Source organism: Drosophila montana, unplaced genomic scaffold (genome assembly GCF_035044405.1).
Source record: "Drosophila montana isolate Dmon_TW-CO22-7 unplaced genomic scaffold, ASM3504440v1 contig_3218_1, whole genome shotgun sequence".
Taxonomy (NCBI): Eukaryota; Metazoa; Arthropoda; class Insecta; order Diptera; family Drosophilidae; genus Drosophila; species Drosophila montana.
In genome coordinates this window covers 3,657,405-3,800,674 of record NW_026998098.1, presented here as the reverse complement: position 1 = coordinate 3,800,674, position 143,270 = coordinate 3,657,405, and the positions used below count along the sequence as shown (strand labels likewise).

At 40.1% G+C, this 143,270-nt stretch overlaps 9 protein-coding genes and 1 long non-coding RNA gene across 16 annotated transcripts; 6 read left to right on the top strand and 4 right to left on the bottom strand.

Moving 5' to 3' along the window:
- Window positions 1–16,334: 16,334 nt before the first annotated feature.
- LOC135433486 (antigen 5 like allergen Cul n 1-like) lies at window positions 16,335–17,503 on the bottom strand. The gene is made up of 4 exons (XM_064689589.1): window positions 17,322–17,503; window positions 17,000–17,266; window positions 16,771–16,943; window positions 16,335–16,685 (listed from the first exon to the last, which is right to left on the bottom strand). Exons 1-4 carry the CDS (start codon window positions 17,469–17,471, stop codon window positions 16,460–16,462), a joined length of 816 nt encoding a protein of 271 aa, XP_064545659.1. The 5' UTR covers window positions 17,472–17,503; the 3' UTR covers window positions 16,335–16,459.
- Window positions 17,504–29,146: 11,643 nt separating this feature from the next.
- On the bottom strand, window positions 29,147–30,120 carry LOC135433523 (uncharacterized). The gene is made up of 2 exons (XR_010437108.1): window positions 29,844–30,120; window positions 29,147–29,771 (listed from the first exon to the last, which is right to left on the bottom strand). It is a non-coding gene; the product is annotated as an uncharacterized LOC135433523 (long non-coding RNA).
- Window positions 30,121–45,646: 15,526 nt separating this feature from the next.
- LOC135433628 (uncharacterized) lies at window positions 45,647–47,244 on the top strand. The gene is made up of 2 exons (XM_064689782.1): window positions 45,647–45,982; window positions 46,056–47,244. Exons 1-2 carry the CDS (start codon window positions 45,647–45,649, stop codon window positions 47,175–47,177), a joined length of 1,458 nt encoding a protein of 485 aa, XP_064545852.1. The 3' UTR covers window positions 47,178–47,244.
- A 528-nt stretch (window positions 47,245–47,772) lies between these two features.
- LOC135433591 (uncharacterized) lies at window positions 47,773–50,133 on the top strand. Its single transcript, XM_064689737.1, has 3 exons — window positions 47,773–48,211; window positions 48,398–48,570; window positions 48,638–50,133. The coding sequence occupies exons 1-3, from the start codon at window positions 47,839–47,841 to the stop codon at window positions 49,778–49,780; spliced, it is 1,689 nt and encodes a 562-aa protein (XP_064545807.1). The 5' UTR covers window positions 47,773–47,838; the 3' UTR covers window positions 49,781–50,133.
- A 279-nt stretch (window positions 50,134–50,412) lies between these two features.
- Window positions 50,413–52,547, top strand: LOC135433577 (arabinose-proton symporter-like). Of its 2 annotated transcripts, none has more exons than XM_064689717.1 (3): window positions 50,413–50,813; window positions 51,032–51,204; window positions 51,270–52,546. In XM_064689717.1, exons 1-3 carry the CDS (start codon window positions 50,447–50,449, stop codon window positions 52,368–52,370), a joined length of 1,641 nt encoding a protein of 546 aa, XP_064545787.1. In that variant the 5' UTR covers window positions 50,413–50,446; the 3' UTR covers window positions 52,371–52,546. The 2 variants fall into 2 exon arrangements, with proteins under 2 accessions (XP_064545787.1, XP_064545788.1); XM_064689718.1 differs by having other exon boundaries at window positions 50,766–50,813; window positions 51,016–51,204; window positions 51,270–52,547.
- An 853-nt stretch (window positions 52,548–53,400) lies between these two features.
- Window positions 53,401–55,354, top strand: LOC135433576 (uncharacterized). 2 transcript variants are annotated; one of them, XM_064689715.1, is made up of 3 exons: window positions 53,401–53,613; window positions 53,855–54,030; window positions 54,093–55,354. In XM_064689715.1, the coding sequence occupies exons 1-3, from the start codon at window positions 53,439–53,441 to the stop codon at window positions 55,206–55,208; spliced, it is 1,467 nt and encodes a 488-aa protein (XP_064545785.1). In that variant the 5' UTR covers window positions 53,401–53,438; the 3' UTR covers window positions 55,209–55,354. The 2 variants fall into 2 exon arrangements, with proteins under 2 accessions (XP_064545785.1, XP_064545786.1); XM_064689716.1 differs by lacking the exon at window positions 53,401–53,613 and adding an exon at window positions 53,649–53,667.
- Window positions 55,355–56,563: 1,209 nt separating this feature from the next.
- On the top strand, window positions 56,564–58,712 carry LOC135433642 (uncharacterized). The gene is made up of 3 exons (XM_064689797.1): window positions 56,564–56,933; window positions 57,014–57,195; window positions 57,540–58,712. The coding sequence occupies exons 1-3, from the start codon at window positions 56,840–56,842 to the stop codon at window positions 58,710–58,712; spliced, it is 1,449 nt and encodes a 482-aa protein (XP_064545867.1). The 5' UTR covers window positions 56,564–56,839.
- Window positions 58,713–69,602: 10,890 nt separating this feature from the next.
- Window positions 69,603–70,093, bottom strand: LOC135433631 (uncharacterized). Its single transcript, XM_064689785.1, has one exon. It carries the CDS (start codon window positions 69,988–69,990, stop codon window positions 69,655–69,657), a length of 336 nt encoding a protein of 111 aa, XP_064545855.1. The 5' UTR covers window positions 69,991–70,093; the 3' UTR covers window positions 69,603–69,654.
- A 924-nt stretch (window positions 70,094–71,017) lies between these two features.
- Dscam2 (Down syndrome cell adhesion molecule 2) lies at window positions 71,018–98,954 on the bottom strand. 5 transcript variants are annotated; one of them, XM_064689536.1, is made up of 22 exons: window positions 98,297–98,951; window positions 93,644–93,976; window positions 93,380–93,541; window positions 92,323–92,469; window positions 92,084–92,201; window positions 90,500–90,948; window positions 90,263–90,407; window positions 85,755–85,906; window positions 83,972–84,244; window positions 83,135–83,422; window positions 79,288–79,407; window positions 79,030–79,203; window positions 78,817–78,967; window positions 78,477–78,757; window positions 77,931–78,419; window positions 76,550–77,866; window positions 76,194–76,481; window positions 76,007–76,129; window positions 75,786–75,946; window positions 75,195–75,321; window positions 74,170–74,260; window positions 71,018–73,152 (listed from the first exon to the last, which is right to left on the bottom strand). In XM_064689536.1, exons 1-22 carry the CDS (start codon window positions 98,343–98,345, stop codon window positions 72,729–72,731), a joined length of 5,862 nt encoding a protein of 1,953 aa, XP_064545606.1. In that variant the 5' UTR covers window positions 98,346–98,951; the 3' UTR covers window positions 71,018–72,728. The 5 variants fall into 5 exon arrangements, with proteins under 5 accessions (XP_064545606.1, XP_064545603.1, XP_064545607.1 ...); XM_064689533.1 differs by having other exon boundaries at window positions 73,115–74,260; window positions 98,297–98,949; XM_064689537.1 differs by lacking the exons at window positions 71,018–73,152; window positions 83,135–83,422 and adding an exon at window positions 82,314–82,598 and having other exon boundaries at window positions 74,117–74,569.
- Window positions 98,955–100,973: 2,019 nt separating this feature from the next.
- LOC135433627 (uncharacterized) lies at window positions 100,974–101,566 on the top strand. Its single transcript, XM_064689781.1, has 2 exons — window positions 100,974–101,039; window positions 101,099–101,566. The coding sequence occupies exons 1-2, from the start codon at window positions 100,974–100,976 to the stop codon at window positions 101,564–101,566; spliced, it is 534 nt and encodes a 177-aa protein (XP_064545851.1).
- Window positions 101,567–143,270: the final 41,704 nt, after the last annotated feature.

Sequence of the window (143,270 nt, the reverse complement as noted above, 5' to 3'; positions counted from 1 at the left end):
CCAAAAATTCATCACAAAAGGTTGACTTTACAAACGAATCGGTTTTTGGTCAACCACTTTTTTTACCCCTCCGATTTTTAAAATGTTTGAATGCCGATTAATAATAGGGATCCGTACGAATTCAAAAAGGTATAACATTTCAAAATCTGACATTATTTGGCCGAGATATTTAAAAAAAAGTATCAAAAAAGTTTAGATTTTCGAACAGACCCCGATTTTTAGAAAAAACGTGATGTAACCCCTTGCCATTTGGCCGATTTGGGTGAAAATTTAGATTTTCATTGTTTTGATGCCAATCGATAGTACTGATCCTTACGAGTCCGAAATGGTATAAAATTCCCAAATCGGACATTATTTGGCCGAGATATTCCAAAAATTCATCACAAAAGGTTGACTTTACAAACGAATCGGTTTTTGGTCAACCACTTTTTTTACCCCTCCGATTTTTAAAATATTTGAATGCCGATTAATAATAGGGATCCGTACGAATTCAAAAAGGTATAACATTTCAAAATCTGACATTATTTGGCCGAGATATTTAAAAAAAAGTATCAAAAAAGTTTTGATTTTCGAACAGACCCCGATTTTTAGAAAAAACGTGATGTAACCCCTTGCCATTTGGCCGATTTGGGTGAAAATTTAGATTTTCATTGTTTTGATGCCAATCGATAGTACTGATCCTTACGAGTCCGAAATGGTATAAAATTCCCAAATCGGACATTATTTGGCCGAGATATTCCAAAAATTCATCACAAAAGGTTGACTTTACAAACGAATCGGTTTTTGGTCAACCACTTTTTTTACCCCTCCGATTTTTAAAATATTTGAATGCCGATTAATAATAGGGATCCGTACGAATTCAAAAAGGTATAACATTTCAAAATCTGACATTATTTGGCCGAGATATTTAAAAAAAAGTATCAAAAAAGTTTTGATTTTCGAACAGACCCCGATTTTTAGAAAAAACGTGATGTAACCCCTTGCCATTTGGCCGATTTGGGTGAAAATTTAGATTTTCATTGTTTTGATGCCAATCGATAGTACTGATCCTTACGAGTCCGAAATGGTATAAAATTCCCAAATCGGACATTATTTGGCCGAGATATTCCAAAAATTCATCACAAAAGGTTGACTTTACAAACGAATCGGTTTTTGGTCAACCACTTTTTTTACCCCTCCGATTTTTAAAATATTTGAATGCCGATTAATAATAGGGATCCGTACGAATTCAAAAAGGTATAACATTTCAACATCTGACATTATTTGGCCGAGATATTTAAAAAAAAGTATCAAAAAAGTTTAGATTTTCGAACAGACCCCGATTTTTAGAAAAAACGTGATGTAACCCCTTGCCATTTGGCCGATTTGGGTGAAAATTTAGATTTTCATTGTTTTTATGCCAATCGATAGTACTGATCCTTACGAGTCCGAAATGGTATAAAATTCCCAAATCGGACATTATTTGGCCGAGATATTCCAAAAATTCATCACAAAAGGTTGACTTTACAAACGAATCGGTTTTTGGTCAACCACTTTTTTTACCCCTCCGATTTTTAAAATATTTGAATGCCGATTAATAATAGGGATCCGTACGAATTCAAAAAGGTATAACATTTCAAAATCTGACATTATTTGGCCGAGATATTTAAAAAAAAGTATCAAAAAAGTTTTGATTTTCGAACAGACCCCGATTTTTAGAAAAAACGTGATGTAACCCCTTGCCATTTGGCCGATTTGGGTGAAAATTTAGATTTTCATTGTTTTTATGCCAATCGATAGTACTGATCCTTACGAGTCCGAAATGGTATAAAATTCCCAAATCGGACATTATTTGGCCGAGATATTCCAAAAATTCATCACAAAAGGTTGACTTTACAAACGAATCGGTTTTTGGTCAACCACTTTTTTTACCCCTCCGATTTTTAAAATATTTGAATGCCGATTAATAATAGGGATCCGTACGAATTCAAAAAGGTATAACATTTCAAAATCTGACATTATTTGGCCGAGATATTTAAAAAAAAGTATCAAAAAAGTTTTGATTTTCGAACAGACCCCGATTTTTAGAAAAAACGTGATGTAACCCCTTGCCATTTGGCCGATTTGGGTGAAAATTTAGATTTTCATTGTTTTAATGCCAATCGATAGTACTGATCCTTACGAGTCCGAAATGGTATAAAATTCCCAAATCGGACATTATTTGGCCGAGATATTCCAAAAATGCATCACAAAAGGTTGACTTTACAAAGGAATCGGTTTTTGGTCAACCACTTTTTTTACCCCTCCGATTTTTAAAATGTTTGAATGCCGATTGATAATAGGGATCCGTACGAATTCAAAATGATAAAACATTTCTAAATCTGACATTATTTGGACGAGATATTAAAAAAAAATCATCAAAAAATTTTTGATTTTCGAACAGACCCCGATTTTTAGAAAAAACGTGATGTAACCCCTTGCCATTTGGCCGATTTGGGAAAATTTAGATTTTCATTGTTTTGATGCCAATCGATAGTACTGATCCTGACGAGTCCGAAATGGTATAAAATTCCCAAATCGGACTTTATTTGGCCGAGATATTCCAAAAAATCATCACAAAAGGTTTACTTTACAAACGAATCGGTTTTTGGTCAACCACTTTTTTTACCCCTCCGATTTTTAAAATATTTGAATGCCGATTAATAATAGGGATCCGTACGAATTCAAAAAGGTATAACATTTCAAAATCTGACATTATTTGGCCGAGATATTTAAAAAAAAGTATCAAAAAAGTTTTGATTTTCGAACAGACCCCGATTTTTAGAAAAAACGTGATGTAACCCCTTGCCATTTGGCCGATTTGGGTGAAAATTTAGATTTTCATTGTTTTGATGCCAATCGATAGTACTGATCCTTACGAGTCCGAAATGGTATAAAATTCCCAAATCGGACATTATTTGGCCGAGATATTCCAAAAATTCATCACAAAAGGTTGACTTTACAAACGAATCGGTTTTTGGTCAACCACTTTTTTTACCCCTCCGATTTTTAAAATATTTGAATGCCGATTAATAATAGGGATCCGTACGAATTCAAAAAGGTATAACATTTCAAAATCTGACATTATTTGGCCGAGATATTTAAAAAAAAGTATCAAAAAAGTTTAGATTTTCGAACAGACCCCGATTTTTAGAAAAAACGTGATGTAACCCCTTGCCATTTGGCCGATTTGGGTGAAAATTTAGATTTTCATTGTTTTGATGCCAATCGATAGTACTGATCCTTACGAGTCCGAAATGGTATAAAATTCCCAAATCGGACATTATTTGGCCGAGATATTCCAAAAATTCATCACAAAAGGTTGACTTTACAAACGAATCGGTTTTTGGTCAACCACTTTTTTTACCCCTCCGATTTTTAAAATGTTTGAATGCTGATTAATAATAGGGATCCGTACGAATTCAAAAAGGTATAACATTTCAAAATCTGACATTATTTGGCCGAGATATTTAAAAAAAAGTATCAAAAAAGTTTTGATTTTCGAACAGACCCCGATTTTTAGAAAAAACGTGATGTAACCCCTTGCCATTTGGCCGATTTGGGTGAAAATTTAGATTTTCATTGTTTTGATGCCAATCGATAGTACTGATCCTTACGAGTCCGAAATGGTATAAAATTCCCAAATCGGACATTATTTGGCCGAGATATTCCAAAAATTCATCACAAAAGGTTGACTTTACAAACGAATCGGTTTTTGGTCAACCACTTTTTTTACCCCTCCGATTTTTAAAATATTTGAATGCCGATTAATAATAGGGATCCGTACGAATTCAAAAAGGTATAACATTTCAAAATCTGACATTATTTGGCCGAGATATTTAAAAAAAAGTATCAAAAAAGTTTTGATTTTCGAACAGACCCCGATTTTTAGAAAAAACGTGATGTAACCCCTTGCCATTTGGCCGATTTGGGTGAAAATTTAGATTTTCATTGTTTTGATGCCAATCGATAGTACTGATCCTTACGAGTCCGAAATGGTATAAAATTCCCAAATCGGACATTATTTGGCCGAGATATTCCAAAAATTCATCACAAAAGGTTGACTTTACAAACGAATCGGTTTTTGGTCAACCACTTTTTTTACCCCTCCGATTTTTAAAATATTTGAATGCCGATTAATAATAGGGATCCGTACGAATTCAAAAAGGTATAACATTTCAACATCTGACATTATTTGGCCGAGATATTTAAAAAAAAGTATCAAAAAAGTTTAGATTTTCGAACAGACCCCGATTTTTAGAAAAAACGTGATGTAACCCCTTGCCATTTGGCCGATTTGGGTGAAAATTTAGATTTTCATTGTTTTGATGCCAATCGATAGTACTGATCCTTACGAGTCCGAAATGGTATAAAATTCCCAAATCGGACTTTATTTGGCCGAGATATTCCAAAAAATCATCACAAAAGGTTGACTTTACAAACGAATCGGTTTTTGGTCAACCACTTTTTTTACCCCTCCGATTTTTAAAATGTTTGAATGTTAATTAATAATAGGGATCCGTACGAATTCAAAAAGGTATAACATTTCAAAATCTGACATTATTTGGCCGAGATATTTAAAAAAAAGTATCAAAAAAGTTTTGATTTTCGAACAGACCCCGATTTTTAGAAAAAACGTGATGTAACCCCTTGCCATTTGGCCGATTTGGGTGAAAATTTAGATTTTCATTGTTTTGATGCCAATCGATAGTACTGATCCTTACGAGTCCGAAATGGTATAAAATTCCCAAATCGGACATTATTTGGCCGAGATATTCCAAAAATTCATCACAAAAGGTTGACTTTACAAACGAATCGGTTTTTGGTCAACCACTTTTTTTACCCCTCCGATTTTTAAAATGTTTGAATGCCGATTAATAATAGGGATCCGTACGAATTCAAAAAGGTATAACATTTCAAAATCTGACATTATTTGGCCGAGATATTTAAAAAAAAAGTATCAAAAAAGTTTTGATTTTCGAACAGACCCCGATTTTTAGAAAAAACGTGATGTAACCCCTTGCCATTTGGCCGATTTGGGTGAAAATTTAGATTTTCATTGTTTTGATGCCAATCGATAGTACTGATCCTTACGAGTCCGAAATGGTATAAAATTCCCAAATCGGACATTATTTGGCCGAGATATTCCAAAAATTCATCACAAAAGGTTGACTTTACAAACGAATCGGTTTTTGGTCAACCACTTTTTTTACCCCTCCGATTTTTAAAATATTTGAATGCCGATTAATAATAGGGATCCGTACGAATTCAAAAAGGTATAACATTTCAAAATCTGACATTATTTGGCCGAGATATTTAAAAAAAAAGTATCAAAAAAGTTTTGATTTTCGAACAGACCCCGATTTTTAGAAAAAACGTGATGTAACCCCTTGCCATTTGGCCGATTTGGGTGAAAATTTAGATTTTCATTGTTTTGATGCCAATCGATAGTACTGATCCTTACGAGTCCGAAATGGTATAAAATTCCCAAATCGGACATTATTTGGCCGAGATATTCCAAAAATTCATCACAAAAGGTTGACTTTACAAACGAATCGGTTTTTGGTCAACCACTTTTTTTACCCCTCCGATTTTTAAAATATTTGAATGCCGACTAATAATAGGGATCCGTACGAATTCAAAAAGGTATAACATTTCAACATCTGACATTATTTGGCCGAGATATTTAAAAAAAAGTATCAAAAAAGTTTAGATTTTCGAACAGACCCCGATTTTTAGAAAAAACGTGATGTAACCCCTTGCCATTTGGCCGATTTGGGTGAAAATTTAGATTTTCATTGTTTTGATGCCAATCGATAGTACTGATCCTTACGAGTCCGAAATGGTATAAAATTCCCAAATCGGACATTATTTGGCCGAGATATTCCAAAAATTCATCACAAAAGGTTGACTTTACAAACGAATCGGTTTTTGGTCAACCACTTTTTTTACCCCTCCGATTTTTAAAATATTTGAATGCCGATTAATAATAGGGATCCGTACGAATTCAAAAAGGTATAACATTTCAACATCTGACATTATTTGGCCGAGATATTTAAAAAAAAGTATCAAAAAAGTTTAGATTTTCGAACAGACCCCGATTTTTAGAAAAAACGTGATGTAACCCCTTGCCATTTGGCCGATTTGGGTGAAAATTTAGATTTTCATTGTTTTGATGCCAATCGATAGTACTGATCCTTACGAGTCCGAAATGGTATAAAATTCCCAAATCGGACATTATTTGGCCGAGATATTCCAAAAAATCATCACAAAAGGTTGACTTTACAAACGAATCGGTTTTTGGTCAACCACTTTTTTTACCCCTCCGATTTTTAAAATGTTTGAATGTTAATTAATAATAGGGATCCGTACGAATTCAAAAAGGTATAACATTTCAAAATCTGACATTATTTGGCCGAGATATTTAAAAAAAAGTATCAAAAAAGTTTTGATTTTCGAACAGACCCCGATTTTTAGAAAAAACGTGATGTAACCCCTTGCCATTTGGCCGATTTGGGTGAAAATTTAGATTTTCATTGTTTTGATGCCAATCGATAGTACTGATCCTTACGAGTCCGAAATTTTATAAAATTCCCAAATCGGACATTATTTGGCCGAGATATTCCAAAAATTCATCACAAAAGGTTGACTTTACAAACGAATCGGTTTTTGGTCAACCACTTTTTTTACCCCTCCGATTTTTAAAATATTTGAATGCCGATTAATAATAGGGATCCGTACGAATTCAAAAAGGTATAACATTTCAACATCTGACATAATTTGGCCGAGATATTTAAAAAAAAGTATCAAAAAAGTTTAGATTTTCGAACAGACCCCGATTTTTAGAAAAAACGTGATGTAACCCCTTGCCATTTGGCCGATTTGGGTGAAAATTTAGATTTTCATTGTTTTGATGCCAATCGATAGTACTGATCCTTACGAGTCCGAAATGGTATAAAATTCCCAAATCGGACATTATTTGGCCGAGATATTCCAAAAATTCATCACAAAAGGTTGACTTTACAAACGAATCGGTTTTTGGTCAACCACTTTTTTTACCCCTCTGATTTTTTAAATATTTGAATGCCGATTAATAATAGGGATCCGTACGAATTCAAAAAGGTATAACATTTCAAAATCTGACATTATTTGGCCGAGATATTTAAAAAAAAAGTATCAAAAAAGTTTTGATTTTCGAACAGACCCCGATTTTTAGAAAAAACGTGATGTAACCCCTTGCCATTTGGCCGATTTGGGTGAAAATTAAGATTTTCATTGTTTTGATGCCAATCGATAGTACTGATCCTTACGAGTCCGAAATGGTATAAAATTCCCAAATCGGACATTATTTGGCCGAGATATTCCAAAAATTCATCACAAAAGGTTGACTTTACAAACGAATCGGTTTTTGGTCAACCACTTTTTTTACCCCTCCAATTTTTAAAATGTTTGAATGCCGATTGATAATAGGGATCCGTACGAATTCAAAAAGGTATAACATTTCAAAATCTGACATTATTTGGCCGAGATATTTAAAAAAAAGTATCAAAAAAGTTTTGATTTTCGAACAGACCCCGATTTTTAGAAAAAACGTGATGTAACCCCTTGCCATTTGGCCGATTTGGGTGAAAATTTAGATTTTCATTGTTTTGATGCCAATCGATAGTACTGATCCTTACGAGTCCGAAATGGTATAAAATTCCCAAATCGGACATTATTTGGCCGAGATATTCCAAAAATTCATCACAAAAGGTTGACTTTACAAACGAATCGGTTTTTGGTCAACCACTTTTTTTACCCCTCCGATTTTTGAAATATTTGAATGCCGATTAATAATAGGGATCCGTACGAATTCAAAAAGGTATAACATTTCAAAATCTGACATTATTTGGCCGAGATATTTAAAAAAAAGTATCAAAAAAGTTTTGATTTTCGAACAGACCCCGATTTTTAGAAAAAACGTGATGTAACCCCTTGCCATTTGGCCGATTTGGGTGAAAATTTAGATTTTCATTGTTTTGATGCCAATCGATAGTACTGATCCTTACGAGTCCGAAATGGTATAAAATTCCCAAATCGGACTTTATTTGGCCGAGATATTCCAAAAAATCATCACAAAAGGTTGACTTTACAAACGAATCGGTTTTTGGTCAACCACTTTTTTTACCCCTCCGATTTTTAAAATATTTGAATGCCGATTAATAATAGGGATCCGTACGAATTCAAAAAGGTATAACATTTCAAAATCTGACATTATTTGGCCGAGATATTTAAAAAAAAAGTATCAAAGAAGTTTTGATTTTCGAACAGACCCCGATTTTTAGAAAAAACGTGATGTAACCCCTTGCCATTTGGCCGATTTGGGTGAAAATTAAGATTTTCATTGTTTTGATGCCAATCGATAGTACTGATCCTTACGAGTCCGAAATGGTATAAAATTCCCAAATCGGACATTATTTGGCCGAGATATTCCAAAAATTCATCACAAAAGGTTGACTTTACAAACGAATCGGTTTTTGGTCAACCACTTTTTTAACCCCTCCAATTTTTAAAATGTTTGAATGCCGATTGATAATAGGGATCCGTACGAATTCAAAAAGGTATAACATTTCAAAATCTGACATTATTTGACCGAGAAATTTAAAAAAAAGTATCAAAAAAGTTTAGATTTTCGAACAGACCCCGATTTTTAGAAAAAACGTGATGTAACCCCTTGCCATTTGGCCGATTTGGGTGAAAATTAAGATTTTCATTGTTTTGATGCCAATCGATAGTACTGATCCTTACGAGTCCGAAATGGTATAAAATTCCCAAATCGGACATTATTTGGCCGAGATATTCCAAAAATTCATCACAAAAGGTTGACTTTACAAACGAATCGGTTTTTGGTCAACCACTTTTTTAACCCCTCCAATTTTTAAAATATTTGAATGCCGATTGATAATAGGGATCCGTACGAATTCAAAAAGGTATAACATTTCAAAATCTGACATTATTTGACCGAGAAATTTAAAAAAAAGTATCAAAAAAGTTTAGATTTTCGAACAGACCCCGATTTTTAGAAAAAACGTGATGTAACCCCTTGCCATTTGGCCGATTTGGGTGAAAATTTAGATTTTCATTGTTTTGATGCCAATCGATAGTACTGATCCTTACGAGTCCGAAATGGTATAAAATTCCCAAATCGGACATTATTTGGCCGAGATATTCCAAAAATTCATCACAAAAGGTTGACTTTACAAACGAATCGGTTTTTGGTCAACCACTTTTTTTACCCCTCCGATTTTCAAAATGTTTGAATGCCAATTAATAATAGAGATCCGTACGAATTCAAAAAGGTAAAACATTTCAAAATTTTACATTATTTGGCCGAGATATTCAAAAAAAATCATCAAAAAAGTTTTGATTTTCGAACAGACCCCGATTTTTAGAAAAAACGTGATGTAACCCCTTGCCATTTGGCCGATTTGGGTTAGATTTTCTTTGCTTTAATGCCAATCGATAGGTCTGATCCTTACGAGTCCAAAATGGTATAAAATTCCCAAATCGGACATTATTTGGCCGAGATATTCCAAAAAATCATCACAAAAGGTTGACTTTACAAACGAATCGGTTTTTGGTCAACCACTTTTTTTACCCCTCCGATTTTTAAAATGTTTCAATGTTAATTAATAATAGGGATCCGTACGAATTCAAAATGGTAAAACATTTCTAAATCTGACATTATTTGGACGAGATATTAAAAAAAAATCATCAAAAAAGTTTTGATTTTCGAACAGACCCCGATTTTTAGAAAAAACGTGATGTTAAACCCTTGCCATTTGGCCGATTTGGGTGAAAATTTAGATTTTCATTGTTTTGATACCAATCGATAGTACTGATCCATACGAGTCCGAAATGGTATAAAATTCCCAAATCGGACATTATTTGGCCGAGATATTCCAAAAATTCACCACAAAAGGTTGACTTTACAAAGGAATCGGTTTTTGGTCAACCACTTTTTTTACCCCTCCGATTTTTAAAATGTTTGAATGCCGATTGATAATAGGGATCCGTACGAATTCAAAAAGGTATAATATTTCAAAATCTGACATTATTTGGCCGAGATATTTAAAAATAATCATCAAAAAAGTTTTGATTTTCGAACAGACCCCGATTTTTAGAAAAAACGTGATGTAACCCCTTTTCATTGTTTTGATGCCAATCGATAGTACTGATCCTTGCGAGTCCAAAATGGTATAAAATTACCAAATCGGACATTATTTTGCCGAGATATTCAAAAAATTCATCACAAAAGGTTGACTTTACAAACGAATCGGTTTTTGGTCAACCACTTTTTTTACCCCTCTGATTTTTAAAATGTTTGAATGCCAATTGATAATAGGGATCCGTACGAATTCAAAAAGGTATAACATTCAAAATCTGACATTATTTGGCCGAGATATAATCATCAAAAAAGTTTTGATTTTCGAACCGACCCCGATTTTTAGAAAAAACGTGATGCCATTTGGCCATTTTGGGTGAAAATTTAGATTTTCATTTTTTTGATGCCAATCGATAGTATTGATCCTTACGAAAATATAATGCTAAAACATTACAAAATCGGACATTATTTGGCCGGGATATGCAAATAAATCATAAAAAAAGGTTGACTTTACAAGCGAATCGATTTTTAATTAATAACTTTTTTAACCCTTCGATTTGTAATTTGTTTGAATGCCAATTGATAGTAGAAATCAAAAAGATATAATAATTACCCGAGATATTAAAAAAAAATCATCAAAAAAGTTTTGAATTTCGAACCGATTTGGGAAGAACGTGATGTAACCCTTTACTTGTTTTTGATAATTTTGGTGTATATAGATAGTACTGTTTCTTACGAGTCCAAGAAGGTATAACCAGAATTTGTCGCTTCAGAATGCGCGGAGATATATCGATTATAGATTGACCATCGCAGATTTACGTCGTTTTAGAACGACATGATTCTGCGCACGACTTAAAACAACGATAACCTTTTAACGCAATTTCATTAAGTTTAGGGTATAAAAACTGAATTTGTAATCAACCATTTTCTGTTTGCTTAAATTGATATTAAAAATATTTTATTGTCATCGTTAATCAAACAATCAGAACAAAGAAGAAATAGCTAAAAAATATGCTTTGTGTATATTTACGTAAATGAGCAATAATAAACGATAAGCTGAAAGGCAAATCAGCAACAAAAGACTAGAAAAATTAATATAATAGAGATGATTTTCAGTTGAAGTTTTAATCAAAGCTTGAACTATTTCCCGTACGTAACAATTTTACCAACAAATGGTTTTATAGCAATTTTAAAAGTATATTTAATCTACACAGCTATCATTTTCTTTATGACACAGGAGTAACCCAATTTATCGTTTATTTGGTTTGCTTCAGTGGGTGTTCACACCCTTCTATACTTTATGGCACTTTCTCATTTTCCGTAAAAAGCTTCAAGTTAATGCCGGTCCTCTGTTGAGGCCTTGTACGCCTTTCTATTAAACGTGGTTACCAGCTGCTCATAAATTTTGAACCACTGCGGAAAACTTGCTTTCAATTTGAATTGATTACTGTGGCAGGCAGGTTACCGGCATGGCCCAGTAATATCAATAACTATCTCACATTCTCCTACAACACCTCAATGGAGCAAATCGCTTTAAAACGCATGCACATAAACATGCATAAAGTGAAAACTAACGCCAGACCAGCAATTTTCATTTAAATTTCTCAAATTTACAGCTAAGTTGCTTTCCTTTTTTTTTATATTGGGATTTTTGTAAATTTTATACAATGTGCATAGGTATATTTATGCACATATATATGTATAGATTTAAACATTTTCAGAACTTACTAAATTAATATGGTTATTTGGGCGTTTTTGTTCCACTAGCCTTTATGAGTATTTTCAATTTGCATGGCATGCTTTTAGGCGCGCACGTTCCCTACCTTTGTTTTTTTCTTTCTTTCCTTTTCTATCAATCTATATAACGCTTTTATAAGCGTATTTATATGCGACTGTGTATGTGTATTCGTGATTGTGTGTGTGCGGTATTTAGTTTTGTTTAGCCACAATTTTGAAGTCGAACTCGGGGAGGGTTTTGCCGAATGAAATGTTTGTGAGCGGCGTTTGTGTTTGGAATATTGATTAAACTGAAACGCTGTCTCGAAACAAAGGACAGCAAAAGGCAAAATTGAAATGGCCAACAATTGCAAGCATACATTTAATGCTGATTGTTCATATAAAAGCTCAAACAATTGCGCCAATTGTGGGGTCGAACTTTTAAGGAATCTATTAAACATGTGTCCGTTATTTGTTTAGCGCAAAGTGTGGCACTTTATTTAGCTGTGTGTATAATTAAGCGCGAATGTGCTGAGTTTAAATTTAAATGACGAAAGAATTAAAAATTGGCTAAATCATTTTTGCTGGGCAGATTGTGGACTCAACACTCACGGCTCCCAGCTGGCCAACACACGGCTTTGGGCTACCCATTAGGAGACGCTTAGAGGCGCTCGTTTGCGCATCCTGCCGTTTAGCCAGGCTTTCAGCAGCAACGCCAAGGAAGTTGTTTGTTAAACTCAGACACTGTCTGCCTTTGGCTCCGCTCGCCTCTCTTCACCGGCGCTCCATTAAAAATGCATTTATCATTTGGCATTTGAAAAGCTTCCTTCCTGTTGGCAAGAGACTGACACCTAAGACCAGCACCGCAGCCATTTCTATCTCCAGCTTTAGCAGTCTACTATCTGCTATCTCTTTCTCTCATTTTAAACAGCAGTTTTAACAGCTGTCTCTTTTTCAATGTTTCTGTTTTTTCTTAACTATTTGGGTACAGTACAAATTGTATTTGTTTTTTAAAAAAAACTTCACAAGTGCGCTGCGAAATATGCGCAAATTTTGTTTGCAAAAGTAAAAACAAAACACACACACACACACACATGCACTACATGTGCTGTATGTGCGTGTGTACGTGTATTATTGTGCACTTGAGTTGAGCGAAGCTTGGGCATGTTTAAGCGTTAAACTGTTACTTCCACATGCGCGCGCACTCAGCAAGGACGAAGCCGGAGTTGGAGGGACGTGAATGCGGCTGCGGACGGACTCCAGTTGGCCATCAATGCAGTTTTAACTAAGAGCCAAGACAAAGGCGGCCCCAAAGTGTTCATAAAATGTTTGAAGCCATAGACGAAGCCCAGTTCCATAGCCAAAGTTAAAGCTCGCCGCGTCCTGTGCCCCTGAAGTAGGTCAGCAGCAAACACACAAAAACTCACACACACAAGCCAAATGGCGCCGCATTGTAAATTGCGGCCAACGACAGGTAAAAGTTACCGCCATGTAGTGCATGTATATGTGTGTATGTGTAAGGTCTACATGTCCTGTAGTTGCCATTCATGTGCAGCCGCATTGCAGCGCCTGCATAAATTTCATTAGATTTTAGCTGTGGGCTCTCTTAGCTGTCCCATTGTTTTCCCGAACAGAATTTTATGTGAAATCAATTGGCTTTCAATGGTTGCATAAAGAAAGAAGTGAAGAGAAAGACTGACAGAGATGCAAAGAAAGAGAGGCACACAATCTTGTAAATGCCTACCTAATGAAGTCATAAAAAGCCGTCAACAACTAGATGTCCGTGTTTGCTATTAAACGCACCTTGCGCCTAGAAGTATTAATAAACGTAAACCTTACGCCATCATGAAGTTGCTCATAAAAATATAAGCAGCTTTCTGCCAGACCTTCAAATACTCTTTAAATGAACCTGAAAATGCAGAAAAATATGAATGCTTTATAAAGCAATAAGAAGTATTATATACCTGTCATTAATCGAACATCATTTTTATAATTATCTCCGCTAAGTTCCTTTCTTCTTTATTTAAGTATTAATAGAGCCCGAAGTGGACTTTATTTTGAATGGTAGGGTTTTAACGCTAATCAGCAGGGTAAATGTTCTATGGGCTCGAAGTAGTGTGCTCCATTAAATTTTATACACTCTTCAATATCCACTGGCTGCAGGCGATAAAAAGCAAATGGGGCCAAGTGGCTGGCGCTTCAGCGCCAACTTTACGTTTTACGCATTACGTATACGTAATGTGAGTTGTGTGGGTCAGAGCCCAAATGCAAAAGGAAACCAACGAAAGCGTTCAGCAGACATGCGAGCAGGCTTATAAACGTGATGTGTTGCTCTACAATGATAATGATGTTGGTTGAATGTCTTAATGGCTTTGCGAGAAAGACCAGCGGGAGATGAGCAGAGTTGAGACTTATGGTTGACAGACGTTCTCTAACAGCTAACAGTCCCCCAACTTCACCCCATTGCATGCCCAGTTGTGAGTAGACAAAAGTGCATCCTAAAGCGGTGCACGCTAATGCACCATTATCAAAAGCTGCCCTACAAGACTCGTAAATCTTCACTTGCATCTGACTGCAAAGCTTTAATAGATATTTATGTGTGTTTGGGTGTGCGTATGTGCAAGTGTAAGTTGGGGGAGATCTGCAAATAAGCAGCATTTGTAGTTGATCATAAATTATGATAAATTGTTGAACTATTAGCGGCCAAACAAACTAAAAGCCGTTCCTTTAGGCGCTTTAACACTACAAGTGCAACAAATGTAATCCACACCAAAGCCAAACAAATTGTGGCCTAAACAAAGCAACAGCACCTTGGCATACATATAACGTTGGAAAACTATCTATTGTGGTGTAGTTGCACGAAGACAGTAAGGAATTCCTTTTTATCCGACTTTTTTTGTGTTCATACTACTATATAAGGTTGTCAGTTCTTTAATAGATAAAGCAACTGGAAATTGATACCAACCATTTAGTTTATCTGTCTATCCAGAGCGAGTCACATACTGTTGCATATATCTCATACCAATAGAATAATATTAATAATTTATATCATATCTCTTGGTACATCTCTAATATTCATATTGATTCTAAACAGTGCACATTGAGTTGATAAGAGGTTTTCAATGCGAGTTAAGCATAGACTGACAAATTAATAATATAATAAGCTTTCATAGAACCTAAGCAAAGGGCATATTTAAGTCGAATACGAACTGCTCCTATCTGAATTTTTTTTATTGGGGCTGCAGGAAACCTTTAAAACGAGCAACGCTTCAAATTTATGTGCTGCGGAAGTGGCGACTTTTAGTTTTTCCAGGTGCTGACAGTATACGGCAAAGCAATAAGGTAGTGGGTAGTTGAGAGAAAGCGAGAGAGATAGTTCAAGAAACCTCTCTAGAGGGTAAGTCAAATGCAATCCAAATGCGCTTTTCACTGGCTCAGCAAAAGGCGATTTAAAAGTCAGAGCTCGAAGCATGTTCGCTTTTTGTTTTTAGTTCGCTCTCAGTTAATCTCACACTTAACTGAAGCGCATTTCACATGCATTTCAATCAAATGAAGTCGCATAAAATAATGAAATGAAAATGCGATTCAAGCGCTAATCGGATTGCTCTTAACGGCATAATTAATCAATTCAGAGATTCTAAAAAAAAAATTATTAAGAGGCTGCACAGTAAATACAGCAATGGGTAAGCATAGTGTAGTTAATTGGACCATAGAACATAGTGGTTTTTGTTAAATGATCCACTGCCTTTAATTTTTAATGTTATGTATAAAATGCGCTACGTTTGACTATACTTTTAACATCACTAGGAATGCCATTAACGTAAAAAATGCAGTAAATAATAATGCAGTATTATTATTATTAAATATTATATTAAATTTCAGTTTTGAATTTGTGTAAGCAGCAAATCGCAGCTGGCCCTATGACCCACTGACTTTATATGCATATGCTATAAATAAGTTATACCATGTATATTATTTTCAAAATTATAATGTCCCTGCCTTAAGCTCTCTCTCTCACCCACTAACTGTCTCTCTTTCAAATCCTTGGAATTCCACACAATTATGCGATCATAAATTTCCTCTTCCTATGCACATCATATTGACTGGCTGGACGCTTTTGTCCAGGTAATTGCTTCGGCACACAACAGCGCCAATTCCCCGCTTCCTGCTAGGCATACCAATGCTCATACCCATATCCAGACCCCCTGCCTCACCAGTCCTCATTTCAGGGTATCCCCACCAGCTGTGCTGCGTGCAAAGTTTATTGCAATGGGCAGGAAATTTGCAGAAATTCCATTTTGATGCTGCGCCATTTGAATTTTGCATGCGTAATGATTTCATTTTGCAGAAAGACCGTCGCAGTGGCTTTTGTTATGCGGAATTTATCTATTGCGAATGAAAGGCACGGCACGCGCCATAGAAATCGCCAATTCAAATAAGATAAATATGCATGGCGTTAATTTTACAATTCTACATACCAAGCGGATGATCATTGGATTTTATTTGTGGCTTGACAGGGGTATTTAGGGGTTATACATAGTTTCACCAGTGTGAAATATGGCTATTTAAATAGTTCCGTATTTAAGCAAATATTTCCTTTTTGGAACAGAGTCCTTTATATTGTGTGTTGGATCCAGTGAGACAGCCCACGGCACGGAAATGATAGATCGGCCTGCCGCACATATAGTTCTCAGCATAGTTGCAGGTCAGCTTGAAGTAGGTTATTTCTTTGGACACATATTGCAGTCCGGCGCAGCCAACATGAGTGTTGTTCTCCACGGCCATCACCGCAAAGTGACGAAAAGGGCTGACGGAGTAAGTGGTGGGGCGATTAAAAAAGGCATTCTTGTAGCAGATAATTGCCACCAGACAAATAACAATTGGTTACTTACTGGTGCTGGTTGGGCTTCTTGACGGAGCATGGATTGTGTTCCACATCTGCTGCGGTCATCATCTTGCTGCTGTTGGTGTGCTCGGACCACCAAGTGCGAGCGCCGATGACTATTAACTGCGGATACATCTTCTCCATCAGCTCGTTTTCCACCAAACGCGTCATGTTGAACACCTAAAAATATCGGCAATTACTGATCAAGCTGACTTTGAGATATAGTCCCTACTTACAATAATGTTTTGACCAGAGTTCTTGTAGTTGGCCGTGTTGTGGCAGTCGTCGTGTTTAGCCCGACACATGCGTACATTGTAGTTAGCCATTAATGCCAACTCCTCGCTCCACTGCATCACAACCAGGCGCGCAGCTCGTGGCAGAGTCATATTCTTGCCGTTGCCCAAGCGCTGGCGGTGCTCGTTGTGCGCCTTAAGAATATTATTCGAGTAGTCGCTCAAATTCACTAGCTGGCTCTGCTGAATATTACAGGATTTATTGATGTCCTGGAAATGACACGAATATTAAACTTTTGACCAGTACTTAAAGTCATATACTCACGATTGGTGGCTTCTCGCAGGCCACATGCCGCTTGCCCCTAGGACAGAGATGCTGCACGCAGAAAGGATTCTTGGGTCCTGTAGTTGGCAGCTCCTGTGCAACTGCTAGCAGCAAGCACAATATTGGGGAGAACAAAAGCAAAACATTCATGTTGATACACTAACTTGATGCAACAGTAACACAAAAGCTCCATACCAGGCCGTTTTATAGGAAAAGGCAGCCACTAAGCGATAGCTGAATCAGTCGATATGCTTGGGCTTGCAATTCCAAAGCAGTTGTCAATTGGTTTACATTTGCAGTTTTAAACGTCTGTTTTAAATAGATGAATAAGCAGTTACGTCAATTGTTGGCAGTTATTCTAAATATAACAATCGGCAATTAATTGAGATTTAATGACAGTTGAAACGCCAAAGACTGCTCTGGTCGAGAGAGCTGGTCATAAAGATATCCTGTTTTGGACGTCAATGTATACACTTAGCAAGAACGGATTTCTCCGATTCATTAATCTTTGATGAACACCTTTTAAATGAACTTGGCAGCTGCCCGGCTAAAAGCTAAGCTGTCGATTATACAAGAGTGGACCACCTTTTACTGCCGAGGGGTTGAAATTCTGAAAAGGTTGAAACACGTCTATATTAATATTTCATTAAAAGTTAAGAAGTGAGTTTTAACGAAAAAAAATATACTCTTGGCCGTAAACCTTAGCCCATCTGCATCCAGGGGCTGTGTTTTCCAAACACAGGTCATTGTTGGATTTTCACAAGGATATTGGAGAATTATGTAATGGCAGAAGAGTAAAATATTTCATTGAGCAAACTAATACTAATAAAATCGCACATCTAAATATTTCGTATCGTTCAACTTAGTTTATATGCAAACTTTTTATTGTGTTAGAAGACATTTCCCATTATTTGAGCCTTTTTCAGTTCTTAGTCTTTGAAGACTGTATTCAAGTACTCGACATATTCTTAATTTGGCCACAAAATTAGCCGCAAAACACTTAGAGAAACAAAATCGTCTTTCACGGATAATTTTCGTTCCCATATTACCATCGAAGTGCCGTCACAATCGTTGCTGTTGCTGTTGTTGGTTTTGTTGCTGTCGTTATTAACGCTTGACTGCTTGAGCTGACGACATCCATGTTTCCGTTTCCAATTCTCTTTGAGTTTCGAGGGCGAAGCGACTGTCAATAGGATTGAGACTGGGCGACATTAAATGGCACTTCATGAATGCAAAGGCAAGACTACAAAATTTTCATGATAGTCTCGAGTGCCAATAACTCAATATCGCACAATTAATTTAAGAAAGGGTCCTTGGCGGAAGGCATTTAACTCCAGCCGCCTTGTTTGCGACTACAGTAATTGTCCATCAACAGCAACTGCTGCTCAGCTGATTTGTCTAATTGGTTTTACCCAAGTCGGCTTAATTAGACATGGCTGCTCGTGGAAGACCGTATCGCTATTCCCCGGCGAGTCCATTCCTGATTTAAAGTTTCGCAGCTGAAAAGATAAATGCTAAAATTATTCATAATTATTCATATAGGGAAACTTGCGCGTGCACCCGTCAAGTCTTGGCTGCGTTGCCTTGTTTAGTAGGTTGTAAATTTTAATGCAAAAAAAGATAAACGAAGGGCACAACATTTTTGTGTGATTTATTGTTTGGGGCGAGTCATGTGAAGGGGCATACATTAAACAACAGACAAGGGCCAGCCTCTGGACAGTGAATGCCTCCCGGAAGCCAGAACCATAGCTGGAATCAGCAGTATCCGAAGCCGACGCTCGAGGCACGCGCTGCACCTGTTGCCTGCTTTTGGCACCCAGCCCCACCTCCCGATTCGGTGCTTGTGCCATAAAGTCAGTTTTGTTGGAAAATTTATGGCTTAATACGTAACCCCAATACAATTTTTTCATACTTTGTATATAATTCATTTTTAATAGAGAAACGAACGTGGTTTCTTTGGAGCTTTGCAGCTTTTGCATCTCTCTTTGCGTATTTCTGCTGGGCACATAAATTTTGGAACACCGAATGCCACATCAAAGTGCTGCTATTGTTATCGGGCGTTCAGTTATGTAAACACTGTGCATTTATAATGCCATTATCAAGTCAAAGGATGCAGCTGGAGCTTCAATGCGCCCAGACATGATTGCCCTCTGATATCTGGGCAATGCATCTAAGCATTTCCTGGAAATTGCCGCTGTCTGAATTTTGCAATTGAATAATCAAACCCAGTGGCATTGTTGTTAAGGTCCTTTGTCTAACCTGATTTATTGTTTAGACAGGTCGCCATAAATTAAATCGGCTTGCGCTAATATTTGCTCTAATAAAATTGAAGCAAACACATTGCGGATTTCAGGATACCCTTGTCAAAGGATTGGCCTTCAGTTTGACTTTGAGCAGAGGCTGTCGCCGGCCCATCAATATGCACATAAAGTTTAATATTTCTCGCAATTCACCGAATCCCGTTACAATAAGCCTTAATTTTATGCAAATCTCGTCAAAGTAACCGCTGCCTAAGTCCCACATCCCAGACACCCACAACACGCGCTGCCACCGCACTGGCCCTTGCTATGAGCTTAGTTCGCGCAATCCTCTCTGCAAGTCGTTCGGAAAGTTTTTAAGCGGCGCCGTGGAAAACTTGTTCGTGTCCTGCATGACAAAAATGTGTCAACTGCGCCAAGATACTCTCAACCCCAACCTCAACTCAAATCAAATAGAGTTTGCCCTAGTCGCGCCCTTAAAGTACTCCACAGTCGGAAACTTAAAAATATAGTGCACTATCGTTACAACTTTTAACTCATTTCCTTAAACTTGCGTGCAGAGTTGGGAACCTGCAGCGTAATTTAAATTAATTAGTTTAATTGAAATTAAATCGTTAGAAAGTCTGTGGCTATTTTTTTACCCTTCACCCATCAAAAATTTGTAAATAATGGCCTAATGGACTTTTGTAAATTTATAAAGGCAACCCGGAAAGTATTTTTATAGGTATCACCACCATACTCAAGAATGTGTGAGCGAGCAAGGTATAAGAAATGTTCTTTATTGATTTTGGTCAAATAAGGACCTAGCGAATTTTTTAATTATGTTGATTTTCCATTGATGCCGCCCAGGATATACACCTAATGTTTCGTTGAAGCCTTCTTCTGGTATTAGATACATTTGCACAACTTCAACTTCTTTTTAATGTAAATAATGTAATGTAATAGACTCTGGCTTCATTGAACTTAGCGTAATCTCATACCACAACAACTACACTACATTCGCGTCTTTTCAGCAATTAAATATGTTAAGCTTAGGTTAATTATGCCAACATTTTACTAAAACTGAAAGCATATCAAAATACATACGAACTTTTAATTCTTATTTTGGTATTTTTATTTTTATTTTTTTTAGGTACGAGCTTTAAAGCCACGCGAAATATGCAAGTTTCTGTGTTATTTGTCGCATTCAGCGTAGGAAAAGTATATTTGTATGCGAGTCCATTGTTCGTCCACATATATTTTAGGCAAGCGCACATCAACACTTGTGAACACACACACTCAAACATCTAAATACACATAAGCAGCTACTGGTTTATTTGGGTGAAGGCCGTGCACATTCAAAAAGCAGCAACAACAAAACAGAGGCAAACAAAAAAATGGAGCAGCTCGAAAACCCAACGAAAATCTGAAAATTAAATGCAATTTAGTGCAGCAAAGTGGCAACACACACAAGCAAGCAAGCAAACATAGACACACATGCCGACATGCCTGGACCCTGGCAACAATCTCACAAAATCAACATAGGCATCAGATAAAAAAAACAAACAACAACAACAAGATTTTACCAAAACTGGCAAAAAGAACATTTTATATTTTGCTTTTATCGGATCTGGATTGCAGTTTGTGATGTATTATATTTTGTATGTTTCCCCCAATCAATCCCATCAAATTACGCAATTCATTTTTAGCATAACATGTCAATTTGTATGCCTAATACCAAACGATGGAATTGGAGAGCACTGGGAGAGGCCTCTTGAAAGCCCATGTCATTTGAAAATAGTAAACAAAATGTAGCAGCTTAAACGCGCTTACAATGCCATTAGGCCCAAGAGCAGAACATATCAGCAGCAACAGCAGTAGCTGAAAGGCAAAAAAGGGCTACAAATTCGAAATGCCGATAAGATCCAAGCAATTGGCATGGCCAGCTTAAGATTTTCTATAGATGCTCAGTTTTTAACAAGGCATTTGGTTTTCACATTTGAATGGGAATGTCAAGTGGCAGGTGGTGACAAGTGGGCATAGTACAAAAGGCGAACCTGACATATACTACATTGAAGCCGAATACAAGTCAGAGCTTATAAAATTACATCACAGATTCAATCACCTCAACCTTAGCTTACTTTGCCTGCAGCGTATTTCATAAGCCACCTCGCTAAGCATTTGGCTGTACAATCAGCGTAAAAGTAAACATCAAGAGCTGAAAAACACGAATTGAAAATGCAAATCTTTGGTAAAGCTCAAAAGTGCAAAGCAAACAATATAAATATAACGCTAAGGCAGCAACAATGCTAAAGACGACTCGCAAAATGAATAAATTGCAGCGCACTTTACGGCTGTAATAACGGCCAAGCAGTTGGGAACAACTCTTAACCGTTTACTTACCTGGCAGAAGTTTTGAGTTGCAGCTCCTTGGCGATGGAAATTTGTGCGTCTTCAGTCAGCTAATTGGTTAAATAAGCTCTGTTTAACTTGGAATTCTTGAATAACGTATACGGCACCAGCGACCAGCAGTGAAATAAATATAATTGCAATTTTATACCGACAAGCATTGCGCAATGAGCTTGTAAATGTTGGCTTAGTAAACGTGTCGGCCCTGCCTTGCCCCATCGCGGTGCTATCTGCCTCTTCGCATTTCACAATGTGTATGCTTAAGTCCTTTTTTCCCGCTTCTATTGTGGCTTTGTGTGCGGCCACTTTTTATTGCTTTTTTGCTTTGCTTTTGACACAAATGCTGCTTAATCTTTAGCATTTACCAAAAATTATGCCCCGAGGAGCATTACAAAATGAATTGCATTGTGATTATCATCCAGGGCACAGCGCTGCCTTAAAACTTTAAGGCCGCCTTTGGACCACGCCTGAAAGTATGCAACATAAATTAGCAAAACGCAAAACCTTTGCATGGGCACATTAGAGTTACCGAAAACCGTGTTTCTTTAATTTTTGCTTAAGTTGTTAACATATATCTAAAAACTATTCGCTTATAAATGATGAATCACTTTTATGCATATTCCAAGCGATATATTCAGAGGAGTCTCCTTCTGCCTGTTGCATAAAGAGAATGAGAATTGGATTTAAGTACTTTAGAACTATGTTTCCTAAGTTATTCTCATATAATAACTTTGTTTTTGTGGAAGGCGTTTCAAATCGGGAACATTGTAAATAAATGTATATAATACAATTATATCCTGTATGCATTTTGAAATTTTAATACAGTTTAAACCAAACTGAAATTATGTTCAGGAATTCTTGTGATTAACATCAAACACATGCACAACCACATGCACGCTCCGCATATGCCTTATCACATTGTTGGCAGTTATTAACCATCATTGTTGTTGAACTGTTGTTGTTATTGTGTTTGTTGTCGTCGGTGTTATCGTTAGCCTGCCAGTGGTGCTTATAACTTGGTCAGGCCACTGTTGCCGCATAGTGGTAGCTGGGTGGCCCAGCTATTAGTTGTTTTATGGGCACACGATACTATCAGCTGGATGAAGTGGGCCGAGTGCAGCGCATGGCAATGGCTCGGCAAATTCAATGCATAATTTTGCACTCAATTATAATGGATGGCAACGCCTGTGTTGGCTGGATAATAAAGTGGCAACTTTGGCGCTTTGAGTGGCACTGGGTTGCATGAAATTAAGAAATTGTGCCACACTCATGTTTCCACGGAAATGCGATTAAGATGCAGCTCCAACACAACCCACACAAACTAAAATTAAGCACTTCTAATCAATCAATCAGTCAGAGATTTTAGCCCCTGTCGCTCAAAGTTGCCTGGCTCGTGGTTCTATCTGCTTAAAAGTTTGGGTCAAGTACCATTCGGCTGGGCACGATTTGGGTTAAGTTATTGCATATTAAAAAACATTTCAAGCGTTTTATTGCTTCACAGAAATGAGTCCAACTTTGAGCGATGTTGGGCGTTGAAGTTGCAACTTCAAAGCTGCCAACTGGCAACTTTGCGAGCGTAACTCACCGAAGCCGCAAACTGCACAACTGTGCAACCTGCACATGGATGATTGAAACTTTTTCGATTTTATACTCATAATTTTGCAATGCTAACACAACAGCCCACAGGGCAACAGGCAGCGAGCACAGAGCAGCGGGCACGGGCAACGCCGCTCACAACTTTGTTCGAAATTAGCATAATTATTGTGCCATAAAGTTGAGTTTTGCCAATGGCAATAAGACTGCTAATACTGGGTTTAATATGCAAATAAAACGGGGACACTGAAGCTCCCACATTTACGACTTGAAACAGGTGAAATATGCTGCCTCTCTAGACTTTGTCCACACAGAGGCAGAAACATGATGTTGCGTTTAAAAGGGAAGCAGCTGTTGGAACCTGCACTCGCAGGATATTTTATAAATTGTGTTTGGCATGCATAAAATAGTTTGACTGCATATATTTTAATTTGAGAATAACATAATGTTTGGTATGTCTTGTGGCTCCTATAGAAACAATTGGTCGGAAAAGAGTTTTAATTTTAGCTGTGCCGAATGTTTCGGTATTTCTTTACTTATGATTCTATCAGATTCCAAAGCTAGCGCACCTCGGTAGAAGATTACTTGTAGTAGTCCCTATTTGTAAATGTTCTTACCATCTTTTCAGCTAGCTACTTAACAATTATACACTCTTATTTTGGCTTTCAATGCCACTCAATACTCGCTTGTTGCCACAAAGTCTTTAAAGCAATTTTATTGCCCTAAAAGCGGCTAAAAACTTTAGCTAACATATTATCTGTGCGGTTGCAAAACCCACAAAAACAGCTTAGCAGGCGGCAGGACTCAGGTCCTTCCAACTCTTCGTTGACACTCAAATGTTTTGTTGCAACTACCGCGCTGGCCAACATTTCTTGTAACCCAAATTGTCAGTCTAGCTAGTGGGAAGCACACACATCCAGTTGTTACCGCTACTCCTTTCTGCCTAAGTACGTAAGCCTGGCCAGACATGCAGCTGTGTCCTCAAGCTCAACATTCATGTGTGCGTCCATGTGTGTGTATGTGTGTGTGTGTATATGTGGCATAGGTTTAGCGTATGTGCCCCTTTTTATAGGATAGACATGGACAGTAAAAGTGTCTCCGGCCAGCCGGGACACTTTTATTGCTCAGCATGTGACCAAAAAATAGTTGCGGTGGATTTTGTGTGCGATTTCTGGACCACACTGAGACATTTTTATGCACAGCTTCTCGGTGCCACTTGAGACTCGCTCTGTAATATTGCGTATCAGCATAAGCGAAACCATGTGCTGAATTGTTAAGCATGTGGAATGTAGAATGCGAAATGTCACAATTTTCCGGCGTACTCTAGCCCCATAAATGTCAGTCACAACTTGACCTTCGGGTTGCCGGAGTTTATTGTAGCACTTCTGGACTTGACCAGCAATCATCAGCAACTAAATCCATATAAATGCCAGTAGCATCTTCACCTTGAATGATTCATTTTTGCTAGTTATGGACTGTGACTTGACCATTATTCAGTTGAATACATATATCAAAGAAAGCACAAGCTGATGGATATAAACATGGAAAGTAAAATTCTTGAGCCGAGTCACTGACCTATCTATGAAGAAAATTGACCGACTGGCATACAAGCGTATTGCTTATGTGAAGGAGTTTAACATGCTTGTAATATATTTATCAAATTATATAAAGATCTTTAAACTTGTTAAAGGTGTAATTGGATACAATTCGGTTTGTGGGGGCAGACGAAAGGACACCAAGACTGATATTACACAAATCAAATACACTAGTTCACTTTTTACAATTGTAATGAATACGTGTATACAATATGCCTACCCACAAAGAACTGATGTCTTTGTAAGAACTGCCCAGGACAAGGACACGGCAGACCGCGCGGACTACTGCATTAGAAAGAGAAAGGAGAAAAGCTCTTGCAAATAATACAATATCCTGTCAGTCTGGCGCGCGTGTTTTTAGCTGAACGCCTTGGATTTAAAATAAATTGAGGTCAACTGAGAGACAAAGCCGGTATAATCGTTGCAGTTTGTTTCGCAGTTGTTGTTCTGGATGTCTTTGTTGTTGCTACTGTTACATGGCTTTTAGTGTGCGCCCCAATCGTAAAGAGAAATTCGGCGTGCATAATGGTAATTGCGTGTTTTTTCCACTCTAATTACAAGTTATATGCGCTTGCACTTACACTAACACAATAGCGAAAGCCTGGCAAATTCAGTGGGGCACATCCTTGCCAACATTCACTTCCGTGCAAGGGAATGTGGCAATGACAGTGCCGCGGCAAGCGGGAGACAGAGAGTGGGAGAGGGGAAGAGTGTGCCACAAGAAATGCCAACCTACATTTGCAGGCTGAGCAACGTCATCGTCGCAGCCTCCGCATATAAAAATGAAAATTAAAAGAAAACTGCATATAAAGTGTTGCATTTGCGGCATGCTCTTGGTTTTATCTTGCTGCTCTTCTAGTGTTCTTTTCATTTTTTCACACTCTCTGCTAATTAAAAGCAGCGTATAGTGCCATTAAAGCCAAAAGTTGACTTAGCATCATTTTTATCCTATTCTTTTCGCGGGCACAGCGAAGCTGAAATACATTTGCGCAGAGAAGCACAGCCTAAAAAAAAGAGAAAGAGAGAAGTTCCCGGTTTGCATCCTGTTTACGGCGCAACGTATGCGCCAGTTGTACAACGCGTATTCTGTTTGTGGTTTTAGATATTTTCTGTACTTTTCAGGGGCAAATCGCAGTCATTTTGCGGCCACACTCCGACCACGTGACGTATAATTAATTGCGTATTGACCCGTTAGCTTAGGCCTGCTCTCTTATGGCACCCATCTTTTGCGGTTTTCTCGTCTAACAACACCTTTTTATGTTAAAGTCCAACTTAATTATCCTTCGGCAAGCACATTCTGTTGTTCCCTGTCAGTCTCTTGTGCGCTGTCTTGACCGCTTTGTATTTTATTCCTGCTGCGTACATGACAGCAAACAGTACAGTAATTATCATCAAGCTGCACTTATTTCTTTATTTCGCTCTATTTTATTTTATTTATTTTAACACTCTGTTAAAAATGTAGAAAAGAGTATATTAGGTTTTATATACAAGTAGCAGGAGACTTCCTTACATTGTTATATATAGTCCGATCATTATGCATTTTTCATATTATTTTATAGTCTAGATAAAGCATAAATAACTGAACTAAAGGTTATATACTTATAATAAAGTGATTCCACTTTACAGTTCCATAATTTATTGTTACACTGGCTTTATATAATAAAGTCAATCGACTTACCAATTCCATAATTTTTTGTTACACCGTGTGTATTCCGCAGTCGGTTATGCCTTGTTGACACCCGTATACTTGCTTTATCCTCTGTTTGCTTATCGCGGTCATTAAAAAACTTGCTTTGCTTTTTGCGCAGCCAAATGCGCAAATAGTATAAAGGTTTCCATAGACACAGACATTCCTAAAAAGAATTTGTATACGTATTAAAGTGGGTAAAATATAGTATATTACAGTTGAGTAAATGTAATAGGCCGAAGAAACATTTTCCGACCCCATAACGTATATTCTATATTTACTTTTAAATTTATATAACTATATTTAAAATTAAAGTCTGCTTGTTTACCTGAATGTCCGTCAGCTTAAATGTCCCGATCTAATACAACAACAATTGCCTAAAAGTGGTAAACAAAATATTTGAGAAAAATATTGCAATTGAATTGAACTAATTTCACATCAGCCTTCCTTTTAATCCAAAGCCTTGAGGCCAAAGGTATTATAATTTTGTCGCAACATCGGATTTAATAAACAAGTTTTAATTAAAATAATTCCAATCTAATAAAAAAATCAGTTTATAAAAACAAAAACGCCTTTTTGTGGCTAATGATAGAAATGTATCTCAAAACTGAAATGTATGTGCCAGGACAATAAAATTGTATCTTTGTTAAATAGCTGTATTTATTCCATTGGAAACGTTGTGTGTTTTTCAGAATATTAAATTAAAAATTAATAAAACGACAAACAGTATTCGCTGTTGCGAGTTGCGATAATAAGTATTTTTTTAATATTTGTTCTCCACAAATAATGACAATTTTTATTGCTATAAGCAAACAATTCAGGCGTAAATTCAGGCAACTGTAAATAAAATTGGTTTATTTTATGAGCGTAAAACGTTGAGGCGGCAGGAGCATATAACCACAAGCTACATTAAGCTGAGTTGGCTGGCTGGCTAGCTGGTTAGCCGAGGGCTCCCCTAGACCATCTGACAATAGTTTATGGCACAAGTGTTAAATATTTTTGTTTGGCACGCCAATGCCCCAATGCAACCCAACCAGCTACCCAATTTGGCAGCCCAGAAATTTACAAATCCAAAGCGACAGCTTGAGCTTTTCTGTTGGCCCCGATCCCGCCCTGGCAACAATTACAACGACGCCAAACAGCATAAATAAATGTAGAAATTATTATTAAATACGACCAGTTCGCAATCAGTTCCCCAACCCATCCGACCGCGCAGCCCCAACCACTGCCCATTGATTGCGCCATATCGATCTAACAGTTCTTGGAGTGCGCGGGTATTTTACAATAAATAACCCAGAAATACAATCGCAAAATAGATGTACATATTTCGTGGAAGCCCATAAATTAGATCCCATTCCAAGTTGAGTGGGTGGCTCACAAAAATTAGACACATTTTTGCATTCGCACGCTTTAATTGGCGAACAACAAAAATTCAATTGGCTAAGGCAGCAGCCGCCGGCTAAGTTTTAAAACTATTTTTAACTTTTTCAATTGTAAAAAAATGTACATTATATGCCCGAATATAATAATAGCAACCAAAACAAGTGCCAGGAGTGGTAAAAAAGGTACTCGAAATTATAATGCTTAACCTTTAAGCCCCTTTTGGATTGCGTGTTAAGTCGTCTGAAAGTTCTTTCTTACTACTTAGGCAAGTTGTTGTTGATGCCCTGCAGTATGTTGAAGATTATTAGGGTATTATTATTTTCTCTGCGGCTATGCAACAAGGCGTAATGGGCGTGTCCGGAAAACAGACAACTAACAGTCAAGTTTAATATGAATGTTAGTCATTTCTATAAATGGCTAGTGTAGTATAAATTTATAAAATATCCCTAACTTGTTTCTAGATCAAAAGCCATTTGCAAAAAATGTTCACAATGCGTTCGCCCACCCTCTTCGATCATTCTTAAAACATATCATAATCTCGTAACTTACACATGCTTTGCGTTTGAGCACGGCATTGAAAACCTAGCTTTTCTCCATTACCATAACGAACCACGCCATTTCGATTTAAGAGTCATAATATTCACGTTACCATTTTTTGTAATGTTGCAGTGTGTACCATGGTCGAGGTCAAGCACTTCCTGCCACATCCTTGCCGGTTTTCCTTTTTTCTAGCCGCTCTATTCCACGCTTGTTGGCACCTACGAACTTTTTTCCGTCGGGGGGCTTAAGCCTTTCCAGCTGTTAACGACCTTTGCTAGTTGAAACTCGTTTGCTGCCCAACTGAGGGGGCGGGACAACCAACTGCTGGGATGGGGCGTTAAGCTGCAATTGCGAGCAAACTTTATAAAAATGGCCAAGTGGTTCGCGATGTGTATATAAGTTTTCTAAATTTATTACAATTCGCGCGAAAGCTGAAAGCTATAATTTTCGAGCGGTTTTACGACCACGCCCCGTATGTCGAATGTCGATTTTTGATATTTGCTCTTGACACGCAACACGCTTTAAACTTTTACCCAGTCGCGGCCCGTTTCTTCTCTAAAAATATCCATAAATCAATTTTAGTTGATTCGAGTTGAGTTGAGTCGAGTCGAGTCGAGAGCTGTGGGCGCAACGAGTGTCTTCCACAAATTGAAAGCGACGAGCGTCAGGCTGAAGGGGCGGCTTTTGAGGGGGCGTGTTTTCGCATATCTTTACATAAATTTAACAGATATCCTTGGCTTATTTGTTCACGGTGGCGATTGTGGCATGAGAAAGGGGCCGCAGAGTATTTGCTTGGTCAATAGTTTCAATTCGAAGCCGTCAGTTCGCATTTCAACACTTTGCGCATATTTCCCACGCTTAATTGCAATTTTAATTTTATATATTTTTTGTTCGTTTGCATATTTTTAATGCGCACTCCCCACGGCTCTCTGGCGGTCTGGTTCTCTGCAATTGGTTGGTCGAAATCCTTTCGTCATCTGTCCATCAGCATCAGCAGCGTCCGGCCCTGTCAAAAGATTTAACAGTTTAATGAGGTTTTGCAGTGCTCACATCTGCGGGTATATGTATATATATTCACATGTCGCCATGTGTATTTATTGTATTTATGTAACACTGCGGTGCGGTCAATCCAGCCGCTGGCAATCCCTTTCCTCAGCGTCCTGATCGCCCTTCGACTATGTCGCCGCCATAGTCGCATGTCAATGCTGCTGGCCATTGTTGACAGTAGGATTTATGTTTCAGCAGTGTCACTCTTCACACACACACACAGAGATCTATACACACCCACACACACATGCAGACACACACACACACGCACACATAGGCACATACACACAAGCAACTGTAGCAAACTTTTGCCCATTAACATATTGATTTTTATGGCGAACAAATTTACGAGCTTTGCTTTGGCTGGGCATTTTTTTATTTAATTTTTTTTTCTTTTGTTTTTTTTTTTTGTTTTTGGCTTGCTGGCGTGTATAAAAGGTTTCAAAAGTAAAGCCATTAATTTGTGCCAATCGCTTTGTGAATTATTTGGCGGCATTGACTCACATGCCTTTCATTTCCCAAGAAATGACCGGCTATTTTAAATTCCTTCACCTGCCTGGCTCTTACTGACTTGACTATATTAAAATCGGAACCTAGAAACTTTTGGAAAATCTTGAAAAAACAATGAAACATTTTTTTCATCTTTATAATATTTCTAATTTATTCGAATAAAAATAATCGAATTGTGGGAAAATATGAGTAAGTTTTAGTAGAAACTTCAGCTGAAATAAGGAATATCAATTATACTTTAATCATTTCATAACCATTTTGCGAAAAGAGTAATTGGGATTACATATTTCTGGTAAACTAATTGATAGATTTACTGCTCTGCATTTGCCTTATGAAAACCGCAGCTCATAACAGAACACGCATCAATCGATGACCTTTACCACATACCCACAACACACTTTCACACAAATTAGTCACTCACACACACACACCTGCTCAAAGCACCCATTCACCCACAAATATTCAAATAGATGATAACAGTTGAACTGCAACAACACTTAAGCCGAATAGTGGCTCTCCCTCAACAGAGTCTGGCGGGTAAATATTGATATTTGGTTTGATATTGAGCAAACCAATGCTCCACTTATTGGCATACGGCATATGCGTATAAACTATTTAATTTGTGTTTGTGGCAACGTATAGGCCTAAGCATTTGATTCGCATTTCCGTTATGCGTTTGGCATTGCTGACTAAGCCCGTTTGGTATAATTAAAAGCCGCAATGCATGAAAGGGAATTCTTTTGCTTTGAAGTTTGTGTGGCAAAGGACATGAATATACGATACACTTGTATGAATCTATACTTAAATGAAAGTCTATGAAGCCTCAGAAGAAGAAGTAAAATAAGAAAAGCTAACGAAAACTATTTCAAATACTGTGTGTTAACCGCAGACTGAGTTTTGTTTTTGGTTAGCTACTCTGTAAATATTTGTACACAATTATTTGCGTTAAACGTTTTCTGCTTAGGGCCAAAGTCAGCTTGAGTGCGACTGAGGACGCTTTATTTGGTCCTTAAATAAATTATGTGGCATGCCTTTGGGCTTGGCTTCGCCTTGTGAAGATAGACACGTTCCAGCTATAGCAAACCGCATAAACCTTTACAATTACTTATAAATTTCCAGCATTTATAACATGCTTAATGAATTTCCACTGGTGCAGAAGCCCTGCCCCTCCAGCCTTTGGTCCCGCCGGCTTGGCTGGCAGGACTGCCAGTCTGCCTATCCGCCTGGCTGGATGCCTTCCACTTCTTTGCCTTGGCAATGTTTTCGTTGAATTATGATGCTTTTAAAATGTAATTTTTTTTTTTTAAATAAACACTCGGTCCAACTGCTTTTACTCTGCTTCCGCACGGACTCTTTAGCTGCTTTTTGCGCCGCGCGGCGGCAATCAGTAATGAATTTAATTTAATTTTATTATTTCAGTCAACATTATGTATATCTTTGGCTTTTCTAAAGATTGTTGTGAGCTGATCTATCCCTTTTTCATTAGTATACAAATTTCTTAATGCACAGATTTAATGTAATTTTAAACAGAAAATGCGGCTATGCATATTAACGTTAGGCGACAATGATGTATTGTATATATCGTTATTATAGCCAATAAATAAATAAGGAAACCCAAAAAAATTTGTTTGCACCAACAGAACATCAATGCGGTTTATGCATCAAATGACATATCGAAGGATTCTTTCTCTGCACTTATGCTAAAGAGATGAACGTCAACGAAGAAATAACAAATCAAAATTGTGCACTTCTTCTTGTTGATATGTTCATTATGGGCATTGGGCAAACAAATATCTCTCACAATTTTTCCGACTGTCTGCACTGAAATTGCATAGGACCAAACCAACTTTGTGCAATCAAATTGCGCAAACAGCGCCGAGGAATATATACAATTTGAGCAACATACGCCAAACCCTCTTACACTCGCCATTCCAAAACTCAAGTTGTGCATATTTATCAAAACATTTCTGATAGGAAATGGAAAAATATCGCACGTGCATGCCAAAAGCAAATACGAAAAAAATTGCCAGCACTGCACATATGCCAAGCAAGTGCTAGGCCAAGGAGATGACTTGCTGATGTTGCCGCCAAAGCTGGCAACGCACTCGACTTGCAGCAACGTGTAAAATATTCAGAATATCTGAAATTGTGCCACGCGGAAAACAGAGCATTATTTATTGTCTGTATATAGAAAATTGATGTGTCCATGCGAATGTTGCGCAAGTCTGTCTTTGATTGATGCAAGCAATAACCAATATGGCGTATGCGTAATGTGGCTATAGATACACATGCTAGCGAACTGTTGCGATAGCCAAGGCAGCAACATTAATGGCAACTATTAAACTAATCGCTTTTGTTGCTTTCTGCTTGGCAATTATCCAGGCCAAATGGCGGCGCCAAAAGCATTGGGAAAGATTGCACGGAGGCAGACATTTGAAATGTCTGCAAAAACAATTTTACACCTGTCAGCAAATAAAACGTTGATACACAAATACAAAAATCCATTTAAGTAGCAAAATTATTGTTGAAAGAGCGAAATCGACGAAACGGAGCGAAACAGGCGAAGCAAACTGGCAAAAAGCATCCCAAAAGCAGTAGCCAAAACCGTTGGCCTTGGCATTAGGACGAAGAAAAAAAAAACAGACAGCTCATTGTTCTTGTTGTGCTCACCTTTTGGGCTTTCGCCCTTTTTTTATGTTTCATATTCCCCCGTTTTCTTTTTGCTTTTGCTAAATAAACATTTATAAAAACAGCAAAAGTTTTATTCCTGCTGATGCTGCTGTTCGTCCCTTTTTACCTCCTCGCCCATCTTCGGTCGGATCAAAATTTAATTTGAGCTTCCAGCGAGCAATTCACAGACCTTGACGGTGACGCGTGCCAAAGCTACATATACTTATAGAGGGTACTATACATACATTTGGTAAAAGATTGGGAAAAATAAATATATGCCAGTATAAAAATAATTACACTTAAACAAAAAACAGGTTTATAGTACGGTAAATAAGTTACACTGACAAAAATCAAGGGAATGACAACTTTAAGTTTTCCAATCTAAAAAAATATCATAGAATTTTATAAAAACATTTTATAAAGCAAATGCACAACCAAAATTAAGTCAATCCATGTGTAAAAAGTTAAATTAAAAAACACCATTCAAATAATATTAAAAAGGATCATAATAATTAAATTGATTTATGTTTTATAATATAAGCCATATTAAGCTGGCGTGAATAGTTATAACAACTTTATTCAAAAAAGTAAAAACTACAAAAAAGTCAATTTATCTCGTTGGCTATATTTTAAATGCGAAATGTTTGCAAAAGTTTGAGATAAATATATGCGTGGGTCGCGCTTTTGATGTGCGTGCAGCCATTTGCCTCAAGCTAAACATCTTGAACGAGATCTGTGCCGCACTGCGATAGATAGGCTAGGAGCATAATATAGCTAGTGTAATATATTTGTATGACCAAGTACACACACACACTCACTCACACACACACACACACACACATTCAGAGTCGTAAACATAGACACACGACTTCTGGTCATACATTTGAGCTGAGTAATGGGCCCCATTGTTTGTTTTAAGCGTTGGCGATGCCTTGGCTCTGATAATGGCATATGAATGCAAGCCACTTGGATATGCAAACGAGGCGTGTGGCGAAACGAGCGGTGGGCGTGGTTATGGCGCAGACGTGACGTCTGGCGCGCCTTTAGCATGTGCAGTAGGCGACCACGCCTACTAAATGTTGTGCACGCTGCATTTTGTGTTTTTGCAAGGCGCTGAACGACATGGCGGCTGTTGTTGTAGCTGTCTATATTGTAGTTGTCGTTCTTGAGGTTGTTGCTGTTGTTGCGTTGGCTGATAAGCGTCAAGTTCCACGGATATCAATGCTCGCCGACAGTGTCTCTGTATGTGAGTGTGTGTGTGTGTATGTGTCAGCGTGTGACTTGTATGTTCCTTGCCAAGTTGATGTCTAATTTAACGCTATCGGAAAATCGCCAACGTTTGCTTTGCGTATTTCTTGTCAATGTGTCAGTCCAGGCTGAAATCGAAACTTGTAAGCTGACGCTCAAAAGCACATGTTACTGGATATCTGTAACATTTTCTTATCTATTGCAGCAAAAGTCGTTGCATTAACTTATACACATTTAGTTCTAATAGTCTGTTTCACTTTGGTCTTGCGTTGTGTCCGTCTTGCTGCCCACCTATCAGTTTGTTCGTATATATCATGTACCTCCGCCTCAGATATAGTGAAACAACTTCTTGCCCACACAACTTGTGTTGGCAAATAAGAAAAATCCATGTTTCCTCAACTAATTTGTAAGGTATTCTATCCTCACCTTCCCAATATATTATTCTTTTATTTAATTAATTTATATATTATTATTGTTCCAACTTTTTACTGTTCCTACACACATTTGCCACATAAGTATTCAAATTGCTGAACAAAACCAATATACTCTTGTTGCTTTGTAAACTTGTATGAAAAGCTGGCCAACATTTGTCATCAGCTTAATCAAAAACATTAAGACGACAAATTTGTATATGTGTGCGAGTCTATGTGATGGGGCGTGTGTGTGTGCTTCACATGATGTTCAGCACAGTGCTGGAAAATGTTTTTACATTTATAAGAAAACAAACTCAATTTAATTTGCTGAATAAGTTGACAGTCACAGGGAAACGAAATCATCCAGAGCAGTGAAATTTGCAGACATTTTAACTATATAAATAGGCTTAACACTTTTTGGTTGCTAATCTTCTTGAGGAACAGGTTGTGCTTAGGAAAAAGGCAAACTGACCTTTTTGGGATTTGTACGATACTTTCTTTGTTTTGCCTTTGCTGTTGCCCTTAACCCTTTCGGACTACACTTGACTGCGCCTGTGAAAATCTGCATATTTCAGTGTTAATCCTACTTTAGAATTTATATAATAAATTATTTACTTGACACGGCCCTAGCGTGAGGAAATAACGCAAAGAAAAATGAATCTCAACTTTAAAAGTTGAAAAATTGAAAGCCCTTGCAACGGGCGACAGCAGCTTGGCCAATTGCAGGCCCACGAAATATAGTTGGCGTCTATTGTTTTTATTCGTAGCGAACAACTGTTGTCGGGCTTTAAGGCCGCTTTGTCACATGTGTGCGCTGACGTAGCACAAAATGAATCGCACTTGATTGTGGCAGGCACCAGGCGCCAGGCAGCAGGCAGCAGGCAACCAAACTCAAGCGAATTGCCAGTGCAAAGTGCATCGTTAGCCAAAATTTACGTGGCACCTTTACACACGGCTGCCAAAAACAAGGCAGTACTCGCACAGGTCTGCCGACCCCCGCCTCTACCACTATACACATTTCATGCTGGTAAATTATGAATGGCATCTTAGCCCACACATATACACGAATACACCCACTGAGGAGCTCAACTTTTTGGTCTTTTGTAGAAATTTATTTCAAAGTCAGCTGCACAAAATGTTCTCGCTTGTGCTTTTATTATAAATTCATATGCGTCGCCGATTAATTCAGTTTCTTTCACATTTTTTCCATCCGTTTTTCCGCATAAACTCCCCTTTTTCGACCTTAGATATTGCCCCATTAGTTATGCCGTTTTTAATTTGGTGCGTTTATTGCACGTGCCAACTGTCAGGCGAGGTTAAATGGGAACAATGTCTGCCATTTGAGACAATAAGCCATATTAGTGCCTTGTCTCAATTGCACTAAATAAAAAGTATTAAGCACAGAGGTTATAGGTAAAGTACAGCTGCTTGCATCTCAAACTATATGCTTAAAATACTCAAAATTGTCTGGCAAAAATTTCTATGAGAAAAGAATGAATTGGAATCTGATTAAAATCATTCAGATAATTAACCTTAAAAGTGTAATTTATGATATTTATTTCTAAAACGTCTAGAATGCATATCTCAATTCACAATTCAGTCATGAGCATTTAGCAAAAAGCTTTATAAGAATCTATATATGTATTATTTTTATTATTATTAACTTAGTAGATGTCAAAAACAACTATTCCTACTTTCTACCTGTTGTTTGCATTTTTAGAAACCAAATTTGATTGGTTTTGTTTAACTCCTCAGGGAACTGAGCCCTGTGTATTTTGTGTTTTTAACAGATCTTTAATAATCCACCAGAGTGTGATTTCCATTAGGATAAGAGATTCAGATAGCTCGAATTTGGATTACATTCTATTTTGGCATCATTGTAAATCATTACTCCCCGCTTTCTCATTTCCCCAGGGCATTTGCTGGTGGGCCACTTTTTTTCTGTATTCTTGCTTTCATTTTAACAATCAAATAAAAATCCAATGTAATCCTTTGGCAGCCAAGCGCAAAAGGGCACCCAAATTGGCAGCACAAGAAATCGCATCAAATATTTTCCATCTTAGGCCGAATTTTTCGCTCCTCCATTTCCCATCTTTGTCTTACAGCGAAAGACAATTGATTATTTTTTTGTCTTTGGCAAACGTGTCTTAATATTGTCGCTTCCGGTTTACAGCAATATTCATTATTAAACAAACATTTTCCGCGATTGGCATATGCAATAATTTTTGGCTTTCTATGCATAATCGTATTGTGTTTCATTAACAACTCAACAGCACATAAACACGCAACCGGAAAACTCTCCAATATACAGAAACACCCACACACTCCGTTAATCTCAATGCTCTCCAAATAAAAAGTAATAAAAGAAGCACAAAGGATAATGCGATTTTAATGGCAATGAGTTTGGCTTTTGTGCTCTCCATCGTATTTTTAGCTCTTCGCAAGTGCAACTTTTTATTTTTTTTGTTTATTACCATTGTACGGTGAAAGCAGATAAAAATGTTTAAAAATATAATTTATTTTGAAATGCATAATAAAGTTATTCTGCCTGAAGTTTATTGGAGTAGCTGGGTGGCAAGTGTGTAAAAAAAAATGTAATTAATTTTTCACCACCAACGGGTGGGTTAGGGAAATTTAAAAAGCATGTAAACAAATTATGTAGGTGAAATTGCAAGGAGCAGGACGAGCATCCTTTTTGCGCTGTTGGCAAGACAGGCAGCAGGCAGCCCTTGCTAACGCCCACACGTGTTGATTAAGCGCATTCATTTGACTTTATTAAGGACTCGGGTGCGGCTGGCGAAAGTTTAAGTGAGGCGCCTGACAGGGCAGAGCCTAGCAGGTTGTGCCAGATTGCAGTTAAGAGTCAGCGGAGGCCCACTCTCTGTTGCCGGCATTCATCAGGCCAACTAGGCAACTCTTGCTCTCGACAACAATTTTAATTTTGTGTAATTATTCAAATTTAAGCCGAAAACTTGCCAGGCTTCTGTTATTTCTTGCTGTTGTTTTTGCTGTTGTCGCGATCTCGCGTGCTTCATTACCAGGCATAGACACTTACACACACAAACACACACGCATTCTCCAGCGAAAATGTTGATGGCACGTGACTACTCATAAGCCATTAGCCGGCCATGCGCACAAAAACCTGAGCTGACAACTTGCTGCGACTACCTTCTGCTTGTTGTTGTGATTCCTTGCAGACCAACAGTGACCAGAACAGTTTGTATTGTCGTTGGTAATTGTTGACTAATTGAAGCGGGCTACGGCCAGTGGGCAATGAGCAAAGCATTGCCCGGAGCAGCCAATTCATAGCCCGACAGTCTCAGTCCCACTCGCAGACGCAGTCAATTCGTTTCAAGTCCTGTCGTGTCCAGTGATTTAGAGCGCAGTTTAGTAGTTTGGACATGTGTCCTGTCCGTGGTTGCTAATGAGCTGCAAATCGTGCCACCTTGCGTACGTGGCAAAGCCCTTTAATACCAGAAAGTCATCAGACGCTTCAGAGAGTCCGTGCCCAGATCTAAATTACCTTAACATAAGAGATAACTCACGCCAAGTTTGAATCGCCTTAACATATATTTCTAATTTCAAATAAATAAATATGTAAGCACTGGATATTTACCAGCATAAAATACAGAACCAAAAATTTGAATTAACTGGTTTTGCCAATATGTCATTCAGTCAGTATAAATAGTTGTATGTGTAGAGATTAATATATATATTTGTAATTGCGTACTCACCTGTAAATGCACATCTATCATCATCATCAGTAGACGGGTATCGAATTTTTATATAGGCTATTCACTGAAACAGAAAAGCAGATATAATGTTTATTAGTTTAAAAACGCACCGTGCTTGCAAAACCCCACTTGAATTAGAGCGAATTGAGTAGAAGACCGATATTTATAAATACGTTTCTAGTTCATTTTCAGCTCAGCTCAACAAAGGCACCCATTTAAATACATACATAAATGTATATGATCCGACAAATTTATATCAACATGAATAGATACGATTGGAACATTAGTTACTTTTGTTTAAAATATAAAAAGACATATTTATATTTATAAGACATACCTGATTTTTCAATGGCCTCCGCCATAGTCAGACAGTGGGTACCTCCTCAATAGTTGCATCCGCCTTCTCCAATGTTAAGCCGCTGTCTCCTCCGTAGTTTAAACCGATGCCCCCTCCTCTTTTGCTTAAGCTACCGTCTCGTCTTATATTACAGCCGCTGTCTACTCCTAGCTAAAGCTGCCTCCTCCAATATGAAAGCCGCTGCCTTATTTGTAGTTGACTACGCCTCCTCCAATGCTCAATAAGCCGCCTCATCAAATATAAAGCCACCGTCTCCTCTAAGTCGAAGCCGCCTCCTCCTATGTGAAAGCTGCCGCCTCTTCCTATGAGACTTACTTGAATTCATGAGAATCGAATAGAAGGGCATTAGATTATACTGTTTTTTTTTGAGCGCAGCGAGAGGCAAACATTCATGTACATATATAAATGCATACATATTAAATACATATATACACTTATGTATATATATACATGCAAATAGACATATATTTTTATGTACATAAAAACATTCATACAAATTTACCATAATACATACACACAAATACAGGCAGACATAATTTATACATACATACCCTTAAATATTATTAGATATACATATATACACATACACGTACATACATACATACATACATACCTACCTACATACATACATTCATACATACATACATACATACATACACAAACACACATAGATACAAATCTACATACATACATATATATAAACATACATACAAACACATATACATATACATATATATATAGCGGGCTCTCACCAGCCTTACCCGCAAGTTTTATACATACAATTTTGGATATAACTTTTTCAACCAGTTTTCTGTTTGGACCGCGCGTTGATCACCAGTTCATGATAATCAGATAAACATATACATACCTACATAGTGAATAACTACATACCTAAATTATAGATAACCTAATTAAATAATAAAAAACCCCAAATTAGCAAGTTAAATCTCGCAAAATAATCACAAATTATTCTAAATTTGTAGTTTCTATGTAGTTTTGTCAAATTAAATATGAATGAAAAAAAAAAACTTTTTTACAGTTGAGTGCCACTTAATTTACCCTGTACCATTGAAAATTATTAAGAACGGTAGCTTAACAAATATTTTAGCATTATAACAGCCCATTATTATAAAGAATGAGTTCTTGATCATTACGTGTAAGTTTTTCTTTCAGTGCTTGCACCCTGAAACAATAAAGGAGGCTTGAAATTTGAATATTGTTGTAGGGCTTGTGGCGGATTGAAGAGTGCCACCGTCAAATCGGAGTTTTTGCAGCGTAACCCATAGTCAGGCACGCTCAAATTGAGCAATGATATATGTTCTTATTAAAGAAAATAATTCGTAAAAGCCAGCTTATTTATTTATGCATTAGCTCATTATCCATACCATATAACTACTATGTTTATTTATTAAATTAAAAATAAAATGTTTAATGTTCAATGCACAATATGTAGATAAAAAGGCAATCAAATAAATTGATTTTCTGAATTTAATTTTGCCAACGGTCATTTGGCAGGATATTGTTTCAATTATTGTCTTCCTTTTAGGCCATGTAGTCAAAAATACACACCCATACACTCATTCATGCACATGCACACAAAAACACTCACTAGTTCAAACAAAGCTGACAAGCAAAATGTTGCTTTGGTGCTTTAGCTTTTGCTTTCACTTTTTATTTGGATTTGGTTGGGTTCGATTTGGCTAGTTTGAGTTTGGTGCGGTCAACGAATTGTTATGCAAATCAGCGCATTGACAGAAAATCAATTAACTAAGGTAAACACGCGGTGTAACCAGCAACAATGAGACCAAAAACCAGACCCTGGTCGAGCTCCATTTGCAACATGTGAGCCTGTCAAATGCTTTTGCGGGCTTAAAATTAATTAAAACCCATTAAGCCGCATCTTTGGGGCTGACAAGTATTTTAGTAATACATACATACTTTGGAGTTTTGCTCACTGCCAGCCCGGACAAGAATTAGAGCCTGTAAACGTCAAGCATAAGGGCAGAGCAACCGCCCAAAATTGACCCAAAATGCACAAGCACACATACGCATTAATTGTACAATGGGTGAGGCATTTGAGATGGTTATGGGAAAGATGTGCAAGGGCGGGAGAATGTGCGGTTATATATATGGCATGACTGTCATTTGCTTTATGCATGCCGTAATATTCATGATTGTAGTTAACAAGGACAATTATGATTGATTTATGTGCAGGGTTATGCGCGTGCCATCGTCCTGGCCATTAGTTAAAGCCATAGAAACTGAGCAACTAAGTTGAACTTTATGTCAGGTGGCTTAAGATTAAAGTTGTCCATAATGCCAGCCATACATTAAACTCAGCCAGCATTTTAAGACAATGTGCTCATAAAAATTATGACTTTTACTAGGCCTCACGACGCAGCATAAAACTTTGAGTACCTCGTTAAATGTCAGCGCAATGCAAGACCACATGATGGCCCCAACTATGCTGGTACTGAGCACACAAACTAACACTACGAGTGTGAGAATGTGATTTTGTATATTTAACTTATAACATAAACAGACCATTTAATTAGATTGCTTATACGCCGCGTATGGCGCCGTCGCTGCTTCAAATCAAATGCTACGCCAAAACTCATTTACGGTTTGCAGCTCGTAGCTCCTGCTACGAATTCTCCAAAGCTAAGGGCAGGTGTTTTGGAAAGGTGTTAGCTAATAAGCCTTTATTGTCTTAACTTTATTATTGCCTATGTAAATAGGAAGCACATGCCGAAGGCATGTGTAGTTGAACTTGTTAGCACAGTAAATTAAACAACCTAACAGATAGAAATTGCATAAATTACTCAACAATTTGATATGCTACTTTACTCGTGTAAGTATAAATTGTGACATTAGCTTCGCCTTTCTCTCTGGGGTCGAGGGTTCATGTAATGCAGCAACTCTTGGTCATCAATTCTCATAATCGCTTCTGCATTACTTTTCAAATATTTACTCACTAATCCCAGAGGTTATTGGCCTTAATTAGTATAATATCCTAACACACATATTCTCACACGCACACTGACCTGTCTAATTTGTATATAAATGTTGATTATTTCTTTTATTTCCGGTTCTTTTGGCTAGTTCAATTTTTGCCGACCGCTGTGCACATTTTAATCCGATTGTTTTCAATTATTTCTAAACCTGTTTGGCTGCCCTGCTGTGCGCTCTGTGGGTGTCCTGGCGCCCAAGTCGCTCGTTATGCATAATTAAATAAGAGCAACAACAATAACAACGGCAACAGCTACGTCAGCTGGAGCGAGGGGATTATAAAAATGTTTACGTGCAACATTGGCCAGTTGTGTGGAAACTAAAATAACATCAGTTGTTGCCACGAGCATAATGCGATTTTAAATGCATGTCTGTTCACATTGCATTGAATATTGCTTGCCATTCCCAAATGCGATTTATAATTTTCGCGGCATCTAAGCTAAAAGCCGTGACATTTATCGGCGCTAAACAGAAGCCGTTGGCCTTTAAAAGGCCAGGACAACCCTTTGGGGCGGATTTAAGATTGGGGCGACCATGTCGTTTGCCACAATCGATGTCGTTTATCTTCTGATTTGTTGCCAAACGAAGCAAAACAAATCACTTGGTCGAACGGCTGCTACTCCGGCTGGCAAACTAACAACTATGCGTACATAAGCCACATGAAAACTGAGTCTCGCGAAGGAGCTGCAGCTCTAGACGTGGCTGCTGCTTTGACGAGATTTCCACTGCGACTGCTGTGGGGCACTGCAAATGAATTGTTCCCATTTTTCAGGCATCGTTGGCGCATGGCGAAGTCGCTGCGATTCGCATAGCTGGCAATAAAGACAACAAAAAAATGGCAGCAAGGACAAAGGCGAACGCAAAGGAATTTGGTAGGCATCACACCGCCTTGTGTTAACAATAAGAGCACGCCCCAGAAAAAAGGTACAAATGTTGCTGAAATTTATTAGCACGCATTAACCAACACACCCACACACACACATACATGCACATACACACACACACGCATCATGCAAGAACAAGGATATGTGAACATCCATGTATACGTTCTCGTATGGCTTTCACAATTGTTTTGTTTTCCTGGCGGGGAAACTTCTTGCCCTTTTTTATTATGCGCTGTCGCATATTCCATGCATTGAAGTTAATCAGGATTTGTGTTGCCTTTTTGAGATAAATTAATTTGTGATCTGACTTTGGGCAACTCCAGTGAAATTTGCATAAATAACATTTGCCGTGGATTGCATGTAAATCTCAGCAGGAAACATAAAAATTCTATAGCCTGTCAAATGAAACAGGGCTTGGGGCAAGTAACATTAAACTCTGCACTCGATAAGCGGGATAAAAACACGCCCACACGCACACAAGAAACTACAAACCATTATTATTTCAGTACATTAAGTTTGGATTTATTGTTTATGGCAGAAGCTAGCTGAATGCGAGCAGACATTGGCACCATTTGTCACTCAGTCAATGGTCACAAGCAAATAACTTCCCATAAAACCAAGAAGTTCAGTTCTATTGAGTTTCTAGTTGAACCATCTTGGAAAACCTACTGCTTTATGAAGCTTTTTACAGAAAGCAAATTTCCTAATTCGGGAGATTTTTAAATTCGACAGCTTTAGGGCCAACCAGATATTGATTTAATATCCTGACAACTCTGCAATAGCTGAGTCCTTCTGTCCATGGCCGTCTGTCCCATAACTATCAATATTTGGGCTGCAGAAAGTTATATGTTTGAGTGGGGAGAGTTACATTACTATGTAGCACAGCTGACATAGAAAATAGATTAAGCATAGTTTTAATATAAAGTGCTTTTGGGGCATTAACATTTCTTAACCAAGCTCAGCAATAACTATGCTCCTATCATTACAATAAGATCGGTAGAATAACAAGACTGTTCAGTAAAGAATGCGAGTACACATCTGCAGATATATATTCAAGTATATATAATCTTCGGCTGACCGGAGAAAACTGTTTTTCGATTTTGCAATGTTTATGATAGACATTGAGGCCAAAGCTCGTAAATCTGTCAAAACCGACAAATTGCCCATTTTGTGTTGGCATAAAAATGCTCCAAGAACAGGCGCGTAGCCGATCAATAAAACATTTCTTTATATATTTGCTTGAGTGCTAATAAAAATGTGACGTATTTATATGATGAGTCTCCAGTTCTGCCTAATTAATATCTATGTAGGGATGTGCAAATCTTCTACAAGATAAACAAAACTTTAACTATAAGGGTTTCCTATAGGATTTACGGCCTGCAACTCGGTAAATAAAAGTAAAAATGTGGCAAGCCACAAGCAACTTAAACGCAGAAATAAAAATGCCAAAGAAACTTCCACGGAAGTGTCACTTGGAGAGTCGATGGTTGCAAGTCATGGCAGAAGCTCCAAACTGCGAGTCGGTCTGTTGCTGAGCATGTATTTATGTAGCGATAAAATTAAATTTATTTTAACGCCGCACAAGCCCACTGAAGTCGCACATAGCCCCGGACATAGCCATTCCCAGTGCTTGTGGGCGTATCATGTGCTCACATAGTCAAACATTATCGCGAACTTAGTTGCTCGTTCAAAACTTAGATGCCAATGCCCGGCTACGTTTGTCCATCCTTCCTCTGTAGCAGTTGTGGGCGGAAATCGCTTAAATTTGCCGTAAAAGATGCGAAAGATTTCACAACACAGGCAGGAAAAGCACCTGCGATAAAAGTTTCTGCGCCATTTTCCACTTGCCTTATATCACATTCCGTGTGTGCAACTCCCTCTGGCTGACACTATTTTGTTGGGTTAGGTCAGCAAACGCATGAATCCGACACTTCCTACTGGCCACAGGCTCCTAGCAGCGAACTTGGCTAATGCAACCCATAAACAAGCTGACAAATGCAATGCAATGGCAAATGGAATGCACGGCCGCACTAACACCAAGCGGGCGTAGCTAGTTTAATCAACGCGCACCAGACAATATTACAACGCATTGTAGATACAAATGCCAACGATTTAAAGACCATAATTTCGAATGAAGAAGAACTGTATCTCACACCAATTATGAGAACGAGAATCCTTCAAAAATAGATTGAAGAGTTATCTCCAGGAGACATATGTTTCAAATTCGGTGGTTAATTTAAAATAAATCGGATTTTTATAAAAATCTCATCTTCCGACCAATTGTTTTATATGCGGCCTAAATTATATAGCGGCCTGATAATACTTATTATATTGAGCGCATAACTCTTAATGTTTCGATTAGATTAGACTTTTTCTACCATCTTCATGCACAACCTAGTGACTGTAGCGTCAAAATTGTATATGATTCTTAAAAATATAAATAATAAAAATCTGAGCGTTTAGCATTCTAAATTAATGCATACAATAGTAATTGGATATATTGCTAAGAATCTGAGAGATAACAGCTTATTGTTGGAAAAGAACAATATTTGAATTCATCATTATTGCTTTTTAGTTTACCTTAAAACATGCAAAAGTTAATAAGACCAAGTACATGCACGTATTTGGTGATTATTTCTTAACAGTCTTAGCTGTGAGCTCAAGCAGTCAATTATCCAAATGAGCGTAATTGTTGTGAACTGTGATTATTCAATGACAATTACGCAACGAATTCGTACAGTTGCTCTTCCAGTGCGCATGAGAAGGGCGTAATTCGGAGAGCTTATCGCATAGTAATGCACGTTTATGGCACCGAAATAGTAGCTATTAATTAAAAGTCTTAATATGGTATTATATTGATTTTTTGTGTTTAGATTGATGAGCTTAACGGCAGCGGGCTTCGCTTTATGGTAATTGCCCGCGATAAGCTGATAGTATACGAACGGCGCAGCGGTCCGTGCGTGACTTATAAATATAAATAGGATCAATGGGTTCCTGGTAGTACGCCAATGACAGGCGATAAGACAGGAACCCCGCGTGGCTCCTTCCAGCAGGAGCAGGAGCAGGAGCAAGAGCAGAAGCGAAAGCAAAGCCCTGAGCACCACAGCTGGCTAAGTCGCTGTCGCAAGAATAAGCCGCAATGGAATGCGTTGGGCGCTGGCTCGCTCATCTTTGTTTCGGGCGGCATGAGCCTGGCCTGGGGCGCTGGCTTCGCGGCACAATCCATGCATATGGAACTGCTCACACTGACGCTGCACATGCAAATCTGTTGGTATGGAGCGGCGCTCCTCGGAGCCGCATTGAGCGCCATATTGACACACCGAACACCGCAGCGACCCGTTTATGTGAGTATCGATGGATTGGTGATTGGTGGTGCAGCTGAGGGTACTAAGCCTATCGATACGATGTTGCCAATAGGTGTTCAGCTCATGCCTGGTGCTGATCTGTGGCGTGCTCTTCCTTACGCTGCCTGAGCGACCAAATGCCATTATTGCAGCGCGCTACTTGGATGGATTTGCCAATGGCTTGGTCTTTGTGCCCACTATGACTACTGTGGGCGAGCTATCTGTTTGTGAGATGCGCGGCGTGCTAGCCGCTGCCGTGGAGCAGTTGAGCTACAATTTCGGCATCTTCATCCTTTTGTTCTACACGGCCATCTGGCAAAACGGCTGGAACGTGACTATTGTGGCCGATCAGGTGCATGGCCTACTCAGCATTATATATGGTGTTGTGGCACTGGCCTTGGCGCTTACCTGCTGCATCGAGTCGCCCGTGTATCTGCTGCTGCGCCGCAACGAGCAGGCTGCAGTGGATGCACTGCGCCATCTGCAACGTCCATCGGTGGTGACCAGTGAGACATTCCTGCTGTTAGACGAGCACAAACGCTACGTAGCTGCCAATCGTGACCTGAGTTGGAGTCAGAGCATACAACGCGGTCTGGTGCCGTTGCTGAAGGTCGCCGCACATCGTTCACTGTATGCTTTGAGCCTGACTCCCATCATATGGAGCGCTCTGTTCGAAACAGCAAAGGAACTAACACCTCAGATTCACACATGGCCCTATGTGGTATTTGGCACTTTGCGCTGGACCGGCTGCATCTCTGTTGTCTTCCTAATGGACTCCGGTGGCCGAAAAAAGCCGTCGCTGTTTGGCACCTTTGCTGGCGGCGTCTTTGCCATTGCCTTTGCCACATTGTTTAAGCGTTTACCTCGCATGATCGCTGCTTTGTCGCTCTTATTTTGCTTTCAGTTTTTCGCAGGCGTGGCGTATGCAGCTTCCGCTGTATACCTGACGGAGGCTTTTCCACTGGCAGTCAAACCGTATTTTGTTGCGCTCGTTTATGCCCTTGAGCTGCTGATCCGGCTGGGCTTTTGCAGCTATACGCCAACGCACTCAGACATATCCATCTATTTTTATATATCGGGTGGCATATCCTTAACCTTCTTCCTGCTGGGCATCTTTTGTTTGCCGGAGACGAGGCTAACAACGCTGACAAAGGGTCATTTTAAGATTCGGAAGTGGTTCAATGAAGATTTCTAATGTAAAATCATATTACTTAACTTAATAAAGCGCGTGTTTATTATAAGCTCTCCATCATAACAACAGTTAAAATGCGATTCAATTAAAAATCTTAATACTAAACGACCTGAAACCACGCTAATTAAAGTTAAGAATTTAATATAACCCTCAGCCGCATGAGCAAACGTTTAGTAAATACTTGAAAAGTCGAACACCACAATAAATGAATCAATAAATTTGATAAAAGTGTTCCTCGGATATACTAACCTGCCATAACCTGCCATGAATCAGTTTCCTAGAATTGACTGCTAAATAATCCGATTCCCAAACAAAATAGCACAATAATTAATCGCTTTTAATAAGGGAAAGCACATCTGCCCACAACTAATAAATTAGCCATATTTTAAGCATTAGTTTGGGCTTCATGTCTTTCCCGTCTTAACTAAAGTTTATGAACAGCCTGATAAGCCATGTTATCACCAATTCACATTTAAGAGTGCGCGTGTGATTTTGTCCGTTCTCCGCTTATCGCAGCAGCGATAGGCGTTTATCTGGCCCCCCTATCAGTTTCGCAGTTTTACCAACGAAAAGTTACAAAAATGACTTGACCGTGAGCTTGAGCTTTCAGTTACCATCAGCTTGCAGTTAGAAACTGTTGTGGGAGTGGATCACCAAAACCAAAATGAACGATAAATATTTGCCACCTGATCCACCGTCATATGGCTTCACATCGGCACCACCGGGAGGGTCACAGAACTACCCACCACAAGGTTATCCACCACAAGGATATCCACCACAAGGATATCCAACACAGCCAGCTTATCCGCAGCCAGGGTATCCTCCCCAGAATTATGCACCACCGCCGCAGAACTATGGACAACCTCCACCACAAAACTTTGGGCCACCGCCGCCACAGAACTATGGACCACCACCCCCACAGAACTATGGGCCACCTCCGACACAACCACTGCCGCCCTCCCCGATCGTGGTGCAGCCCACCGGCTGGTATAACCGAAACCAAAAGAACAAACCACAATCAAATGCTGCGGGCGCGGGTATGTTCAACTGAACCACTGACAATTAGTCAGCTGGCCATAAAAAGACCTGCTGTCGATAAGATAGTCCCTGTCAATCAGTCTTGTAGTTCGCTGACGTGAGGGTTTTACTCGCGCTTGTCAGTGATCAACTGATTGCTCAGATATGTTCCTGAATTAATTTAATTTACAATTCTATTATTCTAGCTGCACTCATCTTTCTCTCGGGTGGCATGAACATAGCGTGGAGCATTGGATTCAACAGCTTTTATTTTAAATTCCTTCCTGTTCACACGCGCGTGGCTTGGTTTATTGGCGCCATCATTGGAGGTGTATTCAGTTGCTTTCTGGCCAACAAATTGCCAAAGAAAGTTGTTTTGGTAAGCATACGAAATCAGTTCCATACCGCAGCCGCTATTTTCTAATGCACTGTATTCAATTTGATAGTGTTTCTGCTCACTTCTGGTTATGATCGGCGGAATTGTGATTGCAACCACTCGGTACAATGTCCAAGCCGTTGAGGCGAGTCTCTATCTAGATGGCATTGCCAATGGATTGGCATTTGCTCCCACTTTGGCACTGGTCGGCGAGGTTTCAGTACCTTATATGCGTGGTGCAATTAGCGCGTCCATTGAGCAAATGTGCTACACGCTGGGATTCTTTATTCAGATTGTATATGTGTCATCCTGGTACACAACCTACAACTATAATAGCTTCAATGCAGAGCAAATGCATGGCGTACTGGCTGCCATTTATGGACTGATTGGGCTAATAATTGCTGGTATACTGTGTATTGAGTCGCCAGTGATAACGCTGGCCAATGGCGAGGAGCAGAAGGCTCTCGATGCACTACGCCGTCTGCAGCGTCCGTACACGATCACCACAGAGACTTACGCGCAGCTGGAGGAGCATAAACGTTATTTGGCGCAGAACAAAGATTTGTCGACAGGCCAGAGCATTGTCCAGGCCTTGCCAGCTTTTGTAAGACTATGTTATCTACGGGCCCTAAATGCCATGAGTCTTTCCGCCTTTGTGTATTACGCCCTCATAGTCTCCTTAACGCCCTACTACTCGCTAAATACTTTTACATGGCAGTTTATTGCGTTCGGGGCTGCTCGCTGGCTGGGCACATTCATCAGCAGCTTTTGCATGGAGTCAGCAGGACGCAAGGGCCCAACGCTTCTTGGTCTCTTGGTCAGCGGTGGTTTGGCCTTTGGAATTGGCAAATTAATCGGTGACGTCTATGAAATTTACCACGTTGATGGAGATGCGATACTTGCCCTGTTGTGCGTGTTCCAGCTCTTTGCAGGCATTGCCTTTACGGCCACCTCTGCCTACCTCTCTGAGGCCTATCCACTGGGCGTTAAGCAACACTTCATTGCATCTACCTTCATAGTTGAAATGCTAGTCTACATTATCATTTCATCTGTGCAGTACAGCATTCAAGGTCATGCCATTTTCTTTTACTTTGTGGGTGCCCTGTACTTGATTGGTTTCTTCCTGGGCATCTGGTGTCTGCCAGAGACACGACGAACCACTTTACGAGAATCACAAGACAAATTTAAGGGTATGCTGAGCAGGAGCTTTTAATTAAGTAAATCTAATTGTTTACTTTGCCATCAGCATAACAACAAAATATCATCATTGATATATTAAACATTGCATAAAATATCATTAGGCGATAGACTCTGAAGTAAATGGCTTTTATAATTACAAACTATTTCGATCAAATCTTTCAATCAATGCAGCGCACTTCAAAATAATCAATTTTTGCTTTGACAACCAGAATTATCGTAAGTACTGCGCACTTAAGAGAGCAGAAATGATATGCAATATGCGACCTTTGTGCCTTATATATGTATGCTATTAATTATGAATCAGCCTCTATAAATACTACTTGAATAAAAAACATACTGGTATTCACCACAGTTGTTCTCTGAAAATACTAAACTTTTTTTAATGGGGGAAGAACAGACCGCTTAAATGTGTAAAGGGCTATAAATTACCTGTCCACCTTATCGAAGAGCCGATGTGAAAAACCTAGTGCCAAGTTTGACGCGATATTAGCAAACTTTATGGGCATGGTCATACCCAGCGCTCTTATCATTTTGTATTTGGTCTTATCAATAGAAAGCGCGTAGGCGTACGGCCTTATCTGTTTTTCCAGCAAAGCAACAAAGCATTAATAACGTTTTGGTCAGTATTGTAAGCTTTTAGTAGAAAAACGCACGCCAAACGATGCGTTAAGAAAACAAAATGAAGAGCGATAAATATTTACCACCAGAGCCACCTGCATATGGGTTTACGTCTGCACCGTCAGAGGCACCACAGGACTTCCAACCTCCTGGTTATTCTCAGCAGGACTATCATAGGTACGGTTACTCCCAAGCCGCCCAACACGTATTCCCACAGCAATCGCAGCCCCAACAGGTGCTTACCCCGCACGCATACCCACCGCCGAGTTACGCACCACCGCTGCAAAGCTTTGGCCACCTGCCTCCACACAACTATGTCCTGCCCGAACCGCCACAACCACCACCACAGAACATAGTTCAAGTGCGACCCAGTGGCTGTTTCAACCGCGTTCAAACCAATAGGACGCAAATGAATGTCTTAAGTGCAGGTAAGTTTCACCAAGCCACTGATAACAAAACTTTAAAAAAATTAAAGCATTTGGCGATTAACTAATTTGATATCTTCACTCTGGCATATTAGACTCTGTGGCTGTCCTATTTAAACCTTTTAAAAGCAAAAAGCTTATTTTGTCTATTCACAGAAATATTATACTCTATAAGAGTTTGTTGCATTTACATGTGACTTACCAGTTTGATATACTTTCAGCTACGCTCATCTTCATCTCAGGCGGTATGAACATTGCCTGGAGCATTGGATTCCGCAGTACTCTTTACTATTATCTAACAACGCATGTGCGCATTGCTTGGTTCATAGGTGCCATTATTGGAGCAGCAATTAGCGGCTTTCTTCCCAAGGTGGTACCAAAGAGGGTGATCACGGTAGGCACATTCGCACACCTGTACCACTGCACACTACTTTAACGATAACTTCATCCCTCTGGCAGCTATTTTGCTCAATGCTGGTGCTTATTAGTGGTATAGTGAATGCCAGCACCAATCATAATATGGATGCTCTGACGGCTGCTCTGTATTTGAATGGCATTGCCAATGGATTGGTATTGGGTCCTACACTGGCGCTTGCCGGAGAGTTGGCCGTGTTTTACATGCGCGGAAAGATTTGTGCATCCACTGAGCAGCTGAGCTTCAACTTGGGCATCTTTTTGCAAATCTTAATATCCACCACAATGGGTTCAAGTTATTATTCAGATGGTTACAATCCCGAGCGCATAAATGGCATTCTCGCCGCAGTGTTTGGATTTCTCGGACTATGCTTTGCCACACTGCTGTTTATCGAGTCGCCAGTTGGTTTATTGGCCAGTGGACGGGACATTGAAGCCACCGAAGCACTACGTCGACTGCAACGTCCGTATGTCGTGAATAGCGAAGTTTACGCACAACTGTTAGAGCACAAACTTTATGTTGCCGAAAACAAGGAGCTGCCACCTGAGCAAAGCTTTGTTCAGGCAACTCCAGCCTTTACAAAACTTTGCATACTTCGGGCTCTTAATGCCATCAGCATATCGAGCTTCATGTTCTATGCCGTGTTGGTAAGCGCAGGTACCTCTTACAACTATTGGGAGACCAGGTGGTATTATGTCGTATTTGGCGCCTGTCGTCTGTTGGGTAGCTTCATAGCATCCTTTTGGATGGACTCGATCGGACGCAAGATGTCGACTCTTCTTGGACTTGTGGCATGTGGGAGCTTGGCATTTGGAATAGCCAGTCAATTCCATCATCCACTCTACAATGGTGTTGCAATAATGCTAGATATATTTCAGTTATTTGCTGGCGTGGCTTTCGCCGCCTCCTCTGCATACCTGGCCGAGGCATATCCACTAATTGTTAAGCAGCACTTTATTAGCTTAACCTTCATTGTCGAGCTGCTGGTGTTTATTATCATATCCACTTGTGACATCACTAACGAGTTCTTCTACGTTATCGGTGGCATCTACACGGCCGTCTTTATATTGGCTATGTGGTGCCTGCCTGAGACACAAAGAACTACATTACGCGAGTCACAAAAGAAATTCAGAGGCTGCTGCTAATCTAAGTGGCAATAAAAATGCATTAATATAAATACAATAATACAAAATATATATGCGTGGTAATATTTTAAGTTTGTATCACGAACTGACTGTTCTTATGTTAAAGTATTATTTTAATGCATATCCATAAATGTGACTTCTAAGTCCTGTAGCCATTGAAAATATTTAAATATAAACAAGAAATAAACGAAAAATTAAAAAAAAAAAAAAAAAAACAAAAAGTCATGCAGTTCTGACCGCTTACTTCTATGAATACTGTCCGATTTAGCGATAGTCTGATCCGGCTGACTTATTAACTGCCTGAACAAAAGGACAGACTTTGCATACTGATGCGTTTCGTGATGATAGATTTACAGGCAGATATGGGTATATCAATGCGTCTGTTGATACTGATCAAGAATATATATTCGTTTTACGGTTGAGGAAGAAGTCTACTTATATGCCTACACGGGCATAATAATGGGGACTTCTGCAGATTTAATGCCCTTACAGACATATGACAAATGTTCTGTAAATTTCAATCAAATTTTATTGTTTCTATAGAAGCTTTAAAAAGTCTAGGGAGGCAGATGAGTTTTGACAACAAATGTTGAGTCATAGTCGGTATTGAAAACATTAAAACCTAAGAGTGACAAAGAGTGCGCGTCATAAGCTCAAAGAGAGAAGAAAAATTCGCCGAATGAAAGAAAAAGAGAATATATGTGTGTAAAGTAGCACAAATCGCTGAAATGAGATTTACATGAGATAACTACCACCTAAATTATTATCTGGTCAGAAATACAAAAAATATAGACATACAAAAGGTAACAAATGCTTCTATCGAACGTGCCTGCAATCCAATAGAAACATTCATAGATAAGCGACTGGCTAAAAGGTTGCGCCGTGGCCACTGCGATAACGATAGTAGTAGCGATCCTATGGACTCTAAGCGTTTATCAATCAATGCGATAAGAAACGTTAACTAATGGATAAGTCAAACGGAAACCTGTTCGACATAGAGTCCAAAATTTTTTGTTTCATGTAGTAGTCTCTTGTACCTCGACAAAGGTGGTCGGACACACAACAGACATGGAACAAAGGCACGAATATCAGCGAACGGCGTCACAGTCCACAGTGGGATACTCACCACTGCCGGAGCCAAATCAGGAGCCACTCCCACGACGGCAACTACCATATCAACGGCCAGCCAGCTGCTGCATCCGTGATATGCGCAATCAGCCACAAGCAAATGCCTTGGGTGCCGGTAAGTATGAAGTAGGCATACTTCTCAATAAGCACTCAATGGGTCTTATGCCTAGTAAGACTTTGATATAGAAAAAAGTTATATCAAATAGTTTGAACAGTTCTTAACGAGCTCAGAAAGCAACACGAATTGGATACTTAACAAGATGTTCTGAACAAACTGTCTGCTCTAGTTAATAGCTATCGAGCTAATCGGGATAATGTTAATATTATACACAATAATCATGCTCCTCCTATTATAGCTGCTTTAATCTTCCTGTCGGGTGGCATGAACATAGCCTGGAGTATTGGCTTCGACAGCCTTGCGGACGAATTGGTGATCAGTACGCATCTACGCATCTCGTGGTTCATCGGCGCCATCATCGGGTCTCTACTTGGCATTGTCGTTGCCAGGTACCTCACCTACAAATTGCTCATGGTTAGTGGATGGTTTCATAAAAAGATAAATATACTGATAAACATACCTTTCGGGCTTTTCAGCAACTCAGCTGCCTGCTCACAATCATTGGCGGTATTCTTTTCACTGCGACACAGCTGCAAGTTGAGGCTATGTTGGCTGCACGTTACCTTAATGGCCTAGCAAATGGGTTCGCGTTACCGTCCACGCTGGCCATAGCCGGTGAGTTGGCAGTGTGTTATAAACGGGGAACCCTGGCCTCCGTCACGGAGCAAATGTCCTGCACTTTGGGCATATTCATGCAGATCGTTTTCAGCGTCAGCTTGAGCACGGACTCTGACCTGTCTGTGGACAAGCTGCAGGGCGTGCTATGTACCATTTATGGTGCCACTGCATTGTGCCTGGCCACCATATTCATTGTAGAGTCACCAGTCCGTCTGCTGACTCAGGGCGAGCAGGAGCTGGCCATCGATGCTATAATCCGCCTGCAGTATCCCAGAGCTGTCACGGCAGAGACTAACGATCAGCTGACTGAGCACACTTCTTATATCACTCATAACAGGACACTGAGCGCTAGTCAGGCCTGGTGTCAGGCACTGCCTGCCTTATTGCGCCTCTGTCTGCTCCGGGCCCTCTATGCCATGAGCACGAGCATGTTGGTCATCTTTACGCTTACATTGACCAGCAGCAGCGTCTATGGCCTAAGCAACGGTCCCTACGTGCTTTTTGGACTGCTACGTTTGGCCGGCAGCTGCAGCGGTGCCTTTGTTCAGGATACGCTTGGCCGCAAGCTAACCCAACTGATTGGCTTCATGATCTGTGGTGGTGCGTCCATTGGCCTGGCCAGCAGGTTTACGGATGTGGAGTTTTTGCGGCTTCCAGACTTGAAGACGGCTTTGTGGCTTTTGCTAATGTTCCAATTCTTTGCTGGACTTGGCTTTGCACCTAGTTCTGTCTACCTATCGGAGGCCTTTCCGCTCTCTGTAAAGCGTATGTGCATCTCAATTGCTTATATTTTGGAGTTGACTGTACATATGTCTATCTGCAACGTGGATCCCAGCGTGCACATTGATGGCGTCTATTTCTACGGTCTGGGTGTGTTCATGCTGCTCGGCTTCTTATTTAGCCATTGGTATCTGCCAGAGACAAAGTTCTTGACGCTACGTCAAGCACAACAAAAGTTTCGGGACTTCTCGTGACCAGCCCAGAAGTAGGCGCGCCAAGACTTTATATCATTTAATGTTAGCTAAATTTAGACAAATACCTTAGCTATATAAACAATATTTTTTGTACATACATTTTTATATTAAACGACTGATAACCAATTATATCAGCAAGCTTTCAATACTTTTGCATTAAGTGTCTAATCAGCTGCCAATTAGCCGCTAGTCCACGCCTCTAATTGTTGCTATAAGATGGCAATACAGTAGACGCTCCAAAACTCAAAAAGGTCTTTGTTAAGATTGCTTTAAATATAATATACTAAATAACATGGAACCAAATTACGACTAAATTTGTTGACCTAAAAATTTACATGCAACTGCACTAGCCATATACAATATTACATTTAAAATTTCGACACACAAACCAAAATGAAAAAAAAATTAGAGTTCAGCTTATAATAAGATCCTATGAGGTGAAATGAATTCAAAATGAGAGAGCGTTAGAAAGAAAGAGAGAGAGAGAAAGAGTTAGTGGATGCAAAAGAGTTAATTAAAGTAAAAGTGCGAGCATATGTTAAGAAAATTCGATTACATAAAAACCAGTAAAGCTCTAATTGATTGTATGATAATCGCTTAGAACGCCAATACTTATAAATACGTTTTTTTTGCAAAAAAACGGTTAGTATACTTAACTTCATTCTACCACCCATATCCCGCTTATTGAATTGCTATTAATTATTTTCTTATGTCCTGTTTTCAAAATGACCTTCATTGATTGATAGTCTGACGAAAATATAACTTTTATCAGCGTTAGTTGCTAACTTTCCATTTATTGCGAGCGACCACTGTAATTGAGAAGATTAATCTAAATATATGTATAAATGAAATGCCAATTGCTGATAACTGCTGATCAACAGGAGGCAGCAGTGGCCCATATAAAAATTTGGAAATAATAATATTTGCTAAATCACATCATTCGATAAAAGCTTACTGAAAGCGGGACTATACGATTTAAATCTAAGGACTCCTTAAATTAAAAAGATGCTTAATTTATCTGAATTTTAAAAGGCCCTAAAATATTTGTATTTTTAATCTGTTATTTTGCAATATTTAAGAATATTTTGTTCAGTGTAGAGCATGCGAAGTTCACCTTGATAGCGAAAAATTCGCCTGTTAGTTATTTGGCGTTTGTGTCCACTCTACCCACTTCTGACGCCTACTATTCAAATTTAATTAATTTATTTATATCCAGCAATCATATTGATAAGAGAGCGCGCAAAAACTTTTGTGTGTTTGCGCGTTTGTATTTTATTTATCTTATCAGAGCTTCGACGTTCTCGCCTCAAGCACTTCAGACAACTGTTGACTGTTGTGTGTGCTTTCCGTTTATCAACTGCACAGGCAACCGGTCGGTCAGGCGAACAGCAACTGCCCAGCTCTCAGAGGGCAAGTGTATAGAACAGCGCGAAATCAAGCCCCAAATAATGTGACACTCAGTATGTGAAAATGACGGCTACAGTCACAACAAGTGATAAGTTCTATAACTTCTAAATCATAAAACAATATATAAAACAGTTGCCAGTGACAGTGCCAAGCAAGCAAATAAATCAATTGACTAAAATTAATTGCAATCAAATATTACCAATATTGGCAAAAGGAATTCCAGAATGCCACTACTGCCGACCATTGAGGAGGAGGGCAAGCTGTCTTGGCTGCGTCTGATGTGGCGCTATCGCCTGCAGTTTCAGTCCTTGACCGCGGGTAAAAACGCATTCAGCCATCCAATGTGGACAACGCACCATATCCTGATCCCCCACTTTCCATATCTATCTATACTTCAGCTGCGCTGGTGTTTGTGGGCAGCGGCATGCGATTGGCTTGGTCCATATTTGACACGCCCGCGGGCAAGTTCCTGAATGACTACAACACACACAACCTGATGATGAGCTGGTTTATTGGCGCTGCTGTCGGTGCTCTGCTGGCAGCACTGTTTGTTCAGCGCGTTACCAAAAACGTGGCCTATGTAAGTGCTCCTGCAGCCATTAGCTGCTTATCTCACTTCCATAAACTGATAAATATTGAATCGCATTTGCCATTAGCCATCAACTGTGATAATCTATCTGAGAGTTTGTTGCCCGAAGTCAAATCGGGGATATACCAGAGAAAACATAGACCACCATTACATTTTTGACTCAAGTTCCGTTCAATGGTGTTACAAATTTGAAATTTCAACAATTACTTGGTGTAGGTGTAAGCATCTTTCCGAATAGTTCCTTTCAAATTTGTTTAAATTTTAACCAGGTTGCCTGAACGACCTTTGAGTTTAGGATTTCCCACAAATCTTACCACTTGGCTCTTTATTTGCAGACCTCCAGCGGCTTTCTGTTGCTTGTGGCTGGCATATTGAATTTGGCGCTGCCGCGTCACTTCATCTCCGCCTGCTACAGCAGCGTCAGCGTGGGCGCCGCCTATGGGCTGACCCAGGTGCAGGCGCTGGTGACGGGCTCGGAGATGGCACACAAGTCCATACGCGGCATGCTGCTGAGCTGTGAGCGCATCTTTCTCTGGTTGGGTGTTTGCATACAGGTCTTCTATACGCGCGTCTGGTATACATTGGAGCCAGTGGAAAGGGGACACACCATGCACATTGATCAGCTGCATGGCATCTTGTTGGCTGCCCTGGGCGTGGCTGCGGTCATCTTGTCCCTTTCATACCGCCTGGAATCGCCTCTATTGCTGCTGCGCCAAGATCGGGATATGGCAGTTGGTGACACGCTAAAGCAGTTAAATGGCCATTCGCAGTCTGGCACGGAGCTACTGCGTCTGCGCGAAGATTGCCGCCAGCTGCACAATACGCGCGACTGGGAGCAGTTCGCAGATGGCTCCATGGATTCTCGCTGGCAACGCTGGTCACGTCGTCTGCTGCCGCTGCTGAAGGTTCTCTTCCTGCGCTGCTTTGCAGCACTGGCGCTCTCATTGCCCTATAATCGTGCCTTTCTGGTGGTCAGCTGGCACGGCCTCGAGTGTGACATGAACTGTCTATACTGGCTGGCATTCTGCGGCCTACTTGGCAGCTTGGGCGGCGCCCTCCTCGTGGATTGGCAGGGACGTCGCAAGCCCTGCTCGCTGTCGCTTTTTGTAGCGGGCATTGTCATTGTCATGGTTGGCGGCGTCTTTGAGCATCTGGAGTCGGTTAAGAAGACCTACTACGACATAAATCTGCAGGCAATCGCACTACTCATGCTGCTTTTTGAGGTAATTGTAGCTGCGGGCGTGGCTGTGCCCGCACTGGTCTACTCAGGGGAGGCCTTTAGCGTGGCGCACAAGGCGAGATGCTTGGCGGGCGTCCTCATCTGTGAGCAGGCACTGCAGCTCGGTCTCATGCTGGCCGCCTTTGAGCACAGTCTTAGAGATTCGGTGTTTTTTTTTACCTTTGGGGCCCTGAGCTTTGCCTTTGGACTGCTGGTCTTCATGCTAATGCCTGAGACGCGACAGCTGACGCTGTACGAGTGCCTGCTAAAGTTTAAGAAAGTTCCTTAGATTAACAATCGGGTATTCATTAAAAAAAAATATCTCTATGTATGTACCATTAGTCGTATACATTTATCTCTGCTAGTAATAAAATTATCGTTCTATGTAACTGATCCGCATTATTGCTCAATTATTGAGGCTGAAGAAGATGTCTCCGGTCAAAACGTTTTCCCACCCATTAACACTCAGAGCTTTTGCTAGTTTTTGTAAGCCAAGGGTTAAATGTTGTTTGCCATGCTAAAAGCTTTGGAGCTGGTGCAGCTTTTGTGTACGCTTTTTATAGCACTGCAAAAACTGTTACCAGTATTCGATTTCCTCAGCTTTTACTGGAAAGCTATCCCCGAATATACCGTTATTTGTATTGTAAACATTGTATACACATTGTTTTTGCTCAGCCGGCTTCCGGGCAGCTTTTGCCCATTCAAAGTGTACGTACAACTTATTCGGATTGCCATTGCCCTCTAATACTTGGTGCTTTTGCGAGTTCAAGGGGCAGGGGCTTGGCACAGCACTTGTGTGAGAGAGAGAGAGAGGGATAGGGAGAGAAAGAGAGAAGGAGTAAGAGAGCAAGACACATGGCAAAAACAGAAATCAAGTTGATGAATATGGCGTGAGATGAGTTTGAATGGCACTCGCAGCAGTACCCAAAACAGTTGGTGGGAAAACGCGCTTGCTTAAAGCCAACGAAAGCTAAGAAAAGCCAAGGAAACAAGTAAAACAACTCCCCGGATAGCTCACTCGAGTGCTTTGCCAGCTAATGATGTGGAAAATTTGTTCGCCCACCCAAAAATGAAGATATCCTGCATGTATGTAAATACACGCACACACCCACAAGCCCACACTCTCACGCATATATGTACGTATATAAATTTGAATGGAGACTTATTGATATGCAATATTTGTGATTTTGTTGCACTCATCTTCATTTGGGGGCAGACCCTGAGCACTTTGAGGTCTCGTTTGTGCATAACATGCCGCTGGTTTCTATAGTTGGCATTGCTGATTGTCTTAAGGATCGGCCTTCTGCGCTGCGGTTGGCTTGGTTGCTTTGAGCCTGGACCCAAGCAAATATGCCCACAATTAGCAATTGCGGTATGGGCCAATACTCACAGGCCAATAACATGCCACTGGCCATAACAAACAACAACAACAACGTCTACTGTGAAAGCAACAACAATAGGAGCAGAGACTAAACGGACCCTAGAGACTCTGCCCGGCTAAATGAAGCGTCGGGAATTGAGTTTAAAGTTATTTAATTTTTAATTGTATTAATTAGCGTGCACCAAAAAATATGCAAACTTTTGCAAATTTGTTTGTTTATGCAGTTGTTGTTGTTGTTGCTGTTTTTGTTGCGTACACGTTTCCCAGCGGCTTTACCGAAAACTTACAAGTTGAAGCTTATTATGAAACCTGGCCCACAAAAGTTGCAACACAAAAAAAGAAATACACGATAAGGCCTCAAATTAACTAGACAGAAGAAGTTGCATAATTGCTTAATGCTTGTACGCACACACTCTCACATACACACACTCACATAGTCACATAAGTCAATATTATTATTATGATAAAAAAACATGAGGAAATCATCGCAATAAGTATTGTCAACTATCCAATACATTAATTTTCAGTTTTGATTAACACATAGTAATACACATTATTATTGCTATTTTTATCAATACTTATCAATATTATTTGTTTTATTATTAAATGTTTTCACTTAAAAGTACACTTTAAAAATAATGAATTTTGTTATCCTATCACACAGCCCCTCAAGACGTTCACCCAGCTGTCCTTCGTTTAATTATTTCGGCTAATGGAAATGTTCTCTGAAAATGTATAGGTGCTCTTTTCGTTAAGCACACCTGCTTAATGTTATTTCAACGGTTGAAGTTTCACTTTTTTTTTCACTTAGTTTAACAAAGGGTTACACTTTGCACTACATTTCAAAACCGAAAGCATACTTTTCGACGCAAAAAGCATGAACTAAAGCTGTATTAATTTGTATACTTTGTACACAAGGCGAATAAGAGTATATTAGTTTTTGTGCAATGTTCAAAAGTCTCTTCCTTTGAATGCAATGGTACATTTTTATACGAAAAATTCAACAATTGAGACGAATTACTTCTTTAATTTGACAAATTGAAAAATTGAATGTTTCCACAAGTTTAAATGTAGCAGGTTTTTGGATGATAGTCTTAAATTCAATCACCAGCCAAATAACTAGGAATTCTCTTATCGACTTATTTAAGCTGTTAATAAACTGCGATGAGAGTATCAGGCAGTCGTCTGCAACCGAGCTCAACGTTCCCACCTATTTTTTTCTGCACCAGCAGGGTTCAAAGTGAAAGCAAAGCCAGCAGCGTCCGAACTTTACTTTGAGCTGAACATTTGAAAACAGCAGCAGTAAAAAGCATAGAAAAATATAGAAAAATTTGTACTTTTGGCACTTGGCAGGCGACAGGACATGGCAAACGTTGCAGAAAATCTTGTCTAGCTCTGGCTATAGGGTTGCCTTCGTGTGTTTCAATTAACTGAAATGGTAAACGACAATCGTAAACATTAACAGCTTTGAGCTGCGTGGCCCATGCTGTGCCCACATGTGGGCGCTAGGCAAGGAGGCGGGGCCACAACATCAGGAAAACCGACAAACAATGCGAGAATTGCAGCAGAGCAAATCGTTTTGTGGCGGCTAAAAACAAAAAAACAGAAAGCATCGATGACGAGCAAACTTCAAGAAAATGCATTTCAATAAGCCAAGAAAATGGACTAAGCAACAAAGCGCGACAGATGCTAAATGGACGCGAGCCAGAGAGAGAGAGAGCGAGAGAAATGAGACAGAGTGAGAGAGAGCACTTGGATAGAGTGAGCGAAAACAGGAGAGCGTGCGTGCTGCCGTCGTAAATGAAAAAGCAAACAAACGTAAAATTTTATTTGTGCGCAATTTTCTATAAATTTTCATCGATTGCCATTGGGATATTGGCGACATTTGCGTTTGGCATTTTACTGCTTCCTGCGTCCTTCACAAGCACAAACACACAAGCGAACACACAAGCATACAAACACCCACACACAAGCACCCACACACACCTCTGAGAGGTTGCGTCTTTGCCGCTGGTTAACGCAGCTCTTGAGGTGTTGATTTTCCCACCATAACTTTAACTGCACTTGTTGTTTGTTTGTTGTTGTTGTTGTTGTTGTTCTCGCACGAAATTGAAAAACCCTTGCACACTCGTTTATGTTTGTGTGTGTGTGTGTGGTAGATTTCCAATCAGCTACCAATACCGACAAAATATGAAGTTTCTATAGCAGCAAATCGAGTGCAAATAAATTATGTTCCCTCGCCTAGCGGAAACGTAAAACCTGTAAGCAGCAGCAGCAGCAGCAGCAGCAGCCACAACAGCAACATGGACATTGGCACCGAATTAATGTCTCAGCAAGCCACAAAATGGCCAACGTGGCGGAATTTATGGCAGCTGGAGACAACTCTAAAGTGGCCAACGCTGCGGTGTGACAATAAAATGGCGTCAAATTGCCATAAAAATGAAGCCTCAAGAAGGAAACCCAAATCGTTGGCAAGCCACAACCAGCGAAACGCTGCCCATATAAAAGCCTTATAATAATAAAGCACATAAACAATGGAAATGTGGGAATGTGTAGGACAAAGCAGAGAAAAAGTAAAAAAAGGGTTACTCACTGGCGATCGGCTCATAAATTTGCCAAGAACGCAAACATTTTCAGGACTGCAGTTCATAAGCAGCTTAAAGCAATGGGCCAATGCGACTTTAATATAGAAATAAATGCGATTTAAAAAAGAGTTGCCAAAGAATAGCCTTTGCTTAAATAAAGACATAGTCTAGGTACATAATTTACTATTAATACGTATACGCACCCTTGCCTGCCTGTTGATCAATATACAAGCTAATAATATTTAAGCTAGAAAATTTAAAAAATAAAAATAAATTCTTCAAACAAAAAGCTTTTCAGTAATGAAATAATAAAAAAAATAGCTTCCATTCAGCGCAATAAAGAAATGAAATAAATAAGTTTCAAATATCAAAAAACTGTCACTTGTTTCATATTGAGTCGAAATGCCATTTGTCTCATAAAAACTGGCACGTTTCTATTTGTTCCTTGCCAAATTCTTGTCTCTGTTAGCTGTCATGGCCCAACTTAAGTGTATTGCCTTTAGGTAAACTTTGCCTAAATCTTAATTTACTCAATGTGGACTGTTCTTTTTTGTTAGTTACGACTTACTGCAACTGCCGAAGTGTTCAAAAATTGAAGGCAACAGCCACAGTCACACAAAGCGCATTAAATTTAATTAGCTGACAAAAATGTCTTACACGGAATCGGAGTCTGGAGCTGAATTTGAATCTTGAGTTGGTGTTGGTTTTGCAGGTGAGTCTGGGGCACTGTGGCTGTGGTCTGGTATTTGCATCAAAGCGAACAGTAAAGCAAGCACGAAAATCATTCGAGTTGACATTTTTAATGGAAGAGGAACAGGATGAGGAAGAGGAAGGGGAAGAGGAAGAAGTCTGCGCCATTTTACAAAAGTCTGGACGGGGCCTGTCGAGCTGAGTGCATGCATTTTCATGACTTATGCAAGTTTTGACGACAGGTGCACGTGTCTGACTGTGTGTGTGTGTGTGTGTGTGTTCGTGTTAAATCAACTGTCACTTCCTGTCGACAAACTTTGTCCTGCTAGGCAGCAAATCGGGCTGCACAGAGCCTGTCGCCTAAGAGCCACTTCGAGTTATGATAGCTGCATGCGTTTCAACAATTTACTTAACTGTTAACTACTCTAAATAATATGAAGAGAATCTGAAAATCGCTTAAGTCAACTCAGAGTAGAAGATAACGAGCTGAAAGCCCAGTTCAAATAATAATAAGCAGATAAAACAAAGTATTAAAAGCAAGCTCCGCCCATGGGCAAGATATAAACTTATTTGCTCTGCGTTTTAAAAATAAACCAAATCCTAGCAAATCCTTTCGTCTTCATACTTTTTCCAATGTATATTGCATTTTAAACTGTCGCCTGATTATTTGTTTTATTTTTTCTGCGCGTCCAACTGTTGTTAATTAAATATTTTGATTAACACTAAATTGAGCTGATGACTCTGCCGCGGACTATCATTTATGGCATGAAATTAACGCCATTAAAAATCACTGCATACTAATTAACTGCAGCTACAGCATTTTTCTCATTTTTCACGTTTTTTACTCTGCTCCCATTAAAATTGATTAAACAAAAGTATGTCCACGTGTACGTACATACCGACAGACGGACGGACACATAGGCGGACAGATAGACGGACAGAGAGACGGACAGATAGCCGGACAGATAGACGGATAGATAGGCGGACAGATAGGCGGATGAGTGACTCGACTACGCTGACCAAGAAAATATATACTTTATGGTGTCGGAGATGCTTCCTTCTGCCTGTTACATACATTTGCACAAAACCCATATACCCTTTTTACCAATTTTAATGGGTTCAGAGCATAGTGAACTAGTCCAAAGAAATGTAAGAGGCAAGGGACAGTATTCCGGAACCAAATAGACAATATATATCTAGTCAGCAACATGCCTGTCGGTGAGTAAAAACATGGCTATTTCGGAAACAATATGATCTTAAGATAATAATAATAATAATAAAAGTAATAATTATAATAATATTATAGAATAGATTAAGTATGTTTCGATTTTTAGGTATCGGTCCAAGCGAAATTGAAGAAGATTCATTCGAAGAAAGGGCTGAAGGAAGGGGTGTATATTTTTATAGAGAAGTACGAATATATGTTGTGGTATATACATGGTATAAAGTTAGTCGCGTTCATACATACCGACAGAAGGACGGACATATAGACGGACAGATGGAAGGACATGGCTAGATTGACTCGACTTACTCGACTGACCAAGAATATATATACTTTATGGAGTCGGAGATGCGAATATATGTTATGATGGTATGTACAGGGTATATGCTGATCGGGATCGGCTGAATAACTCCTTACTTGTTGTTCTTTCTCCTGACTTTTTGTTGGCTGTCGGTCAGTGCAACAACGGACGGTGAGAACCAAAAGGCCGATTGGATAGAAATTTGCTTTGTGGCAATGTTTTGTCTTTGACACGCGAAGAAATGAAGAAACATCCGCAGATACAATTTCCGCAGCAGGGCACAACAGCAGCGTGGCAAGTGAAAGGGGGGTCGGGGCGGCGGGAAGGAAAAACTGTACTGATAATGTCTGCGGGGGCATTGACAACTGCAACAGCTTCGTGTATTCTCACCGTTATTTGAATTAACTGACAGCGGAAACAGGTCGCGACGAGTTCAGTGTTGTTCCCTGTGTTCCGTGTGTTCTGTGTGCTGTGCAATTCCCCAGGTGCCTCCGCGCGACGCTGCCCCGCACGCTTGTTTACAAAATAAGCGAAAGCTGTGCCAATAAGCCTCAACGTCGCCTGCACTTAATTTATTTGCAACAAAATGTGGAGAAACCGAAACTTTTACGCAAGTGCAACTTTGCTTTACGTGTTTTTCCCATCCGAATTCGCATCCGCATCACTTGGCTTGTTTTCTTTTTGGCGACCGCAAACACGCAAGAGACGGCAGCAAGTCTATCGAATTGCAAGGATGTGGTGGGAAATTCAAGATGGGGCCGCGTATCGAACATGCCTGAAACTGGGCAACTGAAATCGATGCCCGACCGAATGATTTTTTATGTTACAGCTGTGAAATTAAAGCATTTACATATCTGTGGCTGCATCTCAGCGCAGAGTGACACAGAATAAACAGATCCACAGCCCACAGCATTGATTCAGCTTCAAGCAAACAGAATTGTACAAACAAAAATGTCCCCCCTCCTTCCCTCTTACACATGAGTTTGAAGCTAGACACAAAAGTGAGGGGTCTGTGCCTTAACGTATGAAGGTTTCTGGCCGCAGGGGCAATGAAAGCCGAATGCCTGCAATCATGTTCACTTCGCGGCCGGCTTTATATTTGTATTTTGTTTATATTAGTTGCTTCCAGTACATGTTATGTGTTTTCTATGTTATTTTAAAAAAAAATCATTATTTTATAGACCATTTTGTATTCTTGTGTGTCCCGAGAGCTTACCTCGATTACTTTTCCTTTTTGGTGTCATTTGCCAGCTGGCAATTCAGACACGTCTCGCCTTGATATGTATATGTAATCAAATAAAATATGTCACAAGCACACAGAGCGCCCATTTATAAATATTATTTGCTGTGCAGACGTAACAACGTGTAAGGAGCACATTTGCTGCTTTAATTTTGCATATAAATTACAAGCAACAAATAATCAAATGCAAATATGTTCTTAAGATTCAATTTTTGTGCAATCAACACACTTAAACGCATCATCACCAAATGCCATCAAGAGCAAACGGCAAGCTGGCGGGTAAAGAGAGAGAGAGACAGAGAGTGAGAGAGAGAGGGAGAGAGAGTGGGTGGTTGTGGGGGACTTGCGTTGAGTGTAGCTGCTGACAGAAAATAAAGCTTCAGAGTGTGTGTATTTCTGCCTGTCTGCCAGCTGTGTGTGCGTGATTGTGTGCTCCTTCCTGGATGCTCTTCATCTTTACGCGTTGTTTGGCAACAACTCAACGTGCCATCAAGGAGACACTGTCCTTCACACTTGTCGCCAGCGCCCCACTTTGCTGTATGCAATCAAACTTAAAATCCTGCCTGAACGGAGCATGCTAACCATGCAGCTAATAGTTGCCATGACTTTTGCTTGAAGCTAATAACAGCTTAAGAGTCAAAGATGTTGGTTGAATAGGTTGCGATTAATCCTGCGAGCGAGGCAAGCAGCTCAGAGCCTGATTGGAGCGAGAGCAGCAAACAGAGCTTAGATTCGATACAAGCATATTTGCAACTATCCAAGCTGTTCGCTTAGTTGTTTAAATTGCACTTTCAGCTGGTGTCATTTAGTTGACTGCTTAGCAAAATTAGCACTCGGAATGTTCCCAAGTGAATTGAATAGCTGATTTATGAACGCACTTAATGTGTAAATATGTAACCAGGGCGCCCAGTGGAGCCTGTCCGTTCGTCTAGCCAAGCAGCTTGTTTGTTTATGCAGCGCACATAGGACAACAGAGATAAGAAGAGGTGGCCAAGTGTTGGCGAGGGGGATGGGCGGCGGGGAGGGAGGGGAAGGTGTGCGGAAGAGAAAAGCGGCTGCTTTCCCAACTGGATTGACCAACATTTGCTTAAGCAGGCGTGTGAAAATTGACCATTAGCAATGCAATATATTCTCAATCTCAGTATGATATAACTTGTTGGCGGCGCATGTGTAAGTGTGCGTGTGCGCGTGTGTGTGTGTGTGAGTCTGATAATTGGTGTAAATGCCGCAAAGCGTTGGCCAAGCCAAAGCGGCAGAAATAGGCTCATGCATTCGCACTCGCTCGCACACACACGCACTCGCACACGCACACTTGCTTTTAATATGCAGCTGCATAACTTATGGCAAAGGGAGCCATTAATTTGAGTCTGTAGACATTCAGGCGTGCAACTAGGTGTTCCTTTGTGTCTCTGTGTGTGTGTGTGTGTGTAAGGCTGGTTTGCAAGAAACGTTGCATAGCCACAAGCGCACGTGCGTGACCAATAAATGCGGCCAGCTCCTCTGCTCACACCTGGCTTGTTGCACAGCCTACACACTCACTCACACACACTCACTCACACACACTCACTCACACACACACATAACCAAGCGGTACATATTTTATTTTAATTTGCTTGACAATAACCAAAACGAAAGCAAAAGTTGTTATTTTTTGTATTTTTACTTTTTCGACTCGCAGTCGCTTTGTCGCATCTTCATCGTCATTACGACTGCTTCATTTGCCTTATTGAATCGGGCACACGTTTCACCATAGTTGAGGCGCTGAGGAAATCACAATGGCAGCGCAAAACAATATGCAAACAATTTTTACCATTACATGACTGAAATACACAAAATGCCAAAAGGAGACACTGCCAAACAGACGTATTTATGGTCACGTGCGTGCTATGCATGTGTGTGAGTGTGTGTGTAATATATAGTCATATATATATTTGTATATGGTTCACAACTGACCAGACACGAAATCGTTTGGGCGTACGAGAATTGCTCGCAAAATGACAAGGGCCAAAGACTTTCACAGGCTGCCCCTCGCCTGCCGCCGACCCGACTTTAATTTATCCATTTACATATATTGATATCATATATATAATTCTTTTTCTCTGCCACGCCCCAATTCATTCATATTTTTTCTAGCCTAGAAATTGTTATTTAATGAAATTGTTATGGCGCCAAATTTGAATTGTGGTTAAGAGCACAGCAGAAAAAATTTCGAAAGGCCTGGAGCCCATGGCACAAAGTTTGCTTTGCATGTTAATTAGCTAGTTATTTGAAAGTTTGCGCATTTTTGCATTTTATTTTGCGACAATTTAGCAAAACTTACCAATTTTTTATTGGCCATGTCTTAACTTAATCGACACTTCACTCTTTTTAACGCACAAAAACTTGTCTGTCATGACGGGCAACGGTGGCTTTTTTGAGTACAGCAAGGAGGTGAAAATATTTAAAAGATATTGAAGGCCTGAGCCAACAGTATGCACGATTCGCTGCCAACGTCAACGCCTACGTGCTAAACTCAGCCCCCTCCTTCCCCCCATACACACACCACATTTCCCGCGGGATCACCGCAGAGTATTACTTCGTGGGGATGGGTTGCCTTTCTTGGACAGTCTCCATTCTACGCCGCTCCATTTAGGTTCTTCCCATTTATATCTCTCTCTCTCTCTCTCTCTGAGACCCCTCCAGTTTTCCTGTCCTTCCAACATATACGTCACCAGGTTCTCAGGTAAAGGCTATCCGTGTCCGAGTTCTTGGCTCCGGATTGGGAATTACATTGAGTGTCCATATCATATTGATCCATCTCTCCTCTTGCCGTTCTCTGCTCTCTCCGATCTTCTTATGATGTAGTATATCCCATCGCTATTCGGCCAACGTATACTTTACTGTAATTGCTCAGAAACGGAATCGATCTGGCCATTGACAGGTGAATGGCAGTCAGAGTCTTTTCACCTACTAGAGCAATCACATTCCCGTGTCATTTTAGTCGCCTTCTACGACAAGCAATGACGAGCTGTGGTAGTATTCTATATGCCGCTTACCACACGGCTGACGGTTGTATATGTGTGTGTACGAACTTGCGTGTGCATGTGCATGTGATGATTGATTGTCTCCAGGGTAGGGGCAAGGGCAAGGCAACGGCCAATCTCGAGTTGACAAGGCAATTATATTATATTATAATTTGGACATTTTCTGAACGCTGGTTTAAAGTACCACCGCGTAAAGGAAACATCCTTTGGGCAAGGTACTTTTTATGCCTATTTGCTGAGTATAACAGTCAAAGAGGAGCATAAGCATGTCCTGTGGAGCATATCCGATGGATGGTAAGAAACTCTGATATAAATTCTTTCGTTATTCTTGTAACAGTGTGGAGTAGATTCAACGAACTGTACGCGTGTACTTAGCGTTAAGTTTGGAGTCATTTCGTTTACTTTAGAACACTGTTATAACTAACGTTAAGTGTGGAGTGGGAACAGAATAATAGGGTGTCGAGTGACTTCGCTAAAACTTTGTCACAACTTTCGTTAATTTAAAAGCTGCCAAGACTTACACCAAATGATAGGCTGCCAGATTATTCAATTTAAATGTCCCTAAGATGAGAACCTTCTTATACTTTTAACCACAACATGTGGAGCAACATGGACTTGTTTTGCGGCTGTCTGTTAAAGTTAGCAGCTCTGTTAAAAACACCATTGGAATATTTAGCATATATGTATATATATATTTAATTATTTCTTTAATACAATTTTAAGAAATGTACCTTCATCATTGTCCATGCATTCATTCCAGAGTCAAATAACCTTTTTTGCAAACATTTTTTAGCTGAGGGCATTAGTTGATTGGGCAAAGAAGCTGAAGCTGTTGCTCCTGTAACGACCACACTTGTTACCTGATCCTCTCAAGAACTTTGACTTCTGCTTGCCCTCCCTGGGATACCTCTGACTCGCTTGCAGCTTTGTTAGCTCCTCCATTATATCCGTCAACATTCGCTGAGCAACCTTCGCCTTGCGTATGAGTTTCTCCACGCCCGATTTGCCCATATCCTCCACATCCACCAGCGCTGGGCGTGGCTGCAAGCCCCTGCAGCCCCTACAAGCCTTGGGCGGCCCCCTCGATTCCGCCGGCTCACTTGGCGTGTTATCAGCATGCGACATTTTAGCACTGGCTTTTACACGTTTACACACGCCACTGATAAGAATTGAACTTACGCTGTCGCTGCGGCTGCTCGGGCTGCTGCTGCTGCTGCTCCACTTGATACACAACTCATACTGATGGCGTGGGCGTCGCAGCGCCGAGGCTTAAATAGCCAGCGAGTAAACGTTTGCACAGTGTCGTCCCAGTCCCCCGTTGCCACTCCCCACATTTCATTTTGTGTTTGCTCGGCAAACATTGCCAGCGCAGAGCAGCCGCGGGCGTGGACTATGTGCGTTTAAGAAATAAACGTTTTAACTTAAGACTGCAAAGAACATAAATTCAAAATGTTCTAAGCAAGATTTTCTCAAAATTATGATTTTTTATGATTTTTATTGGTTTCGTTTTCGTTTGGTTTTTGTTTTGTTTTGCTTTGCTTTTTTACGTTAATAGTTTTTAATTTGTAGTTTTTGTGCTAATTATATTGTTAAACATAAAAATGTTGTTTGTTTACTTTACCCATACATACATAAGTATATTGTTTTGTTGTTTTGCCTTTTGATTGTATTTTTTTGGTTTTGAGTAAAATGCCATCTTTTGATTTGTAGACTTTCTTTCTATGTGATTTTCATTTTGCAACTTTGTGTTAAATTCGTAAAATTCGATGTTAAATTTAATAAACCATTTATTACACATTATATAAATAAATGCATATAAAAAACGGATTAAAAATGCTGCAACGTGTTTGTTTGAATATACGTAAATAATATTTGTTTAAAAAGTGCTGCATATAAATTTCATAAAATGTCTAGTTTTTGTTTATATATCTTTCTGTTTTTTTCTTATGAAACTGACGCTGCAGCAAATGAAACTCGAATATGCAGACTCTTTGGCTGCCCAAGGTTCTTATAAATGCGCTCGGCTCTTGACTTGTCCGACTACCTAGACGCTTGCCTCTGCGGTTGTTGTGTACTTATTTATATTTATTTGTTTAATTCTTATTTTCTTTCTCTTGTATTATCTGTCTCGCTAATAAATCCATTTGAGGGCCTTATTTATTGTATATTTTGTTAATACGTTTTTTTTTTGTTGACTTTGCTCTTAAACAAATTTTGGCACATGGTTTCCTAAACGGTTCTCAAAGTCCCTTTCCTGCTTGCGGGCCTCGACTTCAATCTATTGATCTGTTAAATTGCTAAATTTCTTATAAGTTTTGTTGGCTAGTTTAAAATACAGCTAATTAATATGTGGATTATTCATATAAACTAATGTTAATTTGTAGTTTGCTTGTCTGCTCCTAACTTGCCTTATTATGTTCGAGTGTATGTATGTTTGTTTCAAGTGTCAAACTTTGATTACGACTTGCTATTTGATTTCTATACTTTGGTGTTAAAAACATTTATCTACACGTTGACGAACGACAGTTTATTGTAATGGAAACACTAAATGTGTAGATACTGCGATATCGTGTCATATCATATATGAATACTGATTCAGCTGGCGTTTCGTACTCGTGTATACATCGAATATATCAAATACATTTAGTTAACATTCTTCATTGTATATCTCTTCTATATATGAAGTATTTTTTTTTCCTTTTTGTTTTTTTCAGTCAATTTTCACGTGTTGCTATTTACAAATTTTAATTTTAATAGTAGCGCTAACAACTATAGATTAATCCTTGTCTGTATGTGTTTGTATGCACGTGTGTGTGTGTATGTGTGTGTGTGTACGTATATGTACATGAGACAATAATAAATACGTTTAGTTTAGACATAAATATAGATTTGTACACAGCATATGTCTTGAGTTAATTATTTGTTTAAATTTCATATTTAAATTCCTCGTTTTACAAATATGGAGAATGCAGTTTTTGAAACGGAATCAATTCGACGAGAACTTACAAAAATATTTTTGAATACTTAACATTAGCTATAACTCAAGGTATCAGTACTACACATAGAAAAAGTTTTGACCAAATCGCAAAATACTTACAACCTCTCTACATACAAAAACAGTTCGATTATAGTAAGTAGTTCGAGTAATACGCGTTACAATACGATGCGTAGTTAGTATTCAATAGAATTCGAGTTAGTAGTTCGAGTTACATAAGTCAGTTAAGTACTTAACACTAGGTTAGTAGGTTTAACGTATAAGTATAAGCATATAAATATATGAATGTATATACAACATATTGGAAGTTCGATAACTGACCTGGGTTGTGGGTGCATGCCGTACAACATGCACAAATCGTAATTACCTAATTAATATTATATATATATATATATATATATATAGATGTATATAAGTATATACGGTTATATGAGCGTTATATAGATACTGGGGGAATGGAGAGTAACGAATGGGAAGTGTTTTGAGTTACCTTATTTGTGTGTTCTTCTTTTTTCTTTTTTTTCTTTTGATGGTTGTGCAAATAATTTAGATATTGATTGTCCGAAAGTTTTTCATTTAGTGTCTTTTGATTAGTTGGGGTAAGGTTGTCAAGCTGGTTACGGGTCAAGGCGAGGGCGGTGCGGACTTGAGGTGGAACGGATATAACGGGAGTAATTCTGTGTTCAGGGCACATTACAAAAATGTAGGTACTAAAACGGCTCAGCTGTTGTTATACCAAAAATTCTCTCGGGAGTCTTGAACTCGCGAGTGTTGCCCAATCTTATGTCAATTGAATGCAATCTGGCGGTCTATTGGCCTGATCTCATCCTAGCTGCTGATCATGCTTTGATCAGATCTTACCAATGTCTCACACAGATATCGAATAATCCGATTTTTCGCTAAGCAATTTTTGGCCTGGAGCGGGTGAATGTTGCTGTGGGCGTTGTTGTTGTAGGGGCTGCTGTTGTTGCGGCTGCGGCGACTTTGAATGTGCTCGTTTGTGTGGTGGTTGCTGCTGTTGCTGGCGTTGCTGTTGTTGCTGCTGTTGTTGTTGTTGTTGCTGCTGCTGCTGCTGCTGTTGATGCTCCTGCTGCAACTGGGATGTGGTGGAAGCTGGGCGCGACCACAGCGAGGAGCGCTGGCCCAGTTTTAGCTTCTTGATTGTATCCACATCACATTCAACCTCGGCCAGCTCGATGTGCTCGCCAGCATCGCGTTCGCCATGGTGGAAGGCACCAGCGCTGCACTCAGCCTGCAGCTGCAGCGGATGCAGCGTGCGCAGGATGCCAGCTCTGCATGGTTTGTAAGGGGAAGAAGAGTATCCAGAGTTGTTTGATACTATTTTTGTTTGGCTAGCAACCACGCTCAAGCATTCAGAGTTAGATAGAGAGAGACTTAGTTGTGTTCAAGTAGTTGTGTTGGTGGTTGGTTGTTGGTGGTGTGATGTGCTGGCTGCTGATTAATGGGCGCCCTCAGGTCCGCACACCTCACCGTATGCCAAGTCTCATGTGTGATCTATGGGATCCATATAGGTGCACGATATTTCGCCGCCATTATAGCCAAAGCTGCTGCTATCAGCCCCCCCGCCACCGCCAGTGTACTCACTCCCCCCATTGGCCGTATCCTATTTGGGCAACGGCAGCGTTGGTGCCGTAAAGAACTTCGAGGACAGCAGAGCCGTCGAGGGATTCAGCAAGGCGGTGCCAGAGACACCGCCCTGATGCAGTTGCTGATGGTGGTTTTGGTGTGACTCATGCGCGGGCATTATGGACTTGTGTGGTATGGGTCGAAACTGTGAGGAGGGTGGCATGCAAGTTACGGGCACAACAGATGCTAGGGTACTAACGCCTCCGTCCAAGCCCAACAGCTCCTGGCCATTAGCATGCGTTGGCGTTGGCTCAAGCTGATGGAGCTTGGGCTGGATCAACAGTGGTTGCTGTTGCTTCAAACTACTGCTACTACTGCACTGGGTCTGACTGTGATTGGGGTTTTGGTTTTGGTTTTGGTTCTGACTGGGTTTACTATTCGACTGTTGTTTGTGGAACTGTTTCTGATGTTGTGTGCTTATCGATGGCGATTTGACCAACGTGGGTATGTGGCATTGTATGGAGTCTTGTGATTTGAATGTGCTCGATATTGATTTCAAATTGCCGCCGCCATTGCGCGGCGATAGAATTTTGTTCGAATTGTTTGCCGATGTGGCTGTATTTGTGTTTGTGGCATTGTTTGTAATGTTATTGTTGATTTTGTTGCTATTGTGATGACGCGGTGTTGTATTGGTGGAAAACTGATATTGCTGATGATGATACCTGGAGCGACCGCGTCGTGGTAATGATTTTTGTTCGGACATTGGTGACAGATCGGAGGATGTGCTTGATTGTGCTCCATGGTAGATGATGCCTGCATCGCATAGAGCATTTCGAGTTTGGAAAGAAAGAAAGAAAGAAAATACGGGCAAATAGAGATTTGGTATGTGGATGGGGAACACACAAACTTAATACTAATTTAAAGCTAACTAACGCACTTAGCAATACTATTCTTTAGTTTCTTAGTCTTCAGTTAACTGGTCTTCTTTCTGGTCAAATTTATGTGTATATAAAAGTTAAGTGCATTGTGTGGCAAAAGTTGTGCATTTCTCGTTCATCTACTACAGATAAGTTATCGATATGTTGTGATTTGGAAAATGTTGTATTAGTCTAGAGTCTGGGTCTGCAAAATAAAATAACGCAAAAAAGAGAGAGAGAGCCAGTAGATTACTCCATTTGATAGCCCAAGACCACTAAGAGCTAAAAGCCATTGCAGGAAAATATATTAATAGGCATCTGGAAGCGTCACGATAAAAAGGTTAATTTTTGTTTGCCACTTGTATGGTATTTACACGAACTTATGACCATTTGAAAAAGCAAATACGATTTTTTTCGTTAAAAATCTATTCTTTAATCTATTGTTCCTATGGTAGCTATATGATCCGGTGCAACAGAAAGACGGATGCAAAACTTCGTGTCGATAGCTTTAAGACTGAGTGAGTTATTTGCATCGCAACAGACAGAGATACTAATCAAGAATATATATATTTTATGGAGTCTGCATATATATGTTGCACATTTTATGACAAAATTCAAAAAGCCTCTACAAGAGTATAGCAGTAGGCAGAGGAATGATGCAATACTGATCGAGAATAAACTTATGTTGCAGAGTCCTTCAATGGAACTGCTTCGAACCGTTGCTTACTGAATTTAAATGGGTAACAGGTGCTAAAATATATTAATTAATTTGACCTTCTTAAGCGCTATCTTCCAGATGCTGAAACAGAGAGCAATAGATTACGACTTACTGTGCTTGATCTTGCCCTCATGCTGATTGGAAGACTCGGTGCGACTGGAAGTCAGTTGATCCTGATCGGATTCGGATTCCTCACTCTCGGGTTCCGTTTTGCGTGAGTGACGACGTCGATTCTTGGACTGCGCATAGAACAAAGCGTGACATTAGATGGGATGGTACTTGTGCGCCAAGTGCGACTAGCGACTATAAAAGCGCCTGGGGATGGTAAACGCTTTCAAATAAAACAAAGAATTAACCCAAAGTTGACAAGTGACACGAGGCAGAGCGCTTCGCTCAATGCCCACGATATGCATGATATACGGCATTGCAGTTAAGAGAACTTAGATAAAAGTAAGAATCGAGCAAAGAAACAACATAAAAAGCACGTAGTAGTCTATTGAAAAGTACACACTAATTGTAGGTCTAATGCCCCCCACCAAGAGGGGGACACAGAGAAAGAGAGAGAGAGAGAGCTAAAATCAAAGAAATGAATAAACAAACGCACGATATTATGAAACGGTGAGGTCTGATAATAATTATGAATTGTCTTTTGTGGACGTTGGTTGTGGTGGTGGTGGTGATGGGTGGTGGTTGGTTTTAATACCGCAGCTGGTGGTGGCGACGAGCAGCCCTCAGCCAGAGCCCTCTCATGGTACATGAACGAGTGCAGCAGAGTATTGGCTGGCCCGCCATGATGCGGCTGTGACATGTTGCCCGCCTCCGACAATTGGAAGGTGGCATACGGCGAAATGTCCTCAGAGGTTTCTGTGAAATAGCCCCAGGCTTAGACATTTCAACTGATCAACTGACTGAACAGTCGCTTACCCGGAATTTTGTCATTGTTCTGCATGGAAACCTTGTGTATGGTAGCATAATATCGTTCACGCTGTGCCGCCTCCGAGTTGGCGCGATTCTCGAGCGATTCCTTTTGTATATGATTGCTTTGTTCTGGAGCAGGCAAGGAATGCAATTCATCAGCATTTAGATGCAAACTACACTAAGGACTACTTACTGTGCCGATAGCAAATGATCACCAAGGCTATGGTACATATCATGCCGGAGACAGCAGCAATGCTGGGAACAAGCAGATTCACATTGCCATAGAAGACACTCGGACCGCGTTGACCGCGCTGCACAATCTCTGGTGGTGGCGGGTCGCCATTCTTGGTAAGTGTCACAAAGCTAAACTCGGCCTGCGACACGCCCGCCACATTGTGCGCCTCCATGCGGAGCTGATAGAGCGTTGACGGTTGCAAATTGGAGATGACCACACGCCGTTGGGGCTTCAGAGCATTTGAAACTGAGTTAACCAAAGAAATATTATCAATATTATTTGATCGAGATATTAAAATGGGAATTCCAGCTCACCTAAAATCCATTCTTTGTCCGGATCATCTGTCACCGCACGATACTGGAGCACAAAGTACATTAGGGGGCAGCCATTGTCCGGCCAGGTGTGCAGCCGTATTAGTACGGATGTGGAGTTGGGAGCCAGCAAACTTGTCGTCGCTGGCATGCCGGGGGCCTGGCCTTGAGTGCGCACGTGCAGCATTATGCTTGCCGGCGAGCTGCCGACCTTGTTGTGGGCAGTCAGATGTATCTGATAGGTGCTGCCGCAAACCAGACCTTTCAGCTCATGGCTGGAGGCGTGGCGTGAGAGCTGCATCTCATCCGTGTTGCCTGTGGCACGCCGATAGAACAAAGTGTAGCCAGTGATCGGAGCATTGCCGGTGAAGCCGCACTTCCAGTGCATTAGAATGCTGCTCGAGGTGGCACTGGTTACATAGAGGACAGGTGCTGAAGGTGGCACCTGTACGAGCAGCATGTGCGTAAGACGATCCGTGCCGATGCCATTGTCCACCTGGCAGCTGTAGTTGCCACTGTCGGCCAGCTGCAGGCTCGAGATGATCAAGTCGCCAGTATCCAGCAGCTGTGAGTTGTGCAGGCCACCTTGACGCAGTGCCACGTCTGATTTGAACCACTCACGCTTGGGCTTGCCCACAGCAGTGCAGGGCAGGGTCACTGTAGAGCGCCAGGGACGCACCACAGAACCTCCGAAAGATATAATTCTGGCCGGCACCCGATTCGTGGTAATCTGTGAGGCAACGCGTGAGCTCTTACCCTCACCCACGCGAGTCGATGCTGTCACCCAGAACTGATACTCCATGTGGGGGTGCAGATTCTTGGCCTCGTAGTAGGCCTGCTGTGAGGGCAGACTGCGCTTCTCATTATTGAGCTCCTCGCGGCCATTGACAACGCGGGTGTAGAGGCTATACTTGGTAATGACACCGTTCGGCTCGTTCGGAGGCAGCCATGACACATAAAGCGATTGCGGTGAACTGACAACCACTTTAATATCAGACGGCGCCTCAGGCACATCCTCCTCGGTGTGGCAAAATAGTGGCTTGGAGAGGGCGCCATCGCCCATGCGTGTGTGTGCCAATACCTGGATGCTGTAATTAGTATACTTGCGCAGTCCGGTGAGCACAGTTGTCAATGCAGTGGTCTTTCGCGACTCAACCTCATCCTTGTTGGGCACTATGTCATCAATGATGGGCTCAAAGATTAGTTTGTAGCCCTGCAGCAGACCATTCGTATGATAAATTGGCGGCGGCTGCCAAGAAACTTGCAGCGATTGGGACGTCAAGGCGGCACAGCGAACATCCTCTGGCGCACGGCTAGGCACTGCAGAAAAAAGATTGATAAATAACGGAGTTATTTATGAGAGATCAGAAACTTGTTGGCTTACCATCTTCCATGGTCTGCGCTGCAGTTGGCTCTGACAGCGGACCTGGGCCCACTTGATTGAAGGCCTGCACCACAATATTGTAACGCGCAAATTTGGAGAGTCCACTGAGCAGCAACTCCCCGTTGCCGCCTTCACCATCGCCCGAGACGGAGGTAAAGTTATAGGCAGTATTGCCCGAGCTGGCCAGCTTATAGCCCACATTATAGCCTTGTATATCGCCATGCCGCAGCTCCGGCAGTGGAGCCACCCAGCTAATCAGCAGCTCCGTGGAAGAGAGCGGACGTGCAGACAGATTCAAAGGCGGCCCAGCGGGACGTTGTGGCTCTGTGCGTACAATCAGTTCCTGACTTGGCGCACTGCGACCTGCATTGCCCTCAGCTATGACCCTAAAAGCATACCGCGTCGCTGGCTTCAGATTTTCAATCAATGCATTAAAGCTGGGCGGATCTTTGACTTCCGTATGCTGCCACTGGTCGATGAAGAGCACGGCTAAAAATAAATTGGGTAAATCGAGCAATCAAAGCGTCCCGTTGTCATTTAACTTACGATCCGCCTCGCGGTACTCCACTATGTACTTAGACACATCGCCCGAGCTGACCGCCTTGGGCTGCCATTTAAGGTTCACAGAGCGGCTGCTTATCATGGCCGCCTCCAAAACACTGGGTGGCTGTGGTGGCTCCTGCACTTGCAACTGCACCAGCTGCTGATCATTGCCATAGAGGTTGCTGGCACGGCAGAAATACGGCCCACTATCGGTGGCATCCACAGTGCGTATCTGCAGCTCTGCTGAAACGCCATCTGGAGTGGCCTCCTGCTTAACCGATATTCTGTTTGAGGGGACAGAGATTGACAAGTCATTTCGTTAGCTTTGGCTCACTGCACTCACTTGTAATTGGTTGATGGATTCAGTGTATTTTTGCCCGAACGCATCCACACAATGTTGATTGGCTTGTCGCCGCTGACAGCGCACTGCAGCAGCGCTGTGTCGCCCTTTTTGACCGTAACAGAGCGCGAGGTGGACGAGAAGTAGGGTGAGGCTGCAAAACATAACAAAAAATTGTATTAACAAATACGCGACGCATGGCCTCGTAATACTCACAATTAACTTTCAGCTGTATGACCTTTCCAATACCCGTGCCAATGCCATTGTTCGCCTGGCACAAATAGAATCCCTCGCGATCCTCCTTAACATGCTGCAGCAGCATCGAGCCATTCCCTAGCAACTTGGTGAAGGGACGCTCTCGAACTTCTTCATACTCGCCAGATTTGCTGCCTATGGAAGGAAGTAAGAGAAAATAATTTTATGATTTAATTTACACTTTTAACAATAAATCAAGCTATATTTTGAATATCTGACCTGTTGCCTTTTTCCATACAATGCTGGGCGTCGGCACGCCCTGTGCCTGACAATGCAACATGATGTGACGATTGCGTTCCACATTCGCATCGGCTGGCTCGACAATCCAACGTGGCGGCACTACAGGACGTATGAGTAATATTAAAAATGGTCAATTTGCGCAGAGCTAATAAAAAGGATTAAAATTAAAAACCTCTAGGATATACAGAAAGGATATCATTTAGAAAGAGTTAGAGATAGAGACAGACAGAGAGGAAAGTGAAGATATTTGGCAAAGTAAAAACGGCAAAATAAGGTTTTGTGACTATTTAAATTTGTTGAGAGTAAAAGAAAGATTTTTGTAGCGTATAGAAAACGTTTCAACTAATGTACAGTTGGGCTTTTCATATTTTGCTTATAAATGTAACAAAAAGTTTTTATGCAACTTAATCAAAATGGAATTAATTTGAAAATTCGATGCTTTTATAACGGATGTTTTATCTTTCATAAGATCCGTGAGTTAAACTCATTTATGAGGTTGGTTGTTGTGCAAGGATTTTTTTTAAATTAGTTTTTATTATTGTTGTTTTCTTTTTAATTTGATTTTCGCCCACGCTCTGCGGCTCGCTGTTTCGCTGTTTGTTGTACAACAAAATTACAAAAAAATTGCCTCTCGTTGGCGCGTAAATTATATAACAATGGCATGCCAAAAACGTTATGGAAAATATTTGCATTAAAATTATATTGCAACATAAAATACAGAAATTTATTATATGCACGATTATATGTGTTGAATTATAAAGCACGCAGATGGAAATAAAAAAATGTATATTGCACAAAACAAAAACCAAATAGGCCTTCAATAATTAGGTTTCAAAAGCATGTGCCACTTCCCAAGCAGAGAATCATCGCTGCGCAAAATTTCATTTCAATTATTTATAAGGCCAATAATTGCTTATTTGAATTGCATTTAATAGCCAGCCTTTTGCTTGTCAGGCCATAATTGAAAAATAAAACAAAAAAGGAAATTGAATGTTAATAATAAAGAAAATTAACAGCATTAATTAAAAAGCATTTTGTGGTTTTGTGTGGATTGGTTCTCTTGTGTTGCACATAAAGCGGGTTTTGGGTATACGGCAGCGCGTTGGTTAATAGCGACTAGTTGGAAAAAATCTTTGCACACAACAGCAGCCTGGGTGATTGGGCATTAAAAATAAATTAATCAATGTACACGACTGTTCCTGAATTAGTTTTCACCTCCTTTTCGCCATGCTCAACAAGAAAAAAGTTAACTTTCCGGGTAGATTATATTATATTTTTTATATATTGTTTATTTAAGCTTGGCGAAATCGGGGTGAAATCAATTTCAGAAACTAGCTGCGCTTAAGAACAGATCAGAGAGCAAGCAAATCATAAATAAACAAAATTAAAATACATTTTACTAGCACTATGCGCATGCAGTTGGCAAATGGCAGCTGGCATGAAAAAAGGAGGCAATTTATGTACACTAACATGCAAAAAACAAAAGCAAATAAATGGAACGTGCAAAATACTCTGCTGCTGCCACAACATGCCATTCCTATGGAACATTCATTCTCAACTACATTAGCAAATACTGCGAAGCTTTAAATTTATATATTGTTTGTAATTTGGTTTCATTGTACATTTTGGTTCTGCAAAAAATATGCTTTTGCATTTTGTTAGCAGCATAAAAAAGGTCCGCACACGCATACGCACGCACACAAGCATGGGTAGAGAAAATGCCCGTCACACACACACACACACACTCACACACATACACATATTCGCACAGAGCATAGCAGAGTGTAAGCAGTTAAACAGAGCCCAAAACCAATTTGAAGCATAAGCAGCGCATCTTCTGTGGATTTATAGCTGTTTCTGCATTTTTCAGTTAGTTTATATTTTTGTTAATTAAGCACAGCACATTTATAGCTAAGGCTTAGCCATTCAAGTTTTTTATAAGATATTAAGTTTTTTTTTGTGGGGAGCGGCAAACAGCAGCCGTTGTGCGCTAAGTTTTGAAGCTGCAAGTCAAAAAAATGGATGGAACAAAAATGGGAACAAAAATATTTATGCATTGTATTCTATAGACAACGATAGAGATGGGGAAAAAAAGAAGTAAGCGAAAAAGCAAATTAATCTTAAGCCAGCTTATGTTTTCTTATTTATGTTTGAGCAGTTCTTATAAATAAAAATTATCGCTAATTGTTAATTATGTGCGCTTTTCCAAGTATGTATATAATACGAGCTCTTGTGATTAAAAGGATAAACCTCTTTTCTCAAAGAAAATAAACATTAAATTCTTAAAGGGGCAACTTTCTTCTTTTGAAAAGCGCATTTCAACAACGACAGGCCGTTGGGTTTAAACTCTATTGTTATTTATAAAAAGCGGCAGAAATTATATAAGCAACTTATCAAAATATAATATTTTAGTTAATTTTCTTTTTATCATGTGTGTAAATACTTAAATTTATATGATAATTTTGCATTTTTATTTACGAAGCGAATAAGAAGCAGTGCAGTTGATGAGGTTACCTGGTGAAACTGTTGTCAAAAAAACCCACAGCGTGCCAAAGCGTCTTAAGGGTATAGGGATTCGTATAAATAATTTCATGGGTGTTTAAAGCAGGGCAATTCCTGACATTCGGTTTAGTAGGGGATTTTGTTTTTTATATTAATTTTGTTTTGTTTTTTTGGTAGAGTGAAAGCGTCAAAAACAAAGCACCATTTGCTAAAAGCAAGAGTTAGGCAACGTTCAGTTACGTTTTAGCTTGTAGGACACATTACAAGCATCAAAAAGTTTATTTCTTAGAAATAAAACGAATAAAATGAAAAACTCAAAACCATTAAGAAGCGCTTTTCTTGAATACATCAGCGAGAAAGCAAAAATTATTATTATTTAGGGGCAATCGTGAAAATTTGAGTTAGTTAAGTTCCTGTTAAGTGTGTTAAATGCGGCAAGTGTGTTGGTATTCTGTGTATAGTTTGGTGTTGTTTGTGTTATGGGTTGTAACCTAGTACGCTACCTTTGACCTGCAACAGAGCAGTATACTTGATCTCAGCTGCCGGATTCTTAGCCACGCACGTATATTCGCCGGAATGCGTGGCCGATAGCGAGGGAATGCTGAGCAGTGAGCTATATTGATCTAGCATGGTGACATTGGCACCCAGCAGCTCGGGCAGCGGCTCACCATCTTTAAGCCAGATTAGCTTCAATGGCGCATCACCGCGGGAGACACCACAAACAGTGCGCGTGCGCATACCCTCGGCCAGGCCATCCTGAAAGGCGAACGGTTCTATGATCGGCGGTACTGCAAGAAGGAAAGAGCAACCAGAAACGTTAAGAAATGTCACTGCAAACACCCAAAACCTTTGACTGAACTTCACGCTGTTGATCCCACGCTGAGCTGCTGTTTGCGGTTTCCTTATTGAATTAATCTAGATCTCACTTATTATATACACACATACATACATAAATATACATATATTTATATGTACAACTAAACCTTCGCAGTTTTGTTAAAGGATTGTTAAACTCTACGAAATAGTATTTTACTTAGTTGTACAAACATTCCAAAAGTTGAAGTGAAAGTGGTTTAAAAAGATATACGATATGTTCAATAACAATATTGAATAACTAAATGCCGTTTTGTTAACATAATTTACAGGTATATAAGGTTATTGCAGGACAAGTGAAATTTCGATTGTCGATGTTTTTTTGTGATGTTGTTGATTACATTAAACAAAGTGCATACGAAAAAACGCATTCTACTTTTAACTAAAGATCATTATTTAAATATATTGTATATGTTTGTGTAAGCGTGTATTCGCAAACTCATTTCTTTACCATTGACCAAAAGCGCCTGTGAGTTTTCCACCTCCGCCGCCGAGTTGCGCACCACACACGAATAGTTACCCGTGTGATCGCTCCCCAGATTGTCAATGACCAGAATGCTATTATACTGATCCACCTGCTTCACGGACATATGCTGAGTGGGATCGATGGGGCGGCCATCCTTGCGCCAATTCATGGTCAACGGCAAGTCGCCCTTGACCACGGAGCAGGTCAGCGAGGCGCGGTCGCCCATGTTTAGTTGCAGTATGGATGTTTGAAAGGGACTTAGACGCGGTGGCACTGAAAGTGGTTTTGTCAAGGCAAACATAAGTAAAAAGTGGCAGCAGCACCCTGTGCTGAGCCAGCAATCGGTGAAATTACAAAAAGTGCGACCCACTTCTCTGCATTGCAAGGGAAAAAGGGTTACAAATTATGAACATTTAATTAACGTCGCGCTTCATTAGCACGCAAATTCGTTAATTAAAACGAAAAAAAATCAAAAATAAAAAAACAACAACAACAACAAAGCAAAAAAGGGTCGCTGGCTTGGTCGCTGACTCGTTCTCCTCCACACTTTGGCTTGTTTGTTTAAATTTCAAACTTTTAAGCTTGGATTATTGCGCATATTTAATTAGGGTATAAGCAAAGGCAGGCTACACGCCAAATATAAAAGCAAAATCAAAACCTAAGCCATCACACTGTGTACTTAGTTTGCTGTAAATAATTAAAATTTAATTTTCACTTGGCGTCCTTTCTTTTTCGTTTTTGTTGTGTCCCTTGCCATCGTCGTAGCTGTGAAGGAAACAGGCCAAATGGCCGACAATTGGTAGTTCATAAATATATACTAACCTATGACCGTCACCTCGCCACTGCGACGGGCGCTGTGACCCTGTTTGTTGCGGGCCCAGCACGTGTAGACACCGGAGTCCGTGTGCTTCTGCACCGGACTGATGGTCAGCGAGCCATCCGGCTGCACACGCTGGCGTATATCATCGGGCAGCTCGCGTCCGCCGCGCTCCCAGTGTATCTCCTCGATGGGATAACCGGCCACCGGACATTTCAGATTCAATGTCTCACCCGAGACAGCGGTCACCTTCGGTATGAGGCGTATGTAGGGCAGACCTGGAGAGCAAACGGTTGACAAATTTAAGTGCTTAACAGATTTGTGCACACGTTGCTCATTTAATAATGCAGCTAAAATGTAAGGCAAACAGCAAATATAACAACAAACAAAAAGGTTGAAGCAGGAAGCGAAAAGGAAAGGCAGGAAGCAGCGTACAATGTAATATGCATATCCTGGCAGCCAGAGACAGACTCTATGCGATGCCGCCGAAACACTTTTCGTTGTGCCCCTCCAAAATGCGGAAGGAAACAATGCAGCAAATGCCGCCTGCCAGCAACAACAACTTACACAGCCGCCGTTGTCGTTGTTGTTGTAGTTGTTGTGCTGTGGCTGCTGGTTGTGCTTGCAGATTTCTGCGGAGTATGCATAATTTTCGAGCATGTCATACGAGTGCGCTTTGGTGTCGCTGTCTGTGTCTGGTGAGGGCGAGATTTTTGTAATCACCACCATTACCAAGTCGTGCAATCAGCGACAAAGCGAGGTTTCCAACAAGATGAACGTTGCTGTGAGATATTTGCATTGTTTAAGCTTTAACAGCGTTTCTGGCTTGTCTCATTTTCGAAAGCAGGCAGATTTCGATTGTGTTTGCATAGGATAATTGAATGTTCTTTAGTGAAATCTCAATATTTATGGGTAATACTGTTTTACTAATTGTGCAAATATTATGTTTATATAATATCTAACAAATTAAAAAATAATTATTAAATATATTGCCACTTCAAAGAATTTAAATATAATAAAAACCTCATTCCAGAGTTTGTTCAAAATTGATAATAGATAATAGGTTCTTAAATTCTCTGATTATTATCTGAGCGCTTAGCAATTTGATAAGCTTACTTTTACCCGTACCTTTCCTCTTCAGTATAAGTTCTATTAGAAAAAATTGTCGGAAATTAAATTTTCTTATTTAAGCACCGGCATATGGCCAAGTATAGAAACATATCGCAGATCTTCAAAATGCTTGCAAGGGTATCTAGTCTTCGACATACAGAATAAAAATATTCTTTCTTGTTTAACTTTAAGCGCAAACAAATATGCCGCACGTTTTTTTTTTGCCACGGCTTTTATTTTGCTTGTGTTTCCCTCTGCTTGGCAACGCCATTTTGTTTGCTCGGCGACACAAAAATATTTGATTTTTTGTAAAAACAAGGTAGACGAGGCCCTCAGCGAACACCGCACTTGAGTGTGTGTGTTTGTGTGCTTGTATAAGTGTATGTGCCTTGAACAACACTTTAGAGCTGCAAAGTAAACTGCAGTCAGAGACAAAGATAGACAAGGTAGGAGAAGGGCAACGAAGAGGTAGCAACATGGCGAAAGTGTTGTAAAGCAAAATCGAGCAAAAGTAGGCAACAGAAAATCGCCAAAAACAGAGACTTACAAAAAAAAACAAAAACAAAAGCTCACAGAACTGAAAAACATTTAAGTGCATGTGTAAAGTAGCTGTTTACACACACAGACAAACACATGCATATGGTGGGGTTGTGTGTGTTTTGTGAATGTAGCACATACCATAAATATTCAAGCGAGCCGCATGCTCCACACGACCCGCACGATTCTCAGCTATGCAGGAATATTCACCGCCATCCTCGACCATGACATGGCTTATGTTAACATGACTAATTACATCTCCATGCACGGTGATGTATTGTCCGATCATAAATCTGTGAAAAAGAAGACAGAAAAATTCCATAAAACACATGCATTAATACCAAAAGCATTTGCGTGGCCCGCGCGTAGAATGCGCAATGCGATATACATTTTAGATTTGTTTTTATTTTTTGCATATTTAAGCGCTCAGGCCAGGGGCATTAACGAGCAACTACATGCATGTTAGTGAGTGTACGAGAGCATGTACACGAACACATATTTGTACACACTCAACAAGGCGCATCTCATATGCAGGCTGACCCAAATCCTTTGGCTGTGGGCTTCATTTGTTTTCGACACAACACGGCGTATACGTAACATTGCATTATTTAGCTGTAATGAAGGCTGTCCACATGTCACATTGTCGTTCTGTCAAGCTGTCAAGCTTAGCATAGTTTCAACCCCGATTTCAATGTCATGTGCCACGCCCATAAGTAGGAGTAGGCACAGCGACAACAGCGAAAATGCCATCAGATACGAGCTCTACTTAATGCGGCTGTTACGCTGCTATTGCAAATAATGAAAAAAGGATTTTATGAGCGCTCAAGCTGGCATTAAATCTGTTTGTTTGCATGCCGTCTGCTCAGCGTCTTATTGGCAAAGACATTAATTACAGCAAACCGTGTTACGCATACGCCATGTGGCACACACACACACACACACATACAGAGCCACCACATGCACATACATGTGATACCCATCCTGAGAGCACACAAGCGGCTTTGTGGCGTCTCATTGTTAAACGGAGCGTCTCAGCAAGCGGCTCATTAGTTTGTGGGCGAGGCGCTAGCAACATTTCAATTGGCATTAGAGTTACAGCAGGAAAAGTAATTACAATTTTAATTAACTTTTGCAGCTGCCTTGGCAGGGCTTGTGCATTCACATCGGCCCTCTGCTCGTAAATGCACTTTCCTGGACGCTGATTTCCCCAGAAAGTGGCAAAGTCAACCAAAAAACTTGGCGGCTGGCGGTTGGCACTTTATGAAGTGGCCCACAAGTCGCGCGACGCTTGTTAAAACCAACAACTGTAGTTAAATGAAAATGAAGCTGCTCAAAACTCAGACGCGCAAGCACACACATTCATATTTACACATATACTTATATGCTCAGACATGGACATGGCTGCTAACTGCAACACTTGAGCGCATTGAAACAATGCCACGACAAAATTGCAACAAAGTTGCACATATCCGCACATGGCAGGACGCGAGCTACCCGGCATCATCCCACCATAGAGTGGCAGCTTAAGCGCCATTACAAAACTTTAAGCGAAAGCGTGTGTGTGCTTGTGTGTGTAAGGTGTAGGGGACTCTATAAGTCGGGCCAAGGGCCGAGACTGGCTGTGGCATAAAGCGCTTTGCTTGCAACAAAATAAACCTAATAGTTTGGCGCGGCTGTTGTATGCTGTTTTAGTTGATTGCTGTGTAAGTCTGAGTGTGTGTTTTTTCGTGTGTAGGTAAGTGGCTTGATTTGGACGCAAAAAAAATATTTGAAGCTGCAACTTAAAATTCAGTGCGAACAGAAAAAGTTTGTCTGCGAACTTACAAATTTATGAATTTCAATTCGTATAAACAGAGTTTCCACTTGGCGTAACGTGCTAAGAGTATAATGGATTACAGCTAATAAGACTTTGACTTTTTTATCTCTTTAAAAGATCACAAATAAATCCAATTAAATATTTAAAGCAATTAGATTCACGATAATGTCAAAAGAAAACAGTTGACATATGAAGACGGTTACAAAGTTTCATATTTTAATAATAATAAAATGAAGGTTTTATTTGACATATTTTTATACTCTGCATACAAAGTGTTAATGGTATATTGGCTTGCACGTAAAATCATTATCATTATCTGTTCTTTTTAAACCTACTTTCATTCCTGCAAATATATTCTTGAATAAAAGTAGGGTCTACAATTTGAAAGTCAGCCCATAATCAGGAAATCCTTTATCTGTTTTTGGCTAATAACACGCTGTGAACAGAATGGTTAACGCTATTAATATTGTACAACACCAACTACACTAACTTTGGTGACCCTTGCAAGTGGTGGGCAAATCCTTTGCTTATTAAATTAATTCGTACAACTTTCTATTTGGGCCGCACTTAACGCTGAATTATTCAAGCCAAAATTACACACACTTCTTCTAGAACGCCTGCAGCTTTAGACAAGCGCATCATGCGCACACATGCCACAAGCAGGCACCCTGAGCAAGCGGCACCGCCTTCGATGTTGCCACATGCCGCATGCCACATGCCGCAGACAAACTTTTCCAAATGGCGTAAAATGAGCGTTTGAGTGTTACGTTACCTCGTGCGCGCAATCATTTAATTTCCGCCCCAAGGCGTCTGCTTCAGCTCCGGCTCCTCGCTGAGCCCCGACATTGCCTGCCAGCCTGCCTGCCTGTCTGCTCTACTCCTGCCAATCTCTCTGTCTGTCAGTCTGTTTGCCAGGCTGTCTGTGTGGCTGTCTGCGTGTGTATTAAATAAATACAGTTACCAAGTTGATATACCTTTAAACCGAATACAGTAAACCACTTAAAACTCTGCAATTACAACAAGCGACGTTGGCAACGGAATGTATGCAGTATTGCCGAGCACTTGCAAATTAGGTTACCAGCCCCTACAACACTCCGCTTCACTGTAGGATAATGCCTAATGGCATTATTTGACAAAATTGTGTTGCTTAAATAACTTTTAAATTAAAGCCACGGGCAACAAGACCAAGTATCTGCAAGTTTTTGAACAAATTTCTGCACTGGCCACTCTAAAATACTTGTAATCAATTTGTGCCTTGTGGTCAACCAAACTCTTTACAAACAGCTGAACATATTCAAATGAGGGACAAGGAAAAAAGAGCTGAGCACTTTAATAAAACAAATTCATGACAAAGTCGTGATAAACTTTCAGTTGGGGCAGTCTAAAGCGTTTAACATATATAATTTTTTTCAATTTATTTTAGCTGCACTTTATGCATAGTAAGGCAAAGTGTGGCAAATGTTGCTGACATCTACAAAATATAGGTTATAAGTAGGGGTATGTGCATATAGTATAGAGCCTCAATATATATGCGCACTTTTGATAAAACTTTTTGCCAAATATTGATCAATTTCAAATGCCTAAAACAACTTGTTTTAATCAAATGATTTCACGTTTTTATCAAGACTTGAAATAAGATATTTTCCGAGACATGATTTCCACTATAAAACGACAATTTTTACATCTTGTAAGTATTTCTTTAATTGCAATTTGGATATGAGTCAGTTTATGGTAGGGCATGCATTTACTTTTGCAACTTTCCAGTTGCCCTCAGGTCAGCATATGCCATAAGTTTTAATTAAAACACAGCAGCTGCGACACTGGACAACAATAAAGTGCAGTTGGTAGCTAAAACGCTGCTATGATTTTTTATTGGGCTGCAAAAAGAGCAAGCCAAATGACAGCCAAAGTCAATGCTAATAAAAAGAAGTAGATTTTTTTTTAATCAACAACAGAAGTCAACAGTCGACGGTCAACGGACGAACTTTGACTTGCAAATCATTACAGACGTAACTCAAACAATTAGTGGCAGCTGCCAACAAACTGCAAATGAAGTGCAGACTGCAAGGAGTAGAAAAATCAGTAGTAAAACTCAAATGAAATGCCAACGACAATGTCAAAGCAGCATCATCAAAGCCAGACCCCTCACCAGCAGGATTGGGATTGCGTGGTTCGAGTGGGAGTGAGAGGTTAGAGGGAGTGAGAGGTTAGAGGTTGTAACAGAGGTTCCCAATCAATTGATGTGCTGTTGCATTTTATTTGTTTGTGCCAAACAGGCCAGCTACTTGCACAGCTTGACTATTAAATGCAAATGTCAATGTCATTAAAGAGCCACTGAGAATTTAATAAGCAGTCGCCAGTAGGCAGTTGGCAGTTGGCAGCACTGCATTTGGCTCTTGGCCAAACTAAAAATGTAATTAAATGCGTTAGGCAAACAACACACTTACCAAGCCTTAATTAACAAATAGAAAGGCAAAGTCAAAACCTTGGCCAGACACAAGAGTGGGCTACACCAAGTCTTTAGACTGTGCCTGTGGCTGCGCCCCTCCACAGAGTGAATGAACGCTGAAGCCGGCGCCGAGCCGCCCACTCAGTAGGCATGGCAGTCGGCAGTCGGCAGCCACTTTCTATACGTGCGATGTTTTAAAAGCCAAATGCTAAAAAAAAAATGTAAAGAGAAAAAATATACACAACGAGCGCAATAAATGCAGCTTCCGTCGCATTTTTATTTTTTTGCAAAGCCACCCGCAGAGTTGGCAATAGCCGAGCATACCCCGCAGCGGCCCCGCCGCCCAGTGCGCTTGCAGAGCCCGTTTTCAACAAGTTCAATTACCTTCCGTTTGATGGCAGCGGAAATCCGTCCAATGTCCATGAAATTTGCGGCGTTGGATTGCCGGCTGCAGAGCATTTCAAACTTACAGCTGGTCCCGGCTGCAGCGTTTGCTCAATGAAGCTATAGAGCAGCACGGGTGGAGCATCTGTAAGGCCAATGTGGTTGCGGATATTCATATAAATATTTTAGCTGCAATTACTTGGCGGCTCTTCCTTTTTTTTGGTCACTGCTACTTACCGCCCAGCTGGAGCTCAGCAGTGGCCTGAAATGTATCGCCCTCGGGCCGCCGCACCACACACTGGTACATGCCGCGATTCTCACGACTCACGCGGGGCACCACCAGCGTATCCTCGATGCGACCGGATGAAGGTAGCTGCCGTCCGTCCTTGTACCAGAGTATATTCTGCATGCCAACGGGGCTGCCATTGCTGGTCACCAGGCAGCGAAACTCGGCCGTGCCCCCCATATGCACACTGAGCACATTCGGCGAGATTTCCACTTGTATGGGCGTGGCCACCGTGAGCCGCAATTCGGCACTGGCCTCGCCACCCACATTGCTGGCTGTACATTTGTAAACGCCCGAATCTTCGCCTGTCACGGCCTCAATGGCCAGTATGGGCCCCAGCAGTCGCACCCGTGGACCGCTTAGAACGGGCAACGGGCCGGCACCATTTTGAGTATACCAGCTGCAAAGAGTATACAAAAGCGTACAGATACATATTTTTCATAAGTAGTTGCATTTTTACCGGTAACAACTAAACACTTAAAGAGTGTGCACTTTAAGATATTCTAAATTTTCTAATAGTATTTAATAGTCTATTTAAGCACGAACTTGATATACTTATTATAATACTTAAATATTTCATGCACAACATATTGGATACTGCCAACCATTTAAATTGTTTAAGTGCATTTTATTCACAACAAATACAAGTTCAGGTCCTTCGTATTTCATTTCTGAACAATGCCGGTTGTACACCCTTACCCCTTTCCCTATTCTGGTGTGCCTTATCTACTCTCGCTTTGTTTAATGTTGCATTAATCCCAATGGTTGGCTCATTTGCCAATGTCTCCGTCGCTGTCTACCCGCCTGTCTCCCTGCTTTATTAATTATGAAATGGCTACAGTTTTATTTTCTCTCTCGTTTTTTTTTTTTTGTGTTGTATTTGCTACTCAGCAATCTATCCATCTATCCGCCTGTGGTTTGGCTTCCCACATAGATTCTTTTGTTTCGCGTTTACAGTCTGGCATTGTATCTCGGAAATTTGCCACTGCTGCCGCTCTCGGCTCACCGCTGCCGAGCAGCAAAAGTTTTTTATTACTTGTCTGCTTATCAAAGCGTAATTATGTGTGCACATGTGTGCTACACCTACCGCCAGACAGCCTCCCTGGCAGTAGGCACAACTACATACATCTATATCTGTCCCATTGTCTTTAATTCCGCACACGCACACAAATTACGCAAGCTCACCGTTAGCTACCTCAGAGCGTCGAGTTCATAGTTTAACTTTAAGGTAGGCAACGCACTAACTTCATATTTTAATTAACGTTCTATAGTTGGCAACTCTCTCGACACATTTTACACAATCACTGGCCATGTTCCAACGCCGCCTCTATTTATGTGGTTGCCAGCGCTAAACGCTTACATATTTAATGCTTGCGTGTGTGTGTGTCTTTCTGTTGGTGTGAATGTATATACGTTCCAATTAACCCACACCACGGCATCACACAAAAGCAACGCTGTCAACGTCAAAAGTTTCGCCAGTAATGTGTCTAGCTGGCTGGCAGTGCCATCGATTTTATGCCCTGCACGGTACCTACCTGTATTCAGGCGAAGGGCAACCCTGTGCCACGCACAACAGCACCGCGCCCTCATCCTGCGATACCTGCACATGAGATGTGTGCTCCACAACGCTCGGCGATATGATGCCGCGATGCGCTGTATGAGTAGAGATTGACATTGGTTAGTCTTGGTGTTAGTTCTCTGTCGGTGTGTATCTGTGTGCATGTGTGCTTGTGTCTCTGTCTAAGAAGTCAGTTACTGTGCTTGGTTCACTCACAATTAATACGCAATCGTGTCGGCGAGCTGACAACAACCTGACGGGTTAGCCGATGCATGCTGCGACAACGGAAGGATTGAGACTCGTCGCTCTCTTGCAGATTGTGAATGAGCAGCTCGCCAGTGGGCAGCAAATGGAATTTACCATCTGAAAAAAGAAAAAGTAAATGCGTTTCATTAGGACAATATGCAACAGCCAAAATAAGGCTGAGCCTATTCTGTTTTTCTGTTGCCCCAAATGACGAAAATAGTTTTCTACATTTCTCGTATTTGCGTTACAAAATTGTGGTCACATATAGAAGCTCATCTCTCGAGAAAATTAACCAAGCGTGTACAAACTTATCTTTTGTAGAGGTCAACTATATCAATATTTTGTTTTTTCTACATTTTTCTACATTTCTTTATGAATAAATAGTACTAATAAGGGAATAAACCCTTAGAAAAGAAAAAAGCAATTTAATAAATACTTTAAAGAATCTTTGAAATAGGAAATTACAATTGAAAATTAAAAGCTTGTAAGATCTAGACTAGAATTAATATGCCTATCATAGAGTTAATGTATTTTTTGTATAAAAATGAAACCGTAAGATACAATTCACTTTGAAAATATGCATCCCTAAGCGCCTGCCAAAGTCTTAACTGCTTATCATTGCTCAAAGTTGCACCTTGGTTGGGGCAGGGTTAAGGAAAGTTAAAAGCTCTTCTCAAATTGCCAAAGGACAATGTTAATTATGCATCAAAGCACAGGGCATAACACACACGCATACTTAAATACACACTCACACACATGTGCACGCACACACACACACATGCATACTAATATATGGCCAAAGCAACGGCAGTTAAGCAGGCAAATATGTGAGGCAAATACTGAAAACAAACAATGCACTTTGTTGGCTTGGTAAGCCGCTACAGGGACAAGGATGCAGACGAGCGCCGAGGCTGCGACTTCAGCTGAAGCTCCTGCCGCTGCCACGTCAGCAGCAGACATGTAGACAGTGAGCCAGATAGACGTGGCAAGTATGCACACCCCATGCCCTTTTGCCACCATTACTTACCGCCTTGCAGCGAGGGGTAGATGTAGATAGCGGGTTCATGAACCCACGAGACCACTCGTACCAATTCCTTGACAAAGGTGGGCACCACACAACGCAAAATGGCAGTGCAGCCGCGCGAAGCGGATAATACCTCCACATCCACTTTGTAGGCCTGTGCCACGACTGCCGCAAAAAGAAAAAAATACAAGAAATGTAAAAATACAAAAATATACAAATATATATTGTGCATTTTGGCCGACTATTTGATTGGCCCCAAAAACTTACCCGCCCGCACTTGCACATCACGCGACACAATGCGGCCTACGGAATTGCTGGCAATGCAGCGATATATCGTATTATGTATATCCTGATGATAGGCAGCCGCGGCGAAGGGCATTAGCACGAGTGTGCCGTTACGGAGGACACGACGCACGCCATGAATATCCGTAACCGCCGTGCCATCCGCATGCACCCAATCGATCGTTGGCTGTGGACTGCCCGAGGCGGAGCAATCCAGCCAGCCGCCGGATGAATTGGAGAACTCAACGCGACCCGGAGGTTCCATGACAAAGCCGGGACCACGCAGATGTGTTTCAAAGGGTTCGCTAATCGTCGCATCTGGAAAGTCAATGAGAGAACGAATATATAAGCCGCACATATTTAATTGTTTTCAATCATTATAAATTATCATCATTTTATTTAATAAATAAAGCCATTCATCTGCTTACTCAAATGAAGCACACTTTAATAATGGTAATAAATCTCGAAAATGCATGCAATAAGGGAAATTAAACACAAATATCTTAAAGGGTAATTAAATTGTTTGCATGAGCAAATATGGAATGCCATTTAAATAGCCATGTTTGTATTTGGTTACTCAAAGCTACATTTGACTGCATTGAACTGAACTCCTTTAATGCGTACTTCAATTTTTGTATATTTCATCTGCCAAGCTTTCCATTTACGTCCATTTCAATGTGCTTTCTTACTTTCGTCCCGCTTTGCAAACAGATTTTGCCTTATCTTAAATTAGAATAACATTTTTGTCTATGGCTTGAGTGTACTTTTTTTTTAATATACATTCATATTCGTATATTTTTGTATATGTATATATGTTGGTATGTATATCTAAAATTGACATTTCGCTTCAAATTCCACATGAATACGCCTCGGCTGTCAGTGCCATCCAAGCGGCTCTCCCTGCGGCGCTGTGCAAATCCTTGCAACTCGTTCAAGCCTGGTACTAGGAGCCTCTTACTCTTACTCCCTGCCTTCTCCGCTTGCTTGGCTGTGCCGTACCGCCAAGTCATTGTGTCTGCAATTAGAGTTGTTTTTGTTCTTTTTGCTTTTGTATATTTTTGTTCTTGTTGCTCCTGCTGTTGTTGCTGTTGTTGTTGCCGTTGTTGTTGTTGTGCCTGGCCAGGCGCTTTTTGTTTTATGCTTGGCATCATGGATTTTTATGTAACTTCTTTCTGGATTCATTTTGCTGCTCGTCTCTGGCCTCCGGTCTCTGGCCGTGTTCGTTTCATTTCGCTTTCCCCGCTGATTTCATGGCTCCCGCTGTTTGGGCCGAGCGGGACGAGGCCTCTGTCAGGCCATAAAATTATTGCAAGTATGTCTTGAGTACGCTTGGCACTCGGTATATTTTTTTTCGGATAGAAAGGGTATGTTTTACGAGCATGTGCCGCAAAGCACACTCACATATGCGCGGGAGTGTGTGTGTGTGTGTATACATCCACTTGTAGGTTTTTTTATTCTTTCCTGCAAAAACAAAGAGTCTGCGCTGCGAGCGTTGCTGTGCGTGTGTTACGTTGTTCCTGTCATATATATGTTTTATCCCGGAGCCAGTATGTCTTCTTTTTGTTATATTTCTTCGACTTTCCCAACATTAACGTCTTCCTATTTGAGCACCTTATTCCTGCGGCTAATGCGACGAACTCAACTTTCACGCGATTACTTTCAGACAGTTGTGCTACATTTAGGGTTATGCGGATTTCATGCCTAAGCCATGAACCATTTTTAGACTTTTGGGCTTGTGTATGGCACATAAAGAATCAGCTTAGCTTAGCTCCAGGGAGCTATTCCATTTTATATTATGAGAGAAGGAATCTTTGCAGAATACTCTTCATTAAATTATTAAATTATTATTTCCGATATTGGCTACTAAATTGCAAGCACCTAGATCAAAAATGGGATTCATATGAACGGACTTTAAAGCTGTTGCCATTTAGCAACTTGTAAAACTGCCTGCCAGTTCGTTGCACTCCCACAGCTGCACCAGCACGGCTGTTAGCTTCTCCACCTCAATTCCACAGCGCTTTTCTTCGCATTTCCGCTCGTTTTTTTCATCGCAAATTTCCACTGGCTTTCATTTGGAATGTGTATTTCTCATCAACTTGGCGATACCGTTGCGACTTGAGGGGTTGTTTTGCGAGGCGTCTCAGACCATTTTATTTTTTTTTTGCGGATTGTGCCCTTTTGGCACTTTTTGAAATTATTTTTTTCCTTTGAGCGAGTGCGAATGAGTGAGTCGCAGGCTCGCAGCTCTGTATTTATGATGCAGCAGCCATAATATATATGACCGTAAAAGCCGGTTGAAATAGTGCTGCCTTCTGAGGTTTTCGCATGAACTAACAACAGGAAAACTAACACAATTTAAGTAGTTATCAATTCGCTTTAAAGCTGAACTGCAAATACTTAAAGTTACATTCGAGGCATCGGAAATACTCAGATCAGATGCTGCCACTTGGTTATGGCAACGCACCGGAAATAATGGGCCCTGCCTTTTACGCAATCAACCTAAAAGACAGGAAATTCAATTTTTTAACTCTAAAACAAGCAAACGAAACGTCAACACATACAAACTCGCGCCCACACAGTTGTAGCAATGTGTACTTTCGAGTCAATATTGTTGCCGCAAAAGGTTGAAAGAACTTAAAACGTTAACAGGCCAACGCGCATTGAGCAACAACAATAATAACAACGGCAACAGTAATAATAATTGTAAATAACTTTTTTATGTTGGAGCAACTCGAAAGCTAAAAACATGGCCCTAAGCCCATTTAAAGCCAGAGTGCACACAATCCAACCTCGGAGAAGCAAAGCCTAAAAAAGGCAACGAAATGTGAAAATGAAAATGTTTATTGCGCAAATTGTTTTTCGTGAAATAATAAGTAACAATAAAAGTACAAATTTTGCCAAATACAAATATTGACGAAGCTAATATGCTCTCACAAAAAGATATTTTTGATGCACAAAAAACAGAAACTGATCTATTACATTTATGAAATCATTAGCTTCTTTAAGCCAGCAAAAGGTACATAAATATATTTTATCATAATTAACCTTTCAGCAAAAATACTTATTGGAGAAGAAAATGTAGTACGTGAATTCTGGCATCATCAAGTTGTAATCTTATTTGAAATTTACTTTCACAGAAAGAGCACTTGCTAGCCTATATAAACCGAAAACAGTTTAGATCAGAAAATTTAAGAACCATTTTTCTTTTCAATTTCATAGCCAGCTGCGCTCTTACTGACCTCTGCCTCGAGAATCATTAATCCTGCCAATTTAAAGCTTTTGTCACAAAAGATTTAAAGTACAATCAATCTAAGTGTGCAACAGCCCATTTTGAGCCCAACACAAATAATTCATAATTTTTTTGTTCCCATGTTGAGGGTGAAGCACTTTTTGGGTTAAATTGGGTTGGATTGAGTTGGGCTTAATCGAATTTTTGTTGTTTTTGTTGCTGATTTCATGCAGCGCATTATATTTTATGTTTATTTTTATCCGCATGAAAATGAAATAACAACGTAAAAATGTGAACGCCCCTTAGACATTGAACAACAATTTCATTTGCATATTTTTCATTTGCTTCAACCTCAGCTAGAGTGTGAAATCCTACTATGTATATGTATTCATGGAATATAAAATATCTGTATGGCATTTTAGTAATTTTTTCCTGGAATAAATATGTGCGTCGGTTGTTATTGCCGTAGCCATCATAAAATGAAAACACCCAGCTAGGCAATGAAAATTGGAAAATATCAAATTTCCAAAAGCCTCTTGCCACACTTTATGGCAATGTGTGTGTGAACAGTTTGATGGGTCTGCTGTGGTTCGATCGAGTGCTCTGACTCTGTTTCTGACACATTTCATTAGTCCGCTATGCACACACAGCTAGCCACACACCAACATATTTTTTCATAAATTGAAGCCTGGATTTTTATCATAAGGCAATTTCTTATTATGTATACGCATTTTGCGCGTTTGCTGGTTTAGTTTTTGTTGCTATGGCCGTCATTTTATGGGCTTGCCTATATCATAACGTGGCCAAATCATTTGCACTTAGTGCGTAGTGCAAAATACTCGGCCATAAATTATGCTAACACCTCTCTGAAATCGTTTGTATTCATATATGCTATTAAGATTTATGTGCGTGCATGTCTTAAATCTCAGCCTAATGTTCCAAAAATTGTTTTACTTCTTGTAAAAGCTATGAAGCTTTAAGCGGACCTAAAATTATATATATTATAAACAAAGTATAGAATATATATGTGGTTTGATTAAACAAACAGTGTACCACACATAAACTTTATATATTTAGGTGAAACAAATAAATTGAGGCTCACAAAGTTAACCAAGAGTTTGCTTCCCTTTAATATGAAAGACCCGTTAAATCTTCAAAAATCCTTTGAGCTTAAGCGCCTTTTAGAATAATAAGTTTTCGAGAGCATAAAAAGGAAAACATGCCGTCAGCTGTTGATGGGCATACCAAAATACATTCTCACACACATTCAAGCACACACAAGAACGCCAAGCTAAAATCTAAGCATACTTTGCGGCGCGTGCCTAGCGGCTAAGTAAGGCTGGTAGCAAGGCTTAAGAGTTTGCTAAGAGTAAGAGAGAAAAGTGAGAGAGAGATGGAATTGCACCTACCGAACCTGAGCAGCAAACAAATCACAAAAAGGCGGCTACTAATCCACATGCTTTCCGGTTTCCTGTTTTGATTTTGATTTTACTTTTTGTTTGTTTGTTTTTCGTGTGTTTTGTTTTGATTTTTTTGGATTGGCGAAAAGTGCTTCTTGGTTCACGCAAAAATGTATTGAGCAATTTTGATTCGAATTGTGTTGCACTCTCAAGCGAATTTACATTATAGACACTTGCTTTTAATTGTTGTTATTTGGCACCATTTTTGAAGGGATTTCTGACACTATTAAATGCTGATCATTTGTTAATTTGTTTAAGTTAGCGACAGCCGGCACACTCCGAGCACAAAGGCGCGCGCTCACACAACCTCACTCAACACTTCTGTCCAGGCAACTGCACGCGTACAAGGATTCGAATTGACTGCGATGCCTTTTCCGCCAACGAGCCTGTCAAGCTCTACTCTGCGTTTCTCTGGTTCTGTACTCTCTTTAGTGTGCTCTTTGGTGGCGCCTATTCACCACACTTGTAAAGCGACCGCCACTTGAACTCGCACTCGAACCGCTCGCACTCAAAGCACAGCACAGCACTCACTTACAGTAGTCACTACACACTCAGTTGCCGCATTTTATCAACTGCCTGAGCCAGAGCCAGAGCCAGAGCCGTGCGTATCCTACGAGCCTCGAAAAGCAACTGACTTGAAGACCGCTCGGATTTTGCCACCGCTATGGTGTTTCCGCTTTGCAGTGCAGTTGGCAGCACTGCAAGCTCGGCGCATGCGCACCGCACAATGTTGTCTATGGTTAGGCACGAATACGAAGAGGTACAGAGCTCCAGTCTGAGCGGGGGGCCCAAACAGCTGTGCTCACTGGGTGTATGTTTACACTGGGTGGTCAACCAGGCCGCTGGAGACATTGGGCAAAGGCCGTCTTCCATGGGTGAGCGTTTGAAATGATTTTATTGTTGTACTGCCGTTCGATGCCACATATTTGCACATAATCCTTCGTGTTTACGAAAAATTCGAGAATTCGGAGATTAGCCAATTCTCAATATAAACACTGTTTGGGCTGAGACATAGAAAATAGAAATAATTAACATGAATTTCTTGAATGTTAAGAAGCAAAGCAATTTGCATGGTCGCCAAAAAGCGTGTTCTAGAATTTTAAATAAATCTGTGCTTAATTTGAGACCTGTGCGGACATATTTATGATCTCATAATTTATTTGCATAATTTACTTGACATTAGGCAAACAATTTCACACTTAAAGCACTGCGGTCTGCGCATAAATATTTCCTGCCTCAGTACGGGACGCGGCTAATGAGCATCAAGGGAAATTATGTGTAGTGTGTAGGAAAAACCATTGCAAATGGCTGCCAAATGTTGCTGGGTGCCAAAAAAAAAAAAGATAATTACTTAGCCTAAAAGCATGCGGCATATAATTTTGTTTTTGTATTCTTCACATTCTGCCGGCCAATTTGGGCGCGTGAATGCGTAAAAAGCATCAGAATAAGAGTTCGCATCACAATCAAAATGAGAAAAATCCAAAAAAAGCTAAAAACAAAAAAGGAAAGCCGCAACAACAGCATTGCCTGCCGTTGACACACATTGGGTACGCCAAGGACAAGCAACAAAACATCAGCCGCAACGGCAACAACAACAATAAAACATAAGCCAAAACGTGTTTGTTTGCCAAATTTATTGTCGGACCCGCTCACATTTCCCACAGCGACCAACATACAACAGCAGCCCGGCCAACAAATGAACGTGTATATACGTGTGTGAGAACGTGTGTGTGTCTGCTTGCTTGTATGTGTGCCTGTCAGTGAGTGCGTGTCGGTGTTGTTACTAATGACAACGAAGCCGCGTCGCGCATCAACGAACGACACCAGAAAGTCATTGACTCATTGAGTTTTCCCTGTGTGCGATAACAACCGCCAATGCCACGCCCCCACAACAGCTCACTTACCACTGCAACACTCGTTGGCTTCAGCTGCGTTAGCTTGTTTGTTTGCTAGGTGGTTGGTTGTCTGGTTGGTCGGATGGCTGCGTGTCTGCACGTAGCCAACATCAACAGCACCAGCACCAACAACAACAACAACAACAAGAACAACGACAACAACAGCATCAATAGGCACTGCGTCTGATGTAACGTTATGGCCATGATTATGTAGTGGCTGCTGCACTTACTCCATCATCATTAGACATTGTCAGGTGGCACTACATTGCCTTGGCACTTTGGGACATTCGCCCGTGCCAAAAAGAGGGAAACCCAACGACTGGCAAACTAAAACGAAATCTTGACTCGATGGCCAAATGGCCAGTGACAAAGTGAGTAAAAAAATAAGTTCGAACTCATTTTCATACAGCACATATGAGCATGTCTTATTGGAATAAATTATTCGCATTTAATCCTAATAACTTTTTGATTGATCGTGTGTTTTATGTTATTTGCTGAATATTTGTGAAATTGCTCTATGCTTCACAGTATTATAATTTGTGGAAGCAAATTAAATCGCTTTTTTTCAAATCATTGGCAGCTAATGGTCCAAAACAACATATAATTACTTATCTCTTTATGACTTTATAAATATCTGTAAAATTTATTTGCTATGGCAAATGATGATTGGGTCAAATATTTGGTCAAATAGTATTGTCAGTTGTTTAAAGAAGAGCGGTTTACATTTCAGCATGTGTCCACTTTTGGTTTATATTCTGTGGATCCTACTGGCACTTGCAGTGGAGTCTAAGGATAGAGTAAGGTTGCCCTGCATCCAGAGTTTTATTGTTCTTAAACCTATATCATTATTGAATAGGTAGCTATGCAAGGCAAGCGGAAAGTTGTTTTGGAATCAGTGCAGACTAACTGCGATCATGATTTTGTGGAATACTTCCGACCAGTGCCCAATCAAGATACACTATATACTTTTCGAGTTGTCAAAACAGCTCCATCTTTTACAATCACCATTGTCATGCGGAATGTGAAGTCCCAGCGAATAATGTACAAGATCAAAAACTTGGATGGCTGTGAGTTTTTGAAAAACCAGCTAATGAACAAAGTGCTTTCTCGGACTTACCGCGCTTTACTTGTGAACAATACATTCTTCAAGTGCCCCATAGAGCCAAAGGTTTACTTTCTAAGAAATTTGATAGAAGCCATGATAGTGCCGAGCATTCATCCCACTGGCTATTATCAACTTAGCATGCGAGTTCAAATGTCACAGAGTTCAGCACCTTTTGTTATGGAGATCCTCTGGAAGTATAAAATATTAATGGTTAAGTAATAAATTGGACAAATATGTTATTGAATTTAATAATAGTAAAAAAGTGGATTGAATTGAAAATTAATTCATGAACTTAATTATTTGGCGTTTTGAGAATACTTTGTTACTCAATATGAATATGCGAGTTTTATATGTTTTCTTTTAATCTTTGACAATTGATACGTGGTTAATGAGCCATGGCCAAAGTGCGATTAACAACGCATAGAAATTGTATCTTAATGGCTTTATAAAAAAATTTTATCTGATCCATTGTCAGATACAAATGTAGACTACTCAAAATATTCATAGGAAATTATATTCATTTCCATCTGACAATCGGCAGTTGAAAGTAAACATTTATAAAAATGTTCCCGCTTCTGCTTTGCCTACTCAGCACCTTACCCACACTTTTAGTTGAATCCAAAGATGAGGTACGTAAGCATTTTTAAAAAAGTTCTCGCTTCTTTTTTGCCTACTATCTGCTTACCCATGTGTGGCATTTTTTAATAGATCTTCGTGCGTGGCAAGGTGAAGGTATTGTTCGAATCACTGCAAACCAATTGTGATCACGATTTCGTAGAGTACTTCCACAAATCGCCCGACATAGAAACTCTCTACACTTTTCGTGTGGTAAAGCCGGTGCCTTCTTTCTCTATTAGCATAATTTTGCGTGCTGTGGCGTCTCAACGAATTATGTACAGGCTTAAAAACTTAGACGGCTGTCAGTTTATCAGTAATCCAGTAATGAATAAAGTGTTTGCTCAGGTCTTCAACGCAATAACTGTGAATAATACCATCACTGGCTGCCCCATCCTGCCTAAGGTTTACTTCCTTAAGAATATGGCTGATCCGAAAATAATGCCAACGTTTCATCCCATTGGCCGCTACCAAACAAATGTTCGCATTCGCATGTCACAGAGTCCTGGACCCTATGTAATGGAAGTTATCTGGAGGTACAACGTAATAAATGTAAAGTAATCACAAAGTCACATAATAATATTGTATTATGCTAGCTTTCGTTTGAAGAAATTATACAATTCTTTGTATAAGCAAAAATTAATAGAGAGATACACAAGAAATATATCACTTATATATGCTTGAGATCTTCATTACGCTCTTAGTGTTCCACATTTCGCAAACAAAACGTTATACGCTCTGCAAGGGGTTAAAAAGCCACTGTGTCAGGATACGAAAGACTATCGATAACCTTTACAGGGCCATAAAACCTTGATTTAACAAATAAAATATTCTTTATGCAGTTATGTTGGCCAATCAATCATAAACATTACTGGTTTGAAAGAAATTAAATGTTGTCTCGGATCAGAATGAACAACCAAGTAGATTGACATAGATTAATACCGCTACTGAGTCTTAAACCTGTACTGATTTAGCTGAGCACACCTGTTTTAATATATATAAATATGTAATAGTTAGTGTAAGCAAGGAGAACTTATATACTTTATCAATACATGGAAAAGGATTTGAAAATAATTAGTCGGGCTTCGAATGCCACAAATGCCAGCCAGTCGGGATATAAAGGGCTTTTGTCCGATTCGGCAGGACAATGAGCTTGAGGTTGAAGTTAATCTCAACTATAGTGTAATGCAGGAATGTGGTTATTATTCAGCATAATCAAATATGTTCAGAAATCTAACGGAGCGTCATTCTTATGCGAAACAATGTATCCGCAACGTTCACAGAAACCCAGCCATTTTAAATAGATAAAATTGGAGAAATATTGGTCGCCATTGTTAAAAAGATAATTAATTAGATAATACCATTAACAAATCTACATTTAATACAGTCTTTTTTTCTACAGTGCCCTGCTTTAATGGCACATCTACCGCTGGCGAATGGACACCAAGGTGCTGTCTGCAGCCTGCAACTTGAAGCTGCCAACCCAATTCTATAAATCTACATAACAATTATGATGCTGGTTAGTATTAAGAACAATAACGGCAGGGACGATAGCTATAGGTATGGCTATGACTATGTCCGTCATATTTCTAACAATGCGTTGGCATCTGGACAAAAAGAGGACTTATCTACACTCAGCGTTGCTGTTGCTGTTAGTATTAGTGATGTTGTTGTTGTTGTTGTCGTTTGGCGTAGCATTTATGCGCCTGTTTTCTCGGCGTTTTGTATGTAGGTCAACATTTGCACGCTGTGTGACTGACGTCAACATGGATGGGCCTGCACAGTCCGTTTCCGTTTCCCGTGTTTATGCCGAGCTGTTGTTTTTGTTGTAATTGTTGTTGTTGTTACTGCACCTCGTTTACCAGCGTTGCCGTTACTGTTGTTGTTGCTGTTGTAGGCTTGTCGTTCTGATTATTGCTGCTGTTATGACAAATGCCCACACTGCATGGCGAACAGCAGCTGACCAGAATGCCTATGTGGTATACTATGTACAACTCTTTATATATAGTACATGTGTAATATGCATATATGTACATAGGCGCATAGCTGTGTTAGTGTGTGTGTGTCGCATACGCAGCACTATCGATTTTCATTTTTGCGTGCTTTTCAAGCGCTTTGTTGCATTTATTTGCGCTGTCATTGACAGCAGTTGCCATCTTTTTTGTAGCATACTTTTTTGGGCGTTGTCCGTTGCATTTAATTGGTATACATGCTTCTTCGCACGTCAACGCCAGGTATGTGTGTGTGCCTGTAAGCGTATACGAGATTGTTCGCGCATATCGCAGACTCTTTAAAATTGCACACGAATACCACAACCGCCATGCGCCCCTTCATGTGGCTGTGCACTTCAAAATGCAATCGTCAACGCATTTCACATGAACCCATTAAAAATGTGTAAGAGGGGTATAATGTTTTTGAGCAATTGTATGTAAAAGGCAGAAGAAAGCATCTTCGACCCTATAAAGTATTTATATTTTTGCTTGCTACTACGAGCTGAGCCGATCTAGCTTTGTCACGAGGGGCGCTGGGTAGCTTCTAGTCAGGCACTCCCGACTAGAGCGTTCTTACTTATTTTTTTTTAACCTAGGCAACTCCTTTGACAACATTGAGAGCTGCATTCATATAATTGCAGCCTTGAGGCTGCCGCTCAGCCCAACAATTTACATTTTTATATACATTGTTGATTGTTTATTGATTTTTGCATGCCACATGTATTTTGCATGTTTTTAATGACTTTTTTTGCCAGGTTGTTACTTCATTAAAAATGAATGCCTTAAAAATGTTGCATATTTTTTCAAATTGTGCTCAAGTGGGTCGGCACTTGAGCCGAGTTGTCGTTTGGCTAAAGAGATTTCAATAAACTGATAGGCAGCAACTTCTTTTGTGTAGCCTGGCATAAAAGAAATCATATACATCATTACAATATTTATTTGCGCTCACCCTTAACCTCCCCCACATGTGCCAGGTCTCAAAGACAAAGAAATCCAGCAGCAGCAGCAGCAGCAGCTGCAACAACGTCAAGTTGTGAGTTGTAAATCTTCTGTTCTGGGCAGGAAGCGCATTTGCATGTAACACGTGAGTTCACAAAGGCAAGTGACATTGTTTGGGGGCTCATGGGTCGTGCTGCCTGGCACACAAATTAAAGTGAGAGTGCAAGTGCGTGGTAGGGTTGCTGTTTGGCACAACATGCAGACAAGTGCAACCCCGCACAACCCCAGAGCTGCCAGGGACGATGCGCTGCAAACATGACAGCATACAAATAGCCTAGGTGGGGCATCGCAGCTGGATGTGTGTAAGGCTGTGTTGATGCCGCTGCACGCCTCAACGCACCCAACAAATTATGTGAAAAGCATTTGCAGCTGGGTGAAATTGCACATTAAATGATTGAAAATTTTGAAAGCGATGCCTCACTAGTAGAAACCATAAATGTCAGTATCATATAATCAAAGTTGCCAAAAATGTGATTAAATAGAGCATTTTCGGCAAGGAGATACTCTCTAAAACTCTCTTGGGTGTCGTTCAAACTGCCAAAACAATGGTAAATTGTTTTTCTGGAAAACTAACAAATCAATTTATGTAATTTTCTCATGTCAAATCAATTGAACGTTTTCTTACAGTAGCTTTGTTTCCCGATATGTTTAGATAATGTTGGTTTTCTTAATATTGCTGATATAGTCAGAGGTGAAAAACTAGCTACTCAGACACTTATTGCTAACTAAATGTTTTAATTAAGATATTAATCCATGACCAGTTATCACACATTAATAAGTAAAGAGTAATACAAAAAAATAGATTGGTTTGCAATCGTGTTATATAAATAATTCGTCAACGAAAGGCGAAAAGTTTTTAAGACCAAGTTTTCTTTACCCTTCAGTTACTGGCTTTGTTCGAATTTAAGTTTGGGAACAACTGCGGCACATTTTCTTCTACAACAAACAACAAATAAGTTACTTAGCTCTTTCTTCGGCCGTAACGATATCCTCGGGTTATTTAGAATAATAAAAATTTCAAGTTGACTGTGAAGTTCCTTGAGTAAAGCTTATTTTAAAGTTAATTTAAACATTCAAAACATTTAAATCGGGCATAAATTTATTTTCATGAACTCTAGAAAACTCTAGCATATTGAAGTTTTTAAGCTTTCAAGCTTTGTATACTAAACGCTTAAAAAATTGTATGTCAAGCAGAGTATTTTAGAAAATCATCTTAGATATTTTTTTGTTATGCCAAGTAATCTGTTGCTGGCCATATTTGCGTCCAAACATTTTGATCAGTACAAAAGCCGCTTAACACGCACTTTTCATTCACACACACACAGCATATATACACGCACAATAAGTGCGGATATATAATAAAGAATCAAGTGTTCCTTTTTCGCCCTATCATGTTATTTGCAGGCTTCAGAGAATATAATAATCACGCATTAAGTACCATTTTCAATTACTGTCCTGATGCTGCATTCTGCCGTGGCGTCCAGCCCTTGGGCTGCCACTCAAAATGTCTCTCAGCGCTAACCACATAAAAAACTAATCAACTTATTTATGAACATTTGCGGTGAACAAAAGGAGCGTGCAGAATTGCGTATTCCGGCCAGCTAGATAGTAAATAATGTTAAGGGACGAAGAAGTACATATACTTCAAGTCTGAAAATAAGCTTAAGACAGCAGTCCAAATATAAAGCGCCAGCATTACAAGCGAATAAGTGGAAAGTGCAAAAATGTCCTGGCGCAGTTTATAATTTTTCTGTTAACTGAAATTACATTTTATACTTATGACACGCAGACGTGAACTGTCATATTTTACACTCACACACGCGCTCATAAAAAATCGCAAAATTGCTTGCAACTGTAGGACATCGATCAGCCACACACAAACACACACACATACGTATACGTATGACAAAGTTTCGGGTAGCGCTCTGTGGCATTGTTTCTGTGCCACGTATGGCTGGCATCCTCTTGACCACAATTTACGCCACTTACATTACGTATCGAGTCCCAGCGACCAAGTGAGACCATAAATGCCCAATGCTGTTCAGTTTATCAGCTGTGGCGCGTGTGGGGCATATCAAAATGGCATTGGAATTGCGAGCGACGACGTTTTTATGGCTGACCAAAAGCCTTTAATGTTGGCTCGAGGCAAATTTTATGATTTTATTAAGGCAACTCGCAAACGCGCAGCTCGTCGTATCGATGGGCACTCAAGGCGACTGGAGAGAGGTGCTATTGGTTGAGAAGGCGGTTATTCGGCACGTTAATTAGTCATAATTACCCGCACAGCTTTTGAGCTTTGTCAGCTGCCCTTTGTGCGCCGTCACGCCTCTGATTTATGGCCAGCAACGCGCTTAAAGCCCCACAGCTTTAACTCAAACCAAATTGCCGCATACTTATGGACACACACACACACACCCACACATGCGCACTTACACACTGACAGCTCTCATGCGTGTGCTTAATGACTTGGAATTGATTAGAACCATCCCAAAAGAAAGAAAGAATACAACAGAAAAAAAACAAGCGCACACAACAACTGTGGGAAAATAAAAATAAATAAATTATCAAAGCAAGTTCAGATGAAATTTTTATGCCACGACGAGGGCGAACTTTATTGAAACTTCTGGGCAGTCGCAAGAGACGCGTCTGCTTTTGGAAAAGGCTTCTGCTCTTGATAGGGTTTCATGGTGTTGGGTCTGCCTGGCTGTGCAAGATAATAAGCTTCAGTAACAACAGATAAACAAGAGCAGCCGGAGCAGCCGGCTGATGGCGTTAAAATGCTGGCACATCTTGGCGGTTTTCACATCTACTCTTCATCCGGCTGCCAAATAAACTTCCAAAATGTCGGCGCTTCATCGCCTCGTTTCGTTTGCGCTCAGTTGCTGACAGTTTCAGATACGAGAAATATATGATAGGACAGGATAGTTAGCAATGCGACATTTGGCTTAAAGGCAACGCAAATTGGGGTTTATTATACATAAGTAAGTATGCATAAAATAGTATTTCTTTTGCGAATAATAAATTTTGATTGAAATCTGCAATAGTTATATTATATGAGCAAGTTTTGAGTGTCTGGCCTTAATAATAAGCCGAGAAGGGAGGTAAGAGTCAAAAAAAAAATAACAGCTCACTATTCTGGGTCATTTCGTTGACCAGGAGCGGGTTATATGAACTAGAGAATTTGCGCTGGAAGGCAATTAGAAAGCGAGGAATTCTGACAATTATCCCAGAGTGCCAGACATATCGAAAGACCCCAATGGCTAAAAACGGACGGAGTGTCTGGCTATATAAGTAAAACTCATATCGGTCGGTCTCAGGTCTTTTAACCGGAAACAGTAGACTGCGCAAGCACATGCACAACATAAAAATGTGGTGGATAATCTGCGCCAGCAGAAGCTGTCTTGAATTCAAAGTGACTTTAGATTAAATTCTAGAGGATTGTCCAGCATAATGTAGACTAGGGAGTCAGATTATTAATAATTAAGTAATTTGAGCCTTAAAGCCACGGAAAAGTAAAGCACTTTGTCGTCAAATCTCTACCAAATAAATATTTAAAATGTTTAACAAATTCAGAATCGTAACGAATATTTTATATCAAAATATATCTATTATCAACATTTAATGCACATTACCATGTCTGTCTGACTGTATATCTATAGATAGTCGTTCAGTTTCGCCTAAACTGTATCTATTGAAAAGCTGTTTTTTCTTACTCTCGCTTATTGGAATTCATTTCAACACAAGTCTCCCTATCTTTTTGTTAACAACAACATATCACTTGTCGCCCTATTGTGAGACCCTTCGCCAATCTCTATTAGTTTTATTGCCAACATTTTCGGGCAGCATTCTCAGCCATTTTGTTAACATGATGTTTTCATTGATATTGTTGTTGCTGTTGCTGCTGTTGATGAGTTTGTTTGCTGTTATTGCTGATGAAAATATATTCAATTTATTATATTCGTTATAGAGACACTTATTTTCTGTTCGCATAATGATACACATAAAGCTGTGGCTTCCCTTCAATCTCGTGAGGAAAATTCAGAGATATTTTGCTAGCCATAGTGGCAGGCGACGCCCGAGGAGCATATGTGGCTGAGTATCAGTGGGGTATACAAGTATGTGTGTGTGCGAGGGGAGTTGCTAATATTATATCTGTGTGAGTAATGAATCTATTATTAAATTGTGTTGCTTATGACAACAGCAACAACAACCGCAACAACAACGATAACACTGACAGCGTAAACAAACAAAAGCGACGTCGTCGTCAATGTCATCCTCAACGCCTGCTCTGCACATTTTGGCGGCGCTGTCGACGTCGCTGCCCCCGACAAGTATCAATCAAACGCAGACCTCGCCACTTGCTGCTCTGGTACAGAAATTTATGTAGGGTCATAAATGTGTCGCCTGGGTCGAAAAATATCAGCAACAACAACATCAGTATTAATATTTTTCTCTCAGTTTTCGTGGTACGCCAAACGCTATTATTAAGGTTTTTTGAGTGTGTTTAGCAAATCGCATTCTGCTAGGTTGAAAATTTGCGAAATTCCGTTGAAAGTGGATTTAAAACTGTGATTTCGTGTTGGGCGACTGAACTTTAAGCCCGGCCCTGATAATCACTGTCGTCTTTCAAAGCTCTCATTAGCAAAACGTTCAGAACTCTTTGGCCAACTTTTGACTTCATTATGTCGCGTTCCCTCGTATCCACCACCCTTTGTCATCTCTTTCTCTCGTTTTCTCTATCCCTTCCCGCGTCGCCATGTCGCCGCAAAATTGTGCAACGTTTCCGCTGCTGCTTTTGGCGCACATCCGTTGCCGCCATCCTGGTCCTGTTCGTGCTGCTGCCCCTACTCTGTGGTTATTCGCCATTTCATTTTATTTTGCACATTTTATTATGACTGCCGCTTGCGAGGCAGCTCATACATTTTTTATTATTATGTCTGCTTATCAGCATGTGGCAAATATACTCCAGGACCACCGCCTGTGCCAGCACCAAAGGTCCTCCCCGGCATCGCCTGCGTTGAGGAACCGCGTCGCGCCAAGCCGAGCCAAGCCATGCGTTGAAATGCGCGTTTAGAGCCGCTCGTTTGGGCGCACCGCTTTACAGTTCGCTGATTGTTTGAATGATGACGACGTCAGCAGCGGGTAAAGCCCATAAAGCTGCGCTTTGATGCTAACTGGCATTGAATTGTCACGCCCAGTTTAACACTGGGTTGCAGCGTTACAGCCTCAATATGTGCAATTTATGTATTTAAAATACATTTCCTTTAAATTTGTTATAGCTACCAAACTATTATTTAATTTAAAGAATATGTAAGACATAAGAAAACACTTTCACAGAGAGAGTTAAAAGAGCAATTTATTCTGCAACTCAATATTATTAGGTGATCAACTGCTGAAGGGAGCAAACATTCTTTTATGCAATTTGAGAGAATTTGACAGGATATATCCAAATGATTTATCAAATATGATAGAGATTACTTCTGTTTTATCTATTTAAATTCGAAAGAATGTGAAAAACCCAGTTGCTCATGAATGTGTAAAAGTAGGCTGACGATTTAAGTCCAACTTGAAGGCATTGATGTGAACTGAGAACCGATCCGCAGACATTTTTTATTTAAGGTTAAAGCTATGATTTAAATGGTTTTTAAAGTATTGTTTTTTTTAAAACACTTTTTTATTTAGACATTTTCAGCAAGTTTTTATAAATAAATATTTTGCAACTTTCCGAGCTTTTAATATCCGGTCGGCCTAAAAGCATGCAACAGCAATAGCAACAACAGCCACAATGCAAAGCCAACGGCCATTGACTGCGACGCGAATGCGGCCGCGACCGCCATTGTCATTTGCTGGGGCAATGTCAGAGACGCGGGCCGCAAACAAACTGCCGGCACACCAACAGCAACAGCAAGAGCAAAAACCGCAAAAAACACTCACAATCACACATACATATGTGCACAGGGGCAGCTGGCGAGTGTGAGCGGCCAAACAGCAAATAACAAAAAGCACACGGCAAAACACTCAACCAACATCCATACGAACAGCAACAACAGCAACAACAACAACAACAACAAGAGCAACAACGGGAGGAGCAGCCAACAGCAGCCGTCAGCCAGCAGCGAGCAAAGTAATTTTAATTAAAACTTATGGCAACGTCTGCGAGTGAGTAAAACACGGCGAAACGAGTTGATAAAAGCGCGCACAAACACAAACGCACATACACACACACAAACGTAAATACAAATATGGTATAGCTCACGAATACAAGCATACAATGCTCGCACATAGAAGCTCAAGGCCCCGTTGGCTTAAACGAGGTAATTAAAAAAGCGTAAGCACCTACATAGCCAGCCGGCTACGCCGATTCACCGAACCCCCTCCTTATGCCAACTCCATCCCTTCCTCCATCTCTGTCTGTCTCTCTCTCGCTTTCTCTCCGTGTAATTTCCATTTTATTTTATGCGCGCGTTTTTGTGAGCTGCACTCTTTCTTTTTTTTTTGCTATTTACCTTTGTTGTTTTGTTATTTTGTTTTATTTATTTTTATTTTTTTTGTTTTGCTTTTGTTTGTTTGCCTTTAAGCCGGCGCCGTAATCTGATATTACGTATACGGTGTGAGCGCCAGATATTTAATAGAAATTCCACGTTTTTAAGCTTGGCAGCCAATAAAAACTGAGATTTATTTTTAGTTTGCTTTTAATATTATCTTTTTTAACAGATAGTTAAACTGTCGAGCTTACGGGCAGCAGATGGACGGCTGTTGCAAATAATTGCATATATGATATTAAGTAGCTTTCAGCAATATATTATAAAACTATTATGCATGCAATAAATATGTAAAATAATCCCAAGCTTAGTATAAATACAAAAATTACTCTACTTTTTCACATTTACTAATTAATTTGTGTGAATAAAAAGATTTTATCTGTAAACCAAATTTTGTAATGGACAAAACATTTAGTTAACTTTCCGGTCATGAGCACCAGGCTCTGTCTCCCGTTAAGATCGCCAGCCAAACAATATATAATTATTGGGAAATAGAGCTTAACATGTTATATGAAGACAGTAATATATAAGCTCTTGCGGAAACTTCAAATTATAATTTAGATTTATTAAATGTGCAAGTATATGCCTAATTTGGCTCGCTCTATTCTCAATTCAATGTGATACAGCAATTTATCCAACTTATCGGGCCAAGTGCAATCAATTATTACATATGCACACAACTAGTTTTATGTATCCCATTTCCTGCTTCAATATAACCTATATGAACTCCTGCACTAATTATAAGCCTCTTTAAGGCTGTACCTGCCCATTACCAAGCCGCACCTTTCTGCACTCGGCTAATTTGTAATATGCGTTTTGTTAATATGCGTATACCATATATACAAATTTTGAAGCAGTTAAATGGGACTTACTGCCCCCTTTACACACGAATGAGTGCAACAGCAAAATGAAGCCAAAAGCTGTTCAAGGCGGGTGCTTGATTAACCATTCATTGCTGTTTTATAGTGCCTCAATAGCTGAAACTGGACCTGATACTGAAGCTCTAGCTGTGCTGCAGCTGTAGCTGGCCACTGGGTTCCGCTTGCTGTTTGCTGCTGCTGCTGCTTACTTGCCTGACTGGCTTGGCTTTTGCTGCTACCCTCAGCCCACACTTAAGTCGCCTGACTGCGCGGCTTTGTGTGCTCCGCACTCGGACTCCAACTCTGATTCTGACTCCGACTCTTGTGCTGAAGCTATGCAATTTACGCTCAAGTAGCAAGCAGTCTGTATTCGAGCCGAAGCTATAAGCTGCATTCTCTGATTTCGCATTTGCCAGCTGTAAAGTGGCAATCCGTGCAGAAATTATATTTAACTTTATTTTCAAAGCGAGTAACAGCAGTAAAAAACAAATTAAAGTGCTCCAGCCGGCAATGGTGACTGTAAGATACCCATTCTTCGAAATATTTGTGGCATTCCAAAAATGATTTAAAATTTATATAAATATATCCAAAATATAGTTTCAGAAGTAAGCCAGAGGGAGGACACGCGGGCTATACAGCTACACAGAGAGAGAGTTTGGAGCTCCTATCATTTACATATATGTACTGGTACAGGGTATAATATGCGTCTACTAACAGTTTTTCAGCAAAAGGGAACTAGCATGCCCTGGTAAAAATTTAATTAACATTTAATTTGGCTAAAGTTGCGCCTTAACGTATGGCTTAAAGGCCCAGGGCCAACACCAGCTAAACAAAACACAAGCTTGGCTAGAAAGTTGTGCCGAAGTTTTTTACTGGCGACAATCACAACATGGGATGCTGTTGCCGTACAATATGCATTGTAAAATTACATTGCAGTTGGCCAAAAAACAGAAATTGCTTATGTATGCAGCACAGCAGCTATGGCTATGAAATCTGTGCCAAGCAACTGCAGCCTTAGCCTCGGCTACAGCCTTTGAGAATCCTTACACGTAGCGGAAGCAATGATCTGGCAAATTTTAGTTTTACTTGTAGTAGCTGCAAAAAGTTTCGCTTGCTCTCACACTAAATAGCGTTAGGAGCAGCAACAGCAGACGCCGTTGATGAGGGCAACGGGGAGCAGAGCGGGTGGCACGGCCACCTGGGGACTGCCAGTGTTGTTGACGTGCTTAGGTGTTGGCTTATGATTGCGCTTGCGGCAGCATCACCAGCTGCTGCTACTGCTGCTGCTGCATCAACTTCTTCCACCTCGCTTCGCCAACGGATGCAGCGACAAAAACTGCAAGTTAGTTGCTTAAATTGCAGCGAATTTGAGATGCTACACTGAGCTTACCTAGCTCTAGGGCACTGAGTATTTATGTGAGCGTTTAGAACGGGTTCAGTTTGCAGCATACTTTAAAGTACGACGTAAAGCTAACAAGTTCCGTCGTTTTTATAAACATTTTTGACGTTTTCGAGTACTCAACGTGTTTACACACTCGCAAGTTATTTTTAAATAAAATTCAAGGTGGTATTGCGTGCGTGAAGTTACATGAATTCACTTTTTAAATAAAAGTTTATCTCGTTCTATTGTAATATTGAATCTTACTTGTAATAATCTTATTTTCTCTTTACTTTACTTTTCTCTCGTTTTAAGACAATTTGTTCAATAGTGCAAATATAATGGCCATATACTTAGTTTAAAGAATTGATATGATTGATATGATTAAGACATCAGTAAAAAGCTCTCGCAAGACATTCTTAGGATAGCTATTAATCTTCGTAATACTTCTAGGTGAGAGCAAGTAATTTAGGCAGTAATTTCTTGCAGTGCACAGAAGTCGCAATCTTGCACACACACAAACGCACAGATACAAACAGATAGAGATAGAGTCATAACCCCTGCCACGTCCGCTTGAACATCACGACCACAACTTATAGTTACTTTCTGCATGTGTATATGTGTAATTTTGCAAGATTTTATATTCATAGCATAATCCTTGAGTACAAAATAGAAAAGTTTTTCGTGAACCAACGGAGAGTGAGACTGAGTGGGTAGGGGTTAGATGGGACGAACCCATGCCAGTTCACGCAGGATGCAATTTTCAATTTGTTGGTAATTTTATTTTATATTCCACAATCTAAGTCAAGTCAAGTTTACCGAAAAACGTTTTACCGTGCAAATGATTTTCACTTTGCCCTGCCCGGGACGTGCAACTTGTCGTTGCATGAACAAGTTGTAACTATAGGCAATGAGGCAAGGGATAAGCGAATGTTGGAGTGAGCGACTAGCACCAAGCTAAACTAAAGGACAAAGTTTTCATCTTCGTTTCTGCGGCATTCGCCTCATTGTCATTTCCCATTTTGAGCACTCAGTCAGTCAGGCAGGCAGGCAGGTGAAGTTGCAAAAGCAAATGCGAATGAGAATTTAAATCTGAATGCGAGCAGCTGAATTCATTCATGAAACAGGAAAATCCAGGCAGCATACACACGGTATGCAGCTGGCAACTGTTGGCACCCGCTCCGCACGGCCAAATGAGTTTTTTGTCTAGGAGCAAGTTTCGGATGGAGCGAGGGGCTCTTCTGGATGCAAGCAAATAACAACACAATTACCCCAGCGACGTCGCTGGGTTTTTTGTTTAATGTTAAAATTTTCAACGCTTTGCGAATGTGATGGAGTAGACACAGCGTCAGCCAACGCCGCAAAGCGTGTGTCTCCTGGCATAACAATTACACACATGCACACACACACTCTCGCACAGCAATTTTCGCAATTTACGTGAGCTGCCTTTTTGACTTTCCCCGCAGTCATTCACCAAAACCCGCATCACCCATCCGACAGTGGTTTATTAAATCAGTTGTAAGATTTGAGTTTCATGCGGAAATATTTAATTTGGATTTTAAATGCGTGCCACAGCGTAATACGAGACCAAGCGAGCGACCCTTGACGCGCAAGCTGCAGGTGAAGCAGCTCCGGTTCTTGCCACAGCTGTGGCATGACGGCAGCGGAACACGAGACAAATGTGGCACACGGCGCAGCGGAAACGCCAAGAGAAACTTTTTATGGTCGTGTGCCTGCGGCAGGCGAGTCTCGTCCTAGGTCGGAGTTCTGAATTCTGCGGTCTGTCGTCTCAACTTCAGGTGTGACTGACTGGAGAGTTAACAAAGTTTGAGAGCTGGTGTCGCAACTGCGATAGCTCAGATTTCTCCTCGTGTTGGCGTCCACATTGTTACTTATTTTGTCGACCCATGTCTAATTGATTATAGGAACAACTGGCTGATTGCTAAGACTTTAATCCTTATTTAAACATGATATATGGGTTATGTGCACGCCCATTCATCTGTCTGCAAAACTTGTATGAATGCACTGTTTTTGGACGATATTAAAAGTGGAGACTATAATCTCTGAACCAGAATGGCAGAGCTAGGGAAACGAAACTTGCCAGGTTAATGATCAGGTCAGATAATATTAGAACCAACTACTTTTTTCTTCCTACTATTTATATTTATATTGTAACTTTATTTTTGTATTACAACTTTAAAAAATTTCAATAAAATTGGTTTAATTCCTCAAGATTATTGTGCGTTTATGACCCGCTTACTTTATATCTCCTTTTTATAAAACGTAATTTTTTCCAACATTAAGCTTCAACTTATTATGCTCTATTCATAACATTACTTTCATTTCAAAGACCAGTTCTTGAGTGTCCAGCAGGGCATGTAAAGCCCTAACACAATTCCTTTATCAACTATGTCACTTCATATTCCACTTTTAAACAAGCTAACCCATTTAAACACGAACGGGGCAAACACTTTGAGTAGCTCAAAACCCTTTTAGCTCTATACATTCTGCTCCATATAACACGAGAGATACTTCGCTTACACAACGCACATTTAATTTGCTACATAATTACGTAATTAATAAAACACGCTACACACACGCACACACACACAGACTCACACTTGCATCGGGTGAACATAGAATGTTCGTTGTAAAAGCTGGATGTGTGTGTGTGTGTGTTGGGAAGCAAGCGCCTCACATTACTCGAGTGATGGTGGCGTATACGCAATATTGACAGCGACAAAGATTTACAGACCAAAGTTGAACTTTAACTTGCGGACACGCACAGCAACAGCCGCCACAAGAACAAACTGAATAATAACAACAACAATCATGAAGCGCTTGCAGGCAATGCTTACATTTGATTACAATGTCATTGAGTAATTAATGTGTCCTTGTCAATAAAAGTGCCAGCAGGCATACGTATTGCTGCCTGTCAGGTTACAACAGCAACAGCAGCAGCAACAGCAACAACTATAATGGCAATAACAGCAAAAATGCCAAGTGTGTATACATGAAACTAAAATCCTTTTGTTTGCCTTGCCTTAATTAATCTCATCAGTTAGCTCAGCTGGTCGTCCTTTTGACCGGATGTAACTGGGTCTTGTTGTTCAGGTGTCAGTCGGAGCCCCAGAGCATTGTTCACATCCTGCTGCTATCGCTGCTGCTGATGCTGTTGTTCGCCTCCGGAAATTGTATTTCTAATTAATGAGCATAAAAAGCAATTTTCGAAAATTTATTACGTATACGATTTCGTAGTTTTTAACAGCCCCCAACAAATACATTAACATAAAGCCTTAATAGCGCCCGCAACGTAGAGAAATGTTAAGGCCCAGAGCAATCCAATCAAAATAATTGCCATAGTTTTGCGGCACTCGTAAAAGCAATTCAAATTATAATTAAGACTCAAGCGCCCCCAGAAAAAGCAATTAAAAATCACAACATTTTCGATATAACGTCGAAATAGTTTTGCCAATGTGGCAACAGGATATTAGTGAAAAGTTCAGGTAAATTGACTTTGTCTGCCAGCGGTACACAATTTGATAATACCAGATAGTTGTTGTTGTTGTTGTGTGTGTGTGTTTTTAGAGCGTACAAGCCTGAATAGTATTGAAATTGGCCAGCTAATTTGTTTGCTTGACAAACAGAGGCCGACCAATTGATGAGAACGGCTCAGATGTTTTAGAAAGACAACAAAATGTTGTTACAGATGCAGTTAAGTCAACAATCAACAATTTACATTAAGCAACCATGCCTTGATTATGTGGCAGCATTGGGCAAAATTATTATATATCTTTTCTATTCAAAAATTAAAAATGTATTCAACTTAATATTTAAACGAATATGGCAATTCCGGTTTCAGAGATATGCAACCAAGTCATTAAAAATTTATCTGTCGTGGACTCAGCAGGTTGATGCGGAAAGAGGTTGCTTATAAACAATTTTCTATTCCTTAAATAAGCACTAAGGCTGTTAAGCGAAACAGAACAATGATGAAAAAATAATAGCATCCGTTGTGCGGTTTATTCGTTTGATGTTTCAAAGCGCATGTCAATTACACGCAATTAAATCGGATTTCTATGTATTCGAAGTTTCATTTCCGCTACGGGCGCTATTAGCTATTCGATGTCAGTTCTAAACGAAATGATTGCCATTTCTATATGTGTGTAGGGGCGTGGGCGCGTGGGCGCTGGTGCAGACAAAACGGAAATTAATTTCATTTTTATTTATTGTTATAGAATATCAGATTGATCTGAACAAAGCTTTTCATTTTACGGCTCAATTTGGTCCCTAAGAGTTCAATGCACTGGACCACTCGATAAGCATATTATTATAATGCGACCGCTATAATGAACAGGCGTCCAAAGCCTAAGAGCACACACAGATGTGCCAGCAAGGCATCAACTGAAAGAGTCTGGCAAAACTTTGTGATATTTTCAGCAAACAAAATGCCAATGGCCAATTGACAGCAGTAGTAGGCAGGGCCTGGTCACTGCCAGGACCAAGCCAACATATTAAAGTACAAACAAAGTGGGGGCTAAGCTAAGCGGACGGATCTGTGCTGTACATCATCATGTCTGAGTAGCACACACGCACTCACATAGATATGCTGCTGGGGGACACTGGGCCAAAACAAAAACTAATACAATAATATGCAGCACAACTCTCAAAGCCACTTCGGGCTGTGCTCTCTTTGCCGTCCAATCTCTGTTCCTGTCTCTGTCTGCAGCTATTTCCATCTCTGTTTGTCTGACTGGGCAACTTTCACTGTAGAGCATACATTAGGGCGTGTTGAAGCGCATTGAATTGTGTATTGGGGTTTGTTTACAATGCAGCAAAAAGTTTTTACGTTCGCTTAGCCAAAGGCAAAGCAACTCCCAACTTTCTTAAGCAATTGTCCAGGACTAGCAGCAACAGGACAACAACAGCAACAAAAACAGCAACAAGAACATCGGTACTTGGGCAAAGCTTTTGGCATTTATAAGATGCACAACTCGTTGCAGTCAAGACGTCGGTTTGTGCCTTTCCCGCTGACCCTTGTGTCAATGACATAACTTTTTGGCTACTGCATTTCGCTTTGAGGTTTTGGTGCTCGCTTTTTAATTTACTTAAAATATCATCCAGGCTGAGTGGTTAGGCGAGGGCTTTGAATATGTATATAAAGTTCAGTTTAGTTAGTTCTCAGCTATTCGTTGAATTTTAAGCACAATGCCCTCAAATAGTTTTTCGTGCACATTTTTATACAAACTGGATTAAAGTATAACGCTATTAAAATAATTTCACATAATCCATTTATTTTTCATTATATTAAAACGATACGCTATTAGATTTGTCCCTATATTGACCCGTTTTGAATCCAGTTTTCACTGTTAGAATATTTAATTTGTCTAAAAATATAAATGAATTTTTTCATAGCCTACCGAGTTTTGTCAATTGAAAAGGCTCTGAGCTCTATTTTAGATGGCTGTCTATTCTTTATTGCTGCCTGTGTGAATATGATATTTTTTAAGCCCCTTTACATACGCTAAAAATCAATTTAAAACCCTCAAAACATGAAAATAAAATCACCACAAACGCACCACAAAAAATATGCCACAATAAAAAGTTGGCTTTCCGTTGCCAGGCAACTTTATATGCAAATAAGAGTTACATATACATGTGCATGTGCATTAAGTCTGAGAGAGTGTACGTGTGTGTTTGAGTGCCAAAACGTTACATTTTAAATGAATTGTTCGCGCATTTGTTTGCGCGCGGAGGCAAATAGCAAATTAAATAAATAAATTTTATTTACTAAAAAAAGAAGCATTAAAAGGATATATGAAGCGTTATATGCATATATGTATGTATGTCGCATAAACCGTTACTATGCAGCTGTCACAAAACGTAATTTTAGATATTACTTTTTTTATACGCAATTCTGATTATAAATGGATTATAAGGTATATTGCAGTAGCGCCAACTTATGTAACAGACAGAAAAGGCATCGCCATTAAAATTCTATAACATACGCGTGAAGAAGAGTTGCCCATTTTCTGTCTATATTAAAGTATAAAGCTTGAAGAGGAGATATAAAGGTCAATATATAAAAGCCAATGGCTTCAAGTGCACTAAACGCTCCACCCACTTTCCGCCTTTTACAGGGTATTTTCTATTCGGCACTCTTTAATAAAGCACTCGTTTTTATTTCTGCATTGGATGGGTGGCATGTGGGTCAATAAAATTGTCAACGCCAGCACAAAATTCGCCGTTTTAAATTAAATATAAGCCCGTATACGTAATATTTTCAATGCGTGCGCATTTAATTTGGTTTTTTCCCAAACGACAATTTTAATATTTAATAATTTTTATATAATACGCAAGCTGTACATATTTCAAATTTTAATTTAATTTTTTTGCGGCTTATCTTTTTCATAATAATTGCACCCCAACCGAAAAACTAACGCTTTATAACTACAGCACTTATACCCCACATTTGGCTTTGGGTTTAATTACGCTGGCAACCCTTAGCTACAACGCCCTTTAGCAGCAACAGAGAGACGCCCCCACAAAAAATGTAACTCATGAACTGTGGTTCATTGTTTAAACTTTCAAGTTGGCGACAATAAACGTTGGAACTTTTAGTTTTATTGCCAAAGTTTCGACGAGATTTTCTGTCGAAATAACATAACAGAAAAAAGTCTATGTATAATAATAGCCACAAGGCAGAAGTTTTGGGGCCTCGCCACAAAGCTCTCCCAAAACTTGTCTCAACAACACTTTCCCTTTGCAGTGAGTTTGAGTTCCACTCACAAATCGACGACTTAATGACTGACTGACTGACAGAATGCCTGAATGTTGTTTGCTCATAAAACTGTTGAGCAGCCAAACAAAAATGCAAAGCGGCTCTAATCAAGCGCTGCCCCCTATTTGCCACTAATGTAAACAGTAAGAGACCCCATACCCAATCTTCCAATTCCATGTCTGCGTCCCATTCCTTTCAGCATGAAAGGAAGCCACATTAAAGACGCAGCCCATGTTAAACGGCGCCCGAGTCAAGCTGTCCAAACCTGCACGTACCTGCACTTGATCTATGCGGATATTAAGATATTGAATTACCTTTCAGTTCGTGCAGCTCAGACTGACTTGGTTTGGCTGTCGCACAGCCGGTCCCTGGCCAAGAACAGCAACGGGTAACATGAATGGGACATTCCGGCGCGCACAGGTTTTAGATATGAAAAAATGCAAGATAAATCCTTGTGGCAATTGAACGTTAATAGTTAAATAATACAGTGCCAAATATGCGCACAATTATGCTTAAAATTCCAGGCATAGCACGTAAGTGGGTAAGCCCTAAGACCTGGTCGGTCGTGTTAGACACAAACATGTCTATGTGACCATCTAAATCTATTAAATATGCAACATGCGTGCAAAGGCTGGCTAGAAAGACAATGATATGGATATAGAGCGGGTGAGGGTGAAGTGAAACATGCTGCTGGTGAGCTTCTAAATCTGTCTTGGGTTCGTTTAGTTTAGGCAAAAAAACGAAAATGGAGCATCAGCTGTTCCGAGGCATATCAAGATGTTCAGATTAAGCGCTTCTTAAATAGCTTAATCCGGAATAATTTTGAAAAAAATTTAAAAAAATTATAATCTAAGAACAGAACACTTCTCACATTTGGGCAAAACATTTCAGAGTTTGTTTTAAAGAAAAAGTTATCAAATATTTAAACGTTTATTTAAATTAGTAGTAGATGCTCTGTAACCAGTTTTAAGCTTCCTTCTATTCATCCACACAAGGCTCATGACGTCACGTTTTCTAAGCACACTTATAAGGTTGAGTCTGGGAGTCAGACCGACTTGAAGAGAAAATCTTATTTTTTTTTCAAATTTTAAATTAGAAATATTTAGAAAATGAAAAGCAGATATGAATATATCCACTTACAATTCAGGCAACTGTTTTGGTTCTCAATAGTGGTAGCTCTTAAATGGGAGCCCGTCCGTGATTTCCATGATTGTGGGGCATCGCATAGATTAGTTTTCTCCAAAACTGGGGATCATCACGTCTCAGATATGTGTTCAATTTCATGTACGTTCTCAGCTCAGAGTCCAGGTCGTTGAAATCTTCGACTTCTGGATACACAATAATAATCAGGCGCTTGTACTGGTCGATCGAGGTAGCCTGAACAGCCATACGGAATTCGAAGCGACCCCAGGCTGACTGCTTGAAGTTCTTGGTCATCAGTATAATGATTCTTTTTGATTCTTCAATGGATTTTAAAATGCATGCTGGAATGGATTCGCCAATCAACCAGTCGCGTTGATAATAACAAAGCTTAAATTCACGGCATCCCTTCTCTAGCTTTTCAATGTACTCTTCCACAAGTTCCGAGTCCTTGTGTGAAAATGCGAGAAATGCGTCAACTGCCAAAGTATTACTATTCTCGGGTTCCGGATGCGAAATGCAGCTTATGCACAAATTCCGCTCATAAAGACAAATAATAATGGATTTCTTAAGGTAGAAATATGCTATTATTATAATTGCGAATCCCAAAAGAGAACCAAAGATGAGTGCACTGTAATTTGTAGGTGATCCGCAAATATCTGTTTTTTTAAGATATGCCATCTTGCCAAAGTGTATCTCATTGCATTTAATATATTCACGATCCTCAATCAAATTAGACGAATTGGCAACAAACGATATCAAGGGCTCAGCATCACAATCGCATATCCATGAATTGCCTGAAAGCCTAAGCCGTATCGTACCTGATCTACTCGAAAGAAATTCCAGCACGTTTTTGTCAAAAGTTTTTAAGCTGTTGTTGCTGACATCCAAGTAAGTTAAATTGGCTGGAAGGTGGGCCACATTTATATGTGTGATCCTGTTATTGGCCACATGCAGCTCTCTTAGATTCGAATATCCATATAAGGTTGAGTTTGGCAATACAGTCAGGTTCTTGTTATTGAAATACAATGTTGCATTACCAATTATTGGTATCGGCAAATCTGGGACAAGCGTAAGTGGTTCAATGGAATTACAATCTATTTTAAATTGCAGTTCGTTACGCTCCAAAGTGCAAACACAGCCAAAGGGGCATGTTCTTTTCATAATGTCTCTCTTAAAAATACAAACAGCAGAGCTCTGCGTACATATAAATGCGGTTATGTTATAGTTATAGATCCATTGAAAGATTGTCGTGTTAGAGATAAGATCAATTATGCATAAATTTGAATAATTTTGAAGGTAATTAAACCCAGTTAAATCTTCATTTTCACTTATAGAATATTTCAGTTCCAAATACTCCAAATTATTTTGTAAGGTCTTAGAACTGTAAAGATATTTAAATCAATTTTCTTTTATTTACTATGAGCATATAACACATGAACATACCTAAGCCAGTCAAATTGATCTATCCGTATCTCTCTAAATTGCAAAGATTTTAAATGAATTAAATCTTTAAAATGGGCCGCAGTAAGGTTGTGTAGCTTAGAGCTTTCAAATATTATTTTTGATAGATTAATCAGGCCTTCAAACATTTTTATGTGTATATCAAAAGTGATTTCATAATCATAAACAGTGCCCTTCAATTTAAATACTTCCAAGTTTGTCATGCCTTTCAAAAAGTTTCTCGTAAAAACAAATTTATTCGAACCATATTTAGATCGCAGAAATGCCGATGGCCCGTTTATAGATACATGCAGTTCTCTAACCTGGGTTAAATTAGTAAAATTAAACAGTTCGCAGTTGTTGAAGCCCCAGGAGTCAGAAACTTGAACGAAAAGCCTTTCCAGATATTTGTAGCTGATTAGAAAATCATTTAAGCTGTAACATTTTCCATGCTTTCGCCAACGTAATTGCCTCAAGTTTGGCAAGCTCGGAGTGGTATGTAAGTCGCTATATTTAAAGGCATCGATATATATTGAATGTACGTGTTCATTATTGCAACTCCTTAAAATAAGATCGTAGTTTTCAGACGATTCGCAATGCAGTGTTTTTTGTACATATCCTTGTTTCTCTGCAAGACAATAATACGTTCTGATAGCTTTTTTATCCAAATAACAAGATCCCTCAAATTCACTCAAATAATAAAATGGATAGGAGCACTCAAATCCAAGAATATCGCCCACCAATGTCAGCTTACACGAACTATCTCCATCGTCACTTGCATTTGGCAGAGGGCAATGCCGGTTAAAAATCAGCCTATATACAAGACAATAACTCATATAGACGGGTATTGCATTTAGGCCAGCATGGGCTTTAACAAGTGCAAAATATATGCAATAAATTTGAAATATTTCTAACCGCATTTTATGATGCAGTACAATAAAGCTGTAATTACAAATGAGAACTGAGCCAACGAGTAACATATCCGAATGAGCGCAACAAAAAGCAACAAGAAAAAATACTGCATATGTAAGTTTGCTGATAACGTACTCCTTGGGGAATCCGATTGCATACCGATGCAAACCCATGCTTACATAGGATTTGAATTTTGTATATGTTAGTAAATTCAGATTTGATCGATTTTATTAAAGGTTTCTTATTACACTCCGAGTTCGCCTGGCATATGTAAGTCGGAAGTGATACTATCACAGAGTTTCTGAAAATTCGAGCTCCAACTAGATGAAAACTGTGCAAACACAACGTACTAAGCCATTTTTGCTTACTTGCCGGAACGTCGGAACGTCAGCAGCGATTTTCAATTTGTATATTTTAATTTATTATTTGTTATTATTTTCAACAAAAAAATATAAACAAATAAAAATAAATTAAACAATAACAATGAAATGGAAATTGATAGAATAATAATTAAAATTATTCTTTTGTTTCAGTTTTATCAACTTCAACACTGTATATGTATGTTTGGCAGGCCCGCAAACGGGTTGTGTAGTGTAGTCGGCGAGCGTTGACGCATTGTGTTCGAGGTTGAAGGTTCAGCCAGAGCGAAATAACGAAAGACAGAATATTATGTATTCAAACAGAAGTTTTTTCTCTTGTGCAATTAAAGCAAAACAATTTATATGAAATTTAATATGAGCAACGAGAGCAGTAACGAGATTCTTATCCAGCGATTGCCTACTTTGTTGAGAGGTTCTCAGCCAGGACAATCAGGCTGCTGAATGTGTAAGAACCAGCTATTGTAAAGAACAGTGGTAAAATCGAAGTGGACATGTTGTGAACATGATTACAATTTCATTCTTAATGGATTGTTAATTAATAGATTAAGGAGAAGAGTGGTGGCCATAAGCGCGGATTTACGCAATCACACAAGGCATTTGAGCCCGTTTACGACGGGTAATTTCGTTTATATGCTTATAAATAAACATGAGAAAATAGGGCCTTTTTACGTGATTGATAAATACATTGTTAAATGAAACGCCAAGTGACCAAGTTCATGTATATCTTCATTCGCATATCGACGTTCCGGTACATTTAATGTTTTTGTACATGGAGACCTCTATTTTAATACTTTAACACTTAAAGTTGGAGTTTAATTTCAGTGGCAATTGTGAGTTGTGTAAAACAGGCTTTGGATTCTCAGTCGCAGCTGTGTTATGTCTTATTGGATTTCATAAGACGTTGGCTGGAAATTTATGTCTCTGCGAGTAATTTAATAAAAACGTACAAGACGTACAAGAAAACACAATAACAATAGCATTCACAACGGGCAACGAATGTTGTTTATGGCTCCGAATATTTATAATTGGCGCAGCTGTTGGACGCCTTTCAACTGGCAAAGGGGACGCAATGGATTGCTCAACTTTTCGCCGGCTACTCTATAGTTCATAATTTGAAAAGCAGCTGAAATGGCCACATAAGTGCGTGACCGTAAGCTGTCGTATCTTTTTATAGCAGGGGCCATGCAACTTGGCTGCAAGTGCGTTCTAGAGTTAATTGCACTGAGTGCCAACTGACCCCACAATGTCGCCAGTTCCGAGTTTCGAGTTTATGTTGCAAATGCAATTCGTTGCAGGCAGTTGCAGGCGCCCCAGTTGATGGTGTACTTTCTGACAGAAAGGTAATTAAAATAGCGAAACGAGGGATTCCAACAGCTTAATTTAGTTATTTTAATTAGCTTAAGCAAGCCGCAGCGCGGTTTAAAGTATAAATTTCAATTTAGTTCGGTATTTACATAATTCGTCAGCCAAAAAAACATTACGACCAAAAACCCCAAAAATGCAAATGCTACACAGTCTGGAAGCTGGAGTCTGAAAATGCGACTGAGACGGCAACTGAGGCAAAGGCGAAACCGTTGACTTTCGGCTTGCTGAACATTTGCTAAGCACTTGTTGCTTAAGCTGTAGCAGCCCTCCTTCACCAGCTGCTTACTCCACCAGCTACCCTTTTCAAAGTTTTCGACATAAAATTCACTTAGACTGTCGTGGCTGTCGTATGCGTTGCTTTGTTGCCTTGTATCTGTTGCCTGGAATCTGCATATTTGTAGCAACCGGATGCAAGGACATTGCAGGCATGTAGCTGTAGCGACTTGCATGCAAATACAATTTGACTGCCTTGTTAGAGCGGCCAGACGGTGATACCCCTCGCAAAACAATAAGACGCTCTCCCACGACCAAGACAGAGACCAAAGTCAATCCCCCTGCCTGCCCTACTGGCGCTGTCACATGGACAGCCATTTGGCATGAGCTTAAGCCGCGTTGTGGGCTGCCGTTGTGGCTGTCGCGTGGCATCTCTAATAAATGCCACAGCAGCTCAGCTGACAGCCACTTACCTCCGGGCACCATTCCTCCTTTCAACGTAAACTAATGTTATTTGCGTGCTGTACTTTTTACGGGTCGCTTGGGTGTCATAAGTGTGTAAAATTCATGCGCTTAATGCACAACATTTGTTATATATGCAGGCTAACATTCAACATGGTCAATTGTGAAGGCCAAAGGATTGATATGAATATGACAATGCGATATGTTTGCATATAAATAGGGAAATAATATTCAAATAATTGATTGAGCCAAAAATTATAGATTTAATACCAGGGCTTCTTAAACTAATTTATACTTATAAGGAGAAGGAAATGTTAACTTGTTGGAAGAATAAACGCTAGTAAATCTTACTTGAATTTATGAGAATCGCATGGAACGGTTATATTGTAATATTGGGTATTTTTTTTGTTTACAGGGCACCGAGAAGTAAATTTGGTTTGATATAAACAGACATACATCCATATATACTTACGCATACAGAAGTACATACAAACATTGTTATATGTTTTGTATGGTTATCCTGTCCGCTATAATTTAATATTCATATTTCAATTGCCTGCTTTATATAACAGTTAATGGTTATATATTTTCTCCAGCTCAATAAAGTCTATAAGAGCATCATTACAAGTCACTCTTATCACACCTATATGTTTTCATTGAATTAAACGCATTGCATGCACATTTCTAGAATAAATTATTAAATAAATGGAATAAAAGAGTCTCGAAGTTTTTCGATTACGTTCACTCATCTCTTTGCTATTTAACATAATAAATGGTAATATGTGAATCACATTGACTTCAATGATAATGTGGCAAACATTCCCATACTAAGGATAAGTATAATAATTCAATCATGGGATAAGTCTTTCTCCGTTGTTGGCGAAAATGACGATGATGATGATGGCAACTTCAGCTGAAGTGCAACGCTTTGTTAAAAGTTGACCTCGTCAATGAAAATTGGGCGCCAGTCAGGCAAAGCAGGCCCAGCAAACATGAGGGGGCATGAGGGGGCATGAGGGTGCATGCAGCACACTATGTGCGCTTTGACACACATTTGTAAATGGCTGCGGTTCCTCTGAGTGTGGCTCTGTGTGCATGTTTGTATATGGGGTGTGTATGTGTGGGTGTGTGTGTGGGTGTGGGTGTATGCAATGGTGCTTGTGCGGTTGCTGAAGTGAGACATGCCAAAGCAAAAGTCGTAACCACTTTGTAAGTGTCAAAAACATAGCAGAAACGAAAATTGGATTGCAGCAACAACAACAGCCTCTGCAGCCGGAAACGGAAGCGGCAACGTAAGCGCTGCCTGACCCACACTCATGAGACGAGCCTATGTTATGAGCAATGCCCCGTCTGCCTGTGGTCTTTGTTGTTGCTGCTGCTGCTGCTATTGGGGCCATTATGTTGGCTAATACAATACACACAAATAAGCAGATGCATCCGATGGGTGACTGTGACTGACCCAGCGTTAGAGAGGGAATGCGTGAGGGAGAAGAAAGCGAGAGAGAGAGAGAGAGAGAGAGAGACGACAAACAACGTGAGCACGAGTCGAAAGCACTCATTCGCAATGTGGTCTCTGGTCATTCATACGCAGCGTGGACCCCACCCATATACAATTGCATGCAATCAGCGCCAGTTAGGTTGAGGGCGATTGGGCGTTGGCTGCTGCAGCAGCAGACCCGTGAACTGACCTGCCCTCGACTGAACGGCAGTAGACCAGACTGGACTGAGCCCTGGACAACACTGCACTGAGTTCAGACTCAACTGAGCCTTTGCTTTGAATAGCTCGATATATATTGGCAGTATTTAACCATCGATTTTGTTAGTTGCATGGGCATGGGGCGTTCAGCGGTCTCGCATATAAATCGCTTTTAATTTGATCATACAAATTATTGCATAATTGCTATTGCATTTGTAAACAATTTGCGCACAAGAGCGAACCCATGAAAAGTTGATTGAACTGCAGGGCAGAAATGGACGTGGACGCCATGCTGGCTTAGCGTTACATTTTTATGTGTTCGGGGTGTATGTATGTGTTGGGTGTGTGTGAGAGTATGTTGGACATTTTTCATATGTACTTTCATATATGAGAAATATTTTATGGCCAATATAAATGTTCTGCACGCACTTGGGGGAACAATAACTTTGCCAAGCTGCCGTTGACTTTGGCAAATGCCAGCAAAGACTTCAACTTCAGCTCCCCAAAGTCGCGTCGGTCGCCCCTTAGACTGGCAAAAGCCCCCAAAGTGTAGAAAAAAACTGCAAAAAAACAGAAGCCACGCCAAGGCGCACTACAATTTAACAAAATATTTTTAATGCTGGAAAAAAAAAGGTCGCAGGTAAGCAGAGCGCAGAGAGAGCAACCCACAAAGTGACTGAAACAACATCAAAGCCTCACAACAGAGGGTGTGGCTATTGGAATTCATGTCAATTGCAAGTAGCTAGTAGGCAACTCCGTAGAGCAATTGTCGAATGTAGCGAATTTTGCTTTGCTTGTTCAGCTGCGTTAGTCCGCAATGGGCTTTTGGCACTTGCATCCGTTCAAAAGCCGACCTCGCTTCACCCTTTCATGTATGTGAGCGAGTGTATATCAACAGGCTGTCATTGGTAGAGGTACTCATCGTCATCTTTTTGGCTCTCCCAAAAAGCTGCCCACTTTCATTCGCTTGGCTGCTTTCAAGCATTTGTTCGACTATGTCAAGCACAGTCTCGGGGAATAAAACGCACTGTTTGAGAACATGAAACCATCCACACATACCAAGGAATGCTGTATTTCTCCTGCATGTCTGTGTGTGTGCGGTAATGGGGTAAATGCATCTCTCGTATGCATTACAAACCAAACATAAACAGCTTAAAACGCTGTGCAACAAAATATGTTGTTACTTGCATGAGAATGAAAACAAAAAAACTTGACTTGACTGACAGTTTTATAAATTGTGGAACTGACAAATTGATTTATTTCGGAGACGGTTATTCCAAGTATTTTGAGTTATTTGCTGAATATTTAAATTAATATACATTTTACAAATACGATAATTGCATGTAAATATTTTGCTTGCAACACATTTATTCATTGTTACCGAAGCAATGCTTTTCAGGATGTACGCATTTTTCTCCTTCAGTTTCTGGCTTTTACAACTTTATCAAATTGTTCAAACATTTTCAATATAAGCTTTAGTCAAATCCATGCCGACAAAGTTTCGTTTTCGACCATAAGCCTTTCGCATCAACCTGTCTGTTATCCACCCAACAACTTTCAGCCGCTTTTTAAACTTTATAACTAAGCAGCCACGCAGCCATTTCGTGTTTTTAATTATTTTCTCTTTCACAACAAAAAAGACAAAAATAAAATTACACAAAAAATATATATATCTCAAAAAAAACCTTAAGATGAAAAGGCGAAACAAGCGCACGACGGCAGCACTTGAAAAAATAAAATATTTTATGAGCGTACACCGCAAAAACTAATAACACTTTGCCGCACCCCTCCAGCCACTAAATGCAGCCCTGATCCCTGAGCCCTTGTCTCTGTCTTGCGCTTGAAACTTGAGCCAAGAGTTGAGGTTGACCCAAGCTCCAATTGCTGAGCTTTTTGTTTTTGTTAGTTTTGGTCCAGCTTTTAAATATATATACATTTTTTTACATTAAAAAGTTTTGCCTCACAATCGACCAAAAACAAAGGAAATTCTCGAAATGCACATAATGAGAGACCAATTTCTAGCATAAATTTAAGAGCCTTTTATAAAAAACTATTGTATAGAATTATGCTTGCTGGTATCCAGGCAAAGTCTACAGATTTCCTGTTAAAAGTGAAAATTTCAAGTAACCCTAGATCGGATCGAAATTCGTTCCATGCAAGAGTTCTCTCCCCAACTTGTTCAAGCTAAATTAACGCTAAATAATTAAAATGTGTGGAACAAAGTTAACTTTAGTTCTCTAAAGCTAAAAATTACAATTAAATAAAAGTTTAACGAAATGTAAAGTTCATGTAATGCGATTCAAATTCAATTTTGTACAAGCAGCCGCTGCTAATATTGAGGAACTGATATTTAATCCAATTTCTAAATATTTGCTAAAATGTCATGTATTCGCATGCATGTATGCGTGCTGCCTTCCCCGCGCTGTTGCTGACAGCCTGCATGTCGCACGGTCTGACTGTCTGACTGTCTGTCGTTGCGTTTCCATTTCCTGTACACGTTGCAATTGCAAAACTGCATTCGCACGCATTAGCATTTGCATTTGGTATGCATGCCCCATTCTCTCTCTCTCTCTCTCTCGCTCTACGTATGTGTATGTGTGTGAGTCTGTGAGAGTGTGTGTGTGTTTGCGTATTTGATTGCTGCTGATTGTGACATTACACTTGACATTTACGGCGGCAACTGCTGCTGCTGCAGTCGAGGCAACAGAAACAGCAGCAGCTACAAAAGCAGCACCCAAGCGTATCTCTCGCTCTCCTGCCTGTATTTCAATTTTCATCTCGCTCTCATTTTTCAAACACAGTCCGCCATTTTGGCTATCCGCTACATTGCGCATGCTCACCATGACGAGAGAGCAGAAGCAAAAGCATTATTTCATTTGCATGCCATTGTTGTGTGTGTGTGTCGTCCGCACACACATACACACACATACTACCGTACATTCTGCTATACCGCAATGTGCGTACCCTACGCTTGTGCCTACTGCCCACCCAGCTTATTGTGTCCATTGCTGCTAAGTGGCACATTTTTATGAGTCTCGGCGGGCTTTCGCTCCAAGTTGATAATTTTCACTGCTGATGCTGCCGCTTGTTGTTGCTTTTGCCGTTGCTGTTATCATATTGCATGTGCTGCGCATTTAATCAATTTAATGCAAAAATCTCCCTAGCGGTTCGCTTTAGCCGCCAAGCGTCGCCGCTGAAAGATTGTTATTTATCACGTTGCCTTTTATTTAATTATGTACTGCCCCGACACTTTCTGCCCCCGCAACGTTGTCGCAGCTGCTGTTGCCAGTAATTTGCTGATTTATGCCTTGCTGGCTGATTATTATTGTGTTGTGCTTAATTGTCATTCCCCAAACAGAAACCAGCCCAAAAAGGGAAAAGGCGAAAAATATTAAAAAGAGTACGAACGAAAGATGATTATTAATAATAAGCAGTCAGAAGTCACCGGCCCAAGTGTAGCCAATTTGCTGATTTAGTCAACAGGGACCATAAAAACCTGGCTGTTGACACACTTATCAACACACACACACACACACCCGTACACACACATAGCTCACATACACAGCAAGGAGCACATGAAGCATCATTGCTTGGAACGTGTTCATTTGCAAATTTATTTGTGTGTCGGTAAGTGGCAGTTTGATGCGCAATGTGCTCTTCAAATGCCGCCCCATGCACATGAAGGGGACTTAATAGGGACGTGAATGTATGTGTGTATGTGTGTGTTGGCCAACTGGCGTTGTTGTTAATATTAAAGCACATCAACGACGCCACCAAGAAGTCATTGACTCGTTGAGTTATGCTTACAACGAGCCCCAACGCTATCATTGTAGTTGTAGTTGTACCACAAACTCACACACACACACACACAGCAACAGCATCAGCAGCGGGACGACAGCACAGCGCATTCGTGCCTAAAATTATGCTAACATTTTGTCCGTGCGGCGGTTTACGTTTGAGTAAAACATGTGTATGCACAAGTATGCATGTTTGTGTATTTGTGCATGTGTGTATGTGAGTGGACGAGTGTGTGCTGTCGCATAGCGGAAAGTCGCTTTCTGTAAGTAGCGCAGTGTGAGGAAATACACCGCGCAAAATTTAAAGTGTGGAATGCAAAACAAGTAAATATCTAAAGTCGAGACCGACCGACTGTCCCATACTCAGCAAGCAGATCAAGGTTGCTTGACTGATTGACTGGCTGACTGACTGATTGATGACCAACAGGCGTTTAAACCCACAATAGTTAGAAGGCTGCTGTATCCCGATGTACAATAATGTAAGCGCATACTAAGACGAGATTTCCAAATATTTCAACCGCAAATGTAGAAAATTGCGGAAATACTGTTGTGTGAGACTCCTTCATTTATCATTAAGTTGTCTTTAAAGTCGCTTTAAAGATCTTTGTAAAAATTCATTTGTAAATATATGTGGGTGATTCACGGATTACGGAAAATCTACTCTGTTACTGAAAACTGGCCAGGTAAATAAAATGATACTTTATACTACAATTGATTTGGTTTCCTTTTAACTAACTGAATACTTAATTCCTGCAAGCCTCTTAAAGGCAATTCCCTCTTATGCTGAAGCGCATTGATTCCCTCATTAACTTATCAATCTTAAGCGCTTCCAACAAATTTAGCAGCTCTCGAAACAATACTCATTCTGTCACCAAGGCAGCGACTGAGAATAAAACTGAAAATGTAACTGGTGACCGCTTTAGCGACTTTATATACCGCGCACGTTGTTGTTGCTGTTGCTTAATGCGGCATTTTGCGACAAGTGTTGCTGAAACGTTTCTGGCATCGTCATCAGCACGCACACTCACTGTACGCGCACACACATACTCACTCACACTCATTCACTCGCTCTGGCAATTGTACGTAAATTGCGTTGGTGGGCAGTGATGAACGGGAGCAAGAGGTTGTCGGGTGGGGAAGGATTCCCTCATTCACTCAAGTAAAAACCGCACACACTTCACGTCAAAAGGAAGCTGCACATGCCCATGCGACAACATGGCCAGAGCGAAAGCGTTAAGTATACGCCATGTTACATTCGCCCCTTCACAAAATTAGGCAGTAATCAAAATACACACAAGCAGACGCCCACACTTACGCAGCACACACATACACACGCAACGCCTGTGTATGCCTATGAGGGTTTCTTTGTGAGTGTTGCCCAACCTACTTTCAACTCAAATTTGAAACAGTTTTGCGTTTGCCGTTTCAGTTGCCGTCTTTTTTATGTCCTTTGGGTTCAACACACTAACCTGTTGACCTTAATATTTTCTAATCTTGCTGCGTGCCTACACATGGCTTCGTCCTTTCCCGTGTGCCTCTCCCGGCGGATGTGTATGCGTGTGTGTGTAGAGTAATTTTAGATAAGCTCAAAACGAACCGAAATGAAATGAAATGAAAGCAAGCGATGGGATAGAAAAAGAAGATGCGGTGAATTGGCAGGACAGAAAAGTATTTGATAGCAACGCTTGAGCCCCGGGACTATCCTTTGACTGTCTCCGTAGGCAACAGCCAATTCCTATGTGTGGTAACACAGCTGATAAGCACTTGGTCCGATTTTATGAGCTGGGTCGCAGCTCTTACAGCTCCTTAATTAAGAACATGGCAAATTCGTTTCGCGCAATTAAAACAATTTAATTATTTGTGCGTGCATAATTGAAATTGCATTGCTGTTATCCAAGAGCAACCACACACACACACACACGCATTCGCAAACACTTAAAAACCAATCGATACAGCGGCCAACGCCCAATAAAAAATGGCGAAAAAAAACAACAACTTCAATTTGTTGAAAGTTCTATATACGACATAAACAAATATACGTACATACAATAAATAAATTGGAGCAGGCGTAAATACAAAATGCACACACACACACACACGCTTGCACACACTGAGGTGCATTGCATGAATACATATATGCAACAACATGCAGATGCACTGCACACAATAAATAAAATGCAGCAAACGCATCGCAAAGAAGCAGAAGAAAAGAGTGGAGGAGCTGACATCCATGTTCGGGGGTTTGGAGTCAAGGGCTGGACAAAAGATTTGTGATGCGGTCAGGCAAACTGGTCTCTACGCCGTACGAGGAGTCCTATATTTAAGGATTCCTGGAAGAGTCATTGAAGTGTATTAGAAAGATGAGAGAATCACGAACCCAATAAGAAGACTTCCTTCGATATTCGTAGCTAGTTGCTCTCAATTGCAAAGTAAGGATTAATTTTAAAATTTTATTTTTCGAATTCCAATTTAGCATTTTCGTATTTGCATCCTCAAAATTAGATTTGTTCGCGCAAATACAGATAATCCCAAAATCTAGGTTCTTTTAATATACGGCAGCCCTGGTACGTAGATAAACGAATAAAAATTTTGCAATTTTTTATTTGTGCAAATATTTTTTTTTTTTTGCCGTTGTTGTTGCATTTCGTATATGAGTAATGCAAACGGACAGACAACGAGGCATGAGGCTGCGGCGAATGGAGGTGCGGCTCACAATGGGCGACACGGCGTATACGCAACACACACACATACGCATAGGCGCTCGCATGTATATAACTTAGTGTACGATCGTATGTACGTGTGTGTACGTAAAGCGGATTTCGAAAGCATAAAAACGACGAAACGACAACGAGAACGGGAATGACCCACAATGAAAACGGACAGCGTGTATAAATAGGAGAAGGGGTAGCAGCAGCAGCAGCAGCAGCAATGGATACACACATGCATCTACATGCACATGGACATGCACATGTCCCATAAATATGGCACACACACACACACACACAGAGAGAGAGAGCAGCATATACACATGGGCCTATATATTGCAGCTGTGTGTATATGGAGTCGTAGTAAAATGCCAGACGCAGGTAAGAGGCTGGGGCAGCTTCACGGCACTTTACAAATTTGCAGCTGAAAGCTGCGCTTTGAACAATCAAGCGTGCCACATGCACACGCACAGACACTCACATACACACAGAAGGCAGGCAAACAAAGACAATGAAAGCAAAAGAGTAAACGCTACGCAGCTGTCGAAAGCGTAAATGAAAATGAAAAATTGTGGAGGCGGCAAGCAGCAGCAGCAGCAGCAGCAGCAGCAGCAACAGCAAATTGAAACACAACAACAGAGCCCACAATAGAGAGCAGGCTGGCAATGCTGCACGTTGCATATTTCGGGTCGTGTTGCAGTCAGTGCAGGTCCAGTTAATCGGCTGCAACATACGTATTCAGGTCATCATTATTGATTCGCACTCGCCGCCGTTGTGCGTATAGAGACATGCATTTTACGTACGCACTCACACACACACGCACATACGCATGCATATATATAGTATACACACACACACACACACACTCGCAGCCAGGCATGTACATTTTTCGGACATTATGTAGCGTGCAGTTGCATATGGCAACGGCCTCGTTATGTATTTTGGGCCCTACTTAGTTGCAGGCGCTATTAACTCTGGTCAGGCTCATTACTAGCGCACACTCGCTTCTCTCCTACTCACATACACACGCACACGTGCACACACACACACACACACACACACCGTTCTTTCTACTAATCAGCAGACATTATGTAAAGTCAGTCAAGCAAGCAGCAGCAAGTCGTCGCATGTACATTGCGGCGTATGCGCAACGTGCCCCAGCTCAACCAATTTAAGGCGTTGCAAATTGCTCTTGCCGCAATTCACCTGACGAGCCAGAGCTCGCATAGTTAACGAAGCAGCCACGGTTTCGCCGCGGCTCTAATTCAAGGGAAAGAAAAATGAACAAAATTAAAACGATATCCATTTTGGCTCAGCAATTTCGTCGCGGTGCCGTCTTGCAGTGCAAGACTTTCATATCTCGTATTTTAGCGCCCCGAATACGCACTGCGTTGGCAATTTGCTGACAGCAGACAGGACGCGACAAGGACGACTGCCTGCCAGCCTGCCAGCCAGACTCTTGCGCCTGACTCTGCTTGCCTAGGCGAGCAAAAACTCGTTTAGTTTTCATTTCATTTTCCAACCAACGCTGAAAATGCGTTTGCCTGGCAATTTTTGCTATATTCCCAGCTGCCTTGGCATAACCTCATACAATTTCTTTAACATTTATTAGAATTTGTGCGAAGAATTTTAGGTTTGAGTTAGGAGGCCGCTCGTCTTGGCTTCCCAACTCTAAATTGCTTGCAGCCTCCCATAGACATTGTGTATATAAACATGGACATTCCTTTCCTCTTCTTCCTCAAATCGCTGTCTGCAGCCACCCAAACAGCGCAGGCCCGGCTGGCTGCCGTGGGCCTGACGTGGTGCCACGCGTTTTGCAGGGCGTGTGGGGCAAGTTGTATGCCTCAGTGGCGGCGTGTCATAAAAATGTCGACGCCACCAACGCGCAAAATGACAGCTGCACAATGGGTTAAGAATACCAGTTTTTTGTATACATACAAAACATAACAAAAAGCATTTAAATAAGTCCCTAGGTTCAGCCTAAGCCAAACTACTTATGCATTCTTAAACTAATAGGTTGTACGATCGACATAAGTAAATATAAATAATATTTATATAGAGGGCCAAATGAACTCACCTGATTATATATATATATAGTAATATTTTCGCACAAGAATTCGCTGACTCCGAATCTTGGATTTACCTTGTACAATATTATGCGTTCCCTTATAAAATGTGTTCGCTATCAACGATCCAGGTTAAAGTCGTATTTCTATAAATAAAGGATAAAAGTATTAATTATAAAAAGCGTAAAAACATAAAGATTTTTAAGATTTACATGAGTATAGGGCTAATAAATTTTTAGCTATATAGGATAGTTTTGATCAATCTTTAGCTAACCTGTGCAAAAAATAGCGCTGGATGCTGAGGCCTTCGCGAGGAAGCAAGTAGAATTATAGTATATAAGTACATGTTTGACTTATAAATAGTACAATTTTCAAAATAAATAAATCTGAACAAATGAAATTTTGTCGCATTGTATATCTTTGGTAGTTAAGTTGAAAAATAAAAATACATGTAGTTGGTTTAAGAAGTGTAAATATTGCTTTGTGAAGTAAAATAATATAATAATAAAGAATATATAAAGAGAGCTATAAGCAATACAGACGCGCACATTGCAAACTAATCCATTTATATTCCATGACCTATTTAACATTCTTTATTTCCTCTTAAAATTTCATATTTTGCCATAGTACATGCTTTTACCTTCGCCTGTTAGCTGCTTGTTTATTTTTGTCCTCTGCATGTTGTGGAATTATTTTATGCACATTTATTTTTCATTTTTTGTATTTTTTTTATCATTTATTTTCTGGCTGTTGTTGTTATTCGTGTTGCCGTGGCTGCCGTTTGCCTTCAGTTTGTCGGCTAGGCAACTGCGCGCTACTGCCCTGATTAGAGGTGTTGATAAGCCCCATGTCATTCCATCTCAAGCTGCCCGTTTAAATTATGCATCTATCTATCTTGTTTGGTGCGTTTTGCATTAACGGTGCTTATCGCATCGCCGCTTTCTGCGAGAAATATCTAACAACAAGAACCGACATGTTTTCCAGCGTGTTCGAGCAATTGCTGCTGGCGGAGTGGCCTATACTGCAGCAGCAGCAGCAGCAGCAACAGCAACAGAAATACATAGATTTGTACATTTATGTATGTGTACAACAGCCGTACAAATGCCGTCATGTGCAGTCTATGGCATTGTTTCGTTAAAAAGCAAAGTGCCCCAACAATGGAGCTGCTGTTGCTGCTGCTGCGCCATGCACTTGAAATACCAGTCAAGAGCAGCGGCAGCTACGGTGCAGCCACCCCAAAATATGCAGCAGCATTTGTTGTTGGAAATGCCAAAGGAAAATGGTTTTTCAGGCCAATGTTTGTTTTTTCTTTCTGTTCATTTGTTTTGTTAGTTTTGTAATATTTTTTTTTTTGTGAAACAGAACAACAACATTTACGGTGTTTGCAATGTAATTACACATATGATGATCAACTTGGGGGCCAGGGAGTAGTAGCACTTTGAAGAGAATGGCTGCTTGTAAGGTTGTGACAGGTGTTGGATCAGGTATGGTTGAAGGCAACTTCTAGCTATTTACTTTTAGTTAAAAAACATATATTTTACATAAGCAAATTTAATTTATATTTATTTGCGAATAAAAATCAGTAGTTGTTTAACTGATTTCAATTGTGTGCATATGTTTTTAAATTTAAAAGATATTTTATTACCGCCCACTCGGAATGCCCCAAATAATTAATAAACGTTTGCAGTGTGATTAAAAATGTTATTTTTATTTTTATATTTTTTTTTTCAATACTTAGTTGGTTTTTTACCCAAGCTCATCATATTGCAAGCTTTTAAGCCTTGGCTCATTTAACACTCACAGCCATTGCCAATTGCTTGTGCTGTGTATTAGTGTGAGAGCGAGAGCGTGATCGGCCATGAGACCGGCCCCTAGAATGCCCGCGAGAACGTCCACGTGAATGAGAACGATCTCGCCGGCGCCCTCGTTTGACTGCAGAGAATTTCCTTCTTATCACAAGTTCATTGTCGGAACAGTCAGAGTCGGAATGTTCTCTGCAACGACAGCCGCGACGATCTGGCTCCGCTAAGAGCTGATTCTCCTCCAAGTGTTTCAAGACATCTATAAGCAAAGACTGCGTTTTGTTAGCCTGTTTAATTAGTTGGCTCATCAGACCCATCGTATTTTCGTTTAATGGATTGCGACCCATGATACTTTGGTAATTTCTTTAACTAATAACAAACACACTTCTATTGGAACTTACTCGTAATGTTACTGTGCTCACACCTGCTCACTATCACAGCTCTCACTTTCAACTGATAAAAAGCTCAGCGCTGCCGCAGCTTTTATAAAAAACGGCGAACGTTTGATAAACGTTTACAAACGTTCGACGAGCTTCGTCTATACGTTTAAAAACGTAATCGTTGAACTCGAACGTATAGTAAACGTTTACTCGAACGCTGAGTCATAACAATCTGTTAAAATATATGTAAATACCATGTTTCGACATTTATGCAGGGTGCTCGACGAAAATCATGCTAAATGCCATGACAATTCAAAAACATAAAAAAGCTGAATCCGTATAAAAATTCCTTCTTAAAAAAATATCAAAATGCCTCCTCAACCAAACGAAATTAAACTCAAGTGAGGATTATTTATAAAGGAATGCCCCTTAATATAAGAGTATGATGGGGTAAAGTCTACATAAATGGGTAAAATAGTTTTAGTAAGTCGTGTGAGAGACAGAAGGAGACCTTTCCGCAATTAACCTCCTCCTATCAGGAAGAGCTGAATCGATTATCTCACCTGTTTGTAAGAAAGAGTGGATGTAGACAACTTTAGAGCTAGAAAACGTTAAATAATCGTGGTAACAAGCTCCTGTATAGCATACGCATGTCAGCCAGACAAAATGTTAAGGAAGATCAAATGTTTAAATCGTAGCACTTTGAGACAAACAAGCCTCAAAAATCGATATCTCCCATCTCTAAAGATCGAACAAAAAGTATTCGAGCCACATCCATCCCAAAGTCAAAGTTTAAAATTAAAAATTTTGGGGCACAGTCGTAATTTCACTAAACCAATAAGCAAAAAAAAGTCACACTTTGAGCAGAGTATTGGAAACTTAGTTAAGCTCGACTGTAATATTTTTACTTCTTTGAGCAAGTAATTGCGATTATAACATATTTTAGATAATGATATACAGATCAGTAATACATATTTAACATTTTTGCTCAGTCTCTCAAATAAAGAAACAAACTGTTTGCGTCTATCCCAAATCAAACATAAATTTAGGGTGTAAGTAAACCCAAGCCGGTAATATGTGCTGATTTAAATGAAAATCTTTAACTATATACGCTCCTGCAAATTGTTCAATGCTATGAAAAATTTAATTTTCACTTGTACATAAGCAACAGTAGTACCTCCAATATAGGGTATCTAAAAGAAATCGCGGCCAGTGCGTACACAAACAGAATAAGAATGAATCGCACCCAACTTCAATAAGCTTCAACTTAGTTTCACCATGAAATCCCTGGAAACTTCAATTGTCGGCAGTCTGACGGAGCTGAGCACATTTTGTGCAGTGTAGGAGTACGTGAGCTTGTGCAGACCACGTTCATCTTGTGCTTGGCTCCTCAAGTAGCTTCAAGTTAGGAATTCATTGTTAGTTATGCGATTTCATTGCTTGTTTTCTTTGCGAATTTCTTGCGACAACAACGGCCATGAAGATGAGGACACCCAAGCAAACTAAACGTCTTTCATTGGATTTTGGCATGCCAGGCATCATGACTGGAATCACGACTTCAGGCAGCCACCAGCCACCAGCAAAACAACAGCAACAACAACAACAACGATGCCAACCAAGGACCTGTAAGCCACCCTCAATCGCATTGCATTGCACGGCAGCAAGTCAAAGTCAAAGTGTTCGACATTATTTGAAATTCATGAGTGGCATTCTCTGCTGGCGCTGTCTTGCCTAGCTCTGGCATGAGCTCTACGTTTTGTCTGGCAAATAAATTCAAGTAACAGCAGCTGATAATGGCATATTACCCACACTCAAACCCCCATTCGCATATAGCTCCCATCCACCCCCACACACACTTCTAATTGAACACGCACGCTAATTAAGACACCAATAGTTTTGGCTTTACTTCTAGCTTCTACTTTTTGTTCGTGATGTCGATTGTGTGTTTCTCCCCGGTTATTTGGTCCTTGACTGCTTTGCTTCGCAATCCAATTGTCGTTTCGCTTCTTGTGTTCTCGCATGTAACGCAATTATTACGCTAATTAACTGTTTAAGTTTATGCTAATTAATCGCGCGCAAGTCGCCCGAAACATTTCCTGGCTGTCGTTCAATTTAAAGGAGCGCTTATGCCATAAGGCGCTAGGCAAACAAAACGTTTTACTTGCACACGAAGTATAAACAAGATATATATATGATATGTTATATTTAAACAATCTTCGTGCTTAATATATATATATATATATATTTCCGTCATCAAACCGGCTTTTAATACTTATGCTTTCTGTTCCAATCATATATATAAAACACTTTGTTCCGATTGACTCTGGCTTAGTATTTAAAATTTTACGACAAATTTACCTGCAACTGTGGAAAATAGGTGGAAAACGATTGAATATTGCTTTTTTGTTAACCATCTGATCGGATTCTAACTCATTTCTGAAAATTCATTGGAGAATTGTCTTTCATTTTTTGAAAAAGGTTGTAGGGATGAAAGATTAAATAAATATTGTTATATTTTGAGTAAGATGCAAATTTGCAATTCTTTATACACCAACATTTTTCTTGCTTGAAGAATAATACCCACAAAATATGCAAACTTTCTAATGGATGTTTCTGCAAACTAACTTAACAGGTTTCCTTTTAGTATTTTCCAAGCAAATTGCGGCTTATAATATAAATCCTATCAACTTCTGTATGTTTTAAGTACATTAAAAAATCTCAAAAATAAAAAACAAAACAAATTTAAAACATATACTGTAATCACCTTGCGATTATGCCCTTTCCAACTTAGGCAGCAACTAATGCACTAAAATCTTACTCCATTTGGTGAACCCTTCACCACTTGCACTCCCTCTGTGGCCTGCAGCACACCCTTGCTGACTCTGACACTGGTGTCCATGGCAAGTAATGCTTCATTCCCGGCATTCACACGTCACCGTCACTCAGCAGCGAGCGGAAACAGTTAGCAGTCATCATGACTGTCCCGCTCGCAATCTCCGCGCCTAGTTGCTGGACATGTATGTGTGTGCATTTCTTAAAGTTTGTTTGTGTGTATATACATGAGCTTGCATGTATCTGTGTGTGTATGTAATTATTGTAGGTCCAACGTCATCGTCGTCGTCGTGTTTGTGTCGACAACGCCAACTTGTTTGCATACAAATTAAACTCGTCATTTATGTGCCCGCTCTCTTTTTCTCATTTTCTCACTCACTCTATCTCCACTGCTCTCTCTATCTCACACCCTCTCGCTCTCTCTCACTCTTTCTCCCTCTCTCTGTTACTTTCTCCCCTTTGTACTCTCTTGGCGCGCCCACTCAATAGCGCGCTCCGTTGCACACTGCAGATTAATTTATCATCTCGCTTTACAAGCATTCTATGAGTGTAATGAACTTTTAACAAGCAACTGCCACACCCACAATACCCACCGCCCTACTATACACAGCCCGTCGACGCGTTAGTTTTTGCGCATCCAATTAGTTTTTTGCATTTTTTCTCAATGCTTTTATTAGCGCAATGCAAATATTGTTCAACTGGTCCACTACACATCCATCAAACGTAAAAAAAATGGTATACATATTATATATGTAATCTACCCGTACTATCCTGAACACCACGGTTTGAGTTATATTTTACATAAATAGTTGAAAAAATAAAGTTAAAAGTTGTATAAAATAAAGGACCAAATGATGGAATCAAACGTTTCCGCCAATGTTAGTCTAAGGTTGAGAATTCGAATCCGAAAAATTAACTTTCGTTCATGAGTTTTCACAAAAATCTTAGAAAATGACTCTGAAGTCGATCATACAATCGTTCTTCACCAATTAACCACAGTTGCGGTAATTTTAGTAAAAATTTCCTAGCTCTAACGATCTGCGCTGTGCGTTGATCACCAATAGCTCAGTTAGTCATTTAGTCAGGACAATCAGTTTCATATATGAAGATAAAAATATATTTATAATTACGTACTCACCTGTAAATCCACAAGCATGATTATTTTAACGACGTCTATCAGTAAGCGGGAAGAACTTTTATATAAACACATCACTGAAAAAAGAGAAATGATACAATGATTATTAGCTAAAAAACGCAGTTTGCTTGCTAAGCCTTACTTGAATTAATCAAAATCGAGTGATAGAGCAATATTTATAAATACGCTTCTTGTTCGTATTCTACTCAGCTCAACAACCACACATATTTAAATACATACATACTTTGTTTAAATACCTACAAACCAACATGCATACGATTGGAAAGTTGTTACATTTATTTTAAATACTTATAATATTTTTAAAATACGTACCTATATTTTCAATTTTCTCGGCCAAAGCCATAGCCTCCTCCATACTCTGCTCAAATGTTTAAGCCGCCGTCTCCCTTCAATATTAAAGCCTCCGTC

Excerpts from the sequence above, each read along its gene's own strand:
- LOC135433577 (XM_064689717.1), top strand. The coding sequence starts at position 50,447 with ATGAAGAGCGATAAATATTTACCACCAGAGCCACCTGCATATGGGTTT. Across the intron at positions 50,814-51,031 it reads AATGAATGTCTTAAGTGCAG|CTACGCTCATCTTCATCTCA; the intron begins GTAAGTTTCACC and ends ATATACTTTCAG. Across the intron at positions 51,205-51,269 it reads TACCAAAGAGGGTGATCACG|CTATTTTGCTCAATGCTGGT; the intron begins GTAGGCACATTC and ends TCCCTCTGGCAG.
- LOC135433576 (XM_064689715.1), top strand. The coding sequence starts at position 53,439 with ATGGAACAAAGGCACGAATATCAGCGAACGGCGTCACAGTCCACAGTG. Across the intron at positions 53,614-53,854 it reads AGCAAATGCCTTGGGTGCCG|CTGCTTTAATCTTCCTGTCG; the intron begins GTAAGTATGAAG and ends CTCCTATTATAG. Across the intron at positions 54,031-54,092 it reads TCACCTACAAATTGCTCATG|CAACTCAGCTGCCTGCTCAC; the intron begins GTTAGTGGATGG and ends CGGGCTTTTCAG.
- Dscam2 (XM_064689533.1), bottom strand. The coding sequence starts at position 98,345 with ATGTGGATTAGTAGCCGCCTTTTTGTGATTTGTTTGCTGCTCAGGTTC. Across the intron at positions 90,949-92,083 it reads TGCCCTTCGCCTGAATACAG|CTGGTATACTCAAAATGGTG; the intron begins GTAGGTACCGTG and ends TACTCTTTGCAG. Across the intron at positions 77,867-77,930 it reads AGCGCAGACCATGGAAGATG|TGCCTAGCCGTGCGCCAGAG; the intron begins GTAAGCCAACAA and ends TTTTTTCTGCAG.
- LOC135433486 (XM_064689589.1), bottom strand. The coding sequence starts at position 17,471 with ATGAATGTTTTGCTTTTGTTCTCCCCAATATTGTGCTTGCTGCTAGCA. Across the intron at positions 16,944-16,999 it reads ACTCTGGTCAAAACATTATT|GTGTTCAACATGACGCGTTT; the intron begins GTAAGTAGGGAC and ends CGATATTTTTAG. Across the intron at positions 16,686-16,770 it reads AAGAAGCCCAACCAGCACCA|CCCTTTTCGTCACTTTGCGG; the intron begins GTAAGTAACCAA and ends TTACTCCGTCAG.
- LOC135433631 (XM_064689785.1), bottom strand. The coding sequence starts at position 69,990 with ATGTCGCATGCTGATAACACGCCAAGTGAGCCGGCGGAATCGAGGGGG.
- LOC135433628 (XM_064689782.1), top strand. The coding sequence starts at position 45,647 with ATGACAGGCGATAAGACAGGAACCCCGCGTGGCTCCTTCCAGCAGGAG. Across the intron at positions 45,983-46,055 it reads CACCGCAGCGACCCGTTTAT|GTGTTCAGCTCATGCCTGGT; the intron begins GTGAGTATCGAT and ends TGTTGCCAATAG.
- LOC135433591 (XM_064689737.1), top strand. The coding sequence starts at position 47,839 with ATGAACGATAAATATTTGCCACCTGATCCACCGTCATATGGCTTCACA. Across the intron at positions 48,212-48,397 it reads ATCAAATGCTGCGGGCGCGG|CTGCACTCATCTTTCTCTCG; the intron begins GTATGTTCAACT and ends CTATTATTCTAG. Across the intron at positions 48,571-48,637 it reads TGCCAAAGAAAGTTGTTTTG|TGTTTCTGCTCACTTCTGGT; the intron begins GTAAGCATACGA and ends TCAATTTGATAG.
- LOC135433627 (XM_064689781.1), top strand. The coding sequence starts at position 100,974 with ATGTGTCCACTTTTGGTTTATATTCTGTGGATCCTACTGGCACTTGCA. Across the intron at positions 101,040-101,098 it reads CAGTGGAGTCTAAGGATAGA|GTAGCTATGCAAGGCAAGCG; the intron begins GTAAGGTTGCCC and ends ATTATTGAATAG.
- LOC135433642 (XM_064689797.1), top strand. The coding sequence starts at position 56,840 with ATGCCACTACTGCCGACCATTGAGGAGGAGGGCAAGCTGTCTTGGCTG. Across the intron at positions 56,934-57,013 it reads GTTTCAGTCCTTGACCGCGG|CTGCGCTGGTGTTTGTGGGC; the intron begins GTAAAAACGCAT and ends TCTATACTTCAG. Across the intron at positions 57,196-57,539 it reads TTACCAAAAACGTGGCCTAT|ACCTCCAGCGGCTTTCTGTT; the intron begins GTAAGTGCTCCT and ends CTTTATTTGCAG.